Consider the following 110,553-nt stretch of genomic DNA (forward strand, 5'->3'; position numbering starts at 1 on the left):
ATTAAAGCTTCATTATAAGTAATTTGTGTCTGGATTTTAATTGAAGTGACCTATTAGGAAGTACTTGAAGGAAAAACTGCCTGGCTGTTTGCCAACTTTCGCTTAAAGCGAAAATCCCCTGAGTTAAGCATTGCCCCAATTTCCGCTTTCATATATCTTCAGTAGAAAAGTTTTTCAGAGGCAATTTTTGTCAACCGTTGTTGTTTGTGTGATCCTCACTGTAATGTTCATAGCAGCGCTGTAGGTTGGCTCATAGAATATTCAATAGAATATTCTGGATATTTGAAACTTGATATGAAATGCCTTCGATTAGTGCAAACAAGCGGACGCTTCATTCTTCATGCTCCACCCGGTTCAGTGTGGCCTTTCTGTTTATCGATAATTAGGCTGATGATCATAAGATGATACAGTGCGGATTATTTATTAATACAATTAACGATGAATTTATATAAAATGTTCCGTTAATTTAGTTTTACGTACGTATCCATTTCATAATTCTTCCATATGAAGAAGGAGATCAACCTTGCGTGCCTGACTGATATTGTCTTTAACAAACACCACATATTATAATTGTCTTATGTTTGACATATTTATTTACAATAAACACAATCTTGCTTTAACCATCAATCTTTTACCATCTATAAAAAAAGAATACAAATCTAATGAAAAATCAATTATATGTAGTTCGTTGACGTGCCCTTTCTACATATTAAGATCTAGTCGTGGGCACATATCGTAAGTAATAAATGCGAACGATATCCCCTTCTGACTGATGGGTGCTCAGAGCAAGGCACTGTAGTTCTGGCGAATAGCTGTCATTGTAACAATTTTATTAAGTACATCGCCAGCGTATATTCTCGGCGTACTCTGAGCTCCAAACCTAGAATAAATAAAGTCGGATGTACAATATTATGTTGTAGATATGTGATCCACGTCCAAGTCCTCGTAATGTAGCTAGTTTTTGGGCATAGCATCAAACAGAAGCTGACATATATCTATTGCAGGAACGAAGATACTATATTTAAAAAAAAACTACACTCAAATGTCCCTTTTTTTAGGGAGTTGTATAACCCACGTGGCGGCACGTGGATTGTGTTATCTTCTTACATGTTTACATAATGCAAGTCTTCCGAGGTCGGTGACACTTGATGATGTATTAGGTTTAAAACAGGTCGGTTTTTATTATCTTATCAAAAGGTATGTCCCTTTGACAGAGTGATCGGTCTCAATACAGAAGGTGCGAGGTAATTACGTTGTTCGAGGGACTCTAATCTGGGACGTGCGGTACAAAAGTTTTATTAAAAGGTCAACCCATAAATGTTGGTCACAAAAGCTTCAACAGATCCTTGATTTTTGTATAACGGCCAGCAGTAAATTCTCGAGTAATGTAACAGGACCCTAGTTCATTAACGCAGATGACTTGCTTTATTGGTTTTCAATAGCTTGCATCACGGAACACGTTAATCCGACCTCACAGAATGTGCATGTTAACGTTATAACAAAGCCCGGTTGATTCCCTATCATCTAGGTAATCATCGTGCAAAAGTTACTCTGAAGATAAAAATAAAACACTAGCAGTATGCAAGAACGGTTTTGGCAGACCATCTTATTTTTAAAATAAGTGGGCCTGGTGTTAGCGCCACCATCGCCCAAGGCCACTTACACGGTCATTAGTCTCGCAAGTGCGTTGCCGGCCTTTTAGGAATAGGTGCGCTCTTTTCTTGAAGGATTCTGGGATATATTTCAGTGCTTAGACTATTGGTTCGAAATAGTGGTGGTGCGCGGCCAAAACTACCTTAAAAACGCTCAGTTGTGAAACGACGGACTTCGAGATGATGGGGTGGGATTTCTTATTCTACCTCGACGACCGATGATGAAACTCTGCTGCACGTATTATTCAAATAAATCTGAACAACTCCTCAAAACACTCTCCGTGGTAAATGCGTTAGAAGATGTAGAGAGACCCCACACCTCCACACAATTCGAATCGTTCTTTCTTGAATACGGAAAGAACTGGTACTGGGGAGTGCAACCCACCCTTTCTGTGAGTAAAATTAATTCAAAAAACAGTCATAGTATGACATATGAATTAAGTCCTATTACATTGTCTAAGTTTGTACTATTTTACCGGCGTGAAATTTTCAAAGAGTCATTACTTCTTTATCCTTACACCTGCAACACCTATCAAGCTGCTTGCATACTTCTTATTTTATGTAGGTAAATCTAGTCACATAATAATAGAAACATCTTAAAGAAAGAGTTTATGGGACCTTAACATCCTCTATTGCGGTATTTTTTTATATACCGCAGCCCATAGACACAATACCAGAGGGCTTGCAAGGGCGTTGGCGGGAAAAAAGTCCTTTAAAAACCAATCAGTTATGGAGCGACGATGAAGATGTTTTGTTGCTCTCTTTTTCATTTTCGTTAAGATTATATTGATTAAGCTAAACTTACGTAAGCTAAAATATAAACTGTGTATGCCGCCGAGCCTAGATCTCTTTATAATATTTTTATAAGTAACGTAAATACACAAGTATGGCAATGCAGAATTATTCCCTTGAAATGACCTTCGTTTACCGGTTATGAGTCAGCATTATCTATGCTGACTTTCACGTGTTTATTTTGCAATTTGATACGGATGACTTTAAAGTATACAAACTATATTTAGACTTTATAGTTTCGTAATTTACGGCAATTGTTCGCAACTTGGTGTAAAATGTAAATAGAGTACGGCGTACCTTTTTTGGCTGTGCAAGAAAGTTTGGGATACATTTTATGAAACATTTATCGCACAAAGCGAGTTTTGAACTGTCTCACTGAAAATTCAGATATTCACAGTTCACTCTTAAATTCCATATATAATTGTCTATGTTTAAAACCGCTAGCCTAAATAAAAACAAAACTGCACTAGTTTTCCCGGCTTACACATTATAAACTAGATCATTGTGCTTAGGTAGTCCCCTACTCGGAGAATCTAGCTCGTCACAAAAACCACCTTTAATTCGTTACACTCGGGACTTGGGAAACAAAGGCTGTCTTGTTAATTCCTGAGCACTTTCCCACTGACTTTAAAAAGGAAGTCACGGTCCAGAGTTCATTGCTCCAACTAAATAACACCGTAAAGGTTCATATATGAAAATGAAAGTACCACATTAACAATGAAAGTAACATTAATGTAATGCGGTGAACAAATTACACTTTTACGCAAATTTTTAAAACATGGTGTAAAAATCTGATTAGATTAACGATTAAGCAATTGTTTTCTAATGTAATATGAAAGGCGGTTTAACAGCATATTTCCATAGATAGTAAAGGGCTAACGACAAGATACTTTCATGTTTTTTTACTTATTACTTTTCTGTGGTAAAAACTTTCGTTTATTTGATAAATGTCTAGTAAAATAAATAATGTGGTCCTTTTATGCCATAACTTTAAAGTTTTATAATCTCTATAATTTAAGAGTTATGTTGACTTTACAATTATTGATTGAATGATAGATGAAATAAACAAATCCGTTTTATTTCATATGTAATAGTATATGTTGGTCACCTAGAATATATATAAGAGTTAGAAAAGAAAACGTAGCCAAGAAGTACTTTGTAGGCTTTATATGGACGATAGTTAGTATTCTTTAAAAGGACAAGGATTAAATACAAAAACATTCGTACAAGAAACATAAATAATACATACTTAGAACCGGTTTCCAATGGTATGAACATTTAAAAAGTCGAGTAGACGCATTAATATTCATAAAGTCCTGCAGTCTCATTACAAGAGCGTTTATTGATTCATGCATTTTGTTAAATAAGTATTTTCGCGCCATTTTATTATTATTCTATCAGCATCAACGATGTTTTAATTTAGATTTCTAGAAACAACTTTTGTAAAGCGCTTTATTCTTTCCGGATCAGATAGGATCAGTTGATTCCTAGTGAGTTCTCTAACGCCCAAACCCAATAACCTCTCTCAATCGATTTTTGATCGAGATAGACATAGTAATCCAAATATTGATAAATGTGTGTCAATAACTTATCGACGGATTGTAATAGCCATCTGTCGATACAAGCTATCCATGGTAGGTCGGATTGGTGTATGGGGATACACCTTTTTACGAAAATGACTGATCAACTGTGCCAAAATCCTATCTTAAAATTTTAACTCACACCAATATTCAAAATAATTAAAAAGCTATTTGAAATGTTTTAAACATAGACATATAAATTTTAATATTATTTGAACGGTTTTATTTACTTTATATTGATTATCAAATATGAGTGAGATTGCATTTTATCCGTCGCGGTCGCCATAAATAGATTGTCTTCGTAGGGTTTGGTTATTGGGATGCAGATAGGGGATCGATCGACTGTCACGGTCTGATCTCAGTAAATACAAATAAATAATAGAAACATTTGCTCTTTCGTGAAATATTAGGCGTATTTCATAGTTATAGTACGATCAAAATATTTGTCGAAGGAGATGGTCACTGAGAATATAAAAATTATATTAAATATTTTGCTCATATAACGTAAGTAAACACGATAATGCAACGTTTCAACATTCTTGTTGCGGGTAAGCCGGCAAATATTTTACACAAGCAACAGATAATAATACTAAATTAATATTTTTTGTCGAATTTTTACAGCTCCATATACAGGCACTTATTATAAGTACCAATGTTATTTTATATGCCATTTTCTTTTGGGTCAAGATGAAACAGTATCGCAAACGGTTAAGACATGCAATCGATGATAATAAAACGTGATCTCCATATAGATAGAGGACAGTAAGATTTTACTATCGAATGGACTTATTTTTTTATACCGAATCCATAAATTTTAATAAATTACTGATACATGCTGCGATTGCATCGTAAACGCGATAATAACTTATATCGTCGCATGACTACTTTGTTGACATTACTGGTATTTTTCAATTTTATTTTATTTATTTTCGTGAGTAATGAAACCAAAAAGACAGTCATTCAGACTGTCTTTTTGGTCGAGTACAGCATTATACATTTATATACCATAAAGTGAATCACTGACATCGTAATCTTTCTACAGTAAGCACATTTTACAGCAGTTATTTTGTACCAAAAAGTCAACAAACATATTAATAATGAACTCGGGACTTAGTCAATCGACTAAGCCTCATTTGCAAACAATCGACATTCAAAATTCTCTTCGCATAAAATTTGATGAGACGAGATTAACTTTATATTACAAATAATTACGCAATGATATTGATGAATTGAAGACAGACATTTTAAATAGTATTGTTTTCATATTAAAATGCCACCTATTATGGAGCCTTATTGATTCTAGCAAAGAAAGCTTCGACCATTTCGCTCTAGGATAAGACAGGACATCAGTCCGGCTTCGAAGCTAAACCAGTACCCATTAGTAGAACTAACCGCAAAAACAACAGGGAACGAATCGGGAATGCATCCAGGATTATGCCGAGGCCCCTGTATTGCCATCACATTTCTATCGTCTATTTAATTGAAAGATATTAACTTAGCCGCATAAAACTTTCCACATATTTTACCTAGGTATCTGATAGTATGAAATAATACATAGTACATCATATAGAATACATGAATATTATAACATATCTAAATCTTTATGATAAAATTTAAAAAAATATATCTGACAAACTCGATAACTCGTTGACTCCAGGAAAAACAGTCATCTGAAAAATAAAGCAATTTTATAGTCACGAAGAAGGTAACACCGATATAGTATCAAATAGTCCAAGGACCTCATTTACGATGAATCTCTTGACTGGCCGGTTCTTTGCCTTAATTACACCTTAGATCCTCTAACGCGTTTTTGTCTCTGGCATAGAACTTTAAAATTCCAATGCCTTTATTTAGAAAACATGTCTATGCTACACTACACATACACAGCTTACATTCTTATAGTCTATTGTTTAAAAAATGGGTTATAATTAAGTTTTCATAGTATAACTCTCAAATGCTTAAATACAAATCAAAATTAAATATAATTAAAAAAGTCTCCAAGTCGATATTTTGTAGGGCTTTTAGGGTATATATTTTGTTGCCAGTTCTTCTTGCCCGCTCTACGCCCTTGACCTGCGAACTGGTAGTAAATGTAAATTTACAATTAATTTTTTTTTACATTCATAAGTGTACTTGTTTACCTATATGAATAAAGATATTTTATTGTTGTATAATATTATGTATTTTCTAACAAATGTGTGCACTTCAGAATTCTTACATAATGCTGCCTGTGTATTGACATAATTTCATACGACCTAAATTTCAAAGAGAAAGCAAAGGGCAAAGCAGAATGAATATGGAACATTAATGCATGTTTCTCCATGTTTAATGATGAGAAAAGTTATTTACCGCTTTATGTTTAATGCAAATGCGCAGTTTTTGAGAGCGAAGCTAACAAAAGATGAATTTGTTCTCTATTGAGGCCTGAAAAGGATAAGATTTGTATGATAATTATTCATACTTGCCTCCATTATATTATAGTAAAGCTATAAATAAGAGTTGTTTACTGTATTTGTAATTATTTCCTATTTTTATAAGACTTAAAAATTTGTTCAGATCCTTTGCATACAGCCTATGATAGTTTCAAAGGCAAATTAAATATGGCTATATTATAGGTTAGTAAATTACGGTTAGTTTGGGTTACAATAATTTTACTCAGAGCACAACCTTTAGAAAATTAAAAAAAAACATCCTTTACTCCTCCTATACCCATCAAAATACTGGGCGTGGGCATTTCAAACGATTTTCAGTGTCACGGTCATTTGTAGGGAAAGGCTAAATCAACCTCTAAGAATCTTGGTGTGCTCAGCAAGGCAAGACGGCTTGCAACTGAATTAAGCGCAAATTAGTCTCCACAAGAAGTATTGTTTCTAAGGGTGGGAGCTTCCCACTTTAGATCCTGTCACTTGACCGTATTCCACGGAGACTGGGTCGAAACGTGGACGTCAATCGTTCCACAACTGAGCGTTATTTAAAGAAACCTTTTACACGCACAAGCACTATGAGGAACTAGCTACCCATTAAAGTATATCCGAACCAATTCGTCCAAGGGTCTTTCAAGACAAGAGCGAACCAATTCCTAAAAGGCCGACAACGCACTTGCGTTGTGGTAGTGAGAATGTTCATGGGTGGCGTTATCACTTAACATTACATGAAAAAAAAAATTACTCTAGTCTCTAATATTTTAATTATGTCACACACAAATTGTTTGGTTTTTCCATCGAATACCTGTTTTTATTATTTTGTGACGTCAACCGTTCCATTGCTGTAGTCTGTTCAGATTAAGTAACACAATGTAATGCTCATTACCAAAGAAAGTCCGTAGCGGAAGTTGGGACAATTTTCGTTAAGATTACAGCTTCATCATCGTAGGTAATAAACGTAATGTGCTACTTCACGGCAATCTAAGTCACACTAAATCACATCATTCATTTTAAATCATACTATTTCATTCAACCAAACAATAATATAGAAAGCTTATATTAGTTGAGTTTTTTGTTCTCTTCCCATATTTGTGAAAAATTTAATCGATACGAATCTTTCCTTATCGTCCGTGAAATAATTTTATTTATCTTTATTTTTGCAATTCATACATGGTATCAGTTTAGAAATAAAACTGGGGCGGTGTATTTGTAGAGGATAAGTTTTAATATTTTTTTATGAAATTTAAAAAAATAGATCAAAAATTGATATACCATATGAATAGCTTGGTTGTGAAATTAAACATATTTTATTTAAAGAAGATAATTTCTCTTTTTTTTAAAGAAGAAATATATTTATTATTTATTTATTAACACTTCGTTGCATTATATAAAAGAAAAAAAACATAATTTATTGAAAAGCAACTGGCGGCCTTATCGCTTTCGAGCGATTTATTCCACACAAACACATACAGTGTGGAGAGTCATAAAAAAAAAACTCTACGCTAAGCATAACAAAACGCTCATAATACGTCATAAAACAGTATACAATTTCTTGCATATTTTAATATTTACTTTATTAATAAGTTATAACTCGAAATAATTGCTTAATTGTTATAATTACAGAGTACATTATAGTTCAAGTTGCTGGTTCAGAATTCTCAGTAAGCTCAGCTTAGAAACACGAGCCCCGTGGTACTAAATTGTATAAACACTATGATATTAACGGAATGCAAGAGCTAAAAACGTACCTTTTATTTGTCTTACTTAAAAGCCTACAAGGCATGTTGGCTTATGAAAATTACTAACAAAACAAGCATAAGTTACTTAGACAATAATATTTGACAAAAACCTGTTATACGGTTTTGTCGACATGTTTATGGTGTCAGTGTAACTGAATATATTAGTTAGTTATTAATTCTTGGTGTAGAAGTTCGTTTTGTTTCTTTGAAGCAAAAATTACTATACAGACACTACTAACAGTGGTTAATTTACCAATACCTAGTAGTAGGTAGGTAACATAAATGTTTCTATAGAATACTTATATAGTTGATTTTTTAAAATAAATTATGTTTTAATTTTTTTTTATATAAAGCTCGCTTTATCACGCAGGCTAATATGATGTTCAGTGATACTGTCGCCCATGAACACTCAATGCCAACGCTCGCAAGTGCGTTGCCGGCCTTTTAATTTATTTTCATCTCCTACGCTTGTTTGGGAAAGATACTAAGTAAGAGTTTTTTTAGCCATATTTTTTTTTTGAACAAAAACGCAACAAACTTATTAAGATGATAGGTTTAGGGCCTGTTTCACAATGTCCGGATAAGCTATTTGTTACTTATTTGTAGGATAAACAGTATTTTTGCGTTTCACGACTGTCAGATAGCGCTATTTGTCATGAAATGCCATGTATCTTATTCGGAACTTTTATCTTTCGAATAATTCATGTGTTGCATAGCTATTTGGCACTTTATTTTTATCCATACATTGTGAAACAGGCCCTTAATAAATTAACATAACATATTAATATCTCATTCAAATTCCAAACCTTTAAAAACATTGTAAAATTGTAGTAGTATCGCCGGCGTTGGCGCATGGCCCGAGGAACTATAACGACCTCGAAGGACGCATTGTACGCGGTTGCAAGATATCCGCATACCGCTTGACCGACCGCGGGCCCGCTAATTAATGATTTATATTGTAGCCAATTACCACAGCAAACACTATATAATATACTATCAGACACTTCACTTCACTTCACACACTTACAACAATATATGTGAAGCTATTCGTTGCGTTTGGGACTATTATATTATACGAGCTTAGTTTGTATACTATGGAAATTTGTTCGAGTTATATAGACCCGAAATTTCGAAACTATCGCCACTATACGTTCTATTATATCGTTGGAAATTTTTATATCAAATTTTCTGTGTGAATATTTTTACTTTAATAATCAGGACAATGTTCGGATAGCAATCAATTTCATTCAAGCAGAGTCTATTTTATTACATGTCAGGTTTTAGTTTCGTTAGTTAGTATATTTGTAATGTACAACAACAAAAGAAGAACTGAGATTGTCTATCGAAAATTGAATAATAAATAGAATTTAGAAAAAAGTAGACAAGTTGAGATAGAAATCGGTTTAGTGATTAAACTGTGAAAGAAAAGTTCTGTTTAATAATTAATTATGCATTAAATCCTCTCGTAATGCTTCAAATTGGACATAGCGGAGTTCAACGACCTTCATCAGAAATTTGGTTTGTGCTATGGTATTTACTATACATATGTTAAGTTATATTTACTCTGAAAAATCTTTAGTCTTAACCGTTGTGTTGATACAGAACAAGTGAAATAATTTCTATTCTTCTCTATCCTTCCTGATCGTCGAATTAAACAAACGAGACATTTGAAAATGCTCATAACATAATAATACTTTTAAAATATTTTAAAATAAATGTGTTTTCGAGTAGATACCATGCGTAATTCGTACACAACCAGTATGTCAGAAAAATAGGACACTAGGTCATAAGTTTAAATCCCGGGTTGTTCTAGATTTATCTTTTAAAGCGTGCGTATAACGGAACGGAAAGCGGAATGACTTAAACACAAAAAGTTGACACGTGTCAGGAAGACTGGTCACCTACTAGTCTATAAACGAGAATTGTTTAAAAAACACTTGTAATCTATAAACAAGACGCTTACTTTATATAATCACCAGTAACATTAGTTTGTTCTTAAAACCCCCCGAAAATATCTAAGTATTTTGGACGCCGAAAGCGGGTCAGTTGTCGTTAACCACCTGGAAATTGGTTGAAAGATTCGATAGAGACATATCTCGGAAACCACAACTGCGCATAATCGTAGAACTAAATCCATTAGATCCGCAATTAATATGATAAACTGGCATTATACTGATGAGATTACAGCTACTCGCAAGTCGCACCCTACGTCGTTTTATAACATAAATAGCGAAACGAAGTAATTATTTCTCCGAGGAAAACTTCGTATGACTTCTTTAGTAATTTATAAAATAGTTTTCCAGTTTAGTTTAGTTGTTCACCAATCATGGCGAATTAAATAGCAATCATAAGTAAATGAGTTAATTATCTTTTACCGGCACACGCAAAAATCTATGTGAGAAAATAAATGCTTCTATTTCATTCTAATAACGGTATTACATATTAAATTAAAGGAAGCATGACAAGAATACTAGATAAAGGATAAAGGTTTTCTAATAACCATCTCACAAAAGGGTTCCAATATAATCTGCCGTTTGGCCAAAAGATAAAATAGAACCCGCATAAAATGTCGTAAAAACATTCCGAACCCCTCAAAAGTAAACACAGAACGTGTCTCGAATTCCCTCTTCTTATATTATATATTATTTATATATATATATAAATGCGTTAGATTCTAGAGTGGGATATGGATTTTATTTATGAACAATAACAATTAGTATAATAACAATTACATGTAAAATTTATACTTAAAACTATACATCAGTTTATAAGCATGATTATCATAACAAAAGCAGTGACTTTGTGAAATCCGCACGACCTGTAACAAGAGTAAAGTGTGTCGCGTGCGAACAAAGATGATCTCCACCCGCCAATCATTCCGTTAATTGGAGAGAATCATCGCTGTAGAAAGTCTATGGTAAATGATGGGGGGGGGGGGGGGGGAACACAACTACTGCAGTGTCATCGAACAGCGCCAGTGCAACTGCGCTGATATTGTAAACAAGGTCGGCCGAATTTTAGAGCTTTTATTGTTGGCATTTACCACTCAAATGTCTGTTTAAAGCATCTTCAAATGACTTCAGCTATAAAACTGTTTTTGTGGTATCTACCGGTGTTTCCCGCATCAATTATGTTCGTGTGACTTTTTCGTTCCAACAATGGATGCGGTCATCTGTTATGAGGTTTTTGTCATCTACGCTACGTGAACGATTTATATTTTTCTCCTATTGTATACCAAAAAATTTACTAACAATGCAAATAAATGTATTGTCGCTAAAAAATTTATAATACACCATTTTGACTCACTTACTATTAATTGAGAAAGGAACGAAGCATTGTCATTATTCAATAAAGTTCACCTGTTTAGTTTGTGCCTATTATGGATTTGTGTGGGCATCGAACTATAGATGCGTTGCGTCATCCTAGAATTTATTAAAGGTTGCAGCTATGGCAGCGACGTATGAGGTCGTTGAGTCAGTGGCCCTTCCTGTCTTCACCGTTTTGGGTCGTGTTACGTGAGCGCCATCACTGGAACGCGACGAGCACTCCAATGACACGCCGCCTTCTCGTCTGGCTCGCCAATTGTTATTTGCAACTGAAGGAAGTCATTACCCATTGTTGTCACAAAGACGTCAACTATAAACAATCTCCTGCATTATAATCTATTCATACTTTACGTCTATAATTCTAACGCATTATATACACACCAAGTGGCCGGAAATAGACTAATCAAGAATGTTAATAACAGATAGGTTAAACGAATCTGCTAGAAATAGGATATTACGTTATTGATCAAATGTAAATGATTAAGAAATAAATATGAAATCAAGGTTCTATCAGATAATACGTTTACATCAACATCCTTAATGAGGTACATGAGTTTCTCTGATAGATAAAATTATAATCACTGCCTACCGTCCGCCTACAAATTGCCTTCGATACCTACATAGATTTAAGAGTTTAAGGTCACTTACTCATAATAATTAATTGTGCCTACGGTTTTTTAATCGTAAATTATTATAAACATTTACGCATGCATTATTGAATGATGTTATCTTTTAGAAAATCTTTTACTTTATAGAATGCTATCTGTTATATGGATCTCGTCAAATGATGTCGCATTGCGTGCATCTTACCATTAGTCAACGTCACAGGACATCATTTAATCTGTCGTCCTATACAAAAGAAAGAACAAAAACACAGTCTGCCTTGCAATACAATTTTGTTTTATTTAACTATGCAATAATTGTAAGAAAGGTAAAAAATTAAACGCCATTATATTTTATGGAAGTCTAAATAATATTTGTATTAGGAACATTATTAATAATAGAATCCGAATATTATTAAAAATATTAAAAAAACATTAAAATAGACTTCAAATTTCATATATTATTTGGTACGGTACCATAATATACTACTCCCAGAAATGCGTATCCAGGCTTAGATCCCAAAAACGACAAAACCTGAATCGGTATAATTTTATATGGCACATATATAGCACACGTGCTTGGTAGCATAAATAATATAATTATACTCAAGTGTCGAATAATGTTATAGGCAGTCTCAACCTAATAAGATAAGCTTTAAAAGTCGATTCAATAATTTTGGTTTTGGCACGTAAACAAACTTTAAATTGTAGCTACTTTATCTTGTAATGTTAAATAGGCAAAACTAGGCCCGACGTCAAACATGCTTTCAATACTTTTTTCTCACAAATTAATTGCTCGTACAATAACACGAGGCAGGTGTATGTTTGTTTTATTTGTAGGATGTGGAGTGACATTGTTCAGCCGGTTATTAATTGTAATCATACCTGTATGTAAACTCTAGTTTTTTGACAGACCACTCGTGGAATCCAGATGACATTCCTGATGCCAAGTACAAACTAAATTATCATTATGCTACTTGAATTCCATTACTTCATTCGTTAAGTTCACACGGTGTATTTTTTGTGATGTTAGTAATATAAAATTCAAATATTCGTTTCTTGCCGTCGGTTAGGGTAAGATAAAAAGATACAATTTAAAATAATGTATCCAAAACACGTTATAAACTTGTTATATCTAAGTAACGAATTAGTTACTTCACAGCTTGCGTGTTTAATTTTCGTATTAAGTCTAGTTCGGTCATTAAAACATTAATTAATTTTATTAGCGTAGACAAGGAAATCTTACGTACGTAATCAAATTATTGTTTTTCCATTACGTAAAGATTTATGTATTTCATGATTAGTGCAAAAACGTGTAAATAGAAATGACCTAGAACTTGGGTATCAGCTACTAGCTTCAACTAATCGGATTAGCATTTAGGTCTGATTATATGCGTTCATAACCTTGGGTAGGTACATCAAACATTTATTTCAAAGAACGTAATTAATTATATATTACAATTGCTGATTTGAATAAAAACTGTCAAGTCGCCAATAATCTTTAGGATGGTCAGTCTTACTGTGTTAGTTAGGACAGTTGTAAAATAAAAAAGTCTTACTGTGTTATTGACTGTGGAAACAATGTTATCCCACTCGAAGATTATGTAGTATTACGTAAAGGAACTAGGGAAAATGTTACACGAAACTTAGTAATTGAATCGAGAGTTTCCGTTCACCCGTTACATGTTGACGCAGTTACAAACTCTGCTAATGTTAAATCATTGCTAAAGCAAAAATCACTGTGATTATTTCTTGCTACTTTTGAGCATATACGGCAATCATTTAAAATACTTTTTATCGTGTGTTTATAAAGGAATAATAGTTTACGGTATAAATGCCAAGGAACATAAAAGGGTTTATGCTTAGACATTTAAGTCTTATATGGTATGGATTTGTTTCAACTACGTAGCTATCTTAGTTTATACCTAAGCCAGAACATAGACTATGGACTCATATATATACTATTATGTTACGTTTGCGTAGCTAAGGTATTTTATTTACGTCATTATAGCTCTTTACATACATTCCTTTGATCGTAATCGATTTTTTTTTATTTTGAATACTGCTATCCTTCAACATCTACTATCTTTTAAAAGTTTGGTCCCACTGACAGTGTACCTTTTTTAACGCTGGCAGCTTATTTGTTGAGCGAGAAAAGCAAGCTCATCACTCAGGTGTCACCGGTACTATCTACAAGGCTTAAATCTTTAATGAATCTTTAATAAGTTATTGTGTATGGCAATTAAATATTATAAAAATTCAGCGATGAATTGTTTATTGTTAACTATCTTTATTGTACCAACATTACGAAAACTTAGTGGGTTACTAAAACTGTATGCGTAACTGCAACGATATCATCGTTTACAATATCATAAATAATATTACAAAGTAGAGCATTACTTTGCTAACATTATACTATTATAACGGTGTGAGGATTATAAATATCAGATTTAAATTAAAACGTTATATATTTTATATTACGTAGAAATATATTTTTGTTATTTTTTTTTTGTTTTAAATAAGTGGGCATTGCGATTTTAATACTTCACTGATAATGCTAACGTCCGAGATTTTGTACAGATACAATCATTGTGGATATATTCTTTCTAAATGTCACTTACAATTAAATGAATGTATAGAACTTAATAAAATACATGAAGAAGTATAGTGAAGAAGTGGTATATAGAAGAAGTATATACCAGCGACTGACGATCCTGAAGACGAATGTTTAAACCAAACTATGAACCAATGGATTTCTTTCATGATGAACACTTACGTGTACGGAAAGGAAAACGTAAGGAAACCGCTGATATAGAAAAAGAAATAATCGTATTTGTCTTCATATCCGTCTTTTTCTATCGCATGCATCGATATGCAGACAGAAATTTACTAATGCTACATTGATTGAGAATTTCTATAATATAGAACAAGCGATACGCGATAACACGTGATTCTGACGAGAAACGTGTTGATGACTTGAAAATGGCACAATCTATCCGGGGTTTATCTATCCGTTGATAGATATTTCAAACATGCACTTTGTTAATACATTTGCTCACGTTTCTAGAAATTGCTGCGAATCGTAGCTTATCTTAATGTTATTGAGCGACTCTATTTGTTAAATTCATATGAACCTACCCAATAAAGAATTTTGAACATGCAAGATTTTTCAGATTCAAAGGCCTATGTTTCTGTCAATCAGCTAGAAACCAACCTAATATCAGATATATATGAATAAATAATTCTGTTATACTAACACTACATTTACTACCCAAGTAGTCCTGGAAAATAAATGGCTTATTTGGAACTTATCCGGACATTGTGAAACAGACCCTAAGTGCGGAAAATAAGTCCACCAACCATAACCATAACAATACATTTAAACTATTTTATTAAAATTAAATACATACAAAAATGTATAACGCTCACAAAATGAGGCGTCGCCGACGTTATGAAACTATTTAAATTTTGTTTGGCAATAGAATTAGCTGCATAAACCAGTTATTACATACATATTTTGATAGCACAATAATAATGAAATAATATGTTGATAGTCGTTCACTCACCATATCTTTATGTAAGGAATAATATAAAAGGAGAAAAACTGCCTACATTTTTATAAAATCACCATAAACTCACACGCATAGGTACTTTAAACCTTATTGTGACATACAGAGTGCAAAGTGAAAAATTTCAATTAGTGAATTTATTTTAATAAAAATCAGTGGCGGTACAACGTCTGTAAGTCTTGGCAATAGATTTCTGAATCTGTTTCATGATCATTTTTAAATCTAATAGGCAAGTAGGTGGTCAGTGGAGCCTGACACACATCGTCGACTTTTTTGGGTCTAAGACATATCAGTTTCCTCACGATGTTACCTTCACCGAATCGACCAAATGTCAAATGGGCACATAGAAAGAAAGTCCATTGGTGCACATCCGGGGATCGAACCTACGACCTTAGGTATGAGAGTCGCACGCTGAAGCCACTAGGCCAACACTGCTATTTATTTAAAATCATTTATTGTTCGATATGTCTTAAGGCGGCGGGGATCTGGCAAATAATGTTTAACATATAGTTGGTTAGGAATAGTTAAAGTCATGAAATATATATTTAATTGTGTACTAAGAGTAAAATATATAACAAATAAATCAGTGGCCTTAAAACCTTTTTACGTCTGGAGTTCGATATCAGTTTCATGATCATTTGTAGATGTAAAGGGCATGAAGGTGATCAGCCTCCTGTGCCTGACACACGCCGTCGCCGTTTGATCGAATGTTAAATACGCACATAGAAAGAAAGTTACTGCACAGCCGGAGATAAATCTACGACCTTAATGTTGAAGGTCGCACGCTGAAGCTACTTAGCCATCACTGCTTTGTACTAAGAGTGAGTTTAATACACATTTATTTATTTATTTCATATATTCATTTTAATTGTTAAATTTCATTTTTACTTAATTTTTGTCTATGAATGTACTTTACTTACTTATGTTTTCTGTTTCTTATATGTACATATTGATTTATAATATGTAGGTATAGCTGTGAGATTACTAATAAATCGATGAATTATAAAACATCATGGATTATATAAAGCTTTATGATTTTTTTACTTAATTCAACAAACATATATTATGTATTAAAAATTTAAAGTTCACTAGTGCCTCATACACAATAGTCTCTTGATAAATTATGGCAGTAATAATATTTTTATTCACGCCATTTAATATTCAATTAACCAATTTTATAGATGCTTTCTAAATTTTTAATCGCCAGCTTCTTATGTCAGATTAATTTATCTATGATTATATTTACATTATGATCACTATTAGAAAATTCAATATCAGTTGAGTAATCAGCGACCAACGGCATTAAAATTATTTAGAAACTTCGTATATTATTGCCATTTATTTATGTCAGTAGAAGAAGTATTTAGGAAATATTGAATAAAAGTATTAATATTTTAATATAAGTATTGTATATATAAGTACATATAAGTATTTTCTTGTTTGACGGTTTCGTTGTAACACCTACATTGTACACGTTTACTACAAACAGCTCTATATGAATTATCGTTTATTCCTCTATTAGCTGCCTTCATAATAAAATGGAACTAACTAAATTTTATTGTTATATATCTCAAAAACTACTAATATTCTTTGAATTGTATTACGGTAACCAAATTCCTTGTAATCTCGTAGACACAGCGTACAAGGCATTTACGTAGTGAAGTCTGGTGAGCCGAATTTTGTTTCTATAACAAAACATTGCAGCGCTGAAATTAAGCCCTTAAGCGCTGAATTGCATTTCCGTATCTAGCAGGTAAAGCGCTTTAATTTATTAAATTTGGATCACGAAAAGGACCAAAGAACTATCTTATCTTACTACAACACAATTTCTTAGTTAGTAAATATGTAGTGTTTCTTAGATGGTATATAACACAATTCTTAGTTAAAATAATGTCTTGTAATAGTTTATAAATTACTGGAATTTGTAGTAAAAAGTAAACTGTACGTGAAAAATCACAAGTTTCACGTTTTTCATGACGACGATTAAAAAAGTGTGGCCTTTACATTTAATACAATTTAAGTTTAACTAATGACACATAAAATTCATTTAAATTTTAAAGCACCTCTCCGCCCTGCCCTGTCTTTCGAATCTTGACATGTCAAAAACCTCCTTTTTTCATTTCTTTGAACAACAGGTTCGATCCAAAATCTTATATACTCTGTAACCCTCTATAACTCTGTTATATTTGCAGTCTTAACACACTTGGGAAATCCACGTTGCCTATCCCCAAGACACAAACTTATCCGACGAGCCATTATCGACTACTTCAGCCTTTTGTGCGCTTTATTACAGCACTTTTTTGTACTACGAGCAATTTCCATTGGGTCGTGCCGCGTACGCTGTGCGCTCGTCAGTCGCGCCGCGCGCCTCGAAGTCTACGCTCCTTGAATTGCAGCCGCTTTCGATCGTCAGCATTGCGTCCGCACCCGCCCTTATCAAAATATTCCCGCATTGAGATCGATCTGCACGGCTCTGTGATAACGTGCCAGTGACGTCATGACTTCAATGTCCTGTTTATAGTGATAGTGTATTCGTGAACGCCGGCTTGTTTTGTTTTTAAATTGATAAAAAGACACAAAGTAAGTATTTATAAATGATTAAGCGATAATATTATTAATTTATTGAAAGTATCATTTTAGTACACCAATTTTCTTTTAAGAAGAAATGCGCAATTATTTTTCATAATCATTATCTAAATTTATTTTTGCTTACAATAGCAATTATAAGAGCTATTTTATATTAACTTTGTTACAACAAATTTAGGAAGTCCATAACGAATTAATGTAATTTAAACAAAAGCGACGACGACGACTTATTCAGGAAAAAAACATCAACTTTTAATTAATGTACTAAAAATCTACTGTGCTGTAATGCGTGAAACCTCTGTCGGAATCCTCGCATAGCCAAAATATATATAATACGTCCCATATTCACTAGGACTACACGCATCGCCATAGTAATGCTTAATAGCTGCAATATATATTTATTTGAATAAATTTAGAATAGCGTTCATAAAAGAGACCATGATATAATTTATCTCGAGTAACGGTGGTTTATCCTTGAAGGGCAGATTTCAATCAATTAATTTTATACCATTCGTTAATACGAATGGTATTAGGTACCTACTTTAATCTTGACTACAAAACCAGAGACATCTTAAAAGATACATCCGCTCACCGCTGTCCCGAACGAAGCGTTAAAAACATATTTATTTTTGTACCCAAAGACAAACATTACAAGAGTTAAAAAACCAAATCGAGTGAGAGCTGCTGAGACATCTAAGTTTATTTAAAAACAGGAAATATCCTATAGTCGTAAAAAACAAGCAAAATGCAATACATATAATTTACAAGAGATAAAATGTACTAAAATTCGTAATATCAGCCATTAAATATGTAGAACTGATTGAAATTGCATTTCTTGCACCTGCTATATTCTTGCTCTATCAATGTCATCAGTGACCAATACTTAAACAATTTTCAAATAACTATCAGTCGTAAGATTCAAATTGAATTGACCATGATCGTGGCGACTCGACCTGTACTTTATATAGTTTTTATTGAAGTCTACATAAACTTAACGATACCAACCGTTATAAAACTACTTGATTTTATAGTAAAAACCTTTTATCGTTACAATCTTGAATCTCCGCTTTTAGAGAACACCACATTTGTGCTATATTAGTCGTAACATGTTTATTTATCGCTTATCTAAAACAGAAAGTAAATGATCATTTTAGATTGTAATTAATGGCGGTGTCAATAACCAGAGATGTTTTTAAAGCATTACACAATTTATGATGTATCGCGTGACTGTTGTTGATATATCTGTAAGTTTTTTACAAGACAGAACTGATAGAGTGCGGCCGACATAGTCAGCGGCGCATATGCGACCTGAATGCCAGTAGACCGTCAAAGACTGCTTGATTCATCAACATTCAGCACTAAGTAGGAGTGCGATATTAATTAGCAAAGTAGCTGTTAATTCTACTGCTCCAAATTATTAATTAAGGTCTATGGAATCAAAGAGATTCTTTTCGAGAATTAGAATCTTGGAAATTCTCGATTGAAAATTGTATATTTGTATCATCGTAAGTGAAAGTTTTAAATGGCAATTTGGTATTATGTTTGTGACCAAACAAAACCCTACTTAGTATGTACGGCTCAGGTACCAAGAACAGTTAAAGACCACGCGGTTCCCAAATCCTATTGTGTGTTGGCGCCGGAGCACGGCTATGCGCAAAAAAAGGTTCGTATTACCTAAAATATAGACAGAGCTTATTTGTTTGTTGGTAAACCTTACTCGTTTCGGCAGTGCCTAATCCTATAGTATTGTAATAAACGTTCACGAGCAAAACGAGCCCTGCTATTTTTATTAATATTTTGTTTCATAAAAGCAGAGACCTACTGGGAACTAACATGAGATTTCTTAAAACAATCCAGTCGAGATGCTTATGAATTTAGGTTCTGAAATTCAATAGGATTTTAGTATGTATCGTCAACCTCTGATAGACTGGAACATATTGGAATCGCTAGATCGAACAAAAGAATGTTTGTGATTTCAAACTAAAGATCACAAATCATATCTTATTATTTAGGCTCTTACTCTTATTGGTTTAGGCTATTTTAGTTTTACATTACAGTGTCATTATATTGCTTAGATAGATAATATATATACATTCATTTGAATACTTTTTGCATAAGGGTGACCTGTGAATGGCAAGTTCAATAAAATTGTTGACTCTTATCATCTTGGAATTAAAAGATAAATTAAATAAAACTTCTTTAATATAACTTATAAAACTTTATTTATTAGAAAAATTCGTATCGTCATATAATCGTAATATTATGCGTTTTATAACGAATTCTTTCATACATATCTATTTACTAATGTATTAATTTACATTAGCTTAATTACATGACTTATTAATAGTACTTTAATATTCATGCTTAATACTAAAAAATCAAAAAGCAATTTGCATTTCAATGTTATTAACGTATTTGATCAATTTATATTGAGATGCATGGCAGTAAATTATCTCCTTTTTAAAACAGTTAATTTTTATTTCATTCGCTCATTGGACCACAAATACTGGCTTCAGAACTATAAAGAAGATTTATACATAATTATCATGAAAAATTTATACGCCGGCAAAATCAGATATTAAAATCTGTTTCTATAATAAATGTCTGTTATACACACATTACAAATGTTTTATCTATTTTAAATACTTACCTTGTATTGTATTATATAAAGCATTAAATAGTCAAACCGAATAATTTAATTTGCATTTGTAATACATATTTGACGTAAAATGTATACATAAGTTACAAACTACCTTTTAACAACCTTTTCATAATTTAATGCACAGTGTAAAATTTGACATTGACAGTGACAGTTTTATGTCCAATCAGAAAATGTATAATTAACTTAAAAAGGCCAATCTAACAAAAAGCCGTGACGCGATTTAAGTTTATAAAAACTCAAAGAAATATTGTAAAAACAAATTGTTTAGCGAAACTGGTTTAGCGTAACTCCGGAAGCGAACAGGTTTCAAAGAGTCGAGATACATAAGTATTAATTGAAATTTTAATTTTTACTAATGAAACATCGGCGTTTATCGTCTGTCGCCGACCACAGATCGCTTTTTCTGAACCCATTACGTAGATTAAGTAACAGCTTTCACTGAATACTTGTTATTACAACGAGTCATCACGCAACAGTTTTTAGGTAACTGAAGAACCTGTCGATAATATTTGACCACGCTCAGCACAATTAACGCTAATCAACGTCGTCGCTTGGTTTGAGGTGTAACTTCATTGTACGAGGTAGATTTTTTTAAACTTAAAAAATTGCATTGTTCTCATTAAGCAGTAAAAAAGGAGTCATACAATGAAATTATTTTATTATTCATAATTTTCTGCCAAAGTTTAAGAAACTTTAGATGATTATTGCTGAATGTTTCCAGATGTGCAGTACGTTGACTCGGTTTTTTTAGTATCTTGCGTTAAGTAATTTAATTCTAAAGATATTTGAAGACCTAGGACGATGATCTTTGTATAAAAAATTTTAATTTAGTTAAGAAAACCAAACATAAAATCTCAATTGTAGAATATATAAGATATGTTGACTCCATTTCGTGTCCAAAAACCATAACGAACTAGTAAAACTAATTATTTTAATTGTCGAATTCTTCGTAACACGTGAATCAAATCATAACCGCGAGTTCCGGATGAGCCTCATCTATCGTGATCTACTTCTTGTAAAAGTAAATTACATTTTCATTTCACCGCGAACAATTGCTATAAATAAAGACAATAACGATCACGCGTAACTTCGAATAGCCAGCAATAAATGTATCAAAGCGATACAACTTTGAAATAATTAAATCCACGGGACATTTTCAACTGAAAACCGTGAATCAATACATATAGTGTGAATCATACTAAAGTACGATTCGAGGGAGATAATTGGATCTTATTTTGAGACAGGAAACATTTCGTGATAACACCGCCACAGTCGAAGGGTTTTATTATGTACCTGCAATTAATGTCTATCTCGCATTTGATTTACTTAGGTCAATTGCATTGAGTGGAGCTAACCAGCTCCGATAAAAAATAAAGCTAGAAAGATCACGGTACAAATAACTTTAAAGATAACAAGGGTCAAACTGTTTGTATAGGTATAGCGTACGCATATGACAGACTGTCTTGATATTATGAGGATTAAAAGTAACGCTTTGTTTATCCAGACATAAGGAATGCCTTTTCCTGCAACACTGTTAATTTTTGATTACCCGGAATTAAGTATGGAGTTTTACTATGGAGATGTTTAAATAAAACTGTTTGAAGCTGGCTAACTAACTTGAATGGTTTGAAATATGAGCTTATAACTAACACATAATTAAGGGTAGAGGTTGCTAACAAAACATGGCTTATATAAGAGTTCATAAATCTAATAAATCACTTAACATCAGGTCAGCCTCCTGCTCGTTTGCCCCCTGTTCTATAAAAAAAAGAATATATGTGAATTCGACCTATAGACATTATCGGAAACAAGAATGTTAACAATTTATGATTGGTAAAGGGCTCGTATTGGCTTCAATGATTGTTTACATCTATTTACGCTTCACATATTTAAATAATATATTTATGTAACTTAATTAATGTTGGGTTACATAACTCCAGTAATAAACCTTTTTGTTTCGAAAAAGTTTCCCAATATTAGTTTTGATTTTTATTGTTGTCGCTTTTGGAGTGATGCCGTTGTAAAAGTGTTAAAATTTTTATTACTCGAGGTGCGATTGTAGTCGTAAAAGTCAGTACTGAGTGTAGGTGGCAGCACAGACAAGGGCATTTCTCGTCAATGGCTGTGTCCGCCTACGGCGCGTGCGCTTTCTGCCCGCCTACATGCTTATAAATTGTTCTCTTAACAGTACAACCGACAAATTACCAGTATAGTGCTTGTGATAAGCTTTCATTGTACCTTAATTGATGGTCTTGTAAAACATATTTTTGAATATAGAACGCGATTGTCTCAAAACTAATTAATTTGTTAGTCTTTAAAATATATGTTTGTCGTGTTTGTATAGCCCATATTTTATAATGAATGCATACATATATATTTTAGGATAGATGAGCCCATACCAAGTAGGAATAGTTAATGTATATCAACTGCAATATATTAATATAGTGATGCATCACAGCATTTGCATTAATGTTGCTTCATCTTCTCCAGTAAAAAGAATGTAGTTTCAAAGCCAGAATCAGGAAGCTTTTGTTAACACCTCACTTTTTTAATTTATCTTTTTGTTTCCAAGTGAACAAGTGATGTTTGCATTAAATGAAGGTAACTCTCAAATAGAAATACCTTTAGTAATTTTCAATTTTTATCACCGATGTGTTTTTTCTTCACTCAAACTAATTTCTAAAATCTTTGTATATTGATACATAAGACAGACTAAAATACATTCAGGCAATGTTAAAATATACTAACTATAGTAAATAATAATGTTCGTTTCCATGAGTAATAAAGGAGAAATTATTCCATTTAAGTTTTATTTTTCCTAAAGACCAAAAAAGCAATAAAATTGCCTATTCAAACTATTTAAAGCAATATATAAAAGGTCCTACGGTCCAGTAAGAAAATGATTTCGAATCAAACAGTTAGAAGTTGTTATTTGCATGTCATGATGAGTGGTCGCGGTTAACATAGTGGTTACTGGTTGCTATTAACTACTCTTTCGATGCCGCCCTATTGTCCTACACTGGCTAGCGATAAATATTCTACGTGATGGAATCTTTATGTTTCCGATCCCTTCATGCCGCTTGCATTATAAAAATGTACATTGGCATGAATAAATAGTTACCTATACGCTTATTAAACGTGTAATAGACCTATTACTTCGTCTCTTTAATAATAATAAAAATAAAAGAAAAAATCCCTTTTAAATTATTAAGATTAAACTCCATACTTAAGTAATGAATAATATGCTACAGATAACACATCTAGGTTTGGTAAATTTTGTTTAAAAAAAAACTCAGTCTACGTTATAAGTCCTAAGAAATTTCCTTCCTGCAAGAAGGAATATTTGTTTGATTAAATCTAGAGAACAGGAAATCATATAGAAAGTAAAACGTTAGTTATTGAAAAGGGTTTTATTTCTTATTTCAGTCAAGCGTCGCTCGCGCACGCCGCAGTCCGTCTGCTCCATGAGCATTCTTGGCATGAGGTGAGTCATCGCACTGCATTTATAAATAATGCTCCTAGGTCGTATGTTTACACTCGATGTATTGAGTATTCTTGTATCGACGTTACTAATACGTTCATATTACAAATGAATCTTCCACCTAATGTGCTTCAATGTTTTATTACTGATTTTTAAGATCTCTTTAAAAATACCGCTTAAATGTTTTTTATTAATAGTAGGTATTACCGAATCTATGTTTCTTAGATTTTGTAACATTAACACCGAATTACAAAACATACGGTGATGAAAATTGCAAGCAAAAACTCATTTGTTTGTAGATAAAATTCATGCTCCACGCGTAATGAGTAATTTGTGTACAAAAAGCCACAGCGCATTCTTAGAAATTTCTTCATGCAACACCAGAGTCTTGGTTATTCGTGAGTTGACTATTACCAAAGAACACTCGTGCTTAGGTATATTAGTTAGCAACGCACACCTGCCTCGCGAGTCGATGTCAATGTCCGTCAAACGCGGCACTAACTGCGTACACATTGCCATTAAAATATCACAAACAAAGCTTCTGTATGCAAATAACACGTAGAGCGTTATAACAAATTACAATTTACGCAAGTTATTGCGTTTGAAATGCTCTCGGCTCCTCCTTCATCATGAAATCATGATGGAGCAAGTAACAAAGGATCACGAAGACTCTATAAGTAAATATTTCTACATATATATTTGATACACATAACAGTTATTATTTATGTATTTGGAATTTCTTAGACTGAATTAATAATACGCTGCTGTTATATGTAAGATAAATCATATTTTGTAGTATTTTTGATGTTGTTAGACAATGTTAGGATGCATTATATCTAGAATATTATTTATGAAGATACGAAAATTGCTTATCTCAATCTTAGAATATTTCCGCTGCGTTCTTTGAAAATTCTCTGCGGTTTGCCCGCATTATTAAGAACGCACCTAATTATATAAAACTTTGTACACAAATCGTCTTAAGGACGGTATGTCTTAGTGCCGCTAGGAATTTTAAGTATAGGGTAATCTGGAAATGTTGATCCGCCATGTTTCGTACTCGGGTATAAGAATCCATTCAATTATCCTATTGCATTAGTGTGCATGTGCTTGCTCTATTATTTAACGTAAAGATACAATTACTAAATCAATTCTAATCAAACTAAGCTATGATACATAATCTGTATACATAACACATTTGAATATTGTTGATATGAAATGAATCTTAGACAAACGAACAATTAATGTAGAAATTTGATATCTTGAATAAAACAGATGACAATCGTTAGCTATAGACACGCATAGACTCCAATTACCTATACGAAAATTTTGCTATTTGTTAGCCGCAATAAGAATATTAATGCTACCAAACCTATGTGGTCGACTCATTGACTGTGTTTAAAATCTAAACTTATTAATAAAATAATTTGCTTTCTACACCATAACTGTATGAAAATTACTCCATAGATTATTTATGTAGCCACATACTAATATACGAGGAATGCAGCCTGACTACATGAGCTACGTGGAATGAAGAATTTGCTACCACACCGCTTCATGCACTTCATAATATTGTGTAATTACAGTAGTTTATAATACATACGACCAACAATGCGGTTAGCATCACTGACACAAAAACGCAAAAATCAGAACCAATCCAAATAACGATAGCTACAAAGTGCTTTTTTAATAGTGCATGGGTGCACTTACAAAACATCTATCTATAAGACAAAATCTTAAGATATTACTCCTTTGATGTTTAAATGAATCCTTGGCGCCTTCACTTCACATCCCACATGAATTTCAAAGTTTGATGAGTAAGATAAGCGGAAAGCTATTAGTCATTAAAGATTTTTAAACGCCAACACCGGAATAGCCTACATCCTGTGAGCGACATGACATAAATTATTTTATCAATTTAATTATATCTGTTACGAATGCTATTAAAAGCTATCTTGAAAATTATTAAATGCCTCATTCTACGAAGTAGTCTCTTTTAATTGTAGGTACTCTTATATTAGCAATTATTTTACGAATACTATTTGGTGTAAAATCCACAAGTCATACGTTTCCGGAATTAACTATTGTTTAATATTTTTCACTAATAAATGAGTCGATATTTCAAGTTCGAGTTCAAACCCCAATATATTAAGCAGCATGTGATCCTCATAATAGTGGTCCAACGGTACTAAAATCAAACGAAGAAATGACTATTTAAATAAAAACCACGTCTCTTTGAATACTTTAATAGAAACTTTAGAATCCTGTTACAATTAAAATAAAGTACGCTAATATATGTTTCCTTCCGTGTTTTCGTGTAATTACGAAACCCGATGTTTTCAATCAAAATTAATGTCTGTCAATTACCTAGAAAATGGTTACCGAATTAACTAATTAATTAAAATAGTTACCGTAATAATAAATCGTAAGGATTGTTTTGCTTGTACTTGTTTAATTATTGTTATCTTTTTGTATGTGTAATCAATGCAATATATACGGCATCAGTTTTGCAATCATCAAATTGACTAGAAATTATTATTTATATGCCGTTAAGGCCGTAGATATAATTAAATCTTAGTAATTGATAAATAAACTACAGTTATCAATATTCTAGGAGTTGAACAATTTCCGCCCATTCCGAGGGTCATCATTACGACAGGACAGTTCCGATAAGTTAACATAAATATGTACTTAGGGTATATAATTGTTGTCTCATCTAATTATAGGCAGCGAATATCCGCCACGCATCTCATAATGACACTCATCCACAATCTTCATCCCACTATCTTACCGTTTTACGTCGACTTCTTTACAGTTAAAATCATTTCCTGGCAACTAAATTACTTAAGAGTTTCAAGTAAATAATCAGTGGATACTTAGATGAATGTACAAATTATAAACTGTATGAAATGTCTTTATGTATTCATTGTTCATTTTCCAATTAGAGTATATTGAAATCTCAATTTGAAAATTAAGTATATATATAGTAAAAATTTAAGTACCCTATGTATTCGTATAATGTAGTTCACCAACGCATCAACATGTTATCAAATTTTGCTAAGTTATTTCCTAACAAGTGAAGTATATTTCGTAACATAAGTACATAGAGTATACATTTATGTATCAGTTGTAATAAATTAGTATTAAAATCTAGTGCAATATAACACATGCCTGTTGTTTGTAAAAACATATGTACAATCGAGGAATATTAAAACAATATGGAGCAAATAGGCAAGACAAGTTTAAACCTATTTCAAGATTTTCATATAGACATTAAATTGTTAGAAAAAAGTTAATTAACATTTTTATATATAAAAACGTTTCAGATTATTATTTTCAATTTATCAACATACATAATTTCTAATTTTAAAATAAAATACCACTGTCAACTATACGTTTCACCTATTACTATTTTGTAGTAAAATAATTAAAGATACATTTACATAAATGCGCTATGCGTGCAAACAAGTTCAACATTCCCACTGCACCTTGCAAAACTTAACATAATACTGTGATACATGAGCGCGTACTCACATTGAGTAATACTAGATAACTCGATTTTGCATAATTGCGATAAACATAACCATCTAAATTCCAAAGTGATATGTAACTATTGCTTTTAACTCTACCTCTATACGTTATGGAATCATAGATATCGAAACCGTGTAACAGCGACAGCAACTAAGTTATTCTTTCCAAATGTTGTTTCGGCTTTTTCGATAATTAAACAAATGAAACCAACGGGATTGATTACCCACATGTTGATTGTTCACGGTAGATTCTTGCTTTGAAAAGATGGTGTTATATTTTCTGACCGACTGTCCAATGTATGGATACGATAGGTTTAACACTGAGCAAGCTATGGACATAAAAGTAACGGAGACAAATTTAAATGAAATAATGTTCAATATTAAATGATTAGGCATCTTTTTTCGAATTTGCTATAAAGGTCATGCAAAAAGTAGTTAAAAGAAATAGGTAGTAGTGTTTTATCATCCGAGGTACTAATACCATTTACGAAAGCTATTTAATACCTCCGACGACTACATAATCGGGGAATTATCTAGAAAATATTTATTTAAAAAAAAAACTCTACTGCTACTACTTTACTCTCTACTCTACTACCCTATTTATATTTCTATTCTCTAAATCATAAGAAGAGAACGTTCTTTGCGAAAAAAATTACCAGTAACAAATTATTGTGTATTGACTTTTTAATTATTTTATTTCCAGAATAAGCACGTACGGTGTGACGCAATGGTTGCGTGATCGGTCATCATGCGCCTCTTCCGTGGGCCGAAGCGCAGGGAAGTGACCGGGCCGCAGGCTGCAACGCCATCTCCCCGTAGAGACCTCACCGGTACCCGCCCAGACCCCACACACGATTATACGCTTGTAACCGCGCTCCCAGCCATGGTCATGGAAGACGATGTCAGGGAGATGAAGAAAGGTAAACATTACCATAATATACACTCTCATTAACATAAATAATAAAGCACATTATAATAAACCAATATATAATTTCAACACACAGCCAATGCAAGTATAAATCAGTAATTAAAAAATTCTAAATTTTATTTTTTAAATTTCAGTGTTTGCAACATGGGGTCGGCGTATGGGGAAGAAACTAGATATGCTCAAAAAAGAACCGAAAGACATAGATGAGTCGCCTTCTAATGATGTCGCGAAACGAGACCTATCACCAGCATCTGGCCAATTTAAAAAGAAACCAAATTGGAAAATGGGTCGAAGTACTTCAGACTCCGCATCGTTGAGGAAGGACAATGATACTGATTCCATAAGAAGTGGTTCAAGGGATAGGTCTCCGAGCCCATTCAAATCTTTTTTTCATCGTATGGGTTCAACAGGGATGTTAAATACTTCTAAGACACAAACTTTAAACACACATAAACCTCCCGAAAATTACAATAATGGATCCACATTATATCGAAGTTGTTCAACTTCTCATTTGTCCACCTACATAAAAGCTGATGATCCATCTGACGACATCGATTTACAGAACACGAACAACGAAAATAAAAAATCCCCAACTAAACAGAAAATCACTTTACAAAACGAAGAAAATTTCGTAAACTCATCAACAAAAGCCCTAAGCTGCGATAATATATCTAAGCTCGATGTACCACAAAGCAACTCCTCCAGTAAAAAACCCAATTTTCCTTATGCTTTCTTACGATCAAAACTGTCTGTTTTACCCGAAGAAAACAGCATAACGTCACAGCATAGATCGATATCTATTCGGCAGAGCTTTTCAGAAAGAATAGATAGAAAATCACCAAAGTTTCGAAAAGAAAGATTATACTTAACAAATTCTCGTTCGGAGGAGCGTTATAGAAGCAGTGACAATATATCCGTTCACGAAGGAAGTGTATACGACAGTAATTCTGCACTAAGAACCGATATCGATTCCTCTAGAAATTCAATTCGAAGTATTAACGAAATCGACGGCACACCTTATCCATATAGAAGAATCGACGACGTCCCACGTAGGTCATCTATGATCTCACATAGACCACCGATAGACTATGACCCCATGCTTATGCCTCGAAATAGAAACAGTCTTCCTGTTTATGAATATGGTTCGGCCCTAGGCTCCATACAAGATTTAAAGTCTGATTTAGCTTCCTCTAGCCAAAGCATACACAGAGAGATTTTACAAGCTCATCGACTGAGTAATTACATCAGTTCTAACGAATCTGGATACGATAGCGACGGCAGACCAACTGATGAACATAGCAATCACTCTCCTCCTGGATTCAGTCACCTATCTACCGGCTCTGGTACCCGGGATGGAAATTATGGCAATTTTACAAGACAGTTAAGCTTAAATCAGAAAATAAATGTCAGTAGAGTTCAAATTCCGGCAAGAAGAAGCTCAACGCCATGTGCATTATTCCCAATAGAAAAGAGTTCCTATGAACGAGAAAATGAAAACAAAACACCAAAGTACACGAAAAATATTTCTAATCAAATTACAATTGATTATAGTGACGCTAAGCCACCGCCTTTACCAAAAAAAAATATGAGTAAAAAAGTCCCTTTTGTTTACAAAACAATTACTTTAGATGATCGTTTTCACCCGAGAAAAACTAACTTTTTGCAATCTCAGCTGTCAGCTTTTGAAAACTTATCAACTCCAAACCTTTGTGAGAATAATACTTCGGGTCGTGTAGCTGATATTAACAATTTGGAAAAAGATTTACTCGGAAGAGGGCCGTGCACGAAACGATTCAGAAAAATTAGACTTATAAAAACCAGATTGGATGAAAGTCTTGGCGTATATCTTGCTCAACATCGAGTTGACTTTGACAGAAGTCATTCTAATTTTGAAGTTCGATATATCGTAGTAAAGCTCGATTTTGATGGCATAGCTCACAGAGATGGTAGACTGCGAATAGGAGATGAAATAGTCAGTGTAAACGGCAAAGTACTGAGAGGATTATCATCTCTCAAAGAAGTTCAGCATATTGTAAATTCATGTTCTACTGAAGCTGACCTGGAAGAAGGAGCTTTGTTTCAAAGATACGAGGTAGACTTAGTTATGGCCCATGACGAAATAAATCCTGTTACCCTAGGACGAATAATAAACAATCAACGTTGTGAAAATAATTTACAGGAATCTAACCGTTTATCAAATGTGCCCCCTGACATTATCTCGCAAACAATACATAAACCAAAACCAACAAATTCTATAATTATGGAAACACACTTCCCAAGTGATAATAACCTTTACGTAGAAAGTGATCTAACTGGGCAGTTACAAGATTTAAATGATATGCAAACCAAATGTGAAGTGGGCGTTCAAGTGAATAACCGAGTACTTATGTCAAATCAGATGAGTGACGATGAAAAATTATTAGAGCGAAACTGTTTTACACCGGTTCACCCCTCTTTGCAAAATATAACAAATATAGAAGTATCTATGCGCTCTTCGCCAACGCCTAAAAATAATACAAATTACAGACCCATATCTCTGCATGGACCTAGGACGCCTATCTCAGTATGTACAGATAACGATACGAACGAAATAAAAGAAAACGCGTCTCATTATATAAAGAACGCGCAAAGACTCTACCAAAACAGATCGTTTGAAAGTATTCCAGAGCAATTAAGAAGCAGTAATCGCAGTCGATATTTCAATAGAGTAGGATCACAGAGATCCTCACAAAATTATGCTTCACACGTCTCTCGTCATAAAGAAAACAGTTCCGTCAATCAAGAGCGTCAACAATATTCTAACAATTCTATTCATAAAGTACAGTTTTGGAAGGGTCCGGGTCACAAAAGTCTTGGATTCAGCATTGTTGGAGGAACTGATTCGCCTAAAGGGCAAATGGGTATATTTGTTAAAACAGTTTTCCCGAATGGCCAAGCTGCTGATAAAGGAAATGTTTATGAAGGTGACTACTTTTTTATAATTATTGTGCCCAAAATAACTCTTAACCGCTGATCATCTGTGCCATGTAATATTATATTCCAAATGGTACTTGAAAAGTAGTTTAGTACATGATATGTTATATTTGCTATAATAATTACAATTTTCTATTTCAGGCGATGAGATATTATCCGTAAACAACGTGCCAACACGTGGTTTAAGTCATGCTGGAGCAATATCCCTTTTCAAACAAGTTAAAGAAGGAAAAATCGAATTGACGCTTTCAAGAAGAAGGTATTTATTTTAATAATAATAATAAAAAGTCTTTATTCATTTTAAGTACATTTTCTTTTCAAAGTGTAAGATTTGGAAACCCTTTTAAGTAAAAAATACCTGTGTTAGGGTTCCCAGCTTACTTAGCAAACTTAATTACTTAAAATAATGACATTATTTAACCTATTTTTTAACCGTTTCCTTTATATTTTTCTTTTCTGAGCCGTTATCATCACACCTGAGTGCATGAGTAAGTGTGTGGGTGTAAATGTGTGAGTGAGTGAGTGAGTGAATGAGTAAAGTGTATTTACATCGTGGATGGACACTGCATAAGGCGTGTTCGTAAGCCAGTCCTTTATTAGAGTTTTAGGTTGTAGGCGGCTATTTATAGATATAGGCTTACATATTGCGTCTAGTGAAGTCGTTTATATATATTAGTAGTTTATATATATCTAGTAATACTAAGTAACGTTGACTTACATTACCTTTCTACATTTTCAGAGCTCCAAGGTCAAGATCGGTCGAGCCTCTTGGTCATTTCCGCGGAGACAGTAAATGACTTGTATAAAGCAACAGACCTCCAAAGAAAATCTGTTATCGAGTGCAATAATTTTCATTTTATCGTTAAGCCAAAGGCGTCACTTAACTTATAAGTTAAAGTTGAGGTACGTAGTACTACTTATCGTTGTTACAACGATTAGCATAAGCTTGTAGATCTTTTGTATTCAGTAGTCGATTTACGAGTATTATATTATTGTATGTGCTATGCTGGAGGCAATAAATGGTCGTAGAAACATACCTACTCGTAACTTGCATATAGATATTATTTTCTAGTATCATGCAGCACCATAATATAACCCTTATTCTTAAAATGACAGTATATAAATTTTGTAACATGGCAAAAGATTACGATTTTTCAGATCATTTTATATGTAGATCGATCTTGGTAATATATCTTTGCTTTTGTAAATGTACTAAAGTTAAGACAATTAAATCTGTTACTTAGTGAATAGTACTTGAATTGTCTTGTGTTTATAGTTTAAGCTTCATTAAAAATAAGACTATTGTATCAATTAGCCTTACACTGTGAATATAAGACTGTATGAAATTTAGTTAAGACTATTATGAATTGATGTGTTTAGACTTCTATTGCGGTAGGAATGCTAGATCTCAGTTATTTCCATTTTTTTATGTTTTTCTATTTTTAACACTTAGGACTCATTTACACAAATTATAGACTGATTAATAGAAATTTGCTAATTTGTACCTACAAATACTGCCAAAGTTTTAGTCTTAACGTGAGTAATATAATCCCTAATCTAGCTTCTGAACAAATGTGTACTATATAAATTATTAACACGAGTGCTTGACGAATGGGCATTACTAGTTCAATAGTGTGGTAACAATCTGACATTTTTTCTAACACAGAGCGCCTTCATTTCAATTGATAGTTTATTAATTCAGTTTTTGTTCCGAACATTTAAAACTTAAATAGGCCTCGATTGAGACTTGTTAAATGTTTTTTTTTGTAAGAGCGCCATCGTTTCCTTGGTTTAATATACTTGTTTAGTGAAAGCTTCTAAAAGTTTAGCTTATCCAGTGAATTCTTAGAACGCTAATGTGCGAATTTTTTATTCCTTTTGCGAGTAAAGGTCTGAAAATTTATGTCTTTTTTGAATTTTTATTCTCAGTACTTATTGAATGTAATTTAAACTAAGCTAACAAACAATACACACAGCCAGCGAATATCTCCGTCCAATGAAAACGTCAAAGTCAATTACCTAATCAAGCCGAGGACTAAATGGGATAACTTATTTCTGCAGTTTTTACAATACCAGTACTAAATTTCTGAAACTGGCATAAATTATTGTAAATATTTATAAACTATTATAAATGACACGACAGTATTGTTTAATATATACGAAATTGTAAATAATATATTGCGATACCTCGCGACGCTTCCATACATGTTAAATAAAACACGCTAAAAGTATTAAGTATTTATTTTAACCTGTTTTAAAAATATATAAAGAAATAATAAGTAACATGATTTAAATAATATCTCCTGAAACTGAAAAATCTGTTATTTCCAAATATAAATTAAAGAGATGTCATACCTCCTATTTCATTTATGACAACTTTACCGTCCTAACTGGTGCTTCCAGTGAACATCAAATTAGTGCTGTAAGATAAAAATAATTAAGTATATCTCTAAATTTCAGTACGTTTCGTTTCGTTGTAACATTTTTATTGTACATTCTTAACGATAGTCGGGTGATGGATGTAGCATTTCTAAAACCGTTTGCAAAAAAACAGACTTAGTAAAACCGAAATTGCTACTAATGTTGTGTAATTATAGTAAGACTGGAAGCACTTCTCACCAAAATTGGGACTTACGACGACATGCTTTTACAATAGTATGACAGTTAATAAACAAGATACATTATTTAATATCACACAATATAGCAACACCCCTAAGAATCCAATGGTCGGGATTTTTTATAGTTGGCAACCACAAGGGAGTAATGAATGTTAATCCTGTGCGAACCGGCTTCTTATAGACGGGACACTGAAAACGCATGAAATTATTGAAGTTATTGAGTTAAAATATATTGTGTAAGATATTGTTTGTAATCCAATGAGCAGGCTTGGTCTAGCGACTTAGCCCTGAGTTGGTGCGTCCAAATCGCGGCTCGTAAGGGAGAGTGCGTAAGTTACTTGTACCAGCATGTCTTTGAGCTTAAAATCGACGGCGTATTTCAGGCACAAGGCTGATCATCTACTAAGGAAAACATATATCTCAAGAAACAGAAAGTACTAGCGCTACTAGTGTTTTTTAAAGCTATATCTTGTTGGAAATAAAAAATCTAGTATTTTAGATTTCTCTATAACAAAAATAGACAAATTAATATTTTTAGTTTTACAAACTAAAAATGTTAACTGAATACAAAATAAAAGGTAATACATATAAGGTATATAAAAATATAATAATAAAAGTATTAGATAACGTCAGCAAATAAATAAAAAATAATATTATGTAGGTATAGTAATTATTTTATAATCAAACGTCTATATTCGACAAAACATTAAAAAAATACCATTAAGGTTTAAAACTATAGTTAGCTATAGTTGGGTTTTACCTGATAAAGTTTCGGGTCCTTCGGTGCAGTAGAGTTAATGGCGTATACATGAACCACAGGCAGTGCGGTGTATAGAACCTTTAGCGTGGACTCGCACAATCGTAAGTTCCGACGATCCCAGCCCGCGCCATCGAGGAACAAGCCGTGCACGAATACGCCTTCCTGGAATTTACCAATATTAATAAGGGCCTGTTTCACAATGTCCGGATAAGTTCCAAATAAGCTATTTATTACTTATTAGTAGGATAAACAGTATTTTAGCGTTTCACGACTGTCAGATAGCGCTATTCGTCATGAAACGCGAAGTATCTTTTTTAGAACTTTTATATTTCGAATAATTTGTGTTGCATAGCTATTTAGTACTTTATCCATACATTGTGAAACAGGCCCTTAATATTATATTGAACAGTTTAAAAGGTCGCGTGTTCAAACTTCGGCATATTTAGAATACATTTTTAATACATAGGCACAATTCTATAAATTTTATTTAAAGATTGACTCGACCGTTTATTACGTCGGCGTTTTAAAATTATCGGAAAAGCCCCCTTAATCGCCTTCTGATTGTTGCACATAAAAAAGAGTTTCTCTATATTTTGTTTACATTATTTAAATGCTGATTATCGCGAAGAAATTGGATGGCACAAATTAGGGTGGAAAAAGTTGGAGGAGGCCTTCTCCCGGACAGGGCCGCATCTTAGTTTAAATTGTATTCGTATCTATTTTATGTAAATAGGATGTGGAAGAATAAAGGCTTATAATTATTATTATTTAAAGACAAATGTAAATAAATCAACTGCAAATTGGCGGACTTACCGGTGGTGGTGCCTTAATTTCCTCGTAGGTAAATTTAGTGACGTCATTGTGTAAAGCAACCATGTCCAAGGCCCAACCTTTGTGGGCTCGAGTCACTTCCTGCCGCATCGCCGTCAGGAAACCTGATACATTAATGTGATAATTAATTATGTAAAAACTTTTCATGACTGATTGCTGGACTTGTAGATGTTGATTGTATTAAGGTGTCTGAAAGACCGTCGAAGCTTCATAGACTTAAGTCTAATTAAAAATATATGCTTACTGCGTTTGTTTAAAGGAATTAAAACATCCCACTTTGCTTAAACAATTGCGCCGTAAAGTCGACCCATAACTTTCAGGTGAAATGTATAAAGCAAATGCCTAACCCACATTTTACGTATATTTATGTGCTTAGAGTCCTTGAGTAGATTATTGAGCAATGAAAAAAATAACCTTGAGGATTAAAAAATCCAGTCATCCAAAAAGAGAAAGGTCGTGCTTGGAAACACCACGAAGAGAACTGGATATTTCTCTCCAAAAACTCAGTAAACCAGAAACCCAGAGTTGATGAAGACCATGAGCTCTTCAGCCATATCTTTGGAACCTTGGCATCGTAAATATTGTCCAAGGAGTCACGCAAGGCCTACAATATGTTTAACTAGCAATTTTAATACGTCAGTATAAAATATGACATCGACACAATCTTAAAGTGAGTTGAAATACATAATTTTTTATAGAACAGGGGGCAAACGGGCAGGAGGCTCACCTGACGTTAAGTGATACCGCCGCCCATGGACACTCTCGATGCCAGAGGACTCGTGAGTGCGTTTCCCGCCTGTCAAAATATTTATTTGTAAATTAAAAGCAAAATTAAATTATTTTAATATTAAATAATTTCAATTTATTTTTAGATCATAAAAATGAGAGATCAATCACGCCTCATTTAATTATTAAATTATTACATCTTTTTAGGTATTTATTTATTAATTAACACTTCGTTGCATTACATAAAAGAAAAAAAAAGAACATAATTTAATGAAAAGCAACTAGCGGTTTTATCGCTTGCGAGCGATTTCTTCCAGGCATTTACCACAAATGAACAGCTCTATGAATTTTGAGAAAACTTGAAGAAAATTAGCCTTGCACGGGTCCTCCCAATCGTATAATCAATGTATATTATTATTTCTAATTAAAAAGAAATACAATCGTAAATGTGGAGAACATACTTCATTCATAATAATAGTTCCGTCAATAGCGAGGAGGAGGTCCTTTAAAGTGGTTCTAACGAGAGATATTACTTTCTGCATTCGGTCTATTTCTTGTCGCAAAAATATTACCATCGAGTTAAGAATACCATAATGTCTCAATCTGAAATTATACGAATTACATTTTTTTAAATTTCGAAAATAAAAGAAAATTTGGACTGTACCTAATTAGAATTTTCATCTTCTCTTTCGCACTTCAAATTCGAGAAGCACACAGATTTTGTGTCTGCATTAACTGTTACTTCAAAGATCAATTTGGACAGCGAGGTATTCTTAATAATTCTGGAACTAAGAACTAAATATGTACCTCTCTTTTACTTCGTGAGGATCGAAGTTGGGTGGAACTTTTTCCAGCATTTCTTTACTCTGCCTATACACCGACGCCTCCCGGGTTTCTCCGCCCCCAGAACTTGATTCTTTTGGTTGAATGGAGAGAATTGTGTCTAGTAGATCCTGTGTCACCCTACGCTGGTACCTAGAAAAGTAATTAGTATATTGAAGCTTTTTAAGTCAACTCAAATTATCCTAACCCTCTTAGGGTTTCAGAATTTAAGTCTAAGAATCTAGAATTCGAACATGTTTTACAAACTAAATATATAATCATGAAACTACGACTTTGATAAATATAAAGTAAAATAATAAGTAATTGATAAGTAGACTGGCATGAGGGTATCCCGGGATGGGCTATCCGACATGTTGATTGAGCACAGATCGCAGCTGGAAAAATTCTGCGGCAAGATCGTCAGACATGTCACTGACAAAAATAGCACGAGAGGTAACGCGAGTGGCGCCGCGCAGCGGGCCCCAACTCGCCCATAAATGTTATGACAATATTTCCGGAGTAGTTGTCGCCCGGGCCCGGCGGGAGACGCCAACCCTCCATGTTCTTAATGTCCCTGTTTATGAAAGGGTTTCGACACTCCCCTGCAGCTTAGCCACTCTGTCAGATATCTGCCTGATTGCGTGCCCAATAGGCTAGGATTTAGGGGTCCCACAAAAGAAAAAAAATTGAAAAGTAATGTATATTTTATATATTAATGTTTCACAGCAAAAACATGACTAAAAAGTAAAATAAAATGGCTTACGTAATATCGGCATTTGTATGCAATCCATAAGCCTGAGGCGGATCGACAGTTTTCATTTTGTCAATCTCCTCAATATATTCTGGGATATTTTTAAATTTCATGATACCATAGCTCTTATAAAACTGGAAATCTTCGTCAAATAATTGATCGGCGAACCAGACTCTTGTGAATGTGCCGAGAAGTCGATTATCATAATCGTCTGTTACACGACCGCCGTATTGTACTGCAGATATCATATATCTGAAAAATGATTATAATGTTAACATTTAAGTTTATAAGTATATTTTTTGAACATTTGTAACTTGAGACCAGTTACCACAATTTGCAACTATGAAAAGATTTCAACAAAAAAACCTTGCCAACCAAGATAACTAGCAAGATTCTTTTCAAACTAAGTATTCGTTAAAATGTCACGTATCGCTTAAAAAAACATTTCATATATTGTGGCCTAATAGAGTTATTATCTCATAAAAGCCATCACTTAAGGCCTGTTTCACAATATCTGGATAAAGCACCAAATAGCTATGCAACACAAAAATTATTCGAAAGATAAAAGTTCCGAATAAGTATTTTATTCGTATTTCATGACGAATATTCTCTTTCTGACAAAAAATGGTCATGAAACACAAAAATGCTGTTTACCAATTAGTAACAAATAGCTTATTTGGAACTTATCCGGACATTGTGAAACAGACCCTAAACTACATGTTATAAATTCTTATAAATAGCAAATGGCTATTACCTCACAGTTGTCCAACTGACTGACTGGCCAGGCTCCAATATATCTAAATGATTCTGTACAAACATGCAAGAAGCAAGCCAATCGGCTGAATTGAACTCGTAAGGAATATTCCAGCCGAGCGGACCAAATTTACGCCTCTCTTGTACCACAGTGTGTAAGAATGATATTGTGTAAATAAGGGGAAGGTAAAATGGGCTGTCGCTGTAGTCCAAAAAGTCTTGACTCATGGAATCATACGTGCGCATTAAGCCAGCCTTGATACCTTGAAACAATTGTGAATTGAGTATAGATTATAGTTAATTATATTTTCGGGGCATAGGACTGACTTTGTGCACTGGGAAATAGTTTATCTTTATCTTTCGCAAGCTTTCACGTTTGAAAACAAAGAACGTTTTTTTATTCGTTTCACCAAACTCAGACTGCGTTGAACCTTATGCCCGACATAAAAAAGCTCTTCTCCTTAAGACTGAATAATTTAAATAATGAAGGCGAGTCCCGCTTGAATCTACTGATGAATTCTGATGAATTCCAACATAGAACTAATGAGAAATATGTTTCATGTTAGTTCTATGTTGTCTACATTGTCTATGGACAATGGCGTTAGAAAAAAAACAAAACGTAAATATTAAAAACTTACCTGATGGCGGCTCGCATGTATATTTGATCGCCATTTGTAGCAATGTGATAGGAAATTTATCATGCGGCTCCGTGGTTATCCATAACCTATGAATAATTTAATAATTAATACAAAGATAATGAAATGAGAAAAAAGGGGCTTTTAAATCGAGAATTAATGAGCTACAAAATCTACCTAAACATCTCATGAACTTTTTCCGGTTCCTTTTCAAGTTCAGCAAACTGTTCCATAATCTCAACCATGTACTCTAGGCCCAAGTGACAGTTTTGCAGTAGCACCCATAGACCCTGAAAAATTCATAATACGTTTGTATGAACCTAATTTGAGAATGAGAAGAAATTGTAATAAAAAAAACGAGTGTGCTTATGACCACACGACTGCAGTAAAACTTCTCTCGCCCCATCTATATATATATATACACAGATGGAGCTATCTGTATCTGTACATATGTATTACAAAGATTGATTTGGGGACCCATTTAAGGAATAGATACATGTGTCACGATTCCCAGCTCTCCCATAACATTAGAAGATGTTGTACATTTTTGAGTATATTTTTCATAAAACAGAATCAATTTTTTCGGACATTAAGTCCCAACCAACCCCTAATCAAATGCCAAGGTAATACTTAAATTCCATACCTCTTTCAAACCCTTATCAATCAGCTTTCTAGCATGCACTTCCTGCCCCTGTCCCATGGATATCGAAGAACAGAGATTTTCTAATCTCTTCGCGGTAGTTTCAATCGACGGTGTCGGGTCTGAGCCCATAGCTAAGAAACCGATCAACGGAACCAATGGGCGAGACTCTAGAACCATGCCCTGTAATCATAAATATATACGTAAGGGAAATAAGATTGAACGATTGACGAAGATTCGTTACAGTTTCAAACTCTAAAGCCATTGAATTAACAACATACTTCATAGTTAACGATGACTGCCTCAGAATATCTTGAACCCATAGAAAACACCACATATTTTCTGCAATCGAAAAATCATGATAATAATATGTTACATAAGAATAAGTGTTAACTATATATAAAGAAATAAATAATAATTGCAAAAGGGTTGGAATAAATACACAAGTTGGAGTTGCATACTTATGTATGGAGTATGATGATTCACAAAAGTTAACGAATTAAAAAAATGGAATACTCACAAACTTTGAGCCAAAGTTCTATCTGGACACCAAGCTCGTACTACAAGTAATTTCCTGAACACGTCCAATGTATGAAGACCATCAGGCAAGGGTTCATCTTCCGGAGCTTCTTTGTCAAACCTTTTAATCACTTATATCATTTTAATATCGTCATTAGGAAAATAAGTGTTTTCGTACACACTTTTCACACTCTGCTTGGCACTACGCTTTCGCGAATGATACGTTGCATAAAGGAGCGTTGGGCTAATTTGGGTGACATGAAGAGAGCGCGACGGTAAAACTCAACACTACATCGCTATTACGCAGCGCTAAGTACGCGTTCTGTTTAACGAAGCCTTTAGTATCTATACTATAAGAAAAACATAATAAAAAACAGTCGTGATACGAGTTATAATACTACAATTTTTTTATTATAGCTGATATTTTCAATACTTGTGTTTTATTTTTGTCACACAATTTGGATAGATGTGGTATATAGATAACTCAAACTCAAATCTTTATTGCTTTCCTTATGTTATGTTTATATATACTATGCCAGTGGTCCTGATTGATGCAATCCCAATCTGGACATAGGTGAAACCAGTTAGCCTTTACGAGAAGGTCTCAGAGAGTAAAGGGCCTTTGTATCTTTCCTTTTTTTAAACATATCAGGATATTTACGAATAAATTTACAAGCTTCCAGTATATATATATATATGCTGGGTGGGGTAAAGACTTTGTTCAAAATGAAGTGATATATCCCATATAATCCCTTATCAGGAAAAGTTATCGAATCCATTGACCGTCGATTTGAATTGTTGCTTTGGTTAATTATTATTATTTGTTTCATATTTTGGAATAATCACTTGACGAATAAAAAAATAAGTGGGCTCAAGGCGCCATCTTGACTTTGAGGGTGCGTTCAGGAACAGTATTGATTACTGATTCAAGTAACCATATTCAATTGTTTTCAAATAAGATTACAGTATTCAAGTACTACGAGGAGCCTGAGACGTTGGACGGAGTTGGGTGCCTTGAACCCGCTACTAGTTATTATGTAATTTGAAGTGTTATAAAGCATAGTAAACCGCTAATGACGAAATCCAAATCGATAAAGTGGCGGTATTACTCATACATATTATATAAAATCATAAGAAACATTTACCATGACTTCCAACCCTTCTCATTATTGGTGACTTGGTTTAATATATTAGTGTATTGGCGTAGATTTGAAAGCTGCACTAAATTAAGCCACGACATATCTGTCACCCACTTAAATGGCTTCGGGGGACATGCGTTCAGATCTAAAGCCGCTCCACCTGATTACAACGACATCTACCGTTACTTTTAAGAAACGTTATGGCACCACTATATTTCTAATCAAAATATAAAGATTACAAGGCTAATCTGTAAATAAATTTTGTATATCGATAATAATTAACTACCTTTGATAAATGTTTGGAATTCTTCATAAGTAATGTATTCTTTTTGTAAATCAATTTTCAAAGTCAAAAGTAGCGTGAAAAGGTATTTGTGACTCTCATAGAATCCTCTGCTGATATACTTCCATACATCGTAGGTCTGTAATAATAAATTACCAATAAATTAGTCATATAAAGTCATTTTGATTGGCCATAGACCTAACGACAGAAACCCCATACAACTCTGTATTACCTATTTAATTTTCAGAATGAATTTGAATTCAAACAGAGATTTTAGATAATAACTAAATTAACTTTGTTTAAGTTTCCGAGCGCGACCTGTCGGGTTACATTGTAAACTAGCAGGATTGAATGCTAGCATTACAATAATACAAATATCAGCCAGTGGAGATGAGTCCATACTGAATTCCATCAATGGATAAGATAGTGCATTTGCTCTTACGCCTATTTAAATTTTCACTTTTGCCGACTGGTGCAATCAATGCACGGGACCTCTTAGGATGAGTTGGTTTTCGTAATGCACCAAAAAAGTAAAACAAAGCCACAAATAAGCACGCTGTAAAGCGCATAACGTCTGTTAAATTTAAAATTATTTTTAAATAATTATAAATTTACAATAATGTATAACTTCAATCCGTTAAAAAAGTATTTTTCTTTAAATGTGTAAAAGTTATGTTAATAAAAGACTAGAGAGTAAGAATAAAAGAGAGAGTTAAAATACAATAAAATACTATACAAATCAACTCATGGGGCAATGGATTTACGTTAACAAAGCTACGACTACCTAGATAAATTACGATGTATTTACCAAATAGTCAATAATTAAGGCAATTCTCTTGAAAGTTATAGGACTTGGGGTGGATCTCTCCATCGATATATCAAATCTTTCCAAAAATTGTGCCAAAGACGTCTGGTACATGTTGCACACAAGAGACATGTTGCAAATAAGGAAATATAAAACAGATCCTCGGGTTGCAACTGGTCGAAATTCTTCACGAGCTGCATTAATCTTTATTTCAGTTTCTTTCGCTACATCCAGTTTTTCTCTGACCTAAAAGAATGATTTATATAAAAAACTCGTATTTAAAATTAAAAAAATCAGTTTAAAGTTTATTGATTGACTCTCTAGAATACGGGCCTAAATCTTAATAATTAATTCAGTCGTCTCAATTAATGTCGTCACATTTTATGATCTGTGAAACTCGAAAAATAGTTCGACTTCAAGTATTTAAAACACTTACTAAAAATACTTTAACGTATTATTGGTATGAAAAACATACATCATCTTTGGTTTGGCAAAAATGTTGGTAAATTGCCAGTCGAGTTACAGATTTAGTATAAATTGTCGTGCGATTAATTCGTATAAGGGTGCACCCACATCTGGCGAATGTGTCGCGAACCGTTTGCGAGATGCACGCGTGCAGTCACGGCAAAGGTTTGGTGCGCCTCTTTAGCGCAACTCATGCAAGGATCGTAAAAGGCGCGCGATCTGCGTGCACTCAATTCTCCCTCTTACAGATCCGTTTACTGGCTCAGTACTTTCAAAGATGTCGGACGACACTAGAGCTTTTAATATAATTGCTGCATAATTAGCTATTATATTACTGATAAAAAGAAAAAAAGAGACAACGGCGTTGGTGGCAAAATCCTATTTTAAAAGAAAACAGAATATAGTAGCGGAGTTGAAAAGCCATCAATTAAGCGGACAACATGCATTTTTTTAAATTGTCACCAGAATTATATCAAAATCTACTACAGATGGTTAGTTTCAAGACTGCTAAAAAGGAAACGCATTTTAGGATAGCAATTTCAGTTAAAAACGGATGGAAGATGCGAGCTGCACATTCGCGGCATATTCGCCAAATGTGGACGCACCCTTAGAATATTATCTCCTAAATCGCAGTAGCGCTGATGAATGTTGACTAAATAAAATAACTGTATTTACCTCAGTAGCAGTAGCCTTAGTGATATTCAGCACTTGTATAAGAGACACATCTTCAACTAATGACCCCTGTATAGTTGTTAGTTTGTGGAGCAAGTTCGCTTCCAGCTCTTGCATCTTTCGCCTGTTAGCAGTGACATCCATGATAAGTTGAGTACGTTCAGCTTCCATTTCAGCCTTCTCAGTCAAAATTACACGTCCTAACAACTGGTCTTCCAAACCTGGAATAATAAAGGAAATTCGAGCCCTCCGATCCCATTCGATGTATTTCTTATTTTACTTTTAACTGATCTCCTAAAATGACCTCTATTTAAATATTAAATATTCATCGTTTTAAGCTAGTCTAATTATATTCCAAAATTTTGAAATACTGCGAAATAAATATAAATATTCTTAAATAACCCTCTCCATAGTAGCTTATCATTTTAAAAAATCAAAGACACCTCACGCAATATTCGTCGAACGAGTTTGCCTATCTTGCCGAAGCCACGTACAAATTATTTGAAGAAGTCTAGGTATGAAGGGTGTGTAATTATTTAATCAATTACATTTAAAATTCGCAATATTGGTGCGTTTGACAAATTCAAAAAAGCATTAAATATGCACGTTAGAGTGAACATAGTGGACTAAAATTGGGACGGCTAATGGCGACCTGTATCTCGCTCTTATATACATTATACATATTAAATTTCTCAAGAAAATAGTTTTTTTTTGTAATTAGAAATAAATTTCTTTTAACATTAATTGTGAAACCCATTCATAAACAATTTTAGTCCACATAAAGATTACCCAAAGACAAGGATATCTTAAAATAGAAAAATATTTTTTCACCTATTCACTAAGATATTTTTCATAATAAATTTATATTTATGGGTCACCTTGCATAGTGACAGTAAAGTCAATAATGGACGTTCGCGCTGATATCTCAGGCGTATACGCGGGGTTAGGCAACTTGGTCGTAATATATATTTTATGTCCAGCCATCACGTCTATTTCCTTGTCTCCCAATTTCACCTGTTTTAAAAAGAAGACAAATATTTCTTGTAAAGTTTATACAAAAAACTGTGTCTGTGTTCAGAGTAGTTGCTTGGTCTAATACCTACAGCTGAGTTTCATTATCGAACGTCAAGGCAGAATACAAAATTATAAAATGACAATACTTCTGGTAATGTGAGTGTCCATGGGCGGCGGTATCACTTAACATTAGGTAAGCCTTCTGCCCGTTTGCCTCCTATTACTTAAAAGACAACATCACACTCTAAGGGCCTGTTTCACAATGTCCGGATAAGTTCCAAATAAGCTATTTGTTACTTATTGGTAGGATAAATAGTATTTTTTCGTTTCACGACTGTCAGAGAGCGCTATACGTCCTGAAATTCGAAGTATCTTATTTGGAACTTTTATTTTTCGAATAATTTATGTGTTGCACAGCTATTTGGCACTTTATCCATACATTGTGAAACAGGCTCTAAACCAAATTACTTAATCCTTTAGGTAATAATGCTCACCTTGTATGAAGACCCAATTTTAATATAATTTTTCTCTAAAATATTATCCAAAGCCGGATCTAACTCCTCTGCAACATCTTCTATGAGTAAGGGTCTAGCTAACGACACACAGTCTTCTATATGGTTTCTGAAATCGATAAATATAAGACACACCTTATATAAATTTATTTGCCACGTTTACACGTTCAGTTGCATGGGACACGTGTTTAACTTTACTGATTTCAAAGCTGAAATGTTTGATAAACTATGCCCAGTACGCAAGTTGTATACTGACGTTTTAGATGGATATTGCGAATTTTTGTATTCGCAACATTAATAGGGTAAAATATAAAAAAGAAAGAGGTATGAAAACCTTTATAGCTGTGGGCCTCAGATTTATTTGTTTCAACCATTTTTGAATCTAATAGACAAGTACGTAATAAGCCTCCTGCTTGACACACGCCATAGACTTCTTGGGTCTAAGGCAAGCCAGTTTCCTCACAATGTTTTTCTTCACCGTTCATGCGAATCTTAAATGCGTACAGAAAATCCATTGGTGCACATCCAGGGATCGAAGCTACGATTTCAATAATTCGCCTGCTGAAGACCCGAGGTCAACGCTGCTACTAATAAATATAAGGTAAAGATACAAACCTAAAATATTTATGATTTAGTGTCGTCACAATAAGATCGTTATATCTCTCCATGTTCTTAATCCATATCTTCCCTTGTGTCTGGGGATCTATCAGTAGAGGGAATCTGGCAGCTTTCGTTACTATAATACCGTTCTGAATGGACAGCTCATCAGTTGGCAGGCCGCATAAGTTCCACTCCCCAATCTAAGTAATTTCAATTTAAATTGACTGCCTTTTATTTAAATTCACTTGGATTAAGTTAAATACAACGCTAGATAGTTCAAACGATCTAATCTTAAAAGGTTTATTTCTTACTCCGTTGCCGCTGGAACCCAAAGTGTAGCTTAGGGTCCCAAACAACGAAACGCCACCTTTGGGCACGCCAGTACAACACAAATTACGAGAATCCTCAATTATATTTACCCAACACTCTCTCTCTCTCTGACTCTCTTTATCTTTCTCTCTCTGTATCTACTGACTGACACTAAATATAGCTTGTTCGTGGGTCGCCGTGTAATGGACTAATAATTTTGAGGGTTTTCATCGGCGTTTTTGCGTCCTACTGTTACGACGGAGTGTAGTAGTAATAAAAATGATATTTTGCAGATAAATACCGTTGCCGTATCAGTAAGCTGATCAGTAATATTCAAATTCATCGATACAGGTATCTTTCTTTTTAGTAACTCAGCAAGCCAATTCGAATTCAATAGGTTACGGAACTCTTGATTAAATGGCCCCGAATAAGATAAGAATCTTAAAACAAATAACAATTATTATAATTAATACCAATAAAAGCATACAAATTACAAACAGTCAATATTTCAGTTACTTATTACATATTTCAACACCTAGAAATATCGAACACCTTGCATGCACATCGATCGGGAGTTTCTGGGTTTAGATTACGAGAATTTTATGTACGTACGCTGTCTGTTTATTTATTTATTTATTTTTATTTATTTATTTATTTCCAGTAAATTTTCCTATCTTAACAGTTACAACTAATGCGATAGAATTCCATTATATTACCCACACCAACTAACCTACATACAAACATTAAAAAATTAAACTTAAACTTTAATATAAATTTTTGAAGTTGAATAAACCCCGACCAAAATGCAGTCGCAAAAAATTAATAAAAAATTCTATAGCCAATAATCTTTCTATGTGAAGTAAATTAGATACCCAGTGAGTAACAATATATCCCCAACCAATCGCTCAATCTCAGACTTGAACAAGGCTGACTGTTCCGTCCAACGAACTCTTTCCCCACTAAGTCCATTAATAAGTGCTGTAGCGGCGTCCATCTTCTGTTGGCATTTGGCCGCATCATCTAACACTGCTTGCTTTAGGGACATCGCTTCATCGAACTTTTGTTGTACATGTTGTAATTCACGCTAGAAAATCAAAATTCTTTTAATTTTGAATTAATCTAAATTAAAATGTCAAGTCGATTGGTTACTTTCTGTGGTCGAAGCACTATACTTTCTAATTCTTAGTTTCTGCTTAAGTCTCAAAATTCTGCGTATTATTATCAAAAAGAACAAGTCTTTTAGTTCTTTTTAAGAGCTTTCGATACAAAATAATTATCATTTAGTGTTTAAGTTAAGTATATTGCCCACTATCTTAACACATCGCTCAAAAGACATACTTCTTTAGCCTCCAACTGTGCTTGTGCAGCCTCCAATTCCTTCTTAGCTGCCTGGTACTTGCCCTGCATTATTGCCAAATTAGCCTTCAGAGGCAACACATCCTTATTCACTGAATAGAATTGTGCCATAGCGATGGTCCAAGAAATCAAACCGGCCACATTACCACAAGCAAGTTTTGCCGCATCAAACGTATATTGACTGGAAAATTTATAAACGAAAGTCAAAAATGTCTTACTAGTTCTGAGATGAAACGATAAATACGACAATAACATATGTGATCCTGAAGGAAGAGAGATAGACGCTAATCCTCGATTCTTAAATTAATTCAAGGCTAAACAGGCCAACGGAGTGTCAACACATACACATTGGTATTAAAAAATGAAATGAAAATCCTTGGTAGGTCGTGTTTAAAATCACTCCAAATTAAACTTAATTGTTAAATGTGTTGCTTGTCATCAGGTAGGAAATAGATATTAAATATAGATTTTTCATTGCATATTTACGGAAAATTGAAGTATGGCTGCAGCAAATCAACCATTTCGGCATTGATTTCATCTTTCGGGTAGAACTTCAAGTTGTTCAAGAATCTGGAATCTGCCATAACCTGCAATTACCAAATATATCTTAAAAATAACCCATCGTGTAGCAAATAGGAATAATTTAGTTTACTGTCCATAGCCCATATTTAGATCGTTAGTTTCAAGATAATGGTTTGTGGGATAACTAGAAGCGATTATATTTATCCAACTGTGTCAACAACACATAAAATGATCCTGTGCGTTTGCTCGTATTAGTTTTCGCATTCATGTACTTCTTCACAATTTTTATTTACCGTTTTCTTTAGATTAAGGTGCCAGGAAAAGATCGTTTAATAGCGAAATGGCCACCTGTTGCACCAAGTTTATTGTAAATATTATTATTTCCGTGCAAAAAGTGTACAGTGACTAAATAAGAAAATACTTTTGGTCAAGTTTCGTACTAGAACTAATTACACCATGCCGAAAATTTCAAGAACCAAAATATACGTATAGTGTTATGACGCCCACTTTGTAACTGTATATCTATACCGCGATTGTATTAATGATACCTTTAAAGATTCCGCCCAAGATGCCATAAGGAATTCTTTGTCAGGATCTGGTTTGACTGGATCAATTTTCTTCCTAAACAGAAGGATGACAGCATCCATAATAAGAGTAATAAGGTAAGGCGGTTTTCCCAACTTTCGCACTGTCGCTATATCGGCTGCATTAATAGTCTGTAAAATATAGAAATAATTTTTATTTATATTTTATTATATTTTCAATAATGTGTGGTGGTACGCGCGCGGTATACGCGCGGCCTTACGGGTTTTTTGTTCACATATACAGTGTAAACTCTTTATAACGAAACTCGAAGGACTGAGCATTTTTTGTCGTTATAGAGAGTTATCGTTATATGGAGTAAACAAAAACACCAAATTAATAAGAATCCAGCGCCTCTCCGTTCATTTTACCGTACGTAATTTGATAACGGTGCTTAAATTTTCCGAGCCAACCTTCAGATGCTTTAAAGTCAATTATGCCAAGTTGGTTGGCAAACTTTTCAGCCTTAGCTTTTACAATTGGCCCCGAGATGGGTACATTATTCTGGCGCTGATTGTTAAACCACGACAACATTGCCTGCCAATATCTAAGTCTTCAAATTTTGGCTTTCTTAATTTTTTAGACAAGTTTCCTTCCAGCGCCGCCTGTAGAATTGTTTTTTTGGTTTTTCCAAATGGTAGCAACAGTGGATTGACTTAGTTCAAAACGCCTTCCAACGTCACTTTTCTTTTCTCCCTTTTCAATCGCACCTTTTCAAACCAACCAATTTGGGCTCACTCCAACGTTATAGGGAGTTTATCGTTATAAAGAGTAACGTTATGAAGAGTTTACACTGTACTATCAGAATCATCGATTTCAGAATCGAAATGAGCGACTACCTGACCATGGCTCATCAGAATTTTCTCCAGAAACTAGCTCACTAGTCAGAGACAGACCCAGTCAGTTACAGTATCTCCCATATAAACAACTAAATTGGCACTAACTCACTTAATCATTGTACGAAACTAATTAAATTAAACTAATTGAATTAAACTTATTGAATTAAACTAATTGAATTAATTAAAACGAATTTTAATAGCCCTAAAGTACCGATTAAAGGCTCTCAATTAACTATCAAAATTCCGACTGCTATCAACAGCTATGCAAGCATCAGCAGTCGTGTCTAGACGTTGTGTTGGAGAAACAAGTCCAAACTTTAAATTTTGAGTATGTTGATTATATATAATTATATGCCATAAGGCATTTGTTCGTACATGCTTAACTCAAACTTCTTTTTTTCAAGACATTGAAAATTTTAATCCTTAAGTTTCAACAGTAATTATTGAAATTAAAATGAATGTATATATAAATAAAACAATCTTACTAGCAAAGCTGCCTCAGCCGCATCCAATGCCGGCTTAGCTGCTGCCAACTTCTCCTCCGCCACAGCAGTTTCTGCCGCGATGACGCTGACGAGTTTCACTGCACGGTCTTTTACAACTAACACTTCTGCTTTCACAACTTCAGCCGCCGCTTGCGAGTCTGCGACAGCTGCTAATACCTGAGGTTATTATAAAAATTCAAAAAGTGTCAAAAAAGATAAGGTTTTCAAAAATGTATAAGTTTAAAACGCTAAAAAGTCATTTAATATATTGAAACAATACAACATAATATATGAAAAAAAATGACAGTTAACATTAGTTGATGCTTTGCTAAATTTATCATAATCCTAATCTCTTCCATGGTGTAAAAAACACAATTAATATTTTTTACCTCTTCTGCTGCGGCAGTGGCTTCTTTTATTTCAAGTTCTTTAACTTCTAATTCTTTTTTCAGCTCATCGACGCTAGCAGCCGCTTCTACTAACTTATCCAGCCCAGTAGTCATTCTTAAAATATTTAATTCAATATTAATTTATAAAATGACATTTATCAAAAACTAACATATAATATAATAACATTTCATTAGCTAACTGTCTAGAATGTTAAAAAAAAGGAGGGAAATACTATAAGAATACCTTCGTGCCATTTCAGCAATATTTTCGTGTTTTTCTTTATAAAGCACCTTGTATCCCTCCAAAAAGGATAAATACGATTTAGGTGTAACGTGTGTTTGTCTCCTAAACCTATCGTAATACATTACACAAGTATCGGCGACATTATCCTGAACCATGCCCATTATCTCTATGAGTTGTATCTTTGTTTCTGCCGTACAAACAACCTAAAAGTTAAATCAAATCAAATCAAAAATCATTTATTCATATAGGTAACATAATGTACACTTATGAACGTCAAAATATACTTTAAATGATTCTAATTTTACATTTAGTGCCAGTTCTCAAATCAAGGGCGTAGAACGGAAGAGTAGAACTGGCAATAAACTCTCCGCCACTCTTTTTAATCGCCAAGTTTTTTATACACAACGTTTGTAAGGAGCTGCAACCATTACACCATGTTCCATATGACATATTGAGTAATAAAGAATAATAAAATAAATTAAAAACAAAGATTTGTCCTGATCAGCAGGAGGCATGGTGAAATAGGAGCACGCACTTACATACTCGTGAGAACAACACGTAAATTTACGTTTGTAATATAAAAAAATGCACATTTATGATTTATTTTAATATAATTTAAATTAAATTAAATTTCAATTCAATTTAGTAGAGATTCGAAAGTTGAAATATCTAATCACGTTATTACTAGGAGAGTGAGAATAGGTATTTTGTTTTTTCAAAATATGTCACTTTACATATATATTATTTATTTTAATAATGAATAGCTTCTTATTAATTAAAGTATAATACAAACTTGGAATTCGCTTAGGAAGTGATAAGCGACTTCAATCAGGGCCGTTCTTGGCCACTTTTGGAACCAATCCATTGTTGAACCGGAAATGAGACCAGGGAATTTGAGAGCTCGACTCCTAAACTTCTCTCCTACCTATAGAGTACAAAAATAAACATTAAATATAGATTTTTTCAAAATCCATAGAGGAATAGCAATTCTCTAATACTTTATAGAAAAAATTGATGATGATATGAAATAAATTTAAGGGGGACACGACCAGTCTCAGGAGCATTTTCAGTATTGTTCATAATTGTACTATAAACCCCAGTTCTTAAAATGATTTGATATCGGTATATATGTATATATCACTATACATTTTTGATAGTGAATCTAATAATCTAATATAATATATGAAATTCTCTTATCACGATGTTTGTAATTAAACTCCTCCGAAACCGATTTTCGTGATGTTTTGTGTACATATCGATTAGTTCTGCGATCAGAAAACATCTATTTCTCGTCCCCCTAAATGATAATGGTGGTCCACCCCTAAATTTTTATGACAAAGTGTTTTCTTTTTATTTGTTTATGATACAGTATAAAAAAATAGACATAACTCATAATTTTTATTTCTATACGACAAACCCCTATTTTAATATATAAACAAGAGAAGAAATAACAACAAATATTATGCATAAAATTTTCTTATGAAAACTTATTTTATCTATATAATTGCAAACAAATTTACCGGTGAAAAGCACAATACGACGTGTAAGTTAGATCTAGAACGCATAATAAAGTATTCATAAAGGACATCTGGAACTGGAATCCTTTTGGGGGCGAACTTCTTCATAATAGGAGTTAGTTCGTTTAAGATTTCATCTATAGAAAAAAAACATTGATTTTTATGGATATAAAGAAGATGAAGAGGATGAGGAGCTTGCGCTAGTAAGACATATTGTAAATATCTTAGTAATCAAATTAAAAAAAACTGTATCTGTTTCCTGATCATTTGCTAATCTAATAGGGCAAGCAGGTGAATCCGCCTTTTGTGCCTGACCCCCACTGTCGACTTTTTCGGTCTAAGGCAAGCCGGTTTCCTTCACCGTTCGAGCAAACGTTAAATGCGCACATAGAAATAAATATATTGGTGTACAGCCGGGGATCAAACCTTCGACCACATGGATGGAGAGTAGCATGCTGAAGCCACTAGGCCAACACTGCTCTATCCAAATAATATGCTTCATTATTATTATTATTAAAAGAGCCGAAATAATACTCATTGACTTACTAAGCAGCAAATGATATCTAGGGAGAAAATCTTATATTCTGAAATCTGAATGCCTTAAGAATTGGATAAAACAAATGAATAATTTAATGTCTATACTAAAACTTTTAATTCGATTCCAGATTTGACAATTTCAGTGTTGCAACGTTATGAAAAGTGTTAAATAGTGACGTTGCAAAATTATTTGATGCGGAAATGGAATATTTCCGGATCGATTCCTCTGGTTTATATTAGTATGTTTAAATTACAACTTTAACTAAGTTTAAGTTTATCAGGAATTTAAATATTTCTGAACGAATAATTTAGTTATGACGATTAATTTTATTAAGTTCATTACTTTTTCAGTAACAGTAAAAGCTTTTCGTGGACGTTATTTTCTTGGGGACAAGAAAACATCCACGTCTTTTTGTGATGAACTTGGCTGAGGATCCATTTTGATGGAAAACCAAAGCAAATAGATTCACTCAAAGTTCACAAAAAACTATAAACTATACTTAGTATAATAAAAAATAAAAATATATTTTTTTGTATAAAATAAAGCAGCGATTACTAATTCATAAATAATTACTATGAATAATTATTGTATTTAAATAAAAATCAATAATTTAGTCTTTAATTGGCACACCAATATTATGATTACATAAACATAAATCGCGATTGTTTATAAATTATTGTGTAGGTACACACTACACTACTATATTATGTGGAACATATCATTATTTTACAAAATGACAGTAGCTAATGTCAAATGTGGAATCTAAATATAAGTCGTGGTATAGAAGAACGACCCAATAAGGTACCCTTGCTACACTGCTTCTTTTACGCCTAATATATTAAAAACTCTCACCCAATTCATCTTTGGCGAAAAGATTCGCAATTTCTCCTGAACTTAGGATATTGTTCAAAAACTCAAGGAACTGCTCATCTTTAATATCATTATCCGTGAATATAAATGTTATACCCTGCCCTTGTAAACCAGCAATTCTATACAGGACTTTAATATCATCACAAAAGTTGTTAACATTGTAGGATCTGGAAAAACAAATAGTTCATCGCACTTCGAATTTCCATGTTATGATTAGAGATTGTGACTTTGATATCCATTCTTTTCTGCTAAGACTTGCAATTATGATTGGATTTGGAACAAAACCCAGGCATTAATATTAGAAAGACTGGCAGGGTTAAGGCTAAGATGAACTAAGTAAGAACTCAAATTTCGGTTTGAACTACCTAATTGGTTTTTGATACTTGTTTAAACTGACAGTTGCTAAGCCACAAGCACAAGAGGTGACGCGGATCCCGCCGACCGGCGTGCGACTCATCCATAAATATGATTGGATATTTCCCATGTAGTCATTGCCAGGCCGGTGGGAGACACCATGGCTACCAGCCCCAGCTTCAGTAAATGAAGTTACTTAAACTGGGTCTGGTGAAAATCTTCCCTTTTTAGGAAAGGGGAGAATAGACGCTCAACTGCTGTTTAGCGTGTCGGCTACAGTTCTACCCGATCATGATTGGTAGGCTATTAGTAGTCCTATGTTAAAGAAAGGAAAACTGACAGTAGTCTCTGAGATTTGTTTATTTTAATAAACAATTTACTTAAAATCTATGTTGTATATTCTTACCTTGTTAAAGTAATTTGGTAAAATGAGAAGTTGGCTATATATGAAGCTAATTTTGTCAAGCTTTGTTTACCAGAACCACCCACACCCACAAGCAAAGCATTTCCTCTGAAACAAAGTATTTATTAAAATTTATATAAATATAAATAATATATATTCAAAATATTTATTACCGCAACTATGTTAGAACTTCTATCATACATAGATGGCCGATTTACCATTTTTTATTTATTGTCTATGGAAAATATGGCAACCTAATTTTTTATTTTCTTTAGATTTGGGAAACTTAGCAGTGCACGGTTGATAATAGTTACCTTGGAGTATTAATAATCCTGGATATAATAAAGAGATGAACCATTGCGTCGTGGAAGAATACCAAGTCCAAATGGGCTCCACGAATTTGATCATTGAACTGCTCTTGGAACTGACCAAGCTTAAACAAGACAAAGTCCCACCTAAAAATATTTACAAAGTATGAAATCCAGCTGTGGTCAACGGTTTTTATAGAGTCCATTAAAAACTAATAAGAAAATAGCCGGAACACTTCACGCGTATTAATTTACACGATTATAACGATACAGACGTCGTCAAATAAATTTCATTTAACGAACTGAAATCGACCTTATGACCGGCGTAAAAGATCGCGTAACCTAACGTCATTCGATAAGTCGACGCCCAGTGTTCCAAGCTAGCTGAAGCTTTATCAAGAGAGTGTCTTCGAAGAGAAGAGTAGCGACAAAAGGGGTTTTATTTAAAACCCCTTTTGTCGCTACTCTACCTTATTTACCTGTGTGGAGGTTAGGTTAGAGGAGGGAGATCTTATCAGTTTCAAATAGCAGTAGTATAATAACTTAAAGAAAAAACTTTTTTAACGGATTAAAGTTATGTATTATTGTTGCTGAAAAGCAACTTTAACACAAACAATCCGCGAAAATGAAGGACAAAGTGAGCAATTTCTGCAGAAACCCTAAATTTTTTCTACAGGTCCAGGTTTGTCTTCAGTCACCGTGACCACGCACGCTGTAAAAATTTGTGTTTAAATAATTATAAGTTTACAATAATACATAACTTTAATCAGTTAAAAAAGTGTTTTCTTTAAATGTGTAAAAGTTACGTTAATACAAGACAATACTAAGTATAATAACTTGTTTTAAACAGTGTGTCCTCAATTCATACTAACGTAGGTAATTCCTCGTATATCTTAGGCGCATCAGTACTGAAGTCTTCATCTTCATCCCCTGTTGGATCAATCGCTTCCCGTAGGAAGTTCACGAAGAATGTTTCTCCATCGGGAAATTCGCTTACCATGTCCGGTAACTCTTGTGCCGCTGTCCTCCAGAACATAGCGACGAACCAATCCTTGTCGTCAAATGTTGTAAACCTTGAACAATATAAACAAATTAGACTTAGAAGAAACTAATGTTATTCAAAAGGAATGGAATGGAATGGAATGGAATGGAATGGAATGGAATGGAATGGAATAGAATAGAATAGAATACAACATAGAGGTTCTACTGTACTGTATGACAGAAAAATATCGGAATAAGAAAATACTTATAAAATTATAATCAATTACTATAAATTATTAAATGTTCACCTATCTGAAATAACTCTAGTACATTCATGGAACCACAACTTTAGAGCAATTTTTATGCTGGGCAGTTCCTCCTTCTTAATAAATAGAATGCCCTCCCAGATCCGAGATAAATCTCGAAGGTTGAAGACATAGTGAAACTTTGCAGGCGTCGGCAACATTTTTACCTGAAAATAAATCCTATTAAATAAATGAAAATATATGAAAAAAATATAAGTAAACACACACTCATTTTTATTAAATATATCTTATATGACACTTGAATAAATATTTGTCTCCCTAGAATTCAAAATTCAAGTAATTTCAAAAAACTTTACCTTTGTCTGTTGCCATATAAGCCGCGTGACCGGTACCAGTCTAGGCATAAAATCAACGATTTTCTTATCAAATCTACTCTTACAGAAGTAGCCGGCGCTAATGGTCTCTGAAATGTTAAATATACTATCAAATAAGAAGTGTTGGCCTAGTGGTTTCAGTATGCGACTATTCCTGAGGTTGTACGTTAAAACCCCGGCTGTGCACCTATGGACTTTCTTACTATGTGTGCATTTAACATTTGCTTGAACAGTGATGGAAAATATCGTGAGTAAACCGGTATACCTTAGACCCAAAAAGTCGATGTTTCTTCAGGCACAGGAGGCTGATAACCTACTTGCCTATTAGATAAACAAATGATTATGACACAGATACATCAATATGAGGCCCAGACCGAAAAAAGTTTTTGTAGCGCCACTGGTTTATTCTTAGGATTATATAATAAGAAATTGTATGAGTTTTGTATAGAAGATTGAATTACCAAAAATCTTATCCATTGAGACATTACTGGGTAAAGTGCAGTTGAAAATATTGAATTGTCTTTTAAGTCTCGGTGGAATATCGTTTCGTCCACCACCTGTGAAAAGTATTAATTATATACCCACTACATATTATATTCAACCCTGAGTTCGTATCAATCCCTGGCCGCACACTAATGGTCTTTCTGTCTCATGTACGCATTTATCACTCGCTCGAATTGTGAGGAAAAACATCGTTATGCGCAAGTGAAAAGCATGTCTCAAAACTAAAAATCAACGACATGTGTTAGACACAAGGGGGATCGCCTAGATATAAAATTTACCAAAGCAACGAATGCTATATTAAGTTATATTTTGAAGATTGTTGGAAAGGTTATCTACACCCTACAATAAACACTTCCGCTCAACCGATTTTGGTAGGTTATCCTCCAACTAGAATATGAATTATTTCTACGAAGTTGCACAGCGTAGTTGAAAGTCAAAAGTCAAAATTTATTTATTCATATAGGTAACATAATGTACACTTATGAACGTCAAAAAAAAACTTAACTATAGAAACATTAGAATGCTATATCCATAAAATTATACGTAACTCTACCGGTAACCTATTACGAATTGATTTGAAAACGTACCAGGGTGAATCATTGCACCAAACATTTGAATATCAGCGATAATAAAGAAATCTCCAGGTTTATCTAATGAGTAAAAACCACGGCATTCCATCATCTGCCGTACTATTTCATTGGTGACCTAAAAGTATTTTATAAATTCCTATTATTTTGGTATGTTTTACGGTAAAAAACTGTCCTCAGAGGTTTATTACATCTTTAATTGATTATTTACATCATTATAACGTAGAAAACTTGTCCTAGAAGTACTTATACTAAATTTCTAAATAAATTCATCGGTGAATATATTTGAGTGAACTGAATTATTGATTTACAAGAGTAAGAAATACAGTACAATTAACACAGAGACTGGCACTGACCAAAACAATTAAATTATGTATACAATGAAATTTCAGTCAGAAAAGTTACGACGCGTCGTGGTCATGCCTAAACCTAATGATTGTATAGGAGAAAATAGAGAAGATAACAGAGAAGTAATAAACTTATCACAAATAACTTTGGCATCTCTGTAACAAGTGTACGAAACAGATTTGATAAATTAGTTCAATTAATATGTACAATGACAGACTAAAACAATCAAATTTTATAAGTCTAAGATTTAACATTTGGTTTTTTTAGTAGTACTCCTCCTCTAGTAGGCTTCTTTAGTAGGCCTCTTGATTTGATTATTTAATTATAAACCAAGGATTACACAGAGCAGGCAATTTATATATGTAAACATACTAGCTTCAAAGAAATACCTGATCTCCCCATTCGTTGACCACTGGCATATTAATATCGTCAACAAATACAGTCATGGCTCGTCCACCCGGTGGTCCATATGTCATACCCACCCTTTTCTCTACATACGACTCTACGATTCGCTGTAAAATATGAGACATTAATTTAAAAAAACCAATAAGTTTTTAGGCTTTCACACATATTCAAGTTTACAGTTTTCAGTGTAATGGCGGATTAGTTACCATTATGCGAACGTGGCGTTCAACAAGTAAAATTTACACGATAGCATCAAAAATACACACACATACAATAAAAATCATTAGTACAAAAGAAATTAAAGTTTTAATACACAGTTGAAATGAACATAAGCACGCCTAATATTTTATTGCAGCGGAATATTGGAAAAAGCAACTTCACGGCAAAAGTGCATTAATATGGCAAAATTTCACTCAAACACAAATAGACTCATAATAAGGAACACCAAATATGTAAATAATACCTATAATAAATTCACATTTTTATCCATTCATAAGTTGTACTAATTATTGAGTAGTCCATCAAAAACAATAGAAGCTTTAACTATAGAAGGATTAGTTAAAATATTAGATTACAATCGTATGCATGCTAAACGTGTCGGTATAAAATTGGAATACAAATGTAAAATAAATTACCTGAAACATATTAGGAGTCGTAGCAGAAGAAAAATTAATCATCTTGAAGAGTTTGACCTCATTATCATACTTCGCCATATAGCTTTTAAGCATCACAGTTTTTGCTGTACCCTGTTCCCCAATTAGTAACACAGCCTTATTTTGTTTAGCAATAGTTTCTATTAAGAATGAAATGCAAACATTATCAACATTCGGCACTAAGATCGATGCATATTCTGGCACACTATCCGACGGATATATGTAGTCTTCAACACTTTCCGACCTAAAATAAGAAAAAATCATAAACCAAATATGAAAATTATCTATCTATCTATATCTATACGAGAATTTATTGCTAATTCTCGTCCGTTCTACCTTTGGGAACTGGCATAACATGTCAATTTAGAACCATTAATTTATTGTGTATAAATGTTAAGTTATCTACACGAATAAGATATATATTGGTTAATTATTAGATATTAACTACGGAAATTCTCTTATAACAATAAAAAAAATAATGCAAAGTAAAATTTGGGCCAAACTTCAGAAATTTATACATAAACTAGCTCTGTGTATTATTGAATATTATATAAATATATAAATAAATCGTATGAACGAAAATTAATAGATACCAATGTTGCCAGACTCCAGTCTCATTAACCATATACTCAAAAGGCATGATCCACTCCTTAGATTTGGCGCCTGGCCAGTCTATCTTCACGGGCAACTTTGTCATATACTCAGCCATACGAGTTCTAGCATCTAACTCGAGAACAGCTCCCAAGGACCACATCATTGCAAATACAAACAGCCTTTCCAGGTGACGATCAGTGTGTAATTCTAATAAAAGTAAACATTGATCTCTCGCTCCCAGAAGGGAATATTGCGTATCTTAAATTAGTCGTTTATTAAGTTATACGAATTCTCTTTCTACCAACCAAATAGAAAGTAATGGGATTTGAGTTGCTTAACAATTAGCTGAACCAGTGTTAAACTCTGACGGCTATGACAAATATTTGTATTATTTTTTTTCAGATTTTCCCGTAAACATAGTAACGTAAGATTTTACTTGACAAACACCTAGTAAAGCTACTGAATTCACTAGTTGTATGCAATATTATTACTGAGAGGAGGTAAAGTCCGACCAATAACATTAAAAACCAGCTCTAGGGGCGCTAAATTAAATTCGATTATAGCAACACTCAGTATGGAAGTAAAAATTGGCTCGTCTACAAATATTTTAATATAGACTATTATAACTATCGCAAAAATAAAGTTTATGTTATCTAAATATTAATCGGATGCTCTAAGCTATTGGAACTAACTTCTTCAAATGGCATCAATTTTCCTTTCAATACTTTAAACGTATAAAATATAAATGTCATTAAAAATTAAACTATATTTCTGATGTAGAGCATATGATAAATCATCTGTAATGTAAATCCAAAACAATCTATACTCACTTCCACCTGGTATTTCTATCTGCAGTAGACCAATCAACACATCTATGCATTGCCTGAAATACAATATTAATTTTAAGTGGTTTTGAAAGAACGTTGAATCACAGATCGAATAAAAATAATAAAAAACACGTTTATTTTGGAACATAAGATTATCATGGCTTATTCCACGTCATTAAATTCGAGCCTGTTGGCATCCCTGCACATCGGCAAAGAAAAATCCGGCGTAAAAAAACAAATATAGCAAATTTATTAGAAGTAGCCTGCCCAGCGCTAGCCCCAGGGCCTTTTATCAACTAGAATATATACTTGCCTGACATAAATAGCTTCTAGTAACTTCATTTTCGCAGGCAATTTTTGTTGAACAAACAAATGAACATCATCGTAAACTTTATTGAACGCTGTGCGGAAGGCATCACTTTCTTTCGGTGATCGTTTTTTAAGCCAACCCTGAAAAATTTCCAATTATAAGTCAAATAATTTTATTGATACTGATAACTGGCATCGTCCAACTAAAAGAAAAAAGAGAGAAAAGAAGTTTAAGAATAAAATATAACATATACATGAGCTAGCACCTAGATTAGATATACTATCAAACACATACAATATAATTAAGAAAGAAAGGAAAACATTTAGTATACATAAAAAAGGATGTTTCGGTAATAAGAAAATACACTAGACCCCACGCTAAGATTCCCTGTGTCTTGGGCAGCTCCCCAGTCTCCTTTCGTCACTTTAACGACATAATTTCTACATAACACTTATAATTAAACTATTTTGTGCACAATAAGAATACTTTTGTTTCAGCATAGGAAAGGTTGATAAAATCTTGTTTATGATTGTTACTTAATGTATAATGTTATGAATTGTTAGTGAAATTTAAGAATGTGGTTAAAAATGAATCGATGGACGAGAAACTGTAATTGTTGGGTTATGTATATGTAAGTTTGCGTTATATATGATGTGGTGTGTTTTTTTTTATAGAACAGGGGGCAAACGGGCTGGAGGCTCACCTGATGTTAGGTGATACCGCCGCCCATGGACACGCTCAATGCCAGAGGGCTCGCCTTTAATAATTGATATTTGTTTTCAAAAAAGTCTGCATATTACTGTTTTGTTTGGTTAAGTTTGGTTTTATAACCGTTAATAAATTTGTTGCATTGTACAATTTTGATGTTGAGTAGCGAAAAGATTTCCGAGCGAGAAGATTTATAGGTTATATTGAAACCTACTTAATTGTTGGCCTGTGCGTAAACAGTAAGGAAACATTTTGTGACAAGTCATATTTTGTCTAGACAATTCAAACCTCAAGTATTGGTTGCCATTTAAGAACAGATGATGAGAGGAAAACCATTCCCATTCTGCTGACAGTAGCGGGTGATGCGTTATCCACATTATCTGGCTCAAACACCAGTTTACTATTTTGGGCCATTGTAATTCTGTCTCCATTCGCTAAAGTCAGCGTTTTATTGTCGTCGAGTACAGAGTTAAGATTTTCTATCCATACAGCGTCCACCGGACCATCTGAGATTAATTTTAATCAATGATATGTGACGAAACTAAGACTAGATACAGAAACTAAATTATTAAATTTTGCCTTAATTGTAATTGCGACTATACAATTATATTTCAATTATTTCTGAAGGTACTTAATAAGTCTAAATAAGTACATGAGTCCTTGTTAAATTCGCATACTTCAGAGATAACTTACTAGCAAAGAACTGTCAAGGATATTACCTAAAACAATCCATGTAGTATCCGATTTTTTTACTTTTAATGCCCTTCGCCACAAAGTAGAAAAAATGCCATCAGTCCAATCATTAGTGGCTACATCCAAACGACCAAACATTTGCGGTGCGGTTATGGCCTTAAAATTTATGTTATATTAGACACAGCTACGAGGTACGTAACTTCAATAAACACTTGTGTGTAAATAACTAGTAATGGTTCCTAAGTCAAGTCGGAAATTCTGAACATCATAATTGTTATGTTATATAATAAGTTATTAAAACGTAATAAAAAACAATTGTAAACATATTCAATCAACTTATGACTATACAGACTCTTTTCCGAGACACGGTGACTGACTCCAGCGTTTGGTGATTATTGTAATAATTAATTGACACCGATGCGATAGGTGTATTGTGCATTCTAACACATATTTCAGGGCGTAAAGTGAAGATTACTTATACTATAATATACTTTCTAGTTTACCTTTGGATTCATTCTCATTTCTTTATGAGGTTTGCCAACTTCGGTCAATGCAGCCATAAGCGTGTGAATACATGTAGTCTTTCCTGACCCAGTTGGTCCCATAGTCATCAATCCGTGTCGTACTAGGGACGTTTCATACAATTGAATAATCTTTAAATTCCAATCTGGGTGATTTACCAGACCCGTCCGATCTGTCACTAAAATTATTGCACGTTGCATCTCTCTGTAAAAGAAATAAACATTTGATGTATGTACACCTTAATACATATTGTGTTAATTTATAATATTAAGTTTGCTATGGCAGAGTTGGGAACCGCGACATAGGTCTTTTCCTTTTCCCCAAATCTAAAAAATTGCAATGGATTTACTTAAATAATTTTACTTTTTTGTATTAGATACGCTCTTTAGGTTAGATTTATTTAATTCAACATGTGCATAATGGGAGATGCTAACGAGGGATCATCGCGCGTTTGTGGCCGGTTTGTGATTCGTAAGGATGGATTGTAGATGTCGTTAGAAGCATTTTGAATGATAAGATTCTATCAGCAAATGATTAAGAAGCTCGTGTAGGAAATTAAGTAGAAAATTTATTAATAATACAGTAATATTACTTACTTATGTACAGTCTGACTAAGTTTGATTCCTGGGAAAAGATCTTCTATCAATGATACGAATAATGGCTCGTCTTCATCTACCAATTTCGAGACATTCATTTCTCTGGAAAATTGAAAATGCAATCAAATATTTTAAAAAAATATATATATATTTTTTTTTAATTCAAATAATATCAACTTACTTCAATACTCTCATCATTATATTTTCTTCAGTGCTCTCTGGATTCGCTCGTTTCTGTGACCCCATAGTTCTTAGCACAGACAAAATATTTCTTAATCCAAAGTCATAATGCACCTGTTTTGACAGTTGCTCTTCACAAAGTTTGTACAGCGTGAAGAATTTACGAGCTACAATTAAAAATAAAACACTTAAATTATTGAATTACTAGTCATGAATATAGATGATATTACAGTTTTATAATTTGTATTTATGTTTATGAATTGTTTTATTTAAAAAATACCATTTTATTTAAATTCATTTTTAGGTTTTTAGAATAATTAAAAAATTATTTACGTCTAATTATATTTTTGTTTAGCAAATTTACAACCTGAAGTTTTACTGACTCTATATTACCCAGCAAAATGTTTTCCTTGAAACCACAACTGGCTAACTTCACTCTGATAATAATCTGTCTATCAGGCACCATCATTGCGACTGAACGGAACTGAATCTTCAAATTCTCTGGCAATTCTTGTCTTCCAGCGTATCCCGGGTTCATCGTAATGATGAAAGCAAACTCTGGATTTAGACTCACTACATCCCCATCACTACAATATAATTCGCAATAAACAAATATTATAAAGTCATACTTTAATTAAAATTGCTATTTCGGTAACTCAAGATTAAAATGTACGAATGTTGAATATTCTTAAACAACCTTAATTAATTTTAAATAAAATTGATTTAGATTAATGGTAAAAAAACATTAAAATTTATGTGTCCGAATATATATTATATAGACTATAACAACGGTTTAACTAACAAAAGAGACTGAGTCTTCTTTTTTTTGAGTATCAAGGTTTCTTCAATAAAGTATACGAGTTAAGAACAGGTAAAACACATCTTAATAAATTAATTTCAATTTGAAATTATTACTAAAAAAATGATAAGGCCGACAACGCACTCGCGAGCCCTCTGGCATTGATAGTGTCCATGAGCGGCGGTATCACATAACATGAGGTGAGCCTCCTGCCCGTTTGCCCCCTGTTCTATGAAATTTTAAAGTAAAATAAAAGAATTTTACTTTATTTATGTCAGATATACCTGAAAATGAAGAACTCTCTCTTCTCACGTCTAGCAGTAAGACAGATGTAAATCTGTTGCGCTGCCACTGAGAGGACGGGAAGTTCAATTCGATTGAACTCGTCAAAGCAGCCCCATGTACCAGATTGGGCCAATCCTTTGTAAATACGGCCCAGACCTTTATGACAATGACATTTTACTGAACTATTTTAATTAAATAATTTTTTAAATGTTCATAAATATCTTAAAATATGTTGTGCAAACAAGTACTTGTCTGCAAAGTTCTTGCAGACAAGTTACACAGTTTTATCAAAAATTATAGCGGAATTATATCTCTGGTTGTATATGTATCTCGGTTTTGATTTTATTTAATTTTGAACTCTATTTTTTAAGCGCAAAATATATAATAGATGATCCGGTCATATGACTGTTTAATAATTTCTCGGTCTTAGCAACACACAAATAGACATGGAAAGACAAAAAAATAAGTGTAAATTACAATAAAATATAATTTAGTAATATCTCTTGGGATGATCTCAGATAGCATGTACTCTTCGATTATTTTATATATGGTTAGTTATAAGATTAAGGAATATAAGTTTAACTTTTTAATGTTTTTATGTAGGTATGGGAATTATTTTGGAATTCTATCGAATAATTAGTAACTGTTAAGATAGAAAAATGTATTGGAATAAATAAATTTTTATTGTACAGGCAAGTGAGGCGCTCAGCGTTATCTGACACATATCAGAAGTTTGGTTTTGAGACATGCTGGTTTCCTCACGATGGTTTCCATCTTCGTAAGCGAGCATTCGTACATGCGGAGCACAGAATAGGCTAATAATAATACTATAAAAACAGAAGGGAATATAAAAAGAGCATAATAACCTCTAAAGTCCATCTGATCAGAGCAATTGAACACAATGACCAATTTCCCGAGAGTTCTAGCCATATCTTTAGTAGTCTCAGTTTTGCCTGTACCAGCGGGACCTGCTGGAGCCCCGCCCATACTCATACCAATTGCTTGAGATAGCGTTATATAACATCGATCAGTTAATGGCGTGATTACAAGACGCTCCGTTATACCTAAGTATTCATTCTGCAAATAAAAGAATTATTGTAAACTAGGACACAAATAAATGTATAAAAAAATAACAATAAATATTTCACTTTTCATTCTTTGCCATGTCGAAACTAACTTATTGGCACAGAATTCAAATATATCAGTGAGATACGCGGGTCCCGTCGGCCAGCGGGCTCCGACATAAATATGATGACCATATTTCCGGAGTAGGTACCTAGTCGTCGCCTGGGACTGGCGGAATACGCCCTTCTTCTACGCCCTTAAGTAAATAGAGTAAAAAGGGATTTTAGGTAAAGGGAGATTTCACACTACCCTGCTGCTTCGATCGCTTGGTCGAAAGGCCAAGAACAGTCCCGATGTATAAAAAAACTTAGTACGCTGCATACTTTTCATACTTTACCTTTTAGTCTCTTTTACTTTAAGTCCTCAAACAATAAACTAATAATATCTTGGAAGGCTTTTGGTGAATTAACGTTCAATTGTTGGATACCACAACTTAGATTTAGATTTTAATTCTCTTTTTTAGTAATTAAAAAAAAAAATACTTGTAAAATTTTTCGCACACTACTTACGAATACTGAATAATAGTTTTGTAATAAATATAAAGACTGCTTATGGATTAGTCAGGTAATCGACCACGGACACAAATATGTAAAACCTAGGTGTTAGCTAATCATAACTTGTAATACTAGGAAAATTACTCTTAATACCTGATACAAGAAGTCCACATCAGTAATAGAAACAATACAATCATCGCTGTCTTCAAAGTAGTAGAATCGTGCTTGTTTCTGCCACTCGAAATCTGTTGGCGTCTTTATTCTCATTCTTACCAAGTCATCGAAAATATCCCTACGAACAAATAAAAATTAGTTTGACTCGTCTGTGGCACCATCTCTTAAAATAATGGACCGAATATGATGCGATTTTTTAAGCTAAATCTGATGTAGTCCAGATGTTTCTTACAAGAATTCTTTAAAATAGCTCTTAAAAAGAAAGGTAGTAATTTTATTAGCTCGCGCAAAATATGACACGCATATATTAACCCAACATTTGAAATACCATAACTGGGCTACTCTGATGATGAAGCTCAAAGGTAATCGGAGTTTAAATAGTTAAAACCATGTTTTTATTTGCCCTATGAATCCATGGAGTATGTGATACATTTTCGAATCAATTTCATTTATCATTTATAAAAAAGTGTTTCGCCGTGAATTCAACCCTAGAATTCCTACTTATTAGATTATTATTAATAATTCATAATGCATAGGTTATCAATTATGTAAGGCACTTTTACTGAATATACCTTTGATGAACGTGTATAGTAATCATAGTCTCCACTCTGGTTCTATCCAAAGGAACCAAGTCTGTGACAGTTTGATCAATGAGGCCGTTCAACAAATCCAAGTTCTTCTGATTGGTTAATCTCATTATAAATCTGTCCGCTTTAGCCTTTTTCAATGCATACTCAGCGTCGCTCGTCCATAAAATTTGCATTCCTAATAAACCAGCCTATATACGAAAAAATAACGTTAATATTTTTATAGTTACAAGATCAATTATAAATAAAAATTTTAAAATTTAAGTAAGTATTTTTTAAGAGATACACATTACGAAAATGTAGACAGAGAAACTCGAAAATATTTGTTATGAAATTAACACTTTCTATGTGCGCATTTAACGTGTGTGTCAGGTTTTTTACTATTAAGAACATACTTGTCCAGGGAAGTGCCAAAATCCAGATAAAAATTCAAACTCTGGGTCTCCGGCCATCGCTTGAGCGATGTTCGCGATAATGTTTCTCACTGTATCTTTCATCGTATCCAGTAAAGTATTTAGCCAGATCTATAATGTCAAGAATCACACAAATGTTTGTTCAATTAATTTCTTATCGATACCTAAAGAAACTAACATGATATTAAATCACCTATTTTCTATATATTTTTTTCAAAATTTATTATTTCAATAGTAAATAGAATACATAAATTATGAAGAAGGCAATGTGCGATCTCTTCTCTCTGTCTCTCGTAAGTAAAATAAAGAATAAATACGAAGTGCAAAAAGTGCATAATTAATTTTTAATTAAAATGTAGACTTATACAATGCCACAACTAACATCGAAAAAAAACAAAGCTTAAAAAGAATCTTATTGAAACAGAAATGTATCTAAGTATGACACTTTTTCCGAACCTTCAACTGTTCGGTAAACGTGTTTTTGTGTGATCAATATGAAAATGATTAAAAATGAAAGACATTTGAGTAAATTTACCTCGACACCACCAATACAAGAGACTGGTCGATCCAATGGAATATTTTCGCCATTGTCCGAATTCATTCCCACAATTCTGTCTTTGTCATCGAAATCAACCATGTACATAGCATCAAATATACTTAATAAGTGTGGCTAAAACAAACAAATCATTACTTATTGCTTAATAAAAATCTATTAATCGTACTACATTTTTTTCTGTGAAGGAGATTCTCGCAATCTTAACTCATTAGGACGATCAGACGAAGGAGAATATAAAGGAAATCTAATAAAACAGTAGAACGTTGAGCTTATGGAGAAAAATCGACGTACGTACCTGTATAGAGTGTGGATCTGAGGCTTGACCCAGAATCTCTAGAAGCACTGGATCCGAAACAAAGAAGAACCTTGGGAATATCAATCTCTTTGTTTCCAAATATCCAGTGAGGGACTTCTGACAAGCCTCCAACTGCTCGAATAAATGTGGTAATAACTGCTTCAGCGTATCATCTGCTACGCACGTCTCCACGCAATTGATAATATCACGAGCACGGTACATAATTTTTACGTAGGTTTTGTCAATTGTCTGAAACGACCGGAGTTATCATTGCAAATATTTTGATTAAATAGTATATTTCATTACAAGTGCGGAAAGCCTGTCATTGCAACGAGTTCCGACGAATGTCTACCCGAGCCGAGGCGCAGCCGAAGGTGAGGGTTGACAGTCGGGACAAGTTGCAATGACGGTACCGCACGTGTACTGAACGACTATTTTTAATACAGTTGCGAAAAAATAAAGCAATTTAATTAAACTATTTGCTTTTTTTCTATTCTCTCTACGGAATAAATTCGTTGCACGTATATATGTAGCGACTTATATGTTTCCGGTAAATTCTTCTCCGAAGCATTTTGTGCAATTATACTGCGTTCGGGTGGTATTCATTCAAATAAAATATCGTCGAAATTACTCATTTTGTGCAACAAATAACTCAACTCGAAAGAACATTTTTGGAAAATGGCGCCAACCGCAAAGAATATGAGCAAAGCTTGTTTTTTCTTTTCTTCACCCATTCTGGGTAGGCAAAGGGAACTTGGCCCATACAGCCAATTCTTCAGTAGACTATTTTTATTGAAAGAAAACCAAATCTAACTCATTGAGTCCAATCATTAAATCTGATATTTAAACAAATAGTAGCTTCTTTTTAAAATATTTGCATGAATCATAAAAACTTCTGTGATTTTTTTTAGTAAAAACTTCATGGTTAGTTTTTTCTTTTTAATATTTTTTTTATTGATATGAAATATAATAAACCTAACCTAACTTATTGAATCCAATTATTAGTAAACTTTTTAAAAATACGTATTTGCATATATTATAAAATTCTTTTTAATATTTTTTTAATAGATATGAAATGAAAAGAAACCTAATCGAACTTATTGAATCCAATTATTATAATATTTAGAAATCATATATCATAAAAACTTCTATGAATCTTTTTAATAAAACCTTCGTGGTTGGTTTTTTTCTTTTTAATACACATTGTTTTGACAGTTGGCAAAGAAAACGCACGAGTGCGGGAATGGCAAAGAAAAAGCACGAGTGTGTAATAGCCCACTTTCCGAACGCTATACCTCCCTGCAATATGCCACTTTTTGAGCAACTGTATTAAAAAGAAATTATCGCACGTATACAACCAAATTTTGAAAAAAGAATTTTAAAGATCTGAAACAATTTTTGTTTAGTTCTAGTAATAAAGATGTGATAAACGTGTTCTTGTTAAAGTATTTTGCTGTTAAATATTTTCCTACATAAACGACAATGTGAAAAGTAAATTGGCACATCTTAAACTAACTCCAAATCTCTTGGCTTCAGCAGGCAATTGCTTAGCGATATCACCGCCAACGAATACAGCTTCTAAGTACATCCACAAGTTTTGCACTTGAAGCCACTTCTCCAAAATCTCTGTTGTTCCAACTAATTTGTTGATCCAGAGCAAAATATCTTTTTTAAAGGGTGCATTGTACCTACAGTAACAATTTCATTATAATAACTTGATTAATGTTTTCTTTTTAACAGATTAGTTTCGGGTATAGAAAGAATATTGTTCTTGAATAAGAGTGGCTTAATTCATGAAATCCCAGAACTTATATATACATATCTCGAAATGGTTATCTACCGAATAATTTCAAACGAAATATTAAAGTATATTATTTGCGTTTCAATTACATATATTTATTTTGCATGGTAAACATTAATACATTGGTAATTGTAATACCTGTTTGAGGCTAAAGAATTCAGAATCATCAAAGAGTCTTCTAGCATTGTTATTATATCCAACGTTTCTTGGGGTTTTATCAACAACTCTCCTCTATTCTTGAACGGCGCGAATGACAGATCAATGACCGCCCAGTCCGCAATTATTTGTTTCAACTTAGCCTCTATGTCTTTCTCTTTTACCGCACTTATGCAAATGTCCTAATGGTGTGAATCATTTGAGACTACATATTTTCATATTTGTAAAAAATTCTATGTTCACCGTCATAGAGTTATTCACAAATAAACAATTCCAATTCAATTATTTGATTATAACCATTCGATTTCGAAGACACAGAAAATCCATGTTCTTATAAAAAAATGATTAGACTGATAGTGAAAAAGGATTTTGTGTCTAATCTAGAATCTAAAACCTAGGTGCAATTATTGCAACATATTTTATATTTTTTATAGCTATTATGTATGTATTCGTAGCTATTTTTATTTATTAGCACTTTGTTGCATTGATAGTACATATACAATCAAAAAGAATAAATTATTAAGGTAACGGGCGGCCTTAGCGTTAACAAGCAATCACGTCAAGGCAATCCTAGTTAAAAAGAAAATAAATATGCGTTTCGTATCATTGTGATTGGTTCAACACATCTATAGTTAATTCCCTGATACGCGGCACGTTTGACATATAGAAATGGAACGTTTTTTATATATACAAAAATGTGCTCTCAAATATCTCAATTTTAAATGAAAATAATTACTTCGACATCCTCCTTGTTTTGCAATAATGGCGCTTCCATAACATTCGCCAAAGTAAATGTGTCAGACTCCACATCTAGTACGCAATCTAAAAACAAACAAACATTAACGATACAATTTCTAGAATAATTCCTTTCTAAAACTACAAATTTAGAAATTAAAACAAGAGAAAATTGTATAATAAATTACTGACGTCGTTATATAAATGAAGTGAAAGTGAGTTAAATTGGCGTATTTTTGGTGCATACATTTGAAAGGAAATCCGAATTCTTTCCAAAATTATTAAGTAAAGTAATATACGATAAAAACGTACTCATTAATTTCTCCAATCTCCTCCAGTGCCGATCCTTCATAGACTTGTCAGCCATGAGCTCTAATAGCGGACAGGTTTCATTGAAATCGTCAATTTTTTTCTTTAATTCAATAAACGCAGGCCAGTCTTTCATAGCCTTCGGCAACTTACGGCATCTATTTTATTCAACAAGCATATATGTATAGGCGAGTATGAGTACTTCGTGAATTAGCAAATAAACGCACATGGCGTTGGACTTTGTAACAGTTACAGTTCCTGGGTTCGATTTTTAGCAACAACTTTTTGTTGTGGTACATATAGAGTTTGTCTTTAATTAGCCCCTTGCTCCTTCACTTGAACTCAAGCATACAATTAAAATGTACTATTATAATTATGGTAAAAAATCTTTGAATTATAATTTCCAACAAAATATTTAATGTATTGATAAATATGGCACAAACCGATTAATATATATGTTTTTATATTATATTTCTGTGGTCATAGATCAAACAATGATAAGTACATTTTTGCTCAGTATGACTTCATAATATATCGAGTGTTTTATATTTTAATAGAGCCTACATCATTTTTTAATAATTTAATTGCATTGCATTGCATTTATCACATTCTAAGGCCACAGATTTTTATTATTACCTTATATCAAAGTCGGCCAACTGAGAAACGATTTGTTCAATCTGAATCTCCACCCAAGGTGTTTCGAAATATCCATCTATTGAGTTCATAACAGCAAGATATAAACTGTATCTGTAATTGCATACAAAATAATATAATGTGGAACAGGGAGGAACTTTTTAATTAAAAAAAACTTGATTGCTTAAAAGAAATATTTTGCATTAATAGAAAATTCCGAAACCTGTAGTTTTATAAGTTGTTTATATTAGTTGTGTGTTTCTATAGTTTTATACCTTACTATGATATAGTGTGAAACGGAAACCCAATGTTATCTTAGCCATAATAAGAAAAAAACACCCCATATATAATGCAAGTATGGTTAAGATAAAAACTTAAAACCTAACTCAAGACTTAGAGTTTAGTGAAAAACAACTTACAATTTACTAAGTAGATTAAATTCTTTTTTCTTCTGATGCAGGATGGGATAATCTTTAACTTCCATTCCAAATAATTTCTCACCATTTGAATACATTTCGAATCGTCTCCAAAGTTCGTCGAATCTCGATTGGAACATGATTACCCTGAAAATATTAAGGTATTTCAGTAAGTTTTAATAAAACATGTATTGCTATAGAAATAATTATATGATCAATATTACTTGGAACAACTTCAACTTCAAAGATAAAAAATTTACCTAAAAATATCAGTAAAATGAAATGAAAATCTATATTAAAATAAAAAAAAACAGTTGTATTCCACATCATTAACATTTACCTATCACTGGCTTCTCTAGCGGAAAGTCCGGGCGTCATGGGCCCAAAGGCGTCATAGTCTGCGTCAAACTTAAGAACGTCTTCATAGAATGTAGCCACGCCCTCCGTTAACTCTTTCTGCAGTGGACCTTGCATATCAACTATACGTTGTTGAACTTGTTGGGACTGCAAACAAAATAATATTCTTCGGCTCAATGCTAAGTTTATAAATATTCCAGTTAAAATATTACTGATTCTGGCTTTTATCAGGACATTGGACCACAGAATTTGATCTTTTAAAACCAAAAAAAATTTATGTATGTGTATTAACAACTCACGGTTAGCAACATATTCTGAAATGAGTATCTCAAACCATACACCATGTCGATATCGTCCTTAGGAATGTCAATATTAAACTGACCAAATAATGTGTAACTTTCTTCTATTAGGTCGAGTTCCATGTCCATTCTAAAATATATATTCAAGGAGACTTAATAAAATAGGTAATTACATTTACAATACATATATCTTATATCATTGAAATAGAGTAATCAATACGCGAGTCAATGATGGAGGATTATACCGCCCATTGACAGCAACATGTTTTTGTCAAATTAGGTAACTAAGGTAGTTAATACCAAATTCGTAGTTTAATTAATAAACTTGATTGCCTCCATCAATCATCTCTCAAGCTTTTCACTCTCAGTGTTAGCTGCCACTTTTCTGACTCTCTTCTTTGCCGCTTATTAGGCACCTCATCCCCGTCACTTTATTTTTCTTCTTTCGCCACTTCTCCTTTACAACTATACATCCTTCTCCTTCCCCTCCTCATAATTTTTACCCCCGTGAGTATGGTTCGGCTAAGCTAAGCGGCCTTAGGTGGGATTTTATCCACCTGGGATAGTTGATCGTTTATTGGAACTCATGGCTACTTTTAATTAACGAAGGGTTGCTCCCCTCTGGCCATCTTCGAGACCCATGTGTACGGCCGTATGCCGAGGCTTCATAAATTAAATATGGTCGGTATACATGTATCTTAATTATAAAAAATCGTTAACCTACCCAATAAACTCTTCTCTAATCGACGCGAGGCATAGCATAGCAACTCTCACATCATCCAAATCCTTAATTTTCTTGCTCATAACCTTCATTTTGTCTTTGATAAATGTCATCAATTTATCAACTCGCTCCTTATAGGCATGACTGAGTAGTTTGCCGAGAATCCTTTTCCATTCAATAGACTCGACGTGTAGTGCTAATTTTAAACTTTCTAAAACAAAATATTACTTTAATGGGCAACTTACCATCTCGCATAATTGCGACCAAGTAGAATATCTAAGTAGAGTAAAGAGTTTGGTTATAGTGACTTCTACACATGCTTTCGTATGGACTGTCTCAACTCTTTGAAGAAGTTATAAAATGTAATTTGTAAGCGCGTATTCATAGAATATTTCATTTCTGGCTGGCGGTTTCAGGACTACATTTAGCAGCACAAGTAATTATTGGAACAAACTTAATTCTTACCTAAATTAATCTGAATGGATCCAACAATATGTCGCTCTGGAAGGTTCAATACTTCGTCCGTCTGGGCTTCATACTTCTTCAACATATCTCGAATAATAACATTCAATGGATTCGAATCTACAAAAGCTTGTACTTGCTGAACCCTATCCTCTGCCCATAGATGAGAGAATTTCCCATATACCTGTGACAGAAGACTAGCTTTTCTACACATTTGTAACCCTGAGTAAGATTGAAATAAAATGTTTTTATTTTCTAAAAATTCCAATAGAAAAATGTTATTATAACTTCACTTAATTTTATCACTTTAAGCAATTAATAAAAACTTGCCCAAATTAAAGTTATATTTATAGAGAACGTTAAAACTTTAATAACGTGGATATACAATTGTATAGAATATAGAATATACCTACATATAATTTTGGACAGTAGTTATACTAACAACAAGCAATTTCTGAATATCTGGTTTGTACATATACATCATCCCTTGTAGCGCCATTACTGCTCTTACAATATCCTTATGTTCTGAGACCATTCGAAAATAGTTTCTCACTCCTGTCATAGTAGAACCCGATCTCGATCCAGCTACAATCAACAACAAACTTTATTCTCTGTCATAGCTTAATTGTGCTTCTAAGACAAACAAGAAGAATAGATACAGAAAGGAACGTTAAATGGAAACCAAGAAGAAGTTGCTTTCATGAACAGTTTGGATAAGGATTCAATTTATCAGAGGCAATTGTTCAGAGGTAGTTAGATTTGTGAGGCCTGCATACATCTAGGAAGTCCTAGATGTATGCAGGCCTCACAAATCAAACTACCATACTAACCACTATAACTCCTAGCAGCTGATAAACTGGAGGCGCCTTCCATCTTCTCCTTCTTGATCAAATCTTGCTGACCCCACATGAACACATTGCGGTGAATATCCATGATACAGTTGAGTACAACCTGGAAATAAAATTACAGTTTCTATTATTTAAAATATTACTTAAAAATAAAAGCAATTTAAACACAACCTTACAAAACAAACAAACGAGGGGTCGCGGCATCAACAGTTTTATTTGAGTTTTAGCAAAACTTAGCCACAAATTGAGTTCTGTTATAAAATTGCATAAGTAAGCATAGTTGCATATGTAATACAAATGAGACGCAAACCTTCAAGACGGCTGGATTAATGAGACTATTTTTTTTATTCCTTGAACTCTGACGAGTCATGTATAGAAAAATTGCGGAAAAGAGAACAGTCTCAGTATGGAGTAGCATAGCCAAAATTTCATAATATTAAGTATATACATAGCTACTTAAGGTCAATCAAGTAAATATCATACTAAGCAGGAACAAATTTTGCGCGAACATTTAGTTCAACAACAAACCTGTGAGGTCATTTATTAAGTTATACCTGAGAGAACGCAGACTGTATCTCTTCAAGTGTTGGCTTGATTAGTATCCTGGGTATTTGCAAGTACATCATCGTTAGCATTAGCGGCTTTAATTTCTTTTGTTCTTCTGGATCAGTTGTCATGGTCAGAAAACTAAAACATGAACAATTTGGTTAATGTTTCATTATTAAAACTGGCTGCAAAGGAATATAATAAATGCAATCCTAAACTTATCATGTTAAACTTTGTATGTTCTAATAATAAGTTCGTTCGATAAAGGTGTTCATTTTAAAGGCCGGCAACGCACTTACTAGTCTTCTAGCATTGTGTGTCCATTGGCGGTGTCACTTATCAGGAGAGCTTTCTGCCCGTTTGCCTCATATTCTTATAAAAAAAATCTGAATAGGTTCTACTTTTTACCACCATTTTAAAATCATACAAATTTTTACCGTGACTAAACTTAAAAGATACTTCTTTACCCTTTTTAAGATTAGTGATAAAAAATAAATCTGTTTTATTATAAAGATCAATATTTTTAATGGAAAAGTAACGTTATAAATTTAATTTACGTACCTACGAACGTTAATTACCTACATCATAATGTTGGTGTAAATTACTTTACATGATATAGATTCATTTAGGAAATTCTAAAGGAAAGATTCGGAGTTACGTTTACAAAGTATATTAAACTAACCTAGATACAGAAGCTCTCTTTCGTAGTACATCTAAGCTTTGTCGAGTGCATTTTATAAGCGCTTCTAGGCATTTAGTAGCAAAATATGCAAATAGCTCATTGCATTCATTAATAGCATTCATTGGTTCAAATCGGTCTGGATTCTCGATTTCCAGAAATGCTGCAATATAAATAACATTTATTTCTGAAGGGAATGAGACGAGAGAAAAAAGACTTGATAAAATATTTGAAAATATGATTATTGTTATGATATTCCAAGTTTCTACCATTTTCATATATAACAAGATTAATTTAACATCGACACAGGTAATAGGAATATAATCATTATCTCAAAGTAACAATCGTTAAGACAACGTTGCTTAAATTAAAATTTGATTAGAAACCTGCATCTTCAGGAAAAACTCGCGTTGCCGATGTAACTTGCTTTAGCGCCTTCTCTGTATCTAACCTAAAAGTAAAACAAATTATTGAATTTGTAATATCAGAAAACATTAACAAAAAACCAAGTTATAAGAATCATCAGAAAATCAGATAAAACAGATTACACAGAGAAATCCGTATAGCATTTAATTCGATCCGTAGATTTTATTCACAAACGAAATATATCAAGTCATTCTTTACATTTATTTACAAGACAAGAAACAACGTCGGAAGGCGACATGGTCCGCCATTACTTCTGTACCCACAGCTAGAACTTACATTTTTGATAATAGCACATACATATGTTTCGCTGTATTATTTTAAATAGGTTAACGGACCTTTTTGTTGTCCATTGAATGAACTGACAAAAGTTCTATTATAAGTTAGTGCCTAGAGTAGTAAGTTATTTTTTACATGTATGTTTCTTCAAGTTCTTTTTGTTTGTTATTGTTTAGTGTGTAATTTTTTTTATCAGATATGCAGTCGTTTTAGGATTGTTGCACCTATTAGGACAGGATTGTTTTTGTTTTAAAATAAATATTCAAAGAATTAATATTCATCTGACATTTATTGTATTAAATACGATGCCCACGACTTCGTTTACATAGAATAAAGTTTATTTTAAGGTAAAAAAATATCTAATTGCTTTTCCATTTATGATATTATAAACTACCTTTAACTCAGCGCCATCTGTTAGAATTGTATCAAATAATAAACAAATGTTAATGTTATCGTAATTTTAGTAAGGATGCCTATTTTTTTGAAAATGAAATATAGCCTATGTCACTCAGGAATGATGTAGCTTTCCAACAGTGAAAGAATTTTTCAAATCTGCCAAGTAGTTTCGGAGCCTATTCAATTCATACAAGCAAACAAAAAATCAAACCTTTCCTCTTTATAATATTAGTATAGAAAATGATTATGTGTGTATAATAGTTTTACACTGACCAGTTATTTCTCAAATCCTGAATTTGCTTTGAAGGCACACTCTCGAGAAACTTATTGATCAGTTCGATTACAGCGAGTTCTGCATTCCACGACTTTTGCTGCAGGTCACTAGCTAAGAATACAACAAAAATATTATTAAAAATAAACAATTAAATCTTGAAACCATACTAAACTCTAAGAAAAGCACTAATTTTAACCCCAGACGAACGGCGTAAATTCTTATGAAAAAATGTACAAATAAATTACCGATTTCATCGCGTCTCACTAGATTCTCTTCATAGAATATATTAGGGTCCACAGCCTGCTCCGGCAAATATACCAACAAAGATTTAGTTATTGATAGAAAGATTGCATCGATTCTCGCTTCCTTTATATCCACGACCTGAATGAAAAATGTTTATTTATTAGAGAGAAACAAATATTGTCTTCGTCGTATTAAAGCGAATAAATGTCTTTTAAAAATGTGTCTCGCGTTGACCGCTATAAATTACTAGAAAAGTTGGAATATAAATTTATAATTAACCCAGTTAACGAGAAATAAAAAAACTTTTATACGATAAATCGGATGTTTTCCCCTTTTATCAGATTTCAATGTAAGAAAGCATTAACTCAACAAACAGGCCTTCTTTGACAATCAAAAATTTTAAAACTTATTAGATACGTGTCTCGTTTTCGTTACCTCCTTTACAAAAAGATCGACTTCATCCAATACGAATTCAATGTTATCACAATAAGCTGGAATTTCCAGGGCAGTCCAGGTAATAGTCGAAAATCCAGGTTGAAATGCCTTTTCTAGCTTAACTAGCTGCGCTCGTAGTAGTGGCAGATATAGCTTTGGCATGCTCCTAAAGATTTTTAGGAGTTGAAGTACCGGGAAACCATAGTAGTTTACCATGGTTTCCCAATGAGTTTCTTATTTTTTATTAGTAGACACAGAAGGTTTATTACCTATATTTTATTATATTATATTTATTACATAGCAAGTAATAAGCCTACATAAACGAGGACTTTAAAATTAACCAACATACAGATGAAGAAAAGTATCTGCTACAAGTACCTAAAATCATTTGAAAAGTCTTGGTCCAGATGCTACAAATTCTGAAACAGTACGAAGGAGTACTCACTGGATTTTTTATTCAAAAAACCAACCGATATTTCAACGGTACGTAATTTAAAAAGAAAGGTATTCGTTGTCTTCTATAATAAAAAAAATACTTTTTGTTTCTCACTAGAACAGGTTTACAAAAATACTCTTACCGTCGTATTTGATCATTTCTGTCAACCAAATATTTTATCCTCTCATAACTGCTAAATATCTTCTCCTTGCAATATGCTACAATTTGCGCTGCATCGGGTACACCTACCAAACATAGTAATCTGTCATAATTTGAATTCATTAGTATCAAACATTTTAGAATATCAAACACAATATAATTTTAAACAACAAACATTTTCTAAACATGACAGCTTCGGTAAATTTAACTATTTCAAAATTATGTGTATAAATTAGGCAAGTAGGAAAATATCATAAAACAAAGGTTAAAATAAAAGTATGCTAACTACTAAAAACATGCCTAAATATAAAAAAATATCTCGTATACAATATTTAGCATTATTAATTCAAAGCCATATTTTTTCTTAAATAAAATCTCTTACTCAATCCTAGCTGCCACATGTATTCCACTTCTCGTATACACTCGGGTATATACACACTGAAGTTAACCACGTATCTCTGAGTCACAGGGTGTCGAATCAGAAGGGGTGCTATTAAACCCAATCGAACCTAGAATTAAAAGAAAAATAAATCGGTGGCGCTACAACCTCTTTAAGTCTTGGTCTCAGATTTATGAATCTGTTTCATGATCATTTATAAATCTAATAGGCAAGTAGGTGATCAGCCTCCAGTGCCTGACACACGTCGTCGACTTTTTGGTTCTAACTAACATGTCGGTTTCCTCACGATATTTTCCTTCACCGTTCGAGCAAACGTTAAATGCGCACACAGAAAGAAAGTCCATTGGTGCACAGCCGGGGATCGAACCTACGAGCTCAGGTATGAGAGACGCACGCTGAAGCCACTTGGCCAACATTGCTCATCGAACCTAGTATTACACCAATTAAATAACATTAAACAAGTGTTGACCTAGTTTTTAATATCATGCAGGAAACGTTAGAACCCACCGAAATAGGTGTGACAGGTCCCAAAGATTGCTTTTTAAGGCCGAAGGCTGGTTTGGCCCATCTTATAAAAAAATATTGATATTCAAGTTATTGGATGTTTGTTAGAAACTTTAGTATTGTTTACATTAAACGGTTAATGATAGATTGACATTTACCTGACCAACATTTTCAGCCCATGCTTTGTGGTAGATGAGTTCAAATTCCGTGAATACAATCGTCATTACATTGTATAACTTAATACATCGTTGGGTATTCTGAAAATTGTTACCAAAATAAAATCAAAACGAAAATCATAAGTGTTAACATTTGCGAAAAAAACTTTATACTATTTTACTATTTAGAAAGATTATTATTATTAGGGAAGTAACTTAGAGCTACGTATGCTTCTTATATATAAATAACGTATTGGATTGGAGAAGTGAATGTTTCATTCATGAATTCATGAATATTTTCTCGTCTGTAAAAAAATATTTTCATCGTAATTACTTATAACCAAAATATAATAATCACCATATGTGTTATAACTTCGTGGTGTTTAATAAACTCTTTCATTGGTGCCTTAATATTTTTATGATAGAAACGAATCCACATAACTCTACCGGCGACGGGCGGCATGTTTCTAGGGAGTTCCGGATTTTCACGCTCCTCATTATACCTTAAAAATTATTGACACATAATCGGTGATTATACGATATGAAATACTTAAGCTTTTTTTATTATTTTATCAAAACATGGACAAACATTTACAATAAATTCAAAAAATCGCTAAATAGCGATCTTGTAATAAATGATCCATGTCCTTTATCACGCAAAAAGTATTGCATTTTACTTTCAATGGGGTGACACCACCAACTTCCGCACCGGGTGCCACCCACCGCAGTTTATGTTAAAAATGCAAAATATGTTGGCCTATATTAAATTAACTTTATAAAAATGTGTATGTAGATCATAAATACAATTAGTTCCATTATCATAATAATAATAATAATTATAAAACAGGTACCAACAGTCACATATCTCAATTTGTTTTTAAACAAACTTTAAACAATATATAAGGAATTTTACCTGTCTCGTATTGCTTCAATTTCTCCTGTATAGGTACTGATTAAATCATAATACTGGTCCTCCAAATACAAGCATTTCAGTTTTAGTTTTTCAAATCTTGTCAGTAGATTCAAAGCTATTTCCGTGGTCGGACATTTATTCACACTCTATAAATAATAACCGAAATAGTAAAAATATGGCCTCACTGATGTTTTAGTAAGAATTAGTTGAGGATGAGTTTGTCAATCATTACAGTAATTAAATAGGATAGTTATACAAGCCTATGCCTTCTAAAACAATGACAACCGAACCTAGGACTAGGGTAAATAAAGTGTAAAATTAAAAAGCTAATAAAAAGGATATAATTTTTTACTCACAGCGATCATAAAATTTTCAAGTAGGATCTCCTGAGTGGCAATTGCATCTTTATATATTTTATAATCTTTGTCAAAGTCAGGGCGTCTGAAATTATTATTGAAAGTTTGTATTATTCCAATGTTTTGACGAATTTTTTTTAGCACTGTTCTTAGATGCTTTCTTTCTATTCAGTATGGCCAATTGGAATAGCAATTGGCAAGATTATAAAAACCACTTTGTATTATTTATTAGTTATTATAAGTAATTTTGAATTCTGTTTAACGTTGGCTTTAAAAATTCAAATCTCACTCATAATTTAAGAAAACCGCCAAAATACGATAGACAAGATGCGACCAGTCGTACCTTACCAACAATACCAAAGTCAAGTTAACCACGTATTAATTTATTATCATTCTTAAATTACATACATATATATTTGTTATAATTATAAAAACTGCGATGGTGAGACGCAAATTCTTATTATGATTAGAAGACGAAGATATTATTAACTTGCATACTTCTTCGTCGATTCAACTAATCTGAACCCTTTTTGTGTCACGTGACTGTCGTTAAAAAATGAATATATTAAATTATCTATTTTTTTATAGTTAATTGAATGATAATTAAAGATTACAAAAAACAAATTTTCATTTAATTTACCTATGATCCAGGGCATCATATGTTTTAGTTGAAATCGTCTTAAAAAGTTTATTACAATTAGCTGCGTATTCCTCGATAGATTCTAACGTCGTCTTATTAAGGACGTAGTATGTAATGTATGTTTGGAAGAGGTCTATAATCTAAAAGATGAAATATCATTAAAAAATAAATCTCATTCATTTAAGACTAAATTTTTTTTTTTAGCCATTTCGCTCTTTTCAGTTTTAAATAAAGAACATTGTAAATAACGAACTAAAAAAATTTCTCGTATTTACTACTATGCAATCTCCGCATTCCAACGGAGTTAAAAAAGCAAATATAAAAAAAAATTAAACCCGAAAGTAGGTTAGACGTAATAGACAATCTCCTCTCTTCACCTTTAACAATCGTCTTCGGAAAGTTTCAAATTTTCCAAATATATACATTTCAGAGCAATCAAAAGGTCTCTCATCAGCCGCTTCCATCATTTCTTGTTGAGTCTCGTTATAACATTCGCGGTAAAAACTATATAGTCCGAGACATAACTAAAAACAAATTACGTTTCCCAATAATAATACTAAGGCAAATTATTCCGTTAGGTAACATGTGTATATTTATAGAGGTAAAAAAAAATTACAAGATATAGACATGATGCTTGCAAACGGAAAATGAAACGCAATAACAAAAAACACACATTTAACGAACCACTTAAATGGTCAAACAAGTGTTGTTTCCCCTATTATATTTTTTTATTATAATGAAAAGAAGTGATCAATAAAATTTTAAGACTATAATAGACAAAAGCCCAAAACGTTTGCATTATGGTGTTACTTCCGACTTGTCCAAAAGTTATTTAACCTATGAATTGGGACAATATTTAGTGCTCAAGAGTAAAAATATAGCAAGAATATATTACGACAAACTAAAAAAATCAGCGTACCTTAGCCTTATTAATAAAATTCAGTTTATCTTGGTTCCATATAGTCTTCTTGCCATTGTTTGTCAAATAGTCCATGCACATATTGAGTATTTGGTTCGTTACTTTGACGAGTAGAGTGGATATTTGTTTTGTGGTGTTATAGTATCGAGATGTCGCGAATATCATGCGGACCGTGTATAATAAACCAGGTATAAACTGCTGCATTATTAGGGGATCGCAACTAAAAATATAATTCATTAGGTATGGAAAAATGTGTTATAAATAACTTGAAATTGGTAAGTATAATATTGCTTTATTTAATTCCTTTTTAATTTGTCTTTTATTTACCATGCAACTTACCGATACAAAGGCTCACAGTATTTCTCCAAAGCATACAAGTATTTTACATTATCATAGGCCTCATTATAAAAATCTGTCACTTGATTATCTAATAATCTCCATTTCTAAAAAAAAATACGAATTAATTTAATGAAATATCTATGTATATATGATTAATATATATAAAGTATTTACCTTAATTAGTTTCGATTTAGCCCTAATAAGGGTATGGATGTACATTTGACACGGCTCGCTCTTAATATGTTCGATTATTGAAGTGAAGGTCGTAAGTTGTCTACGCCAATGATCCAACTCCGCCAATGGACCGATGTTCGAAGGCTCGCGACGCAGTTGCTGGCTTTGTACTAGAACCTATATTTACGTAACAATTTTTCATACAATATATAGTGTTTTGGCTGCTGACTAGCGAATACTGTTCTTGTAATAAATCTACGGTTGAATTCTTTCCTGAAGTAACATCTTTAGTGATATCACTTTACTTTTTGACTGATGTCCGCAATAGCATTATAGTTATTTTTCATTCAATGTGAAAGAAAGAATAGACAACTAGCGATGTCGTAAAAAATTGTCATAAGAAATATTCGATAACAAAACGACATTAAAATGTCAAGCCTGCAGACACCCAGACCCTTTTTGGCCTATAGCAGTTAAACACGAAGTTTCTGGGATTCATAACCCGATTTAGCGGGAACTATAAATCCTGTATGTCAGAATCCGTAACATTTTTGAGTCGGGAGCCTCGATTCTGCATATCACTATTAATTCAAAGAACAATGAACAAAGTAACACAGTACCATTGTAATTTGCTTATTCCACTGTTTTACAAAAGAACATATCTCTTCGAGTACATGAGTTTTAGTTATAGCCAATTTCATTTTCTCCGCATCTGCCAATTCTTCCTCATACAACGACAAATTTATTTTAAACTTCGTACAGCAATCAAGATCGATCTTTGTTTCTGTATCAAATTTGAGTTATAGTTGAAATTTAATATGATGGCTAAACATTTTTTTTAAACAAAAAATAATAATTTCATTTAACTCTCAAATCTCTGGTTTAGCTAATACTTGTTTGTTTTATTTTTAATAGATTTTTCAACTGTATTAAGTTACACTAATTAAATAAACGAAACGTTAAACTAGAAGACGATTTCTTACTTTCAAGATAATCAGTAAAAAGCATTATCTTGGAGATGTATGTGTTGATTATTTCTGAGCTTCTCGGGTTAGGTGGGTTAAGATCACCCCATGCTTTACACACATTCAAAGCCGGTAAATATACACGTTTCATCGTTCTATAGATACCAGATACCACGTTTTCGGACTCTTGATTCATGTCAAAGAATACCAAGTAATAGTCCTGAAAAAGACGGTAGAATTTCCATCACTTGATTATGCAGTTTTGTTCCATACATATACTAAGATATATTTTCTATTCTGGGAGAAGAAAATACGACGTCAACAATTTTAAAAGCGGTGAACTGTTAACATTTACGAGTAGGTACTTAATTAGCGTCTTGTCTTTTCGTGATTTTTACAAGGTCTTTTTGTCAATTTAGTATTGTTAGGTCTACTAATGTTTACTTATAATTTTCTAAAAGTTCATACTCAAAATTATAGCTGTAATGGCCTTTTGTCTGAAGTTTTAATTGAACTACGACTTCTACTTGACAATGATTCTCTTTGTGTGTGAACTGTGTGCACTGAACTTAAACAAAATAGTCCCGGTTGCGTAAATTGTTAGTTTTACTTACATCAGCAACATTTTTAGTATCAATCGCTTTATTTTTTATTCTGTACATGGCAACACACATGCCTTCAGTTCCGATAGTAGACCCATCAGATATGTATGTCCTTTCCATCAAACCTTTTTGATTGGGTATAAATCTACCAGATTCTGAATAATAAACAATTTGATAAATGTTCAACGTCTTCATTTAAACCCCTAAATTTAAACTAATAATTTGTTGGCCTCCAAGGTTCGTCATGTTTTGTAAGGCCAAAAGAGCATTCGGTGCCTACTGAAACGAAAATTATTTCGCCGAGAATAGACCCAGAATCTGGAGTTGCATGGTGGAGTGTGGTCAATCACTAAATCAGTATATTTTTATACAGACCTCCCAGGTATTTTAATTGATTTTGGCGATCACTATGCCTTGAGTGTAAGGGATGGAAATTTTTAAGAAAGTTATATATTACCCATTTTTAAAGGTGGCAACCAAGCATCACACAAAACTACACAATTTCTGCCACCTTCAGCTACTGCACTGTCCAGTATATCAATATGAATATCAGCATCATACACCCCTTCCTAAAAATAAAATGTCTGTCTAGTCGCTTCTTGGTATATGGCAAAATTTTTAATCCCTAATAAGTTGGATTAGATACACATCACTTCTCTAAACCAAACGTAGCAGAAAACCAATAATTTAGTACCTCTTTGTAAAAAGGTATACAAATGATTACCTAGATATTTTAAAAGGAAATATTTTACTGTAAACCGAATTACTGAAATTCGTAAAAAAATTTAAACCATAATATTTTTCAACCCTGATTCATAGATCATAAAAATGTCATTACCAAAACATATTCAATAGACTTATTAATAATAGTTGCAGCATTTTCCAACAAAAACCTATGTTGTGTCTTCAAACCTCCCATTCTATTGTTCCGAGCCTCTTTTGCCTTTGCCTAAAAAAAACAAACTTTTTAAGTAAGAAAAATAAAACGAGTAAAGAATCACATCATGGAACTTTATTCACTTGTTTATCTTTGTACGACTCATGTGCTAAAGCTAAAGTACTCATTGAAATCTTGCTTTTCTTTTGAATGTCTTTCAGACGGGCGCTGACGTCTAAAATTGCTTCTAAAGCAGTTCTATCAACATCGAGGATTTCATCTGCCTCTTCTTGGCTAGCTTGAAACATAGACTGTTTTCTTGATATACGCCGAGCAACTTCATCAATTTTCACTCCTGTCTTCTCGACATCTTCATCTTTATCTTCGGCAGGGTCTTTACCCGTCTCATCATTTTCAGCTTCAGGAGCTGAAGTATCAGGTGGAGCTCCACCTTCTTCAGCCATGATAAAATAACTTAATAAGATACGAAATTAAGAATACGTAGTAATTCTCTAAAAACTATAAAATATTCCTTTAATGATAGCTGATATAATATCAAATTACGTTTGAGCTCTTCACAATAATAAAAAATAAACGTCACAAAATAGTCAAAATTTAAATTCTACTTTTGAAATTCGTTCTAAAGTTAAAACTGATATTTAAAATTATAGATAAAAAATTAATAACAAAAACTATAAATATATATTACTTATTTCAGTATTTTTTATGGTTTACGCCAAAAACATGATTTAAATATTCTATTAGAGTTATTATTCTGTTCTTTTACAAGATACAACATAATTTTATTTTGTAGATTGTCATAAACCATATTACGTCTAAAAATTCATATATAATATAAACTCATATATATAGAGAATAAAATAAAAATAAAACTTTCAGTTATTTATTATTATAAATACATAATATTCTTTCTTCTATTGAGAAATGCTTTTTTGAGTTAGACTGATGCCTGTAAAAAGTACCTGTGTATACAGATTACAGGCATCAGGCCTGTGTGCGGTAGACACTTTGGATCGCCAGAAGATCTTAAAAGGAATTTGCGGTGGTAGAACTTGGATGAACTTTCATTTCCCTAGATTGGGATCACTCAAAAGATGTTCTATTAAACTTAATTTAAATATCGCTAGTCTGCCTGCACTTTTTATATTTTGTGGGAGTCTATTATACCGCAGCAGTCCCCCAAAGCTCAATGTTTTTTGCCGTAATTGGTTCTATATGTACTTAGGTACCTAGAATTAAATTATGAGTAATGAGGGCCTCGTGAACTGCGCTTTTGAATTTGATTAATTTAAGAGAAATTATTTAATATTTTTTTACTCTTAAATTTCTGAACCAATTTATATAATACTGAGTACGGTATGATATATAATTTCATTTTAATGATGATTGATGATAGATATGTAGTAGTAGCGTAAATTAAAATACCAATGGTATTGGTAAACTTTGTTTCACTGTTTTTTTTACGCTTCGTTACACGTTTCACTAGTGCTTGTTTTAGTTAAGATCGCCTAGTCGAGCAAATTTGACAATACTTAAAACGTCAAAAATCAGACAACCCTAAGCGGGAAATGGGAATCTTAATGCTTGAATTCAAAATAGAAAAGTTATAAACATAGAGTAACTTCTTATATAGGAAATAGAGAGCTATCTTCAAGCATTTTTTGTACTACCGGGTTTGATCAGCGACCTCCTTACGCGCAAGTTGGAACTACTTTTCGAGGAAGCGGGAAAATCAAATTTTTAGTTTTTAATAAATTGTTATATTTTTTAGATACTGATTAAAACAAATGCCGCTTCGTATAAAAATGGCAGCATTTGTTTTAAACAGTATCTAAATTTAAAATGTTATTGGAAATTGGAGAAGAAATAAAACATTTATGTTTACAGGATTTATTAGTCAAAGTACATGAACATTGCAAATTGTCATCATCACTACTCTTTAAAATCTAATATTTCGCCAAAAAAAAGCCTTTGTAATTGTCCTCTACCACTGTAGATAAAAAGAATACGAGTTGCTTGTTTTTTAAGTTTATTTTTGATCTTTCAGTGCTTTCAGCAAGTGTATAAGCTTTCATTTTCACTCTTTTCTTCAAATTCCTTAAATCTGAAAACAATATTAAAAGTATTGGTAAGCACTATGGATAATATGAAACTCAGAATATGGCAGTTGATATCGGAAAAAATTAACAAATCATAATGTAATGAATAAACTCAAAAACTTCTAGACCGATTTCAAAAATTCATTCCATTTAGAATGATACATTATCCCTGATTAACATATAAGCTATATTTTATTAGGCTATTCACACAGGAATGGGTTCCACAGAGATAAAAACGCGAGGATCCGCTAGTATATAATATTTATGCAACAAGATTGACATTGATGAGTTTACATGTAATACAATTTTTAATTGTTTTCTACGATACAAACTACTCACCAGTCACCACACACCACAAACATGAACTTAGTGTTAAAACAAGAGAACAGAACAGATAGATAACCAACATTTCTATCACCAGTGAATTGAATTAAAAAATATAGTCAATTATATGATAAATGTTTACTTACAACCAATTGGTAATTCTATTACAGGTGTATTTTCATTCAATTCATCAGAAGCTATAGCTTGAGTTGGAGCCATTCTTTCTTCACCTGACAACATAATTTAAGTATCAGTAACAGTATTTATGAATTAACATAATCAACATGTGGGGTGTTGTATAATTCAATACACTTCATAGCCAATATTGAAAGCTAATACAATGTACTCAATTTAATTTGCAATCATAATATAAGTATTGACCCTTCTTTACCTTTACCCATCAAATAATATCATGTTTTGATAAGTAAAAAATATTTGATGTGGTAAGGGAATTCCGCCAGGTGACATCTGATTCAAACAAATATTTGAAGTCATTTCAAAGATGTGACTCGGTGTTAGTTAGTAAATAGAATAAATGCTTCAATATGATGTTTTGATCTAAAATTTTTTGGTATTTAACTATTAAATTAAAATACATACCTGCCATATTAACGGTTGGAATTGATAATGACAGTCTCTCGTAGCGACAGTGAAATTTATCTTCGAAATGAGCACGGCATACACGACGATACTTGTAAATATGCTCGAAAGATAATTCAAGTATCTTTCCGCCAACAGCCTTTCTCCAAGCTTCGACACGATCCGGGTCTTTGTTGGGGTTGGGAAATAGATGCAGCACTTTATGCGATGCTGAAAGACACCAACATTAAATTAATTAAAGGAAACAGAATAAGAGTGGAATTCCTTTCTATACACTGTTTATTTACATACCACCGGACTCAAAACACCCAGGTACACAACACTTTTTATCCGACGACATATCGGAAGTAAATGGAGTCCTGTCTCACAATAAATAACTTAAAGTCTTATAAAACCGGAGGAGCGAACTCAACTCAACGGATTTATGAAAAGAGCACGAATTTAAGGCAAAAAACACTTAAAAACGCAAAAGCACAGTATACACAGCACGGCGTCCATGACACTAACTTTTTTTACAATGTTGCAATACACTTTAAAAAAATCTACTACTATTTTTGTTGATACTTATAAAAACATTTGTTTTTTAGTTTCTGCATCGAAAGTTATGATAAAACTCAGTAAAATTGAGTTTCTTATACCAACAAGTTAAATAAACTAAAGTAAACTCATTATTGTTGTATAATAACCAGTAAGCCATTTGTGTTGCTCATTGATTAAAAACTACCAAATTAAGTAAATGTGTAAAAATGGTCACTTCTACCAATTTATAGCCTGACTAAATTAAGAAGGTCACTGTTGAAGATGCATACTATTAATACTTGGAACAATCGTATTTAGACGTATTATGGTACTTTAGTGCCATCTGTATGCGCAAGTTAATAAACTTTTCCTTAATACGCGGCCAAATTAAACAAACATATCACTGGTTAGAGAAGTATATCAAAAGATGACCATCTTTAAAAGTTTTCTTTATATCATTGCAATTCCAAACTTTTTGTACTAAGATTGTAGCCCCTGGTTATAAACCTAAGTACCAACTACAAATAACTTTTATGAAAACTTTAAAATTAAATATATAATTTTTCTATTATAATAGGCAAATAGCTAATTGTGTCTTGTTATAATGCGAAGAAATTGGAGAGGACGTTGGAATCGTAACTACAATAAATCAAGAATATCAACAACCAATAATAAAAGTCTCAACAATTCGACATTAAAAACTTCTACTTCTATCGCCGCAAATTCTGTTAGAGCCCCAGCTAATCAAGTTCCTATTGTCATACCAATTAATTCCGAGACAAGTGTATGGAAAATTTATTTTCCAACTGAAAGTATGTGTCGATTATTAAAATCGATTGGTTTACAATTTTGATTATTATTATACTATATATACATAGATATATGTCAATACAGACTATTTATGGATTTCAATATTGTATGGATAACATCTAATTATAATTTGTAGGTCAGTCACCAACCCCTGAAACAAATAGTAGAATTGAATGTTTTAAAAGGTATATTAGTAAGAACAAAGCTATCTTTGATTTGGAAAAAATTGATCAAACTAGAAGTGTACCATTAGATTTACAAACTTTAGTAATTGATGAGGACTTTAACACTTACTGGTCAACATTTCAAACGGATCTACTTGAGAAACCGGAGTATACACTGCCACTATTAGAATTTTGTTTACACGAGGTATAGTTATACTACTAGTATAATTTGATGCATTATAATAAAAAATAAAGGCTATTTTCTTTATTTTACAAAAATATTGTTTTATTATTTGCAGAGCCTAAAATGTGAGTCCAAGATAAAAGTAAGAGTACTGAACCACCAACCTGTTATACCAATAGCAAATTTAAAAGTAAATTATTTTGGTAAGTTTTACGAATATTAAAAAAAAAACACAGCATTTTTAAGGTAATTATTTATTAGGCATATTTAATTTTAGGCAAATTGGTTACAATAAAAGGTACAGTCATAAGAGTTGGTAGCGTTGGCCTTATGTGTACCTCTATGGCTTTTGAGTGTTCAAGTTGTCATGGAGTACAAGCTGTTATGCAGCCACAAGGTGTTTTTACAGGTACAGTATATTCATACTTAAGTTATAAGGTATATTCTAGACAATAACAATCTGAAAATGAAAATATTTCCTATAAAGAGTTACTGTCAAAGATTTTTGACCATGGTAGGTGTGGAAATATTCTTTGATTTATAGTACTTAGAAATATAATTTAATTTCAAATTTATTTCAGAAGTATACTATAAAAAGTATTTTAAAATAAATTTATGTCCTTTCAGCACCAAATTTTTGCCAGAATTGCAGGAGTGGCCACAAATTTGAACCACTGCAATCCTCTCCATTTACAAATACAACTGACTGGCAAGTAGCAAAAATACAGGAAATACAATCACATGTAATCTCTTTTTTACAAATTGACTTTGCAATGATTTCAATTTAAATACAATTCATAAAATTAACATTATCTTGTATATGTTTAAATATAATATTACATTAACAGCAACTATATGCAGCATTATAAGTAAAACATATTTTTAATTTGTTGTTATAATTCCAGAGCCTGTCTGGAACAATACCAAGAAGTGTGGAGATAGACTTACAGGGAGACCTTGTCGGTACAGCTTGTCCTGGCGATGTTCTTTCTGTTACAGGAATTGTACAGGTAAAAATCTAAGAATGATATTAAAGGATTACATAAACTATATTTTTTGTACATTTCTTGTGATTCTCCTGATTAATAATAGTAGTTTCCACTGATAGTATTGTTTTTCTATAAAAATGATTTTTAGATATTGAGAGAGATAAGAGATGCAAAAAGAACTTTTGGAGTACTTATCCATAAGTTCTATCATTTAACTGATGTGAAATACTGGATTTGTATGTGTGTAACAATATATGTAGGTGGTTGTTCTATTGTTTCATAATGAGATTAAATTCTCGCGAATTGTAATAAATAATATGCCCTGACTTTGTGGTTGTCAACTTTACATCGCGATTATTGTTGCTCTGACCATAATCATCTCTAGCTCATCAGTATTCGTGTGCAATCATTACCTCAGCACACTCTACTATACTATACTAGATTAACTAGTCTTTATAATCGTATGTCAAGAAATCATTTATTTTTTATTCTTTTATTGAAGTTATACTTCTTTTGGCGCGACGGAGATATATGATGATAGTGAATTTTTAAATTGCGCGCGCGCACTCACACCTTAATTCGGTATCGTAAAGTTAGGTCTAGGTGGGATGGAAATCGATGACTATGTTCAAGTTCTATATTCTAGTATTTTTATATTTAAAACACGTGTTTCGTAACAGTACAATTAAACAGTGTGAATAAATAAATATTATTTTGGTGTTTTTAAAGCAATTAAATATACGACGGTGATAGTATTTACTAATAATTTATTTTTTTAAATAAAATCTTTTTGCTTAATTTTGTTATTTATCGTTAATCACTACTACATTATAGTTATTTTTTTTTCATACGCCAAAGAAGTATAACTTCTAACTGGTGTACGTAAGTACCACCCACTCTTTTTTTATACTCATGTCATTTGACCGGTATAATCTAATGAAGTAAGGATTTATGTTATCAATAATAACATAAACATAACATAATCTGTAATGTTTGGTTAAGCTACGGTTTCTGCCACTCTGTTCACCTTTGAAGGTCCTCGTAAATTCCAGGTCCGCGGTGAGAGCAAAGGGGGAGAAGATGGCAAACGTGCTGCGAGATTATTGCAGCTGTACCTGGAAGCTGTCTCTATTCACAGTCAGCGGAACTTGAGCAATCCTACTCTATCATTTACATTGAAAGACTATTATGCAATTCAGGTAATTTTTGCTTTCTCCTCATCGATATCGAAGCATTAATAATATGAAATAATCCAGTGTCGCTACCCTTGGATTGCATCCATTTCTTCTATCATTTTTATTTCATAGACAAGTAGGTGATTATCTATGTCATACGATGTCATCGATGGTTTGAGACATGTCGGTTTCCTCACGATGCTTGCCTTAAAAGAAAATACAATTGGTGCACAGCCGTAATAGAATCGATACAATATAAAGCTGAAGATTTTATTTGTTTGTTACACGCGTTCCTGAGATTAGGAAATATTTAAATATATGCTAACTAGTCTATCGAACTTGATCCACAATCTCAAATTGAAAACAATCTGAGATCAGACCATGACAGTCGATCTATCTCCTATCTGCATCCCAATAACCAACCCTACGAAGACAATCCATTTTTGGCGACGGATAGAATGTTGATAATATTAAAATATACATGTCTATATTTAATACATATCAAATAGCGTTTTAATTATTTTAAAAACTGATGTAATTTAAAATCTTAAGATAGGATATTGGCACAGTTGAACTGTCATTTTCATACAAATGTCTATCCATATACACCGATCTGACCTACCATGGATAGCTTGTATCGGCAGATGACTATAACAATCCGTCGATTGATTTTTAGCTAACTTTTATTAATGTTTGGATTAAGATGCCTATCTTAGATGGTCAAAATGGATTTTAAATCAAATCAAAAATCATTTATTCATATAGGTAACATAATGTACACTTATGAACGTGAAAAAAAAGAAATAGACATTAAATGATTCTAATTTTACATTTACTGCCAGTTCTCAAATCAAAGGCGTAGAACGGAAGAGAAGAACTGGCAATAAACTCTCCGCCACTCTTTTTAATCGCCAAGTTTTTTTTACACAATGTAAATTAGGAGCTAGGTTTTTTAGGTTTTGGGATTGAGATAGGTTATTGGGTTTGGACGTCAATTGCGTAACGGCGTTCACATTATTTTTCACTGAAATGTAATGCCAACATATTTTTGAATGACTAGTTTACATTGACCTGTATACTAACATTTTAGGAGATCCATGCAACAGAAGACGTATTTCGTCTATTGGTGCATTCGCTATGTCCCACAATATTTGGGCAAGAGGCAGTCAAAGCCGGCCTCATACTCGGTCTGTTTGGTGGCACGGAACACGAGAGCGCTCGTAGCAACCCGCACGTACTCGTGGTCGGTGATCCGGGCTTGGGCAAGTCACAGTTGTTGCAAGCCGCGGCACACGCTGCGCCTAGAGGTTAGAATTTTATTTTATTTATTAAGTAAGGCAGTTTATTACTAACTTACTAAATATAATGTTTTTTTACGCTATTAATAAATCTTTACAATTACAGTTTATTTATAATATTAACTGGATAGGTAACAATAAATAATTTTATTCAACTAGTATTGTCTTTTATTAACATAACTTTTACACATTTAAAGAAAAACCCTTTTTTACGGCCTATAGTTATGTATTATTGTATTTAAACTTATAATTATTTAGACATAATTTTAAATTTAAACCGAAGAAGGAGGTCAATGGAAATCACAATTGAATTGATCAAGTTACGTTATTTGCGAATGCCGATTGTGCGTCTTTGTCGCTCGATCCGTGCTCTCGTTCGCACTTCAAGCCTTAAATGGAACGCCTCAGGGCGAGGTAACGCCGCATGCTTCATGTTTTTTCGTGCGTGCAGCCGGCTCCATCAAATTATAAGACGTTGTCACGTCAAAATAATTTATATTTCGCCGGTTGTTTCGCAAAAATTTTAGTTAAAAGAAGTTACTTACAAACAAGACTTGTAGACATATTTTTTCGTGTTGCCAGATATTTTAAAATATTTTCGTAACGAATAGTAAACTAATCATTTTGTACGATTAGGTGTTTATGTATGTGGGGCGTCAGCATCAGCTGGAGGTTTAACAGTGGCACTCGGTCGGGAAGCGGGTGGAGACTTCGCCCTTGAGGCCGGAGCCCTAGTCCTTGCTGATAAAGGCGTTTGCTGCGTTGACGAATTAGATAAGGTATATTATTAAAATCGGAAACTTTAATAACATTTTTGTAGAATTACGGCACCAATGAGGGCTGGCCCATTGTGGGTCTAAAGGAAAATAATGTTTACTATTTCAAACGAATTGCCGAACAATGTAGTTGTTTTGTTTAAATATAAACTAAAAATAGAAATAAACTAATAGAGCCACATAAGCGTAAAAATTGTTTTATATTTGTATTATTAATAAAATTATGGGACAGTTTTATGTTGGTTTATTGTAAATTTGAGTTATTAAACTAGCTATCTAACCAATAAACTATTTAGGTAGACTAATTGTATGATATTTAGTTTTATATTATATTTAGTTAGAATTTGGGCATGCATGGGCAATAGAGTAAAAATAAATGATAGCTCCCTTTAAATATTTGGTTGCTTATAGATGCCCGCGCATCATAGCAGTCTCTTAGAAGCAATGGAGCAGGGTCGCGTAAGCGTGGCAAAGGGCGGAGTTGTTTGTACTCTTCCCGCGCGTGCCACCGTACTTGCCGCTGCTAATCCCGCTGCCGGCAGTTATAATAGGTATTTTTAGTCGTAAGAAATACAATATTTTATTTTTGTTTTGTTGGTAATAAATATTTCATTTCTGAATACAATAATTTAAATATAGGCCATACTAAAAATCACAGATATTAGCTCGATTTATAGTTTGGGAGATGGAATTTCATCAGATAGGTCCCAAGATATTTGAATGGTTAAAATTGTATTACAGAGCTAAAACCGTGGCCGAGAATTTGAAACTGAACTCGGCATTATTATCGCGATTCGACCTGGTGTTCATTCTTTTGGATTCACCAGATGAGGTTTGTTTTTTTTTTTTTTTTATATTATGGCCCGCACGGTTTGTGCATTGTGGCCCAGGGTCAAAACAATGAGGTTTGTTGAATATAAAGTGTTTGAAATATTCAGTGGAATCTATTAGATTTAATTTATTATAACATACTGTAATAAATAATAAAAATTAAATATTTCGTTTCTTATTTATTTAGAAAATAAGAAACTAAATATATAACTATAAAAACTATAACTGCAGGACTGGATCTGTTAAGTTTGAATAAAATCTTTTCATAGGTTACTGAGTGAAATCAACATAAGTTTTTATCGATTCTTACTATCGAAATTGCCCCCAAATGAGGTTAATAATAAAATTGCAAATACAAACATAACAATTACACAGATTATATTAATTTTGGCGAAACTTACCAATCTCATAGAAGAGTGATTACATTTTAAGCCACATTCAAACTCAAACTCAAAAATATCTTTATTCATATAGGTAAACATGTACACTTATGAACGTCAAAAAAATAAATTAAATTAATTGTATATTTACATTTACAACCAGTTCGCAACTCAAGGGCGTAGAGCGGGTAAAACATTCTTACGTAGAACGCAACTTCTTAATGCAATTTCACTTCTAAACTTATTTAACTTCTTCAGAAAACCGACGCAATGCTCTCAGAACATGTGTTAGCTCTTCATTCGGGATCTAAAGCAAAGAGAAAGGCAGGTGCTAGCACTAGTTCTATGAACACGTCCGACGCTAGCCAAACTACACGTGATTTGTCCTTAAGGTAAGTATACTTTAAAAAAAATCAGTGGCTACAACCTTTTTAGGTCTGGGTCTCACATTATTGTATATCTTTCATGATCATTTGTAAATCTAACAGGTTGGTCCCCTACCAATCCTTCTTCGTCCCCTAATCATCCTTTTGTGAATTACGCACATCGTCGACTTTTTGGGTGAGCGAATGTTAAATTCGCACATATAACGCCATTGGTGCACAGCCGGGGATCAAACCTGCGACTTCAGGCATCAAAGTCGCACGCTGAAACCACTTGGCCACACTGCTCTCTCGTCAGACTACTTTAGGTTATAATTATAATCATTTTTAATTTTTTTTTTTCACAATTATACAAAGTAATAATATTGCTTAGGGGGCGTTCAAGTATTACGTAACGAAGTGGGAGGGTAAAAGGTTACAGGGCGGGGATTGAATTATGCGTGCGTTATTTTTTTTTTTTTATAGAACAGGGGGCAAACGGGCAGGAGGCTCACCTGATGTTAAGTGATACCGCCGCCCATGGACACCCTCAATGCCAGAGGGCTCGCGAGTGCGTTGCCGGCCTTTTAAGAATTATTAGCTATTTATTGTTGCGTTATTGTTGCAATTGTCGACTTTCAGATACTTTACATCACATAATTAGCAACTTTTAGATTTAATGAATCACTGGGTGGTAACGAAACCTTTTGGATACAGAAAAACGGTACGGCGCGTTACATGGGGGGGGGGGGTCAAGAATCTCCAAAAACTGCGTGACGTAATAGTTGAACGATTTAGTAAGGGATTACTGAGATAGATTCGCACAATAAGCGTGCGCTTCTCAACCCTCAACTCGTGCGTTCAAAAAAAAACTAATTAAACATTAAACCCAAAACAATGGCTTGCCTCGAGTGCACAAGGCTGATCATTAAAAAATATCTCATGAAGCCTAAACTCCACCTAAAGAGGCCTAGGAGGTTGAATTTTTTTAAATAAAAACTCAAATTAAAGTTTCTTTAACTACCTAGACCTCGTTCGATCATATTCCTAGGGCTCATGGTTTTTGTTTGCAATATAAGAAAAAATCTTAACAATAGACTGAAACATAACCTAAAACATGTGATTTGAACCATATTTGTTTGTAAAAATTATTCGACTTATCAGACAACGGCTGCAACTAAAGCCAGGTGAAGTAATAGACGCGCTTCCATTGGTGCTCCTTCGCAAGTACATAGCGTACGCACGCAGATACGTGCACCCCAAACTTAGTACGGAAGCTGCGAACGCCTTGCAAAGCTTCTACTTGGAGCTAAGACATAATCATCAAGCGTCAGATGGCACTCCTATAACAACGCGACAGTTGGAAGCCAGCATACGGCTAAGTCAGGTAAAAAAATTACACACACACACACAACAAACAAAAAAAATATTTTATAGAACAGCGGGTTATAGCGCCATCCATGGACGCTGACATTCTCAGATGGTTCGCAAGTGCGTTGCCGGGCTTTGGAAAATACGCTCTTATCTTGAAGGAACTTAAGTCGGATAAGGATTATTAATGCTGTTGGCAGCTGTTTCCACATAGCGGTGGTGAAATAAAATGATAAGTAAAGCATAGACGGAATGTTTGGAGTTTAATTAAAGCCAAAACTTTATGAAATAATAAATAAATATGTATATAATTTGATAAACTATGTATATATATAGTATTGTCTTTTATTTACATAACTTTTACACATTTAAAGAAAAACACTTTTTTAACGGATTATAGATATGTATTATTATATTTAAACTTATACCTATACGTGTCACCGTGACCACGCACGCTGTAAAGCACGCGAAACGTCGGTTTAAATTTAAAATTATGTACAAATAATTATAAGTTTAAATATAATAATACATATCTATAATCCGTTAAAAAAGTGTTTTTCTTTAAATGTATATATATATGCAAACCTACTTCTTCACAATATGAAAATGTGGCTGTTGATAAATATTTTTTTATTACCCCTCATATAAGTTCGTCTAATTACCTACTGTCTAACTAAAGTCTCTATTTCATTTTATACGTCAGAATTTCTTCATTTGTTGGAAGGATAATTTGAGAAAATTTTGGGTATAAAGTTAATAATTATCTTAACTTTAGGCTCGCGCAAGAGTAAATTTAAGAGAGGAAGCCACACTTGAAGATGCTAATGACGTAATAGATTTAATCAAACACAGTCTAGTTGACACATTCAGTGATGAATATGGAAATATACAATTGTCTAGATCAATTAATGGTTCTGGAGTCAGCTCACGAAATAAGGTATTTTATCTGTATTATTTTATTATTCTTGCTTTTCCATAAACAATGTATTTGAACATGCACCCCAATTGAGATTGTCAGTCAGTGATATGAAAACATTATATAGGACAATGAGATATGGATTAAGATTCTCCCCTCCATAACTTGTAGATAAACTACTTGTATACTCAACTTCAATCCTTTCCTCAATTCAATCCTTAATTCTTTATTGTCAACTTCTTGTATATATTATTATATTTCTGTGTGTGTTGTCTTTTTTTGTGAAGTCATTTTTGTTTTGGGTAACTCTGCTTAGATTAAATTCAATCCATCAAATCTATCCTCACCGTGATAACACTTAGAACGCGACATTGGCGCAATTGTGATTAACACAGAAGTCGCCATTAAAAATAAAGTGAAGTGAGATATGGATTATAGAGCCTTATAATAAATATAGCATACATAAACCGTTTAATGCATTGCCTTATTTATAAAAACAGTGAAAAGTGTTGCCTTGAAATAAGTCGTGGCGAATTTGCAATTAAAATTTAGTTTTTATGCATTAAATGCACGGCGTCGTGACTAAACGATTTTGACGAGCTGCCTTCGCTTGACACAGAACATAAATCATAATTAACTATTTAAATTAAATGAATTCAAGTGACCAACTTAATAAATTATTGATCCTCTTGCCAATAAAGAAATGGTCGATCAGATAAGACAGAAATAAGCATTTCGCCTATTTAAAGACTCAAACATATAGGGCTCCCAGGCTGATCATTTCCTTATATTTAAATAATTATTTCTGGCAGGTAAAAAAGTTCCTGGACGCCATAACAAGAAGATCACATCAGCTTAATAAAGATGTGTTCACAAGACAGGAACTAATTCAAATTCATAAAGCAGCCAGCATCGCGGGCGACCCAAATGATCTCATAGAAGCAATGCACACACATTCCTATTTATTACTAAAAGCTTCAAATACTTATCAATTGATTGCTTTTTAATGTTTATAAAATAAATTTTGTCAAAGCTTTTTTGAACGTTTTAATAAATAATAAAACACTTTAAATAAACAAGTATTAAATATATTTGTCATTGTAAACTTGTGACATTAAAACATTTAAAATTGTTGACAAATTCTTTTCTAGTTATTAGAATTATCACAAGTGCTTTTTATAAAAATTGTGAAAAATTAATTGTCTAGATGGGACATTTTCTAAAGCCATTGAAACATAACAACAACAATACAAAGAAGAACAAACAATTACACAATTAACAAGAGTTGGTATTTGAAATAGGTATTCAAAAAAGAGATTTCCAACACTGCTACCAGCAAATAAATAAAAATTTGAAATAGCTGATAAACCCAACAATGGTGCACACAAAATTGCTGTAAGTCTGGCCTCCATAGTCTCTGTTTTCAAAACGTTTTCCTTAAACCAAGCATACTTATCAGATTTTGATACAATCTTTCCTACATGTTCCATTAATATACCAACATAGTTCAAGAATGACCACATGAGTATATGCCACACCATCCCATGCCACATGAATATAAACAGGAATGTACCAAGTGATGCTAAAAGCTTGTAGGCAATTTTTGGTAAATTTATATATTCACTTGACAGAACAAAACATGGTTTATAGATGTACCTGAAAAAAACAAATATATAATTCAAATCTAAGTAAAATGCAAGTGTAATTAAAATGATTTGCAATCCTTTGGTCAAAACGATTTCTTAATTAATTGTTGCAAGATCTATGATGTAAGATCACATAAACAAAATATTTTATCAACCAATCTATGATAAATATAAACGAAAAAAAACAGCTTACTGTATAATTAAAAATATACTTGGTACTGAATAATGTTGACATTTTACATAAAACTTTTTCAAAATACAAAGAAACAATAGGTGCTTCTTGAAAGTTATGTCCAATAATGATTTAACATCATCTTTTGTCGGGTTTATTTAGAGTAAATTCAGACAGACACAGAGGCCGAATTGTACTAATATGACTTATATACCTACTTGACTAAAAACCTATACAGGCCAACATCAAAATGCCTCCACATTTGAGAGTAAACATGAATTCTTGCTATACATCGTGGAGTAGGTGGTGCGTCAATATTGTCTAGCATAGCAAATGATCCTGTTGTGCCATATGTTATTACATATTTTAAGTAAAATTCAAGCCCCATCCATAAACCTCCACCACACAGGGCTATACTTGACATCTTTCTTACCAACTGAAAACAAAATCAATTTAACTAACTTAAAGAAATTAATATAAAAAAAAAATTATAAATTAAGTTATTACAAATTCTTACCTCTATATCATTTTGAATGGCATAAAAATAAATGAAATGGAACGAAAAATCAAGAAATACTGAATATATTAAGAATATAAAGATGTCTGGTAAAAATCTTAATAGTCTTAGGTAAATGTCAGTATTTTGTACTTTATAGCTCCTTTCAAATTCCTCATATAATATTATAGGTCCCATGTATAAAACTGGTAAATACAAAACATAGCTTAAAAAATTTATGCAATCTTCAGGTTTTATCCTATTTTTTTCTTTGTTTTCTATAAAGTCAATAGAGAAACTGATGCATCTTAATTCAACCCAAGCCATACAAAATAGAATTAAATACACTTCTTCATCTTGCAGCTCTCTGTGTTCCAAGAATGTCCAAAAGAAATTCTTGTATTTCAATGAATTATAGCTTAGTAATAAAAAAATACTGACAAGCCAAATGCTTATTTTCTTTCCACCAAGACAGATAACTGTAGCATATATCACAGGTTGTATTAATATTATAATCATTTGTTTCCAGCCTAAGCAAGTGCAAACAAATGTTAAACTTGATAGTATATACCATTGTTTTAAAAAGCTTGGTGAATATCGACGAAATAATTCGGATACTAGGAACTGTATTATTATGTAAAACCACGATATTTTTATGTAATATTTCCAACTGCTCCACTCAATATCAGACACATCTTTATATCTCGAAAATAACTTCCAACCGGGCTGTAAATCATCTAATGAATATATATTTTTATCAGCTTCTAATATTTCTGAAATAACAAAATGAAGGCTATAAAATTTAAATTAAATTGGTATGTATTTTAAAAGAAAAACTTACCGGTTTGTGATTTTAACAACATATATAAAGCGTAAATATTCGCAATCGTCCAAATTAGTAAACAGATACATAGCTCTGTCTTCGGAATTAATAATTTCATTTTTCTTATATATCAAATAACTCATATTCTAAATGGGATTTTTTTTAAATTAGTAATGTGTATAAATTTGGTACAGTTAATTTTAAATTATTTCAAAACAGAAACACATGATTGTTTTGACTGTTTGCGATTTGTGGCGGAACTCGGAAATATATAGACAATGTTGCCACTTAACAATATGGAATTTCCAATTACAAACAAATTAACTTAAATTTGGTATTTAGCATCCTATACACTCCCCACAATGGGTTACTTTTATTTACTTACCAAAATAGCACCTAATGTTAAATTGTTACTAAACCATTTAGAAAAATATGAATTAATGGTCTGAAACAATTTACAAAGATTTACGCCAATCATAACGTGCTGCTTTAGCAAGTGCACACATATAGGGCAAAATATTTCAACACAATATACGTGATTTGAAATAGAAAAATATGTGTCAAAAGAAATTAGTCATAATTTAATGTTTTGGATATAATGTAGTTTTAAGAATACAATGAAAATGTATTTTTAAAACTACATTATATCAATGAAAATTTGTACAGCTCCATTAATTTCAGTAGCAAAAAATCTGTATAATCATCAATTTAGCTTTAAACTGTATGGCCAAATTTAATGCAATACTCACGCTGACGGCTTGCATGATGTAAGAATTTGGAATCTCAACGCCATAGACAAAATTTATCAGAAATTCAGGATCGTGAAGAAAAATATTGTTTTAAATTTTGTAGCATATTATTATGGTTAGTGTAATGCAGAATCAGTAAAATAAAACCACAACCAATTGGTATGAAATTCAGAATCAATTGAAATACCTTTTTCGAATATTATGGTATAGTATGAATATTAAGCCTTTGGGTATGTTAGGGCCGTTTAGCTGTCTCGATTTAACGATTTCACCGAACGAAACTGCCACAGGGACCCAGCTTTTTAAATTTGTTTTATTTCTCTATATATCCTTTTATAATATTTAAAATATTGTAAATTTGTGTGTTGAAAATAAATACTTCGTGGGTAAGTATATATTTTAGAAACATATTACTTAATAAAAATCATTAAAAAAATTGTGTACTTGGGTCAATCAACTTTTATTTGTCCTGTAAGTACTATGTTTTGTCCCTGACCAATAATCGCAGTTCTAAAGAAAATTAAGTGGTTTTTTGGCATATGTCGCATTTATCTTATTATTAAGCAAACATACGAGTAAATTTTTTTAAATAATCACTATTATTCTGGAATTTTAATGGTTGTCCAGGTGACAAAATATCTGGATGTAGCGTTTTTTTATTTGTCCCCCAGTAGCTATTTACAATGAAACATTACTTTATACAAAAAAATATTATATGGCAATTAATTACGCTTGTACATAATTATTCATTACAATGTTCACTAAGATGCTAGCATATAGACTTTTGTTTGTTTCATAATTTTACCGAATTTTTTGCATGTTCGTTTTGGTCCCTATTATATTTTATTATTCCGACTTCCACCGGACAACGGTAAAAAAGTTCCGAAACCGAAACATAAATGGAGTGATCAGTGCCTTGACAATAAGTCAGTCGATTTGGTGACAACACTCATCCAACCGCCATTTTGATTTCATCATTGCCGCGGTGTCAGTCGGTCGCGCGCGTTTTGAAAAAGTGCGTGGCTTTTTTGTGTGTCTACCGGACAACCAGCACAAAAACGTCAGTATTTGATATATCATAGTAAATAAAAGTGAAATATATTCTATTTTATCTATATTTTTCACTGTGCGTAAGACCTAATTCAAAATATCATTATTTATTATCAGAAAGCGCAAAGACTGATAAATGTCACTCGGACAACCAGTCACTTGGACAACCAAAACCGTTGTCCGTGGTACATTTTGGTTGCCCATAGGACAATTAATTATAGAATGAGCATAGAGCAATACTTTTCCTTTCAATAATTAGTCCTACTACTAGCAGTAGGCCTCTGACATGATTGTGTAACGACTGCCATTTAATTAATTATAGCAACCGGGACCAACCGCTCAACATGGCCTCCGAAGCACGGAAGCATCTTTGTGATGAACAATCAGGTGGTTTAGCTTGCTATGTCCTAACCTGGGCACAATCTTGTGAATGAAAGTGATAAATTGACAAATATTAACTTTACGTGTTCTTTTCCCTATAATGGGTTTGACGGAAAAATAAATTTACTATTTTATTTAAATAAATCGTTCTGCTCTATGTGAATTCTTAAAATATAAATAATTATCTAAAGAAAAAATGTTTAAATATAAAAAAAATTCAAATAAAATTAAAAAAATAAAATTTATCATTGATGTACACTTAAAAGTTGATTGACCCACTTACTTCGAAAAAATTAAGAACGGTGTCCTTTGATAACATTTTTATGACCAATGTATAAAGTTTACTTTTTTAGTGTTCAAAGTTTGTTGAATTGTAGTTACACTAGTTAGTAGAATTGTTCAGTGAGCCATGAGTTTGGGCTCAAGATAAATCGCAGCAAAACCAAGGTGATGATTGTTGACCGTACAGGAAATAATTCACCGCAAGTCACTCAAATCGCGAAATGCAATGGTCCAATCGTATATTTATCTTGGGGCACAGATTTCAAGCAATGGCGGCTGCATCGATGAGGTCAAACGATGTATGGACATCACAAGAGCGGCGAGGGACAAGATGCAAAAGATATGGAGAAACAAGAATATAACAAAAGCCACGAAGACCAGGCTCTTGAAGACACTTATATTCCCCATTTTCTGTACGCAGCTGAAACGTGGACCTTGCGTGATGTGGAAAGGCAGAAAATAGACGCTCTGGAAATGTGGTGCTGGAGGAGAATGCTTGGGGTTTCGTCGACCGAGTTTCGTACAAACGTCACGATACTTCAAGAGTTCGGTATTAAACAGCGTCTGTTTTCAACAGTACAATCTCGCATCCTTACATTCTTCAGATACGTATCTCGGCGTGGTGATCAGTCCATATAACGCCTTGTCGTCCAGGAGAAGGTAAAAGACACTAGACCGCGCGGCAGGTCACCTACGCGTTAGACTGATCAGATTAAGTCTGCCGTAGGAGAATCACTGAATCAGTGCAGCAGGATGACCTCTAATAGGCAACGATGGCGGAAGGTCGTGAAGCGCATCACATCTGCCGCTTCTATTACCACTACCACATAGCGATCACAACCGCACTGTCAAGAGTGTACCGGATAAGAAGAAGTAGAATTGTTAAGAACATAATATACATATAAAATATATACATATAATATACAAATACCAGCAAGAAAGAGATGCATAGTAAATGACGTCAACCTTCTTATCTAAAGAAGTCTCAACTCTCAGTCAGCTTTCAAAACAAATCTACGGAGTACAGAGTTTCGTTTAGTTGGCGACTTGCGTCTTGAGACGCGGGTAGTGACTAGTGAGTGTTCAATGAACTCGTGCGCTTTGATTTATTTTATTTAAAACACTTGAAACTTGTTTCCTACAAAAAACTCTTTCATGTTGACACGATTCTTTCCATATTTGGTAAGGGTTTATTAAGCATAGTAAATATTAGTTATAATCAGGATTTATTATGAAATTCTTAACATATGTGGTGTTATTAACGCTTCAACTGTGTTCATGTAAGTATTTTTTTAATTTTCTTTTAAACTTTATTTGTCTTTAAGAGTCATGGTTGGATATAGTTTTCATATATTTTTATTTTCAATTATGTATCAATATCTATTGGTACAACACCTACTACTTGCCAATTATAATAATACATATTCTAACAATTAATTCTTGCATATCTAAGGTTACCATGTCAAGGGCAGGCAATATGTTTAAAAAATGATTCAACTATGTGTATATAAATAATACTTATTGGTTATATAATATAAATTTTCCTGTTAGTTTATATTCACCAACTTGCATTTATGCAAGCGCTGTATCATGATTCATGGACACAATCATAGTGCCAAAACGTTATAGCTTATTCTATATACACAATAACATCTAAGTATAGGCTATGTACTAGTACGGTAGTACCATAGTACATTAATATTACAAGCCATAACTTTCCTATATGCTGGATTGTAATGCATATAAAGTCTCTCTCTATTGTGAACTTTATAGACCTTTAGATAGGTCTTTACCCAGACAAGTCATTTTAATAATTTAAGATACCTATACATTTCTGTTATTAAACCAATGAAACAATTAGTCAAACGACTCTTTATTCATTCAGGTAATCTAATGAATCTACCGCAACGTGCCGATTATCATCATGTGTCTTTTATTTCAGGTTGGGGCAAAGAGAAATACAGCCCCGTTAATGACTTTCTCTCACATGAGGCTGGAGGTCAAGTTTTACCTTACGATAAGAACAGTAATTCTCAATTTCCTACATTAAAACCTCCTTCAGTGTCTTCAATTAAGCCGCAAGTAACGAGTCCTGCTAATAAAAGGGATTACGTCGCACCTCAATTCCCAACTTTGCGTCCTATAACAAAGCCATCCACTTTGCTTGTAACACAAAATCCTCTCCCAAGTACTAAGTCTTCTAAAAGAGACTACGTTGCACCACAGTATCCAACGATAAAACCTTCTTCATTGCCAAACCAAGCAAATTTAGGAACTACAACGAAGACTACCACAAATCCAAAAAGGGATTATGTAGCGCCAGCATTTACGACACCAAAACCTCAAGGAGATAATGCCAAAGCCCAACAAGGAAAAGTAAAAGATTTAATAAATTTCTATGACGGACAAGGTAACCAAGGAAGTACAGGAATACCTAAGGTACCAAGTTATAGTTCGATTCTTAAGGCTCCTACAGTTGGCCCACAACCAGTGACGCCATCACATGGATTAGGTCTCTCCACTAAACCTAGTTTTAGTTCAATCGCATCAGGAAATAGAAACAGCAAGCCAAGCACTCAAGCTTCGACTACTAAAGTGGGAGCCACTGGTGGGAATTTACCCAGCTCTATTTTAAACAATAACAAAAACCTCCAAGGCGTAAATTCTCCTACCGATGCCGAATTACAAACGTTATCTGAAGAGTTGCTAAAAAAAGATGTCAACAATGCTGCCAAATTAATCACAGTCAGTTATCAAGAGAAGACTTCGTCTGGATCAAAAGATGATAAGGCACCACAAGTGTAAGTGGATACCTTTTTTACTGTCTCAGAACCTGTCGATACCATTACGTACGTAGTAGTACCTACTGTTCATAATTAGGAAGGAAAAAATTGTCTAGAAAATATTAAGATATATAAATTTCCTCCAGAAATTGGCAACTAAATGTATTCTTACATTTTTAAGTTGACCTTGTCGACGAGGTAAACATAATACGTTATTGTTTGCAGATTACTCACTATATCACCTGAAGTATGGAATATACCAACAATACAAAAGTTTTTACCACTATTAGATAACTATGAAAGAAATACATTGATAAATGAGCATGTAACACCTCAGGTAAATTACTATATAAGAGTTAATAAATCTCTTTGTAATACAAACACTAAATATGATTTATTGAAATTTATAACGATTTTAAGTAATTTATCATTTAAAGTACTCAATTGAATTTGATGGAAATTCAGAGGAAGTCTTCTTATACAGTTGAATAAACAAAGCAAGCAAGAACAAAGCAACAGTGACCAATCAATTTCAATATATCTGTCTCAATTTTTATACAAGTTCTATTTTCATTAATATACAAGGTGTGACACATTTTGAATACATATTCGTGATTGGACCTAAAAAATATTTTCTTCTCTTCTTACCAAAATCATTTGGTAACTTAAAATATTACCTACGTATTTTAAAAGCATGTATAAAAAGTTATAAAAACTAAGTACTTAGGTACCTAATGCATAGACGTAAGCCTGAGTCTGATTATTTGCTTTTTAGGAGAGAAATGAAGAAAATGCTTTCATGGATGCTATTATGTCCACAAATGTTATTCGTCATCTGATGAGCTTTTTGAAAGACAAAGGTATTAATTTATTTTACTAATTCATTTACATTATACATATACATACATTCATACATTGGGATAATTTTATAATTATCCCAATAGTACAATTATAGATATAAGGCGAAAATTAGATCATAATTTTGAAGGTAATGTATCTGTTTTGTAGTTTTTGCTTTACTAAATACAGTCAGTGTCAGTAATTCGATATATTCAAAAAAGTTTTTCTTTAGATATTAGTTTATTTTATATAAGTTATAGTAACGTGTTTTTGTTAATTATATTGCATTTATTGTACTCCACCCTCTGTTGGTGTTTCTTTGTGCTTGTTTCCCAATAGGGTTACTTGTTTCACATGTAAGCGCTATGGCCGCGTTGCCTTATAACTTTTGTAACCTGGTTTTTATTTTTGTTATGTGTATGTTTTTGAATAAGGTAATTAAGTAAAAATAAATAAATAATTTTAAACGTATTTCTTTTAGGATACGTAACTCAAGATCCACGTCAGCAAAGGGAATTTTTAAAACAAATGTGGTTTGGATTATATTCAAGAGGAAAAGGAAAAATAAGCAGCTCAGGTTTTGAACACGTTTTTGTGTCGGAATTGAAAAATTCCGAAATATCGGGTAAGCTATAAAAGCATTATGTTTAACTTTCACCGGCCTCTGTATGTTTGTCTAAGAACGGTTTTTGTATGTTTTAGGATTACATAATTGGATTTATTTCTCCAAAGAAGAAACTGCAAACCGTGTGAATTATTTGGGATACTTAAAATATGTTAATTTGGCGGATGTAAGTATCGTAAACTGACCTTTACACATTTGCCTTTATTAGAGGTACTTTCAAAATTATGTACGGTTTTGAAGTGGCCAGTCTAAAAACCTTTTATCGATAAAAAAAACTAATTTACATACCAACCAATCTTAAATTTCTAATAGAAGATTAGAAATTTAATTTATTATTAAATAATTACTTACAAATGACTATATAGTATACACAATATTAATATAATTTTTCCATATGCTATATAGAAATATATAATATTTATATGTTATTACAGAAAGGCGCTGTTTTGAAAATGCATTTCAATCAGCAGGGCGTGGACAAACCAGTTGGAACGATGTTTATCGGCACTTCCCCTGAATTAGAAATGTCACTTTACACATTGTGTTACGTCACTAGAGTAGACAATGATTGCAAACTCAAATTAGGAAATAACGACGTTAATATTGTAACATACAATTTTCGCTATAGAAGCAAGAATTACATTGGCAGCGCTTATCCACAGATATAATTGACAAAAAGTAGCTTTGAGATACAAGTCCCAGTCAGTCAAAACTTATTTGAAATTTTACGATATTTTTGAGTGATTCAAATTTTATATGTTTTCGAAAGACAGGTGATAGAAAATAATACTCATGGTAATATGTAACTAAATATAGTTCTGTCAAAAATCTTGTTTTATTGTTACGACTTAAAGTCTATACGATGCATTAACTGTAACAGTTTACCTGCATTAAATTATTATTATAAATCACATTATTCGCAACAGAGATCACACTTACGCCTTTTGGGATTGTAAATGGTACCGTTCCCAAGTGTGCTAATGTGATTTACATGCATTTTTTATTACGCTAGTCAGAATGTACTTTTATCTAAAGTATTCAATTTTTGTAATTCGTTGAACGAAAGGGAATAACCATAGTAATATAATAATAGTTTTCTTAACCTATTTCTTGTTGTAGTTTACCTTTCAAACCCAAAACCTTAATTTTCTGTAGTAGTAGTAGAAGAACGCTTTACTGTAGTGCACTTCATTATAAAAGAAGTGTTGTCCCTCTAAAGAGGACAGCCGATTTGTAGCCGTGGTTTATGACGGTTGCACATTCAAATGACTGATAGTTATTCTTTACAGTAACCTTATCCATGCAGTTAAGTGTATGCGGAGTGAGAACCGGCATGAGATTCTGCGAACTGATATAATTCTTATTTGCTATGCGGCACTTCATTTATTCACATAAATTATCTTCTGATTAAATTTTTCATATTAAAGTTAGATTCCTGTTGAAATGACGTACCAACTACCAGTGTTGTCAACATAACGAAATAGGCAATATACTACTGCCGCTACCATAAATCCCACGACGGTTCTCGACTCTTTTTGTTTAACCGAATCTGAAGGCTTTCTAGACACATATGGAAAGTGCTTTTTCCGCAGCCAAGAAACACTTTACAACATTAGAGCAAAGTCGACAGTAGCGGCGAGCTGCTGTAGCACCTTATTCCGTCATATTGTGTTAAGTGGATTCGAATGTAACTTTAAGAAACCTAATTAGAAAAAATCACAATATTATTTTTAATTTACATATTATAATTTGATAATTGTTTATATTCCATTCATAAACCCATTTTGTTCTGAATTTAAATAATTTGTTTTTAATTGTAGCTTAATGCAAATGCATATTAAAGCAAATGTAGCAATAATTACTGTTTTGCATCAACTTTTGCAATGTTATAAAAGTTCGGTAGTTTGAAAATCATCATTAACAAGTACTTTCAGGAATATTAGTATATCATCGGATCATTGTCTTGTGTTACTGCAAAAGGAAGAGAATTATCGTTATAGTAGGCAAAAGACCTCGCACGGGCCATCCCCTGCCCTGACCTATTTACCTGTTGACCTCT

General features: G+C 32.9%; 6 protein-coding genes and 1 long non-coding RNA gene across 10 annotated transcripts; 3 read left to right on the plus strand and 4 right to left on the minus strand.

Annotated features, from left to right (window-relative positions):
* The first annotated feature begins 18,026 nt into the window (after window positions 1-18,026).
* LOC110995825 lies at window positions 18,027-34,071 on the plus strand. 2 transcript variants are annotated; one of them, XM_022263179.2, is made up of 6 exons: window positions 18,027-18,263; window positions 24,358-24,415; window positions 28,643-28,859; window positions 29,002-31,830; window positions 31,982-32,099; window positions 32,580-34,071. In XM_022263179.2, the coding sequence occupies exons 3-6, from the start codon at window positions 28,688-28,690 to the stop codon at window positions 32,635-32,637; spliced, it is 3,177 nt and encodes a 1,058-aa protein (XP_022118871.2). In that variant the 5' UTR covers window positions 18,027-18,263; window positions 24,358-24,415; window positions 28,643-28,687; the 3' UTR covers window positions 32,638-34,071. The 2 variants fall into 2 exon arrangements, with proteins under 2 accessions (XP_022118871.2, XP_022118872.2); XM_022263180.2 differs by lacking the exon at window positions 24,358-24,415.
* LOC110995795 (dynein axonemal heavy chain 8) lies at window positions 34,067-86,393 on the minus strand. The gene is made up of 91 exons (XM_045628394.1): window positions 85,972-86,393; window positions 85,790-85,900; window positions 85,409-85,520; window positions 84,964-85,106; window positions 84,368-84,569; window positions 84,005-84,168; window positions 83,385-83,561; window positions 83,211-83,314; window positions 82,872-83,091; window positions 82,330-82,476; window positions 81,953-82,092; window positions 81,313-81,397; window positions 80,957-81,102; window positions 80,402-80,546; window positions 80,047-80,145; window positions 79,367-79,493; window positions 78,968-79,070; window positions 78,390-78,555; window positions 77,957-78,092; window positions 77,711-77,822; window positions 76,726-76,790; window positions 76,343-76,502; window positions 75,669-75,801; window positions 75,100-75,217; window positions 74,709-74,851; window positions 74,270-74,450; window positions 73,808-74,015; window positions 73,084-73,213; window positions 72,768-72,931; window positions 72,431-72,574; window positions 72,015-72,125; window positions 71,382-71,536; window positions 71,071-71,156; window positions 70,317-70,516; window positions 69,894-70,065; window positions 68,378-68,626; window positions 68,062-68,196; window positions 67,509-67,637; window positions 67,099-67,304; window positions 66,506-66,644; window positions 65,600-65,810; window positions 64,733-64,889; window positions 64,043-64,236; window positions 63,651-63,816; window positions 63,470-63,571; window positions 62,855-63,077; window positions 62,378-62,507; window positions 61,947-62,164; window positions 60,954-61,090; window positions 60,644-60,696; window positions 59,813-60,020; window positions 59,202-59,463; window positions 58,551-58,673; window positions 57,814-57,931; window positions 57,184-57,279; window positions 56,705-56,811; window positions 56,391-56,554; window positions 55,974-56,174; window positions 55,108-55,248; window positions 54,797-54,901; window positions 54,019-54,203; window positions 52,632-52,765; window positions 51,905-52,036; window positions 51,112-51,314; window positions 50,868-50,982; window positions 50,479-50,655; window positions 49,121-49,288; window positions 48,537-48,637; window positions 48,033-48,231; window positions 47,567-47,778; window positions 46,996-47,134; window positions 46,401-46,585; window positions 45,768-45,894; window positions 45,138-45,273; window positions 44,263-44,480; window positions 43,126-43,368; window positions 42,321-42,456; window positions 42,041-42,194; window positions 40,897-41,016; window positions 40,658-40,718; window positions 40,380-40,559; window positions 39,914-40,026; window positions 39,740-39,825; window positions 39,103-39,364; window positions 38,361-38,600; window positions 37,583-37,750; window positions 37,237-37,378; window positions 36,464-36,653; window positions 36,032-36,153; window positions 35,219-35,380; window positions 34,067-34,647 (listed from the first exon to the last, which is right to left on the minus strand). Exons 1-91 carry the CDS (start codon window positions 86,290-86,292, stop codon window positions 34,522-34,524), a joined length of 14,040 nt encoding a protein of 4,679 aa, XP_045484350.1. The 5' UTR covers window positions 86,293-86,393; the 3' UTR covers window positions 34,067-34,521.
* Window positions 86,394-87,723: 1,330 nt separating this feature from the next.
* LOC110998957 lies at window positions 87,724-89,415 on the minus strand. Of its 2 annotated transcripts, XM_045628577.1 has the most exons (4): window positions 89,164-89,415; window positions 88,873-89,082; window positions 88,419-88,502; window positions 87,724-87,953 (listed from the first exon to the last, which is right to left on the minus strand). In XM_045628577.1, the coding sequence occupies exons 1-4, from the start codon at window positions 89,210-89,212 to the stop codon at window positions 87,796-87,798; spliced, it is 501 nt and encodes a 166-aa protein (XP_045484533.1). In that variant the 5' UTR covers window positions 89,213-89,415; the 3' UTR covers window positions 87,724-87,795. The 2 variants fall into 2 exon arrangements, with proteins under 2 accessions (XP_045484533.1, XP_045484536.1); XM_045628580.1 differs by lacking the exon at window positions 88,419-88,502 and having other exon boundaries at window positions 89,164-89,414.
* A 480-nt stretch (window positions 89,416-89,895) lies between these two features.
* On the plus strand, window positions 89,896-99,685 carry LOC110995840 (DNA helicase MCM8). Its single transcript, XM_045628567.1, has 15 exons — window positions 89,896-90,203; window positions 90,338-90,570; window positions 90,665-90,752; window positions 90,827-90,958; window positions 91,177-91,292; window positions 91,455-91,559; window positions 92,591-92,737; window positions 93,804-94,020; window positions 94,648-94,790; window positions 95,199-95,338; window positions 95,529-95,619; window positions 96,257-96,390; window positions 97,525-97,747; window positions 98,507-98,668; window positions 99,460-99,685. Exons 1-15 carry the CDS (start codon window positions 89,996-89,998, stop codon window positions 99,652-99,654), a joined length of 2,334 nt encoding a protein of 777 aa, XP_045484523.1. The 5' UTR covers window positions 89,896-89,995; the 3' UTR covers window positions 99,655-99,685.
* Window positions 91,409-93,905, minus strand: LOC123689265. Its single transcript, XR_006750289.1, has 3 exons — window positions 93,797-93,905; window positions 92,566-92,653; window positions 91,409-91,539 (listed from the first exon to the last, which is right to left on the minus strand). It is a non-coding gene; the product is annotated as an uncharacterized LOC123689265 (long non-coding RNA).
* Window positions 99,686-99,725: 40 nt separating the features above from the next.
* Window positions 99,726-102,058, minus strand: LOC110995839 (protein-cysteine N-palmitoyltransferase Rasp). 2 transcript variants are annotated; one of them, XM_022263197.2, is made up of 4 exons: window positions 101,803-102,058; window positions 100,983-101,734; window positions 100,684-100,901; window positions 99,726-100,303 (listed from the first exon to the last, which is right to left on the minus strand). In XM_022263197.2, the coding sequence occupies exons 1-4, from the start codon at window positions 101,900-101,902 to the stop codon at window positions 99,811-99,813; spliced, it is 1,563 nt and encodes a 520-aa protein (XP_022118889.2). In that variant the 5' UTR covers window positions 101,903-102,058; the 3' UTR covers window positions 99,726-99,810. The 2 variants fall into 2 exon arrangements, with proteins under 2 accessions (XP_022118889.2, XP_045484528.1); XM_045628572.1 differs by lacking the exon at window positions 101,803-102,058 and having other exon boundaries at window positions 100,983-101,167; window positions 101,533-101,665.
* A 3,197-nt stretch (window positions 102,059-105,255) lies between these two features.
* On the plus strand, window positions 105,256-109,322 carry LOC110995835 (uridylate-specific endoribonuclease C). Its single transcript, XM_022263190.2, has 7 exons — window positions 105,256-105,526; window positions 106,189-107,047; window positions 107,255-107,366; window positions 107,805-107,889; window positions 108,351-108,494; window positions 108,572-108,660; window positions 108,929-109,322. The coding sequence occupies exons 1-7, from the start codon at window positions 105,478-105,480 to the stop codon at window positions 109,160-109,162; spliced, it is 1,572 nt and encodes a 523-aa protein (XP_022118882.2). The 5' UTR covers window positions 105,256-105,477; the 3' UTR covers window positions 109,163-109,322.
* The last annotated feature ends 1,231 nt before the right edge of the window (window positions 109,323-110,553 follow it).

This window comes from Pieris rapae, chromosome 1 (assembly GCF_905147795.1).
Source record: "Pieris rapae chromosome 1, ilPieRapa1.1, whole genome shotgun sequence".
In the NCBI taxonomy this organism is placed as follows: Eukaryota; Metazoa; Arthropoda; class Insecta; order Lepidoptera; family Pieridae; genus Pieris; species Pieris rapae.

Coding starts and splice junctions, on each gene's coding strand:
- LOC110995839 (XM_022263197.2), bottom strand. CDS start 101,902: ATGAAATTATTAATTCCGAAGACAGAGCTATGTATCTGTTTACTAATT. Junction 101,735..101,802: donor GTTGTTAAAATCACAAACCG/GTAAGTTTTTCT, acceptor TTGTTATTTCAG/AAATATTAGAAGCTGATAAA. Junction 100,902..100,982: donor CCATTCAAAATGATATAGAG/GTAAGAATTTGT, acceptor TTTTGTTTTCAG/TTGGTAAGAAAGATGTCAAG.
- LOC110995795 (XM_045628394.1), bottom strand. CDS start 86,292: ATGGCTGAAGAAGGTGGAGCTCCACCTGATACTTCAGCTCCTGAAGCT. Junction 70,066..70,316: donor AATTCTTTAGCCTCAAACAG/GTATTACAATTA, acceptor TTGTTACTGTAG/GTACAATGCACCCTTTAAAA. Junction 63,572..63,650: donor ATAATGATGAGAGTATTGAA/GTAAGTTGATAT, acceptor TCAATTTTCCAG/AGAAATGAATGTCTCGAAAT.
- LOC110995840 (XM_045628567.1), top strand. CDS start 89,996: ATGCGAAGAAATTGGAGAGGACGTTGGAATCGTAACTACAATAAATCA. Junction 94,791..95,198: donor GCGTTGACGAATTAGATAAG/GTATATTATTAA, acceptor GGTTGCTTATAG/ATGCCCGCGCATCATAGCAG. Junction 96,391..97,524: donor ACACGTGATTTGTCCTTAAG/GTAAGTATACTT, acceptor TCGACTTATCAG/ACAACGGCTGCAACTAAAGC.
- LOC110995835 (XM_022263190.2), top strand. CDS start 105,478: ATGAAATTCTTAACATATGTGGTGTTATTAACGCTTCAACTGTGTTCA. Junction 105,527..106,188: donor AACGCTTCAACTGTGTTCAT/GTAAGTATTTTT, acceptor CTTTTATTTCAG/GTTGGGGCAAAGAGAAATAC. Junction 107,048..107,254: donor GATGATAAGGCACCACAAGT/GTAAGTGGATAC, acceptor TATTGTTTGCAG/ATTACTCACTATATCACCTG.
- LOC110995825 (XM_022263179.2), top strand. CDS start 28,688: ATGCGCCTCTTCCGTGGGCCGAAGCGCAGGGAAGTGACCGGGCCGCAG. Junction 28,860..29,001: donor TGTCAGGGAGATGAAGAAAG/GTAAACATTACC, acceptor TTTAAATTTCAG/TGTTTGCAACATGGGGTCGG. Junction 32,100..32,579: donor TTGACGCTTTCAAGAAGAAG/GTATTTATTTTA, acceptor CTACATTTTCAG/AGCTCCAAGGTCAAGATCGG.
- LOC110998957 (XM_045628577.1), bottom strand. CDS start 89,212: ATGTCGTCGGATAAAAAGTGTTGTGTACCTGGGTGTTTTGAGTCCGGT. Junction 88,503..88,872: donor TCCAACCGTTAATATGGCAG/GTATGTATTTTA, acceptor TTATGTTGTCAG/GTGAAGAAAGAATGGCTCCA. Junction 87,954..88,418: donor AATAGAATTACCAATTGGTT/GTAAGTAAACAT, acceptor TATTGTTTTCAG/ATTTAAGGAATTTGAAGAAA.